The sequence below is a fragment of the Pleurodeles waltl genome, chromosome 7 (genome assembly GCF_031143425.1).
Source record: "Pleurodeles waltl isolate 20211129_DDA chromosome 7, aPleWal1.hap1.20221129, whole genome shotgun sequence".
Lineage (NCBI taxonomy): Eukaryota > Metazoa > Chordata > Amphibia > Caudata > Salamandridae > Pleurodeles > Pleurodeles waltl.
In genome coordinates this window covers 411065857-411210035 of record NC_090446.1, presented here as the reverse complement: position 1 = coordinate 411210035, position 144179 = coordinate 411065857, and positions in this window count along the sequence as shown.

Below are 144179 nucleotides of genomic sequence, written 5' to 3'. Positions count from 1 at the left end.
AGTTCAGCCTAAACTGCTTTGCCATAGCTACCTTCTATCAGCCTTAGCTGCTAAAAACACCTCTTCTACACTAATAAGGGTTAACTGGACCTGGCACAAGGTGTAAGTACCTCTGGCACAAACTACAAGCCAGGCCAGCCTCCTACACCATTTCGTTCAATTGATTTGTTCCAATGATATTATAAACTAAAAAACTATGACCGCTCAAATGGGCCATACAAGGGTGTGCTTGACGTACTTTACTGAGCATTGACTATACGTTCACATTATGGTGAGTGTAGGAAAGTACCATCTTGCCTGGCATGTTACCCCCATATTTCACTGTATATATGTTGTTTTAGTCTATGTGTCACTGGGACCCTGCCAGACAGGGCCCCAGTGCTCATAAGTATGTGCCCTGTATGTGTTCCCTGTGTGATGCCTAACTGTCTCACTGAGGCTCTCCTAACCAGAACCTCAGTGGTTATGTTCTCTCTGCTTTCCAAATTTGTCACTAACAGGCTAGTGACTAAGGCCCGTATTTATACATTTTTTAGCGCCGCATTTGCGCTGCTTTTTGGCGCAAAACGGCGCAAACCTACAAAATACAATGGCATTTTGCAAGTTTGCGCCGTTTTTGCGTCAAAAAACGACGCAAATGCGGCGCAAAAAAAGTATAAATACGGGCCTAAATTTACCAATTCACATTGGCATACTGGTACACCCATATAATTCCCTAGTATATGGTACTGAGGTACCCTGGGTATTGGGGTCCCAGGAGATCCCTATGGGCTGCAGCATTTCTTTTGCCACCCATAGGTAGCTCTGACAATTCTTACACAGGCCTGCCAGTGCAGCCTGAGTGAAATAACGTCCACGTTATTTCACAGCCATTTACCACTGCACTTAAGTACTTATAAGTCACTTATATGTCTAACCTTCACCTGTTGAAGGTTGGGTGCAAAGTTACTTAGTGTGTGGGCACCCTGGCACTAGCCAAGGTGCCCGCACATCGTTCAGGGCAAATTCCCAAGACTTTGTGAGTGCGGGGACAGCATTACACGCGTGCACTGTACATAGGTCACTACCTATGTACAGCATCACAATGGTAACTCCGAACATGGCTATGAACACATGTCTAAGTTCATGGAATTGTCACACCAATGCCATTCTGGTATTGGGGGGACACTTCCATGATCCCCCAGGTCTCTAGCACAGAACCCGGGTACTGCCAAACTGCCTTTCCGGGGTCTCCACTGCAGCTGCTGCTGCTGCCAACCCCTCTGACAGGTTTCTGCCCTCCTGGGGTCGAGGCAGCCCTGGCCCAGGAAGGCAGAACAAAGGACTTCCTCTGAGACAGGGTTTAACACCCTCTCCCTTTGGAAATAGGTGTGAAGGCTGGGGAGGAGTAGCCTCCCCAGCCTCTGGAAATGCTTTGATGGGCACAGATGGTGCCCATCTCTGCATAAGCCAGTCTGCACCGGTTCAGGGATCCCCCAGCCCTGCTTTGGCGCGAAACTGGACAAAGGAAAGGGGAGTGACCACTCCCCTGACCTGCACCTCCCAGGGGAGGTGCCCAGAGCTCCTCCAGTGTGCCCCAGACCTCTGCCATCTTGGAAACAGAGGTGTTTTTGGCCCACTGGATTGCTCTGAGTGGCCAGTGCCAGCAGGTGACGTCAGAGGCTCCTTCTGATAGGCTCTTACCTCTCTTGGTAGCCAATCCTCCTTCCTAGGTAGCCAAACCTCCTTTTCTGGCTATTTAGGGTCTCTGCTTTGGGGATCTCACCAGATAACGAATGCAAGAGCTCACCAGAGTTCCTCTGCATCTCCCTCTTCACCTTCTGCCAAAGGATCGACCGCTGACGGCTCAGGACGCCTGCAAAACCGCAACAAAGTAGCAAGATGACTACTAGCAACCTTGTATCGCTTCATCCTGCTGGCTTTCTCGACTGTTTCCAGGTGGTGCATGCTCTAGGGGTAGCCTGCCTCCTCCCTGCACCAGGAGCTCTGCAGAAATCTCCTGTGGGTCGACGGAATCTTCCCCCTGCAACTGCAGGCAACAAAAGACTGCATCACTGGACCTCTGGGTCCCCTCTCAGCACGATGAGCGTGGTCCCTGGAACTCAGCAACTCTGTCCAAGTGACTCCCACAGTCCAGTGACTCTTCAGTCCAAGTTTGGTGGAGGTAAGTCCTTGCCTCCCCACGCTATACTGCATTGCTGGGTACCGCGTGATTTGCAGCTGCTCCGGCTCCTGTGCACTCTTCCAAGAATCCTTCGTGCACAGCCAAGCCTGGGTCCCCCACACTCTAACCTGCAGTGCACAACCTCCTGAATTGTGCTCCGGCGTCGTGGGACTCCCCTTTGTGACTTTGGGTGGACTCTGGTTCACTTTTCTTCTAAGTGCCTGTTCAGGTACTTCTGCGGGTGCTGCCTACTTCTGTGAGGGCTCCCTACGTTGCTGGGCACCCCCTCTGTCTCCTCATCCAAGTGGCGACATCCTGCACCCTCCTGGGCCACAGAAGCATCCAAAAACCCTAACCGCGACCGTTGCAGCTAGCAAGGCTTGTTTGCGGTCTTTCTGCGTGGGAACACCTCTGCAAGCTTCTTCACGACGTGGGACATCCATCCTCCACAGGGGAAGTTCCTAGTCCTCTTCGTTCTTGTAGAACACTAAGCTTCTTCCAACAGGTGGCAGCTTCCTTGCACCCTCAGCTGGCATTTCCTGGTCTCCTGCCCACTCTCGACACTGTCGCGACTCTTGGACTTGGTCCCCTTGTCTTACAGGTACTCAGGTCCGGAAATCCACTGTTGTTGCATTGCTGGTGTTTGTTCTCCTTGCAGAATCCCCCTATCACGACTTCTGTGCTCTCTGGGGGTAGTAGGTGCACTTTACACCTACTTTTCAGGGTCTTGGGGTGGGCTATTTTTCTAACCCTCACTGTTTTCTTACAGTCCCAGCAACCCTCTACAAGCTCACATAGGTTTGGGGTCCATTCGTGGTTCGCATTCCACTTTTGGAGTATATGGTTTGTGTTGCCCCTATAGCTATGTGCTCCTATTGCAATCTACTGTAATTTTACATTGCGTGCATTACTTCCTTTTGCTATTGTCCGCAAAATTTTGGTTTGTGTACATATATCTTGTGTATATTTCTCATCCTAATAGTGATGGTACTCACTGAGATACTTTTGGCATATTGTCATAAAAATAAAGTACCTTTATTTTTAGTATATCTGTGTATTGTGTTTTCTTATGATATTGTGCATATGACACCAGTGGTATTGTAGGAGCTTTACATGTCTCCTAGTTCAGCCTAAGTTGCTTTGCCATAGCTACCTTCTATCAGCCTAAGCTGCTAGAAACACCTTTTCTAGACTAATAAGGGATAACTGGACCTGGCACAAGGTGTAAGTACCTCTGGTACCCACTACAAGCCAGGCCAGCCTCCTACAGTGAGGAGCTAGAAGCCTAGAAACATCTGTTGGTTAGCAAAGGTGCTATATGAATGCACGAAAAATATGCTTTCCTGCCATTTGGATAGTAAAAAAATTGTGTATTGGATTCCTCAGAACACTGGACCCTGAGTATACTGCACCTTCAGCTGTAATTAAAGCAACACCTGTGACAACAGCTGTGTGCAGTGTCCACATGCAACTATTGTATTGTGTGGACAGCACTTCCACATCTGTTCTGGAAAGGCAATTCTTATTACAGCTACCTGGATGATAAAACTACAATGCTGTCAACCCTAAAGATTCCCAGAACACAGAAGTATTTTTATTAACTGTAGTTTGAAGGACACAACACATCTTTTGGTAGTCCTAGTTTTATTACATCAGCTGTCTAGGTCTTTTGTGTTGCGCAGTCTTATGTGATGTACTTATTCCTGCAGAGAGTCACTGCAGGTACTCTTTCAGTCTCATTGTTTATCGAGGAGGAATACTCTCAGATAAATTACATGAAGGGCTTCTGAATCTCACTCCTCCTACGGCCTCCTATCCCAATCACTAAAAGCACGAGGTCTGGGTTCCCATCCTAAAATAGTAACGCCAATTGCCACATTTTGTTGGGCAAGCATTACATGATTGAGTTCTTTGAGATCAGAATAGAAGCTCCTGAGAATACAATAATCACCTGGACATCACTTAGAGCCATGCTATCAGCACTTCCTAGTGAAAATTAGCTGACAAAACTAGTTTCAGAGAAACCTAGAGTTCTTCAATCAATCAGTAGACAGTGGCAGCAGTTAATTCTAAGAGGGAGGGGGGCAGGGGAGGTTGCAGGTTACACCTGCACACATACACCTCACTCAAACCCATTTATTCACACAGGCACTCACACGCAGCAAGATATCAGTGGGTGAAAATAATTTTGCGAGGGCTTTAATTGCATGTCCCCATAGTACACCTTTGATTCCTCTTTTTTATGATTTGGGGATAAATCAAGCAGCCAATATAGTTGGTTTAAGACCTCTTTTATACTGGATAAGGAAATGGACTACTCCCAAGTTGGAAATATATAAGGTCTCATTACTCGACCTACTAAAAAGCCAAAATGTTGCTACAATTCCATGGATCAGACATGTGTCCCATTGGTTCCGTGTGTTGGGACTGGGTGATTACTGGGAAAATCCTTATAATCTAGAGAGACGCCACAAAAATGTTCTAAAATCAGTTTACTGGTCCTATGTAAGGGACAACTATATAATCAGCAAATCACATGGTCGTTTGACAAATCTTTATATTGATTTCAAATGGCTTCCGCAATATGAACCTTATTTAGATATTATACCCGATCTGCAGGGTAAGCACTTGTACGCAAGATTTCGGGTTGGAACTCTACCATTGCAGTCCTTAACCAGTAGCTGGGGGCCATCCACTTTTTCTGATATATGCCTTGTATGTGGAGGTGCCTCAGAAACTGTTGCTCATTTTATGTTTTTTTGTCCTGCATATTTTACCCCACGGTCAAGATGGATTTGTAAAATTTGTTGATATATGGGATTAAATAATTGTACTTTTGCACTAAGGATTTTAAAAAGTCACAGTTCATATGACCTTTTTATTGCAGTTAGCAAGTTTTTAGTAGCTGCTTGGCATATACGTCGCTGTTTTTAAAAAAAACAAGGATTTATAAAGCTGACTTAGATGGGATTCTTAGGTGTATCTTGTTTTATTTACATGTATTCATGTTTTATATAGATTATAGATGATTGTATTTAATTGTGATTATTTATTGTACTGTATTAGTAGGTGGTGAGTACGCGGCCGATTCTGGCTTTGCCTAGGTTGAAGATGTGGTGAGGGCATGGGTCATTTGGGGACCCTGAGTGGACTGAGTTCATGATGGAGTCGGTGTTCTGTGAGGCGAGGTGGCTCCATTTGGTTAGTTGGATGTCTGTTTTGGTAGTGGGGTCATTGTGTTGCTTGAAAAAGCCAGTGACCTTGGGGTTTGAAGTTTCTGTTGATGCTGGCGATCGTGTTGTGGAAAAAGTTTGCAAGGTTGTCACAGTGTTCCATTGAGGGGTAATGTTGTCTGTTGCAGCTCAGGGGTTGGAGAATTCTTTGACAATGTTGAAGAGTTGTTTGCTGTTATTGGAGTTTTGTTCGATGCATGAGACTAAGGACTTTTTCTTTGATTTTCTCAACTGACTGTGGTAGAGGTTGAGGGCTGCCTTGAAGGCGGTATTGTCGGTCATGTACTTGCTGGTGTGCCATCTCCTTTCCAGTTGTTTACAGTGTCATTTAATGGTTCTGAGGTCTTCAGTGTACCAGCTAGCCTGCTTGGTGAACCTTCTGCAGGTGTTGTTTCCGATAGGAGTGACACTGTCAGTGCAGGTGGTGTTCCAATTGTTGAAGGTTGTTGGAGGAGACCGGGTGGGTGGTTTTGAGGGCGTTGATTCATGTGTCCTTTGAGACTTTGCTCCAGCTGCATTGGGGAGACTGGGGGCAGAGGTCACTGCTCCAGCTGCATTGGGCAGTCTGGGGGCAGAGGTCCGTGAGCTGGTGATGTTTAAGTGGATGATAGAATGGGCAGTCTACTTGAGCTCCGTGTTGTGGCTGTACCTGATGCGGTCGCTGGTGGTGAAAATGTGGTCTAGCGAGTGACCTGTGGTGTGCATGAGGTAGTGGATGAATTTGGCGAGTCAGATGTTGTTCATGCTGTTGAGGAGATTGGTAGTCTTGATGTTATTGTCCTTGTCAAGATGGAAGTTGAGGTCGCTGAGGAAAATGTCGTTGTTGGAGTCTATACAAGGGGGTGTGATGAAGTCGGTGATGAAGTTGCAAAAAGGCTGGACATAGCCCTGGAGGACGGTAGGTGAGGGTGCCCCTGATGGTGGTTTTCAGGCCTGTAGGAGGCTGGCCTGGCTTATAGTGGGTACTCTGTGGTACTTACACCCTGTGCCAGGTCCAGTTATCCCTTATTAGTAGAATAGAGGTGTTTCTAGCAGCTTAGGCTGATAGAAGGTAGCTATGGCAAAGCAGCTTAGGCTGAACTAGGAGACATGCAAAGCTCCTACTATACCACTTATATCATATAGCACAATATCATAAGAAAACACAATACTCAGAGTTACTAAAAATAAAGGTACTTTATTTTATGACAATATGCCAAAAGTATCTCAGAGAATACCCTCACTTAGGAGGTAAGTAATCTACACAAGTTATATGTACACAAACCCAAAACAGGTAAGTAACAGTAAGAAAAGTAGTGCAAACAATGTAGAATCACAATAGGACGCAATAGGTAAACATAGGTCTTGGGGCAACACAAACCATATACTCCAAAAGTGGAATGCGAATCACGAATGGACTTCAGACCTATGGGAGATTGTAGAGGGTTGCTGGGACTGTGAGAAAACAGTAAGGGTGTCCAAAATACCCCACCTCAAGACCCTGAAAAGTAGGAGTAAAGTTACCCTACTGCCCCAGAGAGACACAATAGTCAGGATAGGGGATTCTGCAAGAACCACAAGCACCAGAAAAACACTGAAGACCGATTCCTGGACCTGAGGACCTGTAAAGGAAGGGGACCAAGTCCAAGAGTCACAGTAGTGGCTGGGTGTGCAGGAGCCCAGGAAACCCCGGATGAAGGTGCAAAAGGGCTGCCTCCGGGTGGAAGAAGCCGAAGATTCAGCAACAACGAAAAGGGCTAGGAACTTCTCCTTTGGATGGAAGATGTCCCACTGTGTGCTGGATGTTGCAGAAGTGTTTCCAAGCAGAAATACCGCAAACAAGCCTTGCTAGCGTTAAGGGTCGTGGTGGAGGTTTTTTGGGTGCTGCTGGGGACCAGGAAGGACCAGGATGTCGCCCCTTGGAGGAGGAGACTGGGGTGGGGCACTCAGCAACTCAGAGAGCCCCCGCAAGAAGCAGGCAGCACCCGCAGAAGTACCGGAGCAGGCACTTAAAAGATCTGTGAACTCAGAGTCACCAAAGGAGGGTCCCACAATGTCGGAGTCCAACTCAGCGGGTTGAGTACTGCAGGACAGAGTGCTGGGGACCCAGGCTAGGCTGTACACAAAGGAATCCTTGGAGAAGTGCACAGAAGCCGGAGCAGCTGCAAATCATGCAGTACACAGGTTTGCTGTCTGGCGTGGGGAGGCAAGGACTTACCTCCACCAAATTTGGACAGAAGGGCCACTGGACTGTGGAAGACACTTGGACCCAGCTCCTGTGTTCCAGGGACCACGCTGTTCAGGATGAGAGGGGACCCAGAGGACCGGTGATGCAGAAGTTTGGTGCCTGTGTTGGCAGGGGGAAGATTCCGTCGACCCACGGGAGATTTTCTTCTTGGCTTCCAGTGCAGGGTGGAGGCAGACAGTCCTCAGAGCATGAACCACCAGGAAACAGTCGAGAAAGCCGGCAGGATGAGGCGCTACAATGTTACTGGTAGTCGTCTTGCTACTTTGTTGCGGTTTTGCAGGCGTCCTGGAGCAGTCAGCGGTCGATCCTTGGCAGAAGTCGAAGAGGGAAGCGCAGAGGAACTCTGGTGAGCTCTTGCATTCGTTATCTGAGGAATAGATAGCCCAGAGGAGAGACCCTAAATGGCTAGAAAAGGAGGTTTGGCTACCAAGAAAGGAGGTTTGGCTACCAGGAGAGGTAAGCACCTATCAGGAGGGGTCTCTGGCGTCACCTGCTGGCACTGGCCACTCAGAGCAGTCCAGTGTGCCCCAACACCTCTGAATCCAAGATGGCAGAGGTCTGGGACACACTGGAGGAGCTCTGGGCACCTCCCCTTGGAGGTACTGGTCAGGGGAGTGGTCAATCCCCTTTCCTTTGTCCAGTTTCACACCAGAGCAGGGCTGGGGGATCCCTGAACTGGTGTAGACTGGATTATGAAGAGATGGGCACCATCTGTGCCCATCAAAGCATTTCCAGAGGCTGGGGGAGGCTACTCCTCCCCAGCCCTTCACAACTATTTCCAAAGGGAGAGGGTGTAACACCCTCCCTCAGAGGAAATCCTTTGTTCTGCCTTCCTGGGACTGGGATGCCCAGACCCCAGGAGTGCAGAATCCTGTCTGAGGGGTTAGCAGCAGCTGCAGTGGAGACCCCGGAAAGGCAGTTTGGCAGTACCCAGGTTCTGTGCTAGAGACCTGGTGGATCATGGAATTGTCCCCCCAACACCAGAATATTCAGAGTTACCATTGTGACGCTACACATAGGTGCAGTGCACACGTGTAATGGTGTCCCCGCACTCACAAAGTTCGGGGAATTTGCCATGAGCAATGTGGGGGCACCTTGGCTAGTGCCAGGGTGCCCACACACTAAGTAACTTGGCACCTAACCTTCACCAAGTGAGGGTTAGACATATAGGTGACTTATAAGTTACTTATGTACTGTGAAAAATGGTTTTGAAATAACGTGGACGTTACTTCACTCAGGCTGCAGTGGCAGTCTTGTGTAAGAATTGTCTGAGCTCCCTATGGGTGGCAAAAGAAATGCTGCAGCCCATTGGGATCTTCTGGAACCCCAATACCCTGGGTACCTAGGTACCATATACAAGGGAATTATATGGGTGTACCAGTGTGCAAATGAGAATTGGTAAAATTAGTCACTAGCCTGCAGTGACAATTTTAGAAAGCAGAGAGAGCATAAACACTGAGGTTCTGGTTAGCAGAGCCTCAGTGATACAGTTAGACACCACACAGGGAACACATACAGGGCATACACTATGAGCACTGGGGTCCGGCCAGGGCAAAAACAAACATACATACAGTGAAAATGGGGGTAACATGTCAGGCAAGATGGTACTTTCCTACAAGGCCTGTTTGTAGTAGGAAGTTGAGGTGTTTCATGGCTGGGATGATGACATCATTTGTGGTGGTGCATTGGATGGATTCCTTGTATATGATGGCGATCCCTCTGCCAGGCTTATTGATATGGTCATGGTGGGTGATCTGGTATCCTTCGGGCATCGTAGAGGCATCGTAGAGGCAATGTTGGGTGCAGAAGTGGGGTTGAGCCAGGTCTTAGTGAGGAAGAGGATGTTGGGTGTGAGGGTGGAGATGAGGCTCCAAATCTCAGTGGTGTGTTTGCTTAGTGGGCGTGTGTTGAGAAGGGCACATGTCAGTTGGTGTCTTTTGTTCAGGTGCTGACTGTGGTGTGTTTGGGGTGGGGCTGATCGGTAGTCTGGTGTGTGTGCTGTGGCAGGTGAAGTGGCAGTGGGTGCAAGTGAAAGGTCCTACCTTGGAGCCCGGCTTGGTGCGGTGGCAGTGTTTGTTCCAGCATCTAGGATTGAGGGTGTAGTACTCCACAATGGTATATTTTTGGGGGAGGGGGGTGGGAGGGCAATGGGTTGTGGTGTTGGGTGCTGTCCAAACGCATACAGGCTTGCTTTTGGGGTTCTGTTATCGAGACTAACAATGAGTGGGAAGACCCGGGCAGGAAAACTGGGGCAGTGGCATTGTCACTTGGTCAGGCTGGAACAAGCAGGAACTGGAGGCTACAGGAAAGTGGCAGGCCTGGGGTCCAGGTGCCTTCAAAATGTCTTGAAGGGCTACATTGACAGACAATGCTGCCACAAGATTTGATGCAATTCTTGTGGGTATCAAAGACAAAGAGGGAGATGGAGTTTCCCCTCAACTCTCAGGTAGAGGAAATGTCTCCTCAAGGAGCAGGCTGACTGTCTCAAAGTAGCGGAATGAGAGAGTTTATTTTCAAGATGAGATTGATGCTAGGCTGTAGGTTGACATAAGGACCCTGAAACACCTCAGGGCTTGCATACTAGTTAATATGGCCTACAATTAGCTGGGACTGAAAGTGAAGACATGTTTTTTCATGAGCAGAGTGGTGTGGGGCGCAGCATGATGGGAAACAAATTTCTGAAGTAGAGAAGCCCTTAGGAAAGAGTCATCACAATAATGGATGTTGTAAACAGATTGATGCTCTGTTTGTCATTCTATCTAGCTCCGTTGCCCTCTTCTGTCCACCGTCTATTACCTTTATTCGTCTCATTTCTTTATTCCCCTTCTTCAGTCCATTTTACTCAATTCCCCTATACCTTCCAATCTCTCACACTGCCATGTATCATTTCCTCCACTCAAGTAGCCCCTATCTGCTCCAGCTCCTTTCCAACCCATCTCCATCTCTTTCTACTCTTCTGTCTCCTCCTTCACTCGGATATTTTACATTTACCCATGCCAGTAGCATGTAATTCATCTATAGGTATTTGCAACCTGGTACTTGTAATCCTGAAGGCTTCACATAAAATTGAAAGTACAGACGACTGATGGTGAAGAAAAATGGGGAACAAATTAAATACTCAAACCTGACTTGGGACAGCATCATACTTCTACTGGCCCAGTCTTGCGTCCTTCCTTCTGTCTCCTACCTCTTCAGTCCTCTCTTTGCCTCTTTTCCTCCTACTGCCTCTGGGTTCTTGGGTTCTTCCTCCAGCTTCCTTCACCTTTCCCCACTCTTAGAGGTGGGTGAGGCAACAAATTAATACAGAGAGGCGAGCTAGAGCAGACATGTAAATTGTGCTTCAAACGTGTTAGAATATGGTAAGGCTTTTTTAAAGAAAGCATATTTCTTTAACACATGAAAGCATTTCACCTTAGTACATTAGACCATATCTCTGCATCAAGACATATTTATTAAAAGTGATAGTTTTCAAACAGAAACCGAGAAACAGTCCAGTCCCTTCCATATGAAAATGCTTTCAGTGAACCAAGAGGCTAAGCAGCTTTGATATTTACCCCATATGTGGCCTGTATTGTTATTACACACAGAGCAACATTGTAGTTTATTAAATCAGACACTAGAGTTTTTGTACAGAGTACATCCTGAGATTGCGCATTTGAAGGTTCTGTGATTTGAGATAAAGGAGGCTTGGTGACAAAGTACTTGCCTGGGATCACATAGGCCCTCATTCTGACCTTGCCAAAGTCCCGCCGTCAGGTTACCGTTCCGCGGTCGAAAGACCGCGGCGGTAATTCTGACTTTCCCGCTGGGCTGGCGGGCGGTCGCCTTCCGACCGCCAGCCAGCCCAGCGGGAAAGAGGCTTCCACGATGAAGCCGGCTCGGAATCGAGCCGGCGGAGTGGAAGCTGTGCGACGGGTGCAGTTGCACCCGTCGCGTATTTCACTGTCTGCGCAGCAGACAGTGAAATACATGTAGGGGCCCTCTTACGGGGGCCCCTGAAAATGCCCATGCCAGTGGCATGGGCACTGCAGGGGCCCCCAGGGGCCCCGCGACCCCCCCTACCGCCATCCGGATCTCGGCGGTCCGACCGCCGGGATCTGGATGGAGGTAGGGGGGGGTCGGAATCCCCGCGGCGGTGCAGCAAGCTGCGCCGCCGCGGAGGATTCAATGGGGCGGCGGTACACTGGCGGGACCCCGCCAGTGGTGCCGGTCCGACCGCGGCTTTACCGCCGCGGTCGGAATCCCCATTGGAGCACCGCCGGCCTGTCGGCGGTGCTCCCGCGGTCCTCCGCCCTGGCGGTCTAAGACCGCCAGGGTCAGAATGACCACCATAGTGTGGCCACGAAGGGAAGGCAGGATTGATCACAGATTCTCCATTTTCTCTCTGTGCAATTCAGCCACTAGAATGGTAATCTTCTTCTGACATCAAAGATTAATACTTTGTCCTTAAATCTTAGAAAAGGTGATTAGCACGTAGGTGAGAGGCAGAGTCTACATTTTATTTTTGGTAGTTTCACATAGTGCCGGCCTTGCCCAATGACACACAAGAACTTCACATAAGACACAGGCTACCTTACACATGTTTTATGAGACAGTGAGATTTACCAGGATTTACAGCATGTGAAGCAGAGGCTGGAATTTGAACCTGGTTCCCTGTGATAAATTGTCCACATTTGCAGCCATGCAGCCTCTTGTGAAATCTTGCTCATTTTGGGTTCGAGGTGCTAGGAGAAACTCAAGAAGAGTCAGAGCCAAGCACTTGGCTCGAACCTAGCTCGAGCTATCAGTGTCTTGCAGACCTCTACCCACCCTTATGCTATCCATTTCTCCCTCTCCGGTATCCTCTATGCAGCCCCACTCTCTTTCTAACTTTCTCTCTATGCACACTGTCTTCACTCGCTTCTCTCCTTCTGCACCCCAAAGTATCCATGCAAATCATTCTCATCATCTGCTATCCCCCCTGTCTCCGTCTAGCGGACTGCTGCTGACAGTGCAATTGATACCTCACATACCAGTATAATCAAACTCAATATTGTTGACTTGATGCATTTGCTGTATAATACATATTTGCAGTGTAGGTTGCAGATTTTACAAAAAAATGTTTCTAGATCAAAAGTTTACAAAACTCCAGTGACACGTGTTGCTGCATAGTGAAAGGCTCCTCTTAAAAGTTGACTTGTCACCTTTCATTTGCCTGTTACTCTGAGTGTTAGACTGTTACTAACGATGTTAATGTGTAAAAATTCCAAAGTAATGAGGTAATATTTATATGAAATGACTGCATTACCTCACATAATTTGACTTTTTTTGCTGCATAATTTGATCCTCCCCTGTTTCATAATTCTATGCCTCCTTTAAGCCCTTATTAGGGCTTATCAGTCAGGTATAGCTTGGTTTCTGTGGCGTTGTGTGCATGGGACCCCTGTCTTGGCAAACCCATCTCATATAGGGCATCACACTGAAGTATACAAAAAAGTGATGGATGGATTGCTCGAATTAATCTGTTCCACTGGTAATTACTGGCCTGGTTTGTAGTGGGTACCTTGGGTACTTACACCTTACACCAGGTCCAGTTATCCCTTGTTAGTGAATGTAGTAGTGTTCTAGGAGCTTATGCTAATAGAGGTAGCTATAGCAGAGCAGCTTAGGCTGATCTAGGAGACATGCAAAGCTCATGTAATACCACTTATAATTACACACTACTTATACACAAGTAAAGACAATATTCAGTGTTACCAAAAACAAAGGTTTTTATTTGGGTGACACAGTACCAAAAATGTCTTACAGACAATACTCCTTCTGGAGGTAAGTATTATACACAACATATACACTAGACACCAGAATTAGACAAGTAAATAGTTATAGAACAATGCAAACAGTAGGAAATCCTATAAAATGCAATGGAAGAAAATAGATCTAGGGGCAACACAAACCATATACTAAAAAAGTGGAATGTGAATCACAAATTCCCCCTTAGACAAGTGTAGTGTGTGCAGAATCACTGGTAGAGTAAAAATACAGTAATTAGTTAAATTACCCCACCCCAGAGCCCAGAAAAGCAGGAGTAAAGTACTGCAAGTTTCCTTAGGACACACTACACCTCGTTTTTGGGATTTTGCAGCAGCTTACCAAGTCTGCAAAGAACAACTGCTGGATTATTGGACCTTAAGACCTGCAAAGGAAGGGGACCCAGTCCAGAAGTCAAAAAAAGTTCAAGGAAGGACAGGAGCCCCTACCAACCCAGAAGAGGGTGCAAAGGTAGAGTCCCTGGTTAGTCGAAGACTGCAGAAATGCACCCTGGGAAGATGCCAGCGGGTTCCTGTGTGATGCAAAAGATGTCCCACGGCGTGAAGATCGTTGCAGATGAGATTTCGTGTTGGAAGGCGCCAACAAGCTTTGGCTACGGCAAAAGTGCATTTTTCATCAAAATGGCACTGGATGGACCCAGGAGGGACCTGGGGGCCTCAACTCTGTGCGAGGAGGAAGAGGGGACTCTCAGCACTTTAGAGAGCCCTCAGGATGCCAGGCAGCATCCTCAGTCGCCGCAGGATCTGGGTTCAAAGGAGGTGCAAAACGCAGTTGATGCAGCACAACAAAAGAAGGTCCCACACCGCCGGAGAACAACTCAGGGAGTTGAGCGTCGCAGGGTGGAGTGCTGGGGACCTGGGTTAGGCTGTGCATGAAGGAATGTTGCAAAGAGTGCACAGAGGCCTCAGGTGGTGAAGAAGACACAAAACACAGGGGTACCGTCGTTCTCGGGGAAGGCAAGGTCTTACCTCCTCCAAATTGCGTCAGCAGGACCTCAGGACAGTCTATGTCGATGATGTCCACCTCTGTGTCCCCACACCTTGCAAAGCAAGATGGCTGAAGTCTGGGACACAGTGGAGGAGCTCTGGGCACCACCCGTGGGATGGTGATGGACAGGGGAGTGGTAATTCCCCTTTCTTTTGTCCAGTTTCCCGCCAGAGCAGGGGAGAAGGGGTCCATGAACCGGTGTAGACTGGTTTATGCAAGGAGGGCACCATCTGTGCCCTTCAAAGCATTTCCAGAGGCTGGGGGAGGCTACCCCTACCCAGCCTGTAACACCTATTTCCAAAGGGAATAACACCCTGCTCTCAGAGGAAATGCTTTGTTCTGCCTTCCCGGGACTGGGCTGCCCAGACCCCAGGAAGGGAGAATCCTATCTGTGGTGTGGCAGCAGCTGTAACTGCAGTGCAAGCCTCAGAGAGCTGGTTTGGCAGTACTGGGGGTCCATGGTGGGGCCCCCAGGATGCATGGAATTGGCTCCCCAATACCAGATTTGGAATGGGGGGGACAATTACATGATCTTAGACATGTTACATGGCCATATTCTGATTTATCATTGTGAAGCTACATATAGGTATTGACCTGTATGTAGTGCACGTGTGTAATGGTGTCCCGCACTTACAAAGTCAGGGGAAATGGCCCTGAACTATGTGGGGGCACCTTTGCTAGTGCAAGGGTGCCCTCACACTTAGTAACTTGCACCTAACCTTCAGCAAGTGAAGGTTAGACATATAGGTGACTTATAAGTTACTTAAGTGTAGTGAAAATGGCTGTGAAATAGTGTGTGCACTATTTCACACAGACTGCAATGACAGTCCTGTGTAAGGGTTTGTTTGAGCTCCCTATGGGTGGCAAAAGAAATGCTGCAACTCATATGGATCTCCTGGAACCCCAATGCCCTGGGAACCTAGGTACCATATACTAGGGACTTATAAGGGGGGTCCAGTATGCCAATGGAAATTGGTAAATGAAGTCACTGGCCTACAGTGACAAACTTAAAAGCAGAGAGAGCATAAACACTGAGGTTCTGGTTAGCAAAGGCTCAGTGACACAGTTAGGCACTACACAGGCATACATATTAGGCCACAAACTATGAGCACTGGGGTCCTGGCTAGCAGGATCCCAGTGACACAGTAAAGACACACTGACACACATTCACAAACAGGCCAAATGTGGCGGTAACCATGCTAGAAAGAGGCTACTTTCCTACATTTTCTCAGGCTGCAAAACCCAGTCCATCATTATTTTGCACATCATACCACCTCAGTTTGGACCCAGCTATATGCAAATCATTCTTGACCCTACTCAAGTGGGAACAGTTCAGCCCAAACTGTGAGTCCAGGTCCTCCCTAAACAAAAACACAAAGAACCAAAATCATTAAGCCCTTATTAGGGCTCATCATTCGGGCATAGCTTAGTTCCAGTGGCACAGTTGCGCATGACCAAGTCTTGGCATATCTGTCCACATAGAGCTTCACACTGAAGTACACAACAAAGTGATGGATGGAATGCTTGAATTATTCTCAGCCACTAGTAATTAAGTAATGACCTCGTTATAGGGCCTATTTAGGAACACGTTTTGGTGTCTGTTTTTAGATACTGCCGGGTCTACAAAACCCGCCCACTTAAAGCCTTAGGACGGTGATCTGCCGCCTCTGCAAATTCCCCACTCTCCAGACATCCAATGAGGGAAAAGAATTGGATGTGATGCTATTGCATCTCCGAACGCCGTTTCAAGGTTGTCTCCCCTGTCAACCGCGTGACTGCCTAGATGTCAAAAGCTGTTCATTTATTTTTTTAAGTTTTATATAGATGTGAACAAGGCCAAAGGATGCCTGAGCACCTCACAACAATTATATGAATTTCAAAATAAATTAAAGAAAAAGATCCAGGGTTTAACACAGCTTAAAAACAATAACATATTCAAGAAACAGATACAGTAATTAGAATTTGGGGGAAGATGAGTTAATTAAAGTCTCTTTTAGCATTATAAGGTTTAGAGAGTACTTAATGTGGTTGAAACAGCTAGCTAGTCTTATGATACAGGTACTGACAATGAGATGCCACCCCTTGCTCTCTTATTGAGAAAGTTGTTTTTCGAGTGTTGTAACGTCAGTGCAGGGAGAGGGTCGCATGCTTCTCCGGTGTGTCCCGCCTTGACGGAGTCTCCAGAGATCACAGCAAAACGAAGAAATAGTGGTCATCAGTTAAATAATTTTTTTTTTTTGTTATTGTTTTTTTTCTTTTATTTTAAAATGCCCTAAGAAACCATACTTCATGACGCAACACAAACAAAATTGAGTAAGAATAAGGATCATAGGAGTTACTCTTCCTGAAGAATTCTCCATGACTGATTTTTTATTATTGCAGCAGCCTTGACACGCTGTGCTATAGAAGAATTTTCAGCTAAGTCCACACTTGCAGTCTCACTGGAAGTGAGTGATTCTCTAGAAATCTCAGGTGTGGGTGAAAAATGGACCACAGCATCCCTGCCCACATGTGGATCGTGTTTAGAACACTTCATGTCTCCAAGGTTCATCAATCCAAGCCCATCTTTACTGCATTCGCTCTCATGTCTACTACCATTACTCATGTCACTTTCACTTCCATTACACACATGGTGTGACATTTTGACAAACATCTCATGCTCCACCATTTTCCATCTTGGGTGATAACACTATTTGTGCATAATTTAAACATTTTACATTTTTCTTTGGTTTAGAAAACTTGGAGCATCCTTTTTCCAGATTACCTGGAGATTTTACCTCACAGTTTCACCTACTTGAAAATTCTGAGGAACAGCTGAGTGTTTGTACTTATAATTTTTTTTGGATTTCAACTAATACTTTCACACTCTGGTAGCCACCATACATTCAGCAACAAGATGATTCACAGGCTTCCTCATATATACCTTATTTCACAGACACCTAGGGCAGAACTCAGATACAGGTTGACTACTTTTGAATAACACAAAGGGTCTTATTCCAGTCACAGAATTGGGAGAAATGCTATCTGCTCATAAGCTCATAATCACAAATGTTTGTGTGCTGAGGATTAAAGTGGCACTGTCCTTCAGGTATCTGTTGATTGTTCAACTTCACAATCACACTGAGGGTCATACAAAGTAATGGTAATGTGAGATATCTCGTGAGCACATAAGAACTCATTCAGAACTTAACTCCATTGTCGGTGACTAAAGTCTTGGAGCACCCAAAGACTTCAATCAAAAAATGAGTCACTGTAGGCATACTGACATTCTCAAACATCTTTACTTCAGGCCATTTGGAGTAATAATCAATTAATATGACTGCAAATGTCAAAGAAGTGAAAAGTTTATGAAATGGTCACACTTGGTCCAACCCTTCTTTCTGCCATGGATTCTGTAGGAAAGTACCATCTTGCCTGGCATGTTACCCCCATTTTTCACTGTATATATGTTGTTTTAGTTGTATGTGTCACTGGGACCCTGGTAACCCAGGGCCCCAGTGCTCATAAGTGTGCCTGAATGTGTTACCTGTGTAGTGACTAACTGTCTCACTGAGGCTCTGCTAATCAGAACCTCAGTGGTTATGCTCTCTTATTTCTTTCCAAATTGTCACTGACAGGCTAGTGACCATTTTTACCAATTTACATTGGCTTACTGGAACACCCTTATAATTCCCTAGTATATGGTACTGAGGTACCCAGGGTATTGGGGTTCCAGGAGATCCCTATGGGCTGCAGCATTTCTTTTGCCACCCATAGGGAGCTCTGACAATTCTTACACAGGCATGCCACTGCAGCCTGAGTGAAATAACGTCCACGTTATTTCACAGCCATTTTACACTGCACTTAAGTAACTTATAAGTCACCTATATGTCTAACCTTTACCTGGTAAAGGTTAGGTGCAAAGTTACTTAGTGTGAGGGCACCCTGGCACTAGCCAAGGTGCCCCCACATTGTTCAGAGCCAATTCACTGAACTTTGTGAGTGCGGGGACACCATTACACGCGTGCACTACATATAGGTCACTACCTATATGTAGCTTCACCATGGTAACTCCGAATATGGCCATGTAACATGTCTATGATCATGGAATTGCCCCCTCTATGCCATCCTGGCATTGTTGGTACAATTCCATGATCCCAGTGGTCTGTAGCACAGACCCTGGTACTGCCAGACTGCCCTTCCTGGGGTTTCACTGCAGCTGCTGCCGCTGCCAACCCCTCAGACAGGCAGCTGCCCTCCTGGGGTCCAGCCAGGCCTGGCCCAGGATGGCAGAACAAAGAACTTCCTCTGAGAGAGGGTGTGACACCCTCTCCCTTTGGAAAATGGTGTGAAGGCAGGGGAGGAGTAGCCTCCCCCAGCCTCTGGAAATGCTTTGTTGGGCACAGATGTGCCCAATTCTGCATAAGCCAGTCTACACCGGTTCAGGGACCCCTTAGCCCCTGCTCTGGCGCGAAACTGGACAAAGGAAAGGGGAGTGACCACTCCCCTGACCTGCACCTCCCCTGGGAGGTGTCCAGAGCTCCTCCAGTGTGCTCCAGACCTCTGCCATCTTGGAAACAGAGGTGCTGCTGGCACACTGGACTGCTCTGAGTGGCCAGTGCCACCAGGTGACGTCAGAGACTCCTGCTGATAGGCTCCTTCAGGTGTTAGTAGCCTTTCCTCTCTCCTAGGTAGCCAAACCCTCTTTTCTGGCTATTTAGGGTCTCTGTCTCTGGGGAAACTTTAGATAACGAATGCAAGAGCTCATCCGAGTTCCTCTGCATCTCCCTCTTCACCTTCTGATAAGGAATCGACCGCTGACCGCGCTGGAAGCCTGCAAACCTGCAACATAGTAGCATAACCACTGAGGTTCTGATTAGCAGAGCCTCAGTGAGACAGTTAGTCACTACACAGGTAACACATTCAGGCACACTTATGAGCACTGGGGCCCTGGGTTACCAGGGTCCCAGTGACACATACAACTAAAACAACATATATACAGTGAAAAATGGGGGTAACATGCCAGGCAAGATGGTACTTTCCTACACAACCCCCCCCCAAACGAAGGACAATAAGACTAGCCATTACCTGATGAGTCTTCATTGTCTAAGTGGAAATATCTGGAGAGTCCATCTGCATTGGAGTGGCTACTCCCAGGTCTATGTTCCACTGTATAGTCCATTCCCTGTAGGGATATGGACTACCTCAACAATTTAGGATTTTCACCTTTCATTTGTTTTAGCCAAAGTAGAGGTTTGTGGTCTGTCTGAACAATGAAGTGAGTGCCAAACAGGTATGGCCTCAACTTCTTCAGAGCCCAGACCACAGCAAAGGCCTCCCTCTCAATGGCAGACCAACGCTTTTCTCTAGGGGTCAACCTTCTACTAATAAAAGCAACAGGTTGATCCTGGCCCTCAGAATTAAGTTGTGATAGGACTGCCCCTACTCCTAATTCAGATGCATCAGTTTGGACATAGAATTTTTTAGAGTAACAAGGGCTTTTCAGGACAGGTGCAGAGCACATGGCCTGCTTCAGCTCCTCAAAAGCTTTCTGACAGTTTGCTGTCCATAATACCTTTTTAGGCATTTTTTTGGAAGTGAGGTCATTAATAGGGGCTGCAATGGAGCCATAGTTCTTAATGAACCTCCTGTAATACCCAGTGAGGCCTAGGAAGGCTCTCACCTGAGTCTGAGTGGTAGGGGGAACCCAATCAATAATTGTTTGGATTTTCCCCTGAAGTGGTGCAATCTGTTCCCCACCAACAAGGTGTCCCAGATAAACCACCTTACCCTGCCCTATCTGGCACTTTGAAGCCTTGATAGTGAGGCCTGCCTTTTGCAGGGCCTCCAAAACTTTCCAAAGGTGGACCAGGTGATCATCCCAGCTGGAGCTAAAGACAGCTATATCGTCCAAATATGCTGCACTGAAAGCTTCCAGCCCTTGCAGGACTGTGTTCACCAACCTCTGAAAAGTGGCAGGTGCATTTTTCAAACCAAAAGGCATTACAGTAAACTGGTAATGTCCTCCAATGGTAGAAAATGCAGTCTTAGGTTTAGCATCTTCTGACAATTTGATCTGCCAATACCCTGCAGTCAAATCAAAAGTGCTTAGATACTTGGCAGATGCCAGTGTATCTATAAGCTCATCTGCCCTGGGTATAGGGTGAGCCTCAGTTTTGGTTACCAAGTTGAGACCTCTATAGTCTACACAAAACCTCATTTCCTTCTTTCCATCTTTAGAATTGGGTTTTGGTACCAGTACCACAGGAGAAGCCCATGGACTGTCAGAGTGCTCAACTACTCCTAGTTCTAACATTTTCTGAACTTCTTGCTTTATGCAGTCCCTGACATGGTCAGGCTGCCTATAGATCTTACTTTTGACAGGTAAGCTGTCTCCAGTATCTATAGTGTGCTCACACCAAGAAGTGGTGCCTGGCACAATAGAGAAGAGTTCTGAAAATTGTCCTAGGAGATTTATGCAATTATCTTTCTGCTCAGCAGTAAGACAATCTGCCAAAACTACACCTTCCACAAGAGCATCTTGTTCTGTGGAAGAGAAGAGATCAGGTAGAGGATCACTGTCTTCTTCCTGTCCCTCATCTGTTGCCATGAGCAGGGTGAGATCAGCCCTGTCATAGTAGGGTTTCAGGCGGTTGACATGGAGCACCCTAAGGGGACTCCTTGCAGTGCCTAAGTCAACCAAGTAGGTGACTTCACCCTTCTTTTCAACAATTGTGTGGGGTCCACTCCATTTATCTTGGAGTGCTCTTGGGGCCACAGGCTCCAAGACCCACACTTTCTGCCCTGGTTGGTACTGAACCAAAACAGCCTTCTGATCATGCCATTGCTTCTGGAGCTCTTGGCTGGCCTGAAGGTTTTTACTGGCCTTTTTCATGTACTCAGCCATCCTTGATCTGAGGCCAAGTACATAATCCACAATATCCTGCTTAGGAGCTTTTAAAGGTTGTTCCCAACCCTCCTTTACAAGTGTGAGTGGACCCCTAACAGGGTGACCAAAAAGAAGTTCAAAGGGGCTGAAGCCCACTCCTTTCTGGGGTACCTCCCTGTAGGCAAAAAGGAGGCATGGTAGAAGGATATCCCATCTCCTGCGGAGTTTTTCAGGGAGACCCATAATCATGCCTTTGAGAGTTTTATTAAATCTCTCCACCAGTCCATTTGTTTGTGGATGATAGGGTGTTGTGAACTTGTACGTTACACCACACTCCTTCCACATGGCCTTTAAGTATGCAGACATGAAATTGCTTCCCCTGTCTGATACCACTTCCTTTGGGAAGCCCACTCTGGAAAATATTCCCAGGAGGGCCTTTGCCACTGCAGGAGCTGTAGTGGTTCTTAAAGGAATAGCTTCAGGATATCTTGTGGCATGGTCCACTACCACCAAGATAAACCTATTGCCTGAAGCAGTAGGAGGGTCAAGGGGGCCAACTATGTCAACCCCTACCCTTTCAAAGGGAACCCCAACCACAGGCAGTGGGATAAGGGGTGCCTTTGGAGTGCCACCTGTCTTGCCACTGGCTTGACAGGTTTCACAGGACTTACAAAATTCCTTTGTGTCCTCAGACATCTTAGGCCAATGAAACAATGGTACCAATCTATCCCAAGTTTTCATTTGACCCAGGTGCCCATCTAAGGGAATGTCATGTGCCAGTGTTAGGAGGAACTTTCTGTACTCCTGAGGAATCACTAATCTCCTGGCAGCTCCAGGTTTAGGATCCCTATGCTCAGTGTACAAGAGGTTGTCCTCCCAGTAAACTCTGTGAGAGTCACTGACATCCCCATTAGCCTGTTTGACAGCTTGCTGTCTGAGACCCTCTAATGTGGGACAGGTTTGCTGTGCCACACTCAGCTCCTCTCTGGCAGGCCCCCCTTCACCCAAAAGCTCAGCAGTGTCTGCTTCCAGCTCCTCTGGTGTAGGTTCTGCACAGGGAGGGAATTCTTCTTCCTCAGAAGTAGAATCCACTGTAGAGGGAGGGATAGTAGGAAGTGGTGTGCTTCTACTAGCCCTAGCTTTAGGGAGCACTTGGTCCATTGTTCCAGGATCCAAGCTTCCCTGTCCTTTTTGCTTTTTGGCCTGAGCCCTTGTCAAAGCAAAAATATGCCCTGGGATGCCCAGCATTGCTGCATGGGCCTCCAACTCCACATCTGACCAAGCTGATGTCTCCAAATCATTCCCTAATAGACAGTCTACAGGTAAATCTGAAGCTACCACAACTTTCTTTGGACCAGTTACCCCCCCCCAGTTGAGATTTACAACAGCCATGGGGTGGCTTTGTGTTATGTTGTGAGCATCGGTTACTTGGTACTGGTGTCCAAGTATGTGTTGTTCAGGGTGCACCAGTTTCTCAATCACCATTGTGACACTGGCACCTGTGTCCCTGTAGGCATGGACCTCAACACCATTTATTAGGGTTAGTTGCTTGTACTTCTCCAAGTTATGGGGGCAAGCAACCAAAGTGGCTAAATCAATAGCCCCTTCAGAGACTAAAGTAGCCTCTGTGGTCTCCCTAATCAGACCAACCCCAACTAAATTACCAAAAGTGAGCCCAGCTACTCCCTTGGATTGGCTATTAGTAGGTTTGCTCCCACCACCACTGCTATTAGTAGGGACACTAGGTGTAGCAGTAGGGGTTGTAGTGGTAGGAGCTGTGGTGCCTTTCTTTGGACAACTGGGATCTGTTGTCCAATGGCCTTTTATTTTACATAAATAGCACCATGGTTTCTTTTCCTTGTTCTGATTAAAGGAGGATTTGGGCCCACCACCCCCACCAGAGTGTTTTTGTGGGCCTGATGAAGACTCATTTTTAGATTTGTCCCCACCCTTGTCAGAAGACTTACCATCCTTCTTTTTGTTGCCATCTTTGTCACCCCCTGTATGAACTTTTCTGTTCACTCTTGTTCTGACCCATTTGTCTGCCTTCTTTCCCAATTCTTGGGGAGAGGTCAGATCAGAGTCCACCAAGTACTGGTGCAACAAATCAGACACACAATTATTAAGAATATGCTCTCTCAGGATTAAGTTATACAGGCTGTCATAATCAGTAACTTTACTGCCATGTAACCACCCCTCCAAGGCCTTCACTGCCTGGTCAATGAAATCAACCCAGTCTTGTGAAGACTCCTTTTTGGTCTCTCTGAACTTTATCCTGTACTGTTCAGTGGTTAAGCCATAACCATCCAGGAGTGCATTCTTAAGAACTTGGAAATTATTGGCATCATTTTCTTTCACTGTAAGGAGCCTATCCCTACCTTTTCCACTAAATGATAGCCATAGGATAGCAGCCCACTGCTTTTGAGGGACATCCTGTACAGCACAGGCCCTCTCAAGTGCAGCAAACCACTTGTTAATGTCATCCCCCTCCTTATAAGGGGGAACTATCTTGTGCAGATTCCTGGAATCATGCTCTTTTGCAGGATGACTATGGGGAATACTGCTGCTGCCACCATGGGTTTCTAAACCCAACTTCTGTCTTTCCCTCTCTATTTCTAAAGACTGTCTATCCAAATCCAGCTGTTGCTTCTTGAGCTTCAGTCTGGTTTGTTCCACTCTCAATCTATTGAGCTCCCTTTCTAACAATCTGTCATCAGGGTGGGTGGGAGGGACATTTCTAGATACAGAGGTATGATGGGAATGAACAGAAGGAGACCTGTCCCTTACAGAGGGCACCCTAACAGCTTGGCTACCAGCATAATGTGAGAGCACACCATTAGTATGGTGTGATTCAACCTCTGTACCAACTATGCTAGACTGTCTAGTAATGGGCAGGCTGAGAAGTTTCTTTCCTGAACCTTTTCCTGGGGGAGTCCCTGGATCAGATTGAGAACCAATAACTACTTTTTCTACAGATTGGGCACTTATGGCCTTATCCTGTACTCTAAGCATATTAATTAACAGTTCTAAGGAAGGATTCTTCCCTACACTCAAACCTCTCTCTATGCAGAGACTCCTTGCTCCTTTCCAGCTAAGGTGATCATATGCAAGTTTGGACAGTTCAACATTTTTTCCTGTGCCAGACATTTTTTTAGAGATAGTTAAAGTGATAGAAAAAGAGAAAAAAGTTTTCTGAACTTTTTGGAAAGACAGAAAAACTTTTTAAACTTTTAAGAATTTTTTGAAAGTTTTAGAAGTACTTTTCAGCACTTAGAAAAGAGTGAAAAGAGGAAATGCAAAACTTTTTGGCTATGTGTATATACACTGACCTTGTTTTGTATATTTTTCTCTTATGAAAAGTACAATGACAAGAGTGGTAAGTAGTCTCAAGCACTTATCCCACCCCTGCACAACCAATGTAGGAGGCTGGACTGGCTTGTAGTAAGTACCCCTTGGTACTCACTACAAGCCAGTCCAGCCTCCTACAGATTCCCCTGCCATTTTACTGGAAACAGAGGGTTAAACATTGCATTTGGCACATTTGTCTGATTTTAAGAAACTTCACACTCACCACAAATTGTTCAATATTTTTGTTCATTGTAGGAGGCTGGCCTGGCTTATAGTGGGTACCAATGGTACTTGCACTTTGTGCCAGGTCCAGTTATCCCTTATTAGTAGAGTGTAGTAGTGTTCTAGCAGCTTAGGCTGATAGAGGTAGCTATAGCAGAGCAGCCAAGGCTGAATTAGGAGACATGCAAAGCTCATGCAATACCACTTATATCATATAGGTACTATATCAAAAGAAAGACACTACTTAGGCCCATATTTATACTTTCTTAGCACCAAATTTGCATCGTTTTTAGATGCAAAATTGGCGCAAACTGACAAAATACAATTGTATTTTCTAAGTTTGCGCCGTTTTTGCGTCAAAAAACGACACAAATGCAGCGCTTAAAAAGTATAAATATGGGCCTTAGTGTTACTAAAAATAAAGGTACTTTATTTTAGTGACAATGTGCCAAAAATATCTCAGAGGATATACTCCCTTAGGAGGTAAGTAACATACAGAAAATATACACAACAAACCACATCAGGTAAGTAAAACAGTCTGAAAGTAGTGCAAACACTGTAGAATACAATAGGATGCAATAGGCCTAGGGGCAACACAAACCATATACTAAGAAAGTGGAATGCGAACCACAAATGGACCCCTAGGCTAGTGTAGTGTGTGGAGGGTCGCTGGGAGTGTAAGAAAACACTAAGGGTGTAAAAGATACCCCACCCCAAGACCCTGGAAAGTAGGAGTAAAGTACTACTATTTTCCCAGAAACACAGTCGTGATAAAGGATTTTGCAAGGACCACAACTGACTGCAAAGCACTGAAGACAGATTCCTGGACCTGAAGACATGCAAAGGAAGGGGACCAAGTCCAAGAGTCGCTAAAGTGTCTAGGGGGGGCAGGAGGCCACTGAACCCCGGATGAAGGTGCAAAATTGCTGCCTCCGGTTGGAAGAAGCTGCAGGTTTTGTAACATCGTGCAGAAGATGTCCCACGGCATGCTGGAGGATGCAGAGTTGTTTCCTTGGCAAAATACCTCAAACAAGCTTTGCTAGCTGCAAGAGTAGCGGTTGGAGAAAAAGGGTGCTGCCCGGGCCCAGGAAAGACCAGGATGTCACCACTTGGGAGAGAAGACAGAGGGGTCCCTCAGCAATGTACAGAGCCCACTCACAGGCAGGAAGCACCTGCAGAAGTCCTTGAACATGGGTTCAAGAAGACTGAACACAGCAGTTGTCTCAACACTGCAAAAGGAGGTCCCACGACACCAGAGATCAACTCAGGGAGCTGAGCATCGCAGGACGGAGTGCTGGGGGCCTAGGCTCGGCTGTGCATGCATGATTTCTTGGAAATGTGCACAGAAGCCCTTGTAGCTGCAGGACACGCGGTGCACAGGATTACTGTCTTGGGAGGTGAGGCAAGGACTTACCTCCTCCAAATTCAGACAGTTGGACCACTGGACAGTCTGCGTCACTTGGGTCCATCACCTGTGTTCTAGGGGCCACGCTCGTCAGGATGAGAGGGGATCCAGAGTACCGGTGAAGCTGAAGTTTGGTGCCTTCTGAAGCAGGGGGAAGATTCCGTCGACCCACGGGAGATTTCTTTGTGGCTTCCAGTGCAGGGTGAAGGCAGGCAGCCCCCAGAGCCTGCACCACCACGAAACAGTCGAGAAAGCCGGCAGGATTAGGCGCTACAATGTTGCTGGTAGTCTTCTGGCTACTTTGTTGCAGTTTTGCAGGTGTCCTGGAGCAGTCAGCGGTCGATCCTTGGCAGAAGTCGAAGAGAGGTGCAGAGGAAGTCTGATGAATTCTTGCAAGTCGTAATCTGAGGAAAAGCCCACTGGAGAGACCCTAAATAGCTCACAGAGAAGGATTGGCCACCTAGTCAGGTAACCACCTATCAGGAGGGGTCTCTGACGTTACCTTCTGGCACTGGCCACTCAGAGGCCCCCAAAGTGCTCTCACACCTCTGGAAACAAGATGGCAGAGGTCTGGGACACACTGGAGGAGCTCTGGGCACCACCCCTGGGGTGGTTATGGACATGGGAGTGGACACTCCCCTTTCCTTTGTCCAGTTTCGGGCCAGAACAGGGACTGGGGGTTCCCTGAACCGGTGTAGACTGGCTTATGCAAGGAAGGCACCATCTGTGCCCTTCAAACCATTTCCAGAGGCTGGGAGAGGCTACCCCTCCCCAGCCTTTAACACCTATTTCCAAAGGGAGCGGGTGTAACACCCTCTCTCAGAGGAAATTCTTTGTTCTGCCTTCCTGGGACTGGGCTGCCCAGACCCCAGGAGGGCAGAACCCTGTCTGTGGGTTGGCAGCAGCTGTAGCTGCAGAGAAAACCCCAGAGAGCTGGTTTGGCTGTACTAGGGGTCCATAGGGGAGCCCTCAGGATGCATGGAATTGACTCCCCAATACCAGATTTGAAATGGGGGAACAGTTCCATGATCTTGGACATGTTACATGGCCATATTCGGAGTTACCATTGTGAAGCTGCATATACTGTAGGTATTGACGTATATGTAGTGCACGCGTGTAATGGTGTCCCCGTACTCACAAGGTCCGGGGAAATGGCCCTGAACGATGTGGGGGCACCTTTGCTAGTACAAGGGTGCCCTCACACTAAGTAACTTTGTACCTAACCTTCAGCAAGTGAATGTTAGACATATAGGTGACTTATGAGTTACTTAAGTGCAGTCAAAATGTCTGTGAAATAACGTGCTCGTTATTTCACTCAGGCTGCAGTGGCAGTCCTGTGTAAAGGTTTGTCTGAGCTCCCTATGGGTGGCAAAAGAAATTCTGCAGCCCATAGTGATCTCCTGGAACCCCAATAGCCTGGGTACCTAGGTACCATATACTAGGTGTAGGAAAGTACCATCTTGCCTGGCATGTTACCCCCATTTTTCACTGTATATATGTTGTTTTAGTTGTATGTGTCACTGGGACCCTGGTAACCCAGGGCCCCAGTGCTCATAAGTGTGCCTGAATGTGTTACCTGTGTAGTGACTAACTGTCTCACTGAGGCTCTGCTAATCAGAACCTCAGTGGTTATGCTCTCTCATTTCTTTCCAAATTGTCACTAACAGGCTAGTGACCAATTTTACCAATTTACATTGGCTTACTGGAACACCCTTATAATTCCCTAGTATATGGTACTGAGGTACCCAGGGTATTGGGGTTCCAGGAGATCCCTATGGGCTGCAGCATTTATTTTGCCACCCATAGGGAGCTCTGACAATTCTTACACAGGCCTGCCACTGCAGCCTGAGTGAAATAACGTCCACGTTATTTCACAGCCATTTTACACTGCACTTAAGTAACTTATAAGTCACCTATATGTCTATCCTTTACCTGGTAAAGGTTAGGTGCAAAGTTACTTAGTGTGAGGGCACCCTGGCACTAGCCAAGGTGCCCCCACATTGTTCAGGGCCAATTCCCCGGACTTTGTGAGTGCGGGGACACCATTTCACGCGTGCACTACATATAGGTCACTACCTCTATGTAGCTTCACAATGGTAACTCCGAATATGGCCATGTAACATGTCTATGATCATGGAATTGCCCCCTCTATACCATCCTGGCATAGTTGGCACAATCCCATGATCCCAGTGGTCTGTAGCACAGACCCTGGTACTGCCAAACTGCCCTTCCTGGGGTTTCACTGCAGCTGCTGCTGCTGCCAACCCCTCAGACAGGCAGCTGCCCTCCTGGGGTCCAGCCAGGCCTGGCCCAGGATGGCAGAACAAAGGACTTCCTCTGAGAGAGGGTGTTACACCCTCTCCCTTTGGAAAATGGTGTGAAGGCAGGGGAGGAGTAGCCTCCCCCAGCCTCTGGAAATGCTTTCTTGGGCACAGATGTGCCCAATTCTGCATAAGCCAGTCTACACCGGTTCAGGGGACCCCTTAGCCCTGCTCTGGCGCGAAACTGGACAAAGGAAAGGGGAGTGACCACTCCCCTGACCTGCACCTCCCCTTGGAGGTGTCCAGAGCTCCTCCAGTGTGCTCCAGACCTCTGCCATCTTGGAAACAGAGGTGCTGCTGGCACACTGGACTGCTCTGAGTGGCCAGTGCCACCAGGTGACGTCGGAGACTCCTTCTGATAGGCTCCTTCAGGTGTTGCTAGCCTATCCTCTCTCCTAGGTAGCCAAACCCTCTTTTCTGGCTATTTAGGGTCTCTGTCTCTGGGGAAACTTTAGATAACGAATGCAAGAGCTCATCCGAGTTCCTCTGCATCTCTCTCTTCACCTTCTGCCAAGGAATCGACTGCTGACCGCGCTGGAAGCCTGCAAACCTGCAACATAGTAGCAAAGACGACTACTGCAACTCTGTAACGCTGATCCTGCCGCCTTCTCGACCGTTTTCCTGGTGGTGCATGCTGTGGGGGTAGTCTGCCTTCTCTCTGCACTAGAAGCTCCGAAGAAATCTCCCGTGGGTCGACGGAATCTTCCCCCTGCAACCGCAGGCACCAAAAAGCTGCATTACCGGTCCCTTGGGTCTCCTCTCAGCACGACGAGCGAGGTCCCTCGAATCCAGCAACTCTGTCCAAGTGGCCCCCACAGTCCAGTGACTCTTCAGTCCAAGTTTGGTGGAGGTAAGTCCTTGCCTCACCTCGCTAGACTGCATTGCTGGGAACCGCGACTTTTGCAGCTACTCCGGCCCCTGTGCACTTCCGGCGGAAATCCTTTGTGCACAGCCAAGCCTGGGCCCACGGCACTCTAACCTGCATTGCACGACTTTCTAAGTTAGTCTCCGGCGACGTGGGACTCCTTTGTGTAACTTCGGGTGAGCACCGTTTCACGCATCCTCGTAGTGCCTGTTTCTGGCACTTCTCCGGGTGCTACCTTCTGCTAAGAGGGCTCCTTGTCTTGCTCGACGTCCACTCTACCTCCTGGTCCAATTTGCGACCTCCTGGTCCCTCCTGGGCCACAGCAGCGTCCAAAAACGCTAACTGCACGATTTGCAGCTAGCAAGGCTTGTTGGCGTTCTTTCGGCGGGAAAACACTTCTGCACGACTCTCCACGGCGAGAGGGATCCGTCCACCAAAGGGGAAGTCTCTAGCCCTTTTCGTTCCTGCAGAAACCTCAGCTTCTTCTGTCCAGTAGAAGCTTCTTTGCATCCACAGCTGGCATTTCCTGGGCATATGCCCATCTCCGACTTGCTTGTGACTTTTGGACTTGGTCCCCTTGTTCCACAGGTACCCTAGATTGGAAATCCATCGTTGTTGCATTGTTGGTTTGTGTCTTTCCTGCATTATTCCTCTAACACGACTTCTTTATCCTTAGGGGAACTTTAGTGCACTTTGCACTCACTTTTCAGGGTCTTGGGGAGGGTTATTTTTCTAACTCTCACTATTTTCTAATAGTCCTAGCGACCCTCTACAAGGTCACATAGGTTTGGGGTCCATTCGTGGTTCGCATTCCACTTTTGGAGTATATGGTTTGTGTTGCCCCTATGTGTCCCCATTGCATCCTATTGTAACCATACATTGTTTGCACTGTTTTCTAAGACTATACTGCATATTTTTGCTATTGTGTATATATATCTTGTGTATATTTCATATCCTCTCACTGAGGGTACACTCTGAGATACTTTGGCATATTGTCATAAAAATAAAGTACCTTTATTTTTAGTATAACTGTGTATTGTGTTTTCTTATGATATTGTGCATATGACACTAAGTGGTACTGTAGTAGCTTCACACGTCTCCTAGTTCAGCCTAAGCTGCTCTGCTAAGCTACCATTATCTATCAGCCTAAGCTGCTAGACACCCTATACACTAATAAGGGATAACTGGGCCTGGTGCAAGGTGCAAGTACCCCTTGGTACTCACTACAAGCCAGTCCAGCCTCCTACATTGGTTGTGCAGCGGTGGTATAAGTGCTTTGAGACTACTTACCACTCTTGTCATTGTACTTTTCATAAGAGAAAAATATGCAAAACAAGTTCAGTGTAAATACACATAGCCAAAAAGTTTTGCATTTCCTCTTTTCACTCTTTTCTAAGTGCTGAAAAATACTTCTAACTTTCTAAAAAGTTCTAAAAAGTTAAAAAAGTTTTTTTCTCTGTCTTTCTAAAAGCTCTGACAAACTTTTTTCTCTTTTTCTATCACTTTAACTCTCTCTAAAAATGTCTGGCACAGGCCAAAATGTTGATCTGTCTAAACTTGCATATGATCACCTTAGCTGGAAAGGAGCAAGGAGTCTCTGCATAGAGAGAGGTTTGAGTGTAGGGAAGAATCCTTCCTTGGAATTGTTACTTAACATGCTTAGAGAACAAGATAAGGCAAGAAGTGCCCCATCTGTTGAAAAAGTAGCTAATGGTTCCCAATCTGATCCAGGGACTCCCCCAGGAAAAGATTCAGGAAAGAAACTTCCTAGCCTGCCCATTACTAGACAGTCTAGCATAGTTGGTAATGATGAAGAGCCACACCATACAAATAGTGTTGTCTCACATCATAGCAAAAGCATTTATTCACACCACAGTGGTACTGATGTTTCTGTTAGCCAAGCTGTTAGGGTGCCCTCTGTAAGGGACAGGTCTCCTTCTGTCCATTCTCACCATACTTCTGTTTCAAGGCATGTCCCTCCCACCCACCCTGATGACAGATTGTTAGAAAGGGAGCTCAATAGATTGAGAGTGGAACAAACCAGACTGAAGCTCAAGAAGCAACAGCTGGATTTGGATAGACAGACTTTAGAAGTAGAGAAGGAGAGACAGAAACTGGGTTTAGAAACCCATGGTGGCAGCAGCAGTATTCCCCATAGTCATCCTGCAAAAGAGCATGATTCCAGGAATCTGCACAAGATAGTTCCCCCTTATAAGGAGGGGGATGACATTAACAAGTGGTTTGCTGCACTTGAGAGGGCCTGTGATGTACAGGATGTCCCTCAAAGGCAGTGGGCTGCTATCCTATGGCTATCATTTAGTGGAAAAGGTAGGGATAGGCTCCTTACTGTGAAAGAAAGTGATGCCAATAATTTTACAGTTCTTAAGAATGCACTCCTGGATGGTTATGGCTTAACCACTGAACAATACAGGATAAAGTTCAGAGAGACCAAAAAGGAGTCTTCACAAGACTGGGTTGATTTCATTGACCATTCAGTGAAGGCCTTGGAGGGGTGGTTACATGGCAGTAAAGTTACTGATTATGACAGCCTGTATAACTTGATCCTGAGAGAGCATATTCTTAATAATTGTGTGTCTGATTTGTTGCACCAGTACTTGGTGGACTCTGATCTGACCTCTCCCCAAGAATTGGGAAAGAAGGCAGACAAATGGGTCAGAACAAGGGTGAACAGAAAAGTTCATACAGGGGGTGACAAAGATGGCAACAAGAAGAAGGATGGTAAGTCTTCTGACAAGGGTGGGGACAAATCTAAAAATGAGTCTTCATCAGGCCCACAAAAACACTCTGGTGGGGGTGGTGGGTCCAAATCCTCCTTTAATCAAAACAAAGAAAATAAACCATGGTGCTATTTATGTAAAGTAAAAGGCCATTGGACAACAGATCCCAGTTGTCCAAAGAAAAGCACCAAGCCTCCTACCACTACAACCCCTACTGCTACCCCTAGTGTCCCTACTAATAGCAGTGGTGGTGGGAGCAAACCTACTAATAGCCAATCCAAGGGGGTAGCTGGGCTCACTATTGGTAACTTAGTTGGGGTTGGCCTTGTTAGGGAGGCCACAGAGGCTGTGTTAGTCTCTGGGGGGGCTATTGATTTAGCCACCTTAGTTGCTTGTCCCCTTAATATGGATAAGTACAAGCAGCTACCCCCAATAAATGGTGTTGAGGTTCAGGCCTACAGGGACACTGGTGCCAGTGTGACTATGGTCATAGAGAAACTGGTCCACCCTGAACAACACCTACTTGGTCACCAGTACCAAGTAACCGATGATCACAACAACACACTTAGCCACCCCATGGCTGTTGTAAATCTCAACTGGGGGGGGTTACTGGTCCAAAGAAAGTTGTGGTAGCCACAGATTTACCTGTAGACTGTCTACTAGGAAATGATTTGGAGACATCAGCTTGGTCAGATGTGGAGTTGGAGGCCCATGCAGCAATGCTGGGCATCCCAGGGCATATTTTTGCTTTAACCAGGGCTCAGGCCAAAAAGCAAAAAGGACAGGGAAGCTTGGATCCTGGAACAATGGACCAAGTGCTCCCTAAAGCTAGGGCTAGTAGAAGCAAACCACTTCCTACTATCCCTCCCTCTACAGTGGATTCTACTTCTGAGGAAGAAGAATTTCCACCCTGTGCAGAACCTACACCAGAGGAGCTGGAAGCAGACACTGCTGAGCTTTTGGGTGAAGGGGGGCCTGCCAGGGAGGAGCTGAGTGTGGCACAGCAAACCTGTCCCACATTAGAGGGTCTAAGACAGCAAGCTGTCAAACAGGCTAATGGGGATGTCAGTGACTCTCACAGAGTTTGCTGGGAGGACAACCTCTTGTACACTGAAGCAAGGGATCCTAAACCTGGAACTGCCAGGAGATTAGTGATTCCTCAGGAGTACAGAAAGTTCCTCCTAACTCTTGCACACAACATTCCCCTAGCTGGGTATCTGGGACAAATGAAAACTTGGGACAGACTTGTTCCCCTGTTTCATTGGCCGAGAATGTCTGAGGACACAAAATATTTTTGTAAGTCCTGTGAAACCTGTCAAGCCAGTGGCAAGACAGGTGGCACTCCAAAGGCACCCCTTATCCCACTGCCTGTGGTTGGGGTTCCCTTTGAAAGGGTAGGGGTTGACATAGTTGGCCCCCTTGACCCTCCTACTGCTTCAGGCAATAGGTTTATCTTGGTGGTAGTGGACCATGCCACAAGATATCCTGAAGCAATTCCTTTAAGGACCACTACAGCTCCTGCAGTGGCAAAGGCCCTCCTGGGAATATTTTCCAGGGTGGGCTTCCCAAAGGAAGTGGTATCAGACAGGGGAAGCAATTTCATGTCTACATACTTAAAGGCCATGTGGAAGGAGTGTGGTGTAACTTACAAGTTCACTACACCCTATCATCCACAAACAAATGGACTGGTGGAGAGATTTAACAAAACTCTCAAAGGCATGATTATGGGTCTCCCTGAAAAACTCAGCAGGAGATGGGATATCCTGTTACCATGCCTCCTTTTTGCCTACAGGGAGGTACCCCAGAAAGGAGTGGGCTTCAGCCCCTTTGAACTTCTTTTTGGACACCCTGTTAGGGGTCCACTCACACTTGTAAAGGAGGGTTGGGAACAACCTTTAAAAGCTCCTAAGCAGGATATTGTAGATTATGTACTTGGCCTCAGATCAAGGATGGCTGAGTATATGAAAAAGGCCAGTAAAAACCTTCAGGCCAGCCAAGAGCTCCAGAAGCAATGGCATGATCAGAAGGCTGTTTTGGTTCAGTACAAACCAGGGCAGAAAGTGTGGGTCTTGGAGCCTGTGGCCCCAAGAGCACTCCAAGATAAATGAAGTGGATCCCACACAATTGTTGAGAAAAAGGGTGAAGTCACCTATTTAGTTGACTTAGGCACTGCAAGGAGTCCCCTTAGGGTACTCCATGTAAACCGCCTGAAACCCTACTATGACAGGGCGGATCTCACCCTGCTCATGGCAACTGATGAGGGACAGGAAGAAGACAGTGATCCTCTACCTGATCTCTTCTCTTCCACAGAACAAGATGCTCTGGTGGAAGGTGTAGTTTTGTCTGATTGTCTTACTGCTGAGAAGAAAGACCATTACATAAATCTCCTAGATCAATTCTCTGAACTCTTCTCTACTGTGCCAGGTACCACTTCTTGGTGTGAGCACACTATAGATACTGGAGACAGTTTACCTGTCAAAAGTAAGATCTATAGGCAGCCTGACCATGTCAGGGACTGCATAAAGCAAGAGGTGCAGAAAATGTTAGAACTAGGAGTGGTTGAGCACTCTGAAAGTCCATGGGCTTCTCCTGTGGTACTTGTACCAAAACCCCATTCCAAAGATGGAAAGAAGGAAATGCGGTTTTGTGTAGACTATTGAGGTCTCAACCTGGTAACCAAAACTGATGCTCACCCTATACCCAGGGCAGATGAGCTCATAGATACACTGGCATCTGCCAAGTATCTAAGCACTTTTGATTTGACTGCAGGGTATTGGCAGATCAAATTGTCAGAAGATGCTAAACCTAAAACTGCATTTTCAACCATTGGAGGACATTACCAGTTTACTGTAATGCCTTTTGGATTGAAAAATGCACCTGCCACTTTTCAGAGGTTGGTGAACACAGTCCTGCAAGGGCTGGAAGCTCTCAGTGCAGCATATTTGGACGATATAGCTGTCTTTAGCTCCAGCTGGGATGATCACCTGGTCCACCTATGGAAAGTTTTGGAGGCCCTGCAAAAGGCAGGCCTCACTATCAAGGCTTCAAAGTGCCAGATAGGGCAGGGTAAGGTGGTTTATCTGGGACACCTTGTTGGTGGGGAACAGATTGCACCACTTCAGGGGAAAATCCAAACAATTATTGATTGGGTTCCCCCTACCACTCAGACTCAGGTGAGAGCCTTCCTAGGCCTCACTGGGTATTACAGGAGGTTCATTAAGAACTATGGCTCCATTGCAGCCCCTCTTAATGACCTCACATCCAAGAAAATGCCTAAAAAGGTATTATGGACAGCAAACTGTCAGAAAGCTTTTGAGGAGCTGAAGCAGGCCATGTGCTCTGCACCTGTCCTGAAAAGCTCTTGTTACTCTAAAAAATTCTATGTCCAAACTGATGCATCTGAATTAGGAGTAGGGGCAGTCCTATCACAACTTAATTCTGAGGGCCAGGATCAACCTGTTGCTTTTATTAGTAGGAGGTTGACCCCTAGAGAAAAGCGTTGGTCTGCCATAGAGAGGGAGGCCTTTGCTGTGGTCTGGGCTCTGAAGAAGTTGAGGCCATACCTGTTTGGCACTCACTTCATTGTTCAGACAGACCACAAACCTCTACTTTGGCTAAAACAAATGAAAGGTGAAAATCCTAAATTGTTGAGGTGGTCCATATCCCTACAGGGAATGGACTATACAGTGGAACATAGACCTGGGAGTAGCCACTCCAATGCAGATGGACTCTCCAGATATTTCCACTTAGACAATGAAGACTCATCAGGTCATGGCTAGTCTTATTGTCCTTCGTTTGGGGGGGGGTTGTGTAGGAAAGTACCATCTTGCCTGGCATGTTACCCCCATTTTTCACTGTATATATGTTGTTTTAGTTGTATGTGTCACTGGGACCCTGGTAACCCAGGGCCCCAGTGCTCATAAGTGTGCCTGAATGTGTTACCTGTGTAGTGACTAACTGTCTCACTGAGGCTCTGCTAATCAGAACCTCAGTTGTTATGCTCTCTCATTTCTTTCCAAATTGTCACTAACAGGCTAGTGACCAATTTTACCAATTTACATTGGCTTACTGGAACACCCTTATAATTCCCTAGTATATGGTACTGAGGTACCCAGGGTATTGGGGTTCCAGGAGATCCCTATGGGCTGCAGCATTTATTTTGCCACCCATAGGGAGCTCTGACAATTCTTACACAGGCCTGCCACTGCAGCCTGAGTGAAATAACGTCCACGTTATTTCACAGCCATTTTACACTGCACTTAAGTAACTTATAAGTCACCTATATGTCTAACCTTTACCTGGTAAAGGTTAGGTGCAAAGTTACTTAGTGTGAGGGCACCCTGGCACTAGCCAAGGTGCCCCCACATTGTTCAGGGCCAATTCCCCGGACTTTGTGAGTGCGGGGACACCATTACACGTGTGCACTACATATAGGTCACTACCTATATGTAGCTTCACAATGGTAACTCCGAATATGGCCATGTAACATGTCTATGATCATGGAATTGCCCCCTCTATACCATCCTGGCATAGTTGGCACAATCCCATGATCCCAGTGGTCTGTAGCACAGACCCTGGTACTGCCAAACTGCCCTTCCTGGGGTTTCACTGCGCTGCCAACCCCTCAGACAGGCAGCTGCCCTCCTGGGGTCCAGCCAGGCCTGGCCCAGGATGGCAGAACAAAGGACTTCCTCTGAGAGAGGGTGTTACACCCTCTCCCTTTGGAAAATGGTGTGAAGGCAGGGGAGGAGTAGCCTCCCCCAGCCTCTGGAAATGCTTTCTTGGGCACAGATGTGCCCAATTCTGCATAAGCCAGTCTACACCGGTTCAGGGGACCCCTTAGCCCTGCTCTGGCGCGAAACTCGACAAAGGAAAGGGGAGTGACCACTCCCCTGACCTGCACCTCCCCTGGGAGGTGTCCAGAGCTCCTCCAGTGTGCTCCAGACCTCTGCCATCTTGGAAACAGAGGTGCTGCTGGCACACTGGACTGCTCTGAGTGGCCAGTGCCACCAGGTGACGTCAGAGACTCCTTCTGATAGGCTCCTTCAGGTGTTGCTAGCCTATCCTCTCTCCTAGGTAGCCAAACCCTCTTTTCTGGCTATTTAGGGTCTCTGTGTCTGGGGAAACTTTAGATAACGAATGCAAGAGCTCATCCGAGTTCCTCTGCATCTCTCTCTTCACCTTCTGCCAAGGAATCGACTGCTGACCGCGCTGGAAGCCTGCAAACCTGCAACATAGTAGCAAAGACAACTACTGCAACTCTGTAACGCTGATCCTGCCGCCTTCTCAACTGTTTTCCTGGTGGTGCATGCTGTGGGGGTAGTCTGCCTCCTCTCTGCACTAGAAGCTCCGAAGAAATCTCCCGTGGGTCGACGGAATCTTCCCCCTGCAACCGCAGGCACCAAAAAGCTGCATTACCGGTCCCTTGGGTCTCCTCTCAGCACGACGAGCGAGGTCCCTCGAATCCAGCAACTCTGTCCAAGTGGCCCCCACAGTCCAGTGACTCTTCAGTCCAAGTTTGGTGGAGGTAAGTCCTTGCCTCACCTCGCTAGACTGCATTGCTCGGAACCGTGACTTTTGCAGCTACTCCGGCCCCTGTGCACTTCCGGCGGAAATCCTTTGTGCACAGCCAAGCCTGGGTCCACGGCACTCTAACCTGCATTGCACGACTTTCTAAGTTAGTCTCCGGCGACGTGGGACTCCTTTGTGTAACTTCGGGTGAGCACCGTTTCACGCATCCTCGTAGTGCCTGTTTCTGGCACTTCTCCGGGTGCTACCTGCTGCTAAAAGGGCTCCTTGTCTTGCTCGACGTCCCCTCTACCTCCTGGTCCAATTTGCGACCTCCTGGTCCCTCCTGGGCCACAGCAGCGTCCAAAAACGCTAACCGCACGATTTGCAGCTAGCAAGGCTTGTTGGCGTTCTTTCGGCGGGAAAACACTTCTGCACGACTCTCCACGGCGAGAGGGATCCGTCCACCAAAGGGGAAGTCTCTAGCCCTTTTCGTTCCTGCAGAAACCTCAGCTTCTTCTGTCCAGTAGAAGCTTCTTTGCATCCACAGCTGGCATTTCCTGGGCATATGCCCATCTCCGACTTGCTTGTGACTTTTGGACTTGGTCCCCTTGTTCCACAGGTACCCTAGATTGGAAATCCATCGTTGTTGCATTGTTGGTTTGTGTCTTTCCTGCATTATTCCTCTAACACGACTTCTTTATCCTTAGGGGAACTTTATTGCACTTTGCACTCACTTTTCAGGGTCTTGGGAGGGTTATTTTTCTAACTCTCACTATTTTCTAATAGTCCCAGCGACCCTCTACAAGGTCACATAGGTTTGGGGTCCATTCGTGGTTCGCATTCCACTTTTGGAGTATATGGTTTGTGTTGCCCCTATCCCTATGTGTCCCCATTGCATCCTATTGTAACTATACATTGTTTGCACTGTTTTCTAAGACTATACTGCATATTTTTGCTATTGTGTATATATATCTTGTGTATATTTCCTATCCTCTCACTGAGGGTACACTCTGAGATACTTTGGCATATTGTCATAAAAATAAAGTACCTTTATTTTTAGTATAACTGTGTATTGTGTTTTCTTATGATATTGTGCATATGACACTAAGTGGTACTGTAGTAGCTTCACACGTCTCCTAGTTCAGCCTAAGCTGCTCTGCTAAGCTACCATTATCTATCAGCCTAAGCTGCTAGACACCCTATCCACTAATAAGGGATAACTGGGCCTGGTGCAAGGTGCAAGTACCCCTTGGTACTCACTACAAGCCAGTCCAGCCTCCTACACTAGGGAATTATAAGGGTGTTCCAGTATGCCAATTGAAATTGGTAAAAGTGGTCACTAGCCTATAGTTACAAATTTAAAGGCAGAGAGAGCATGAGCACTGAGGTTCTGATTAGCAGAGCCTCAGTGACACAGTTAGGCACTACACAGGTATACACATTCAGGCCACAAGCTATGAGCACTACGGTCCTGGCTAGCAGGATCCCAGTGAGACAGGCAACAAACTGACATACATGTAAAAATGGGGCAACATACCAGGGTAGATGGTACTTTCCTACATCCATGAATGGCCACCAGTAGTGCATCCTAATGATGGTTTTTAAGGATGACATTCCTCTGTGACCATAATGACTGACTTTAAGGATAATCTCGTGAATACCTTCAGACAGAATACATTTCTCATTTTGGAACACCAAACCATTACTCCTACTGAATTCATCAGAAATGTGGTGAAAAGACTGAACATCCTTATGTAAGGCATTGATACTTGGCTACCCTTAGTTGATATACATTATCACCATGTTAAGGACACATTCTTTGGAATCTTTTACTCCCATTTTTCTCCAAATCCTTTTGGATCTATCACAGCACATACTTCGCTCACACTCGCTACTACTTCACCCTCATTTGTTTCAAGCTCAAACTCAAGACCTTTTACCATATGATAAGGGAGGCCTGACAAACCACCAGCCTTGCAATTACATTTTCCAGGAAAACATTTTATATCAGAACACTACTAATGGAGTGTGTAACACAATTTTTGATGCATGCCGTAGCAGACAAACCACCCACAGGAGCCACAGTGGAAACCGAAAGATTGTGATCCATTTGCAAGGTAAACTTACTTCCCTACACAAAACGATGGAAATAACTCACAGCCCACAGGCAAGCTAGTAACTCTCTTTTGATAAAGTCACATTGCCTCTCTGCATCGGTAAGTTTTCTTGAGGCATACAAAATCATTCAGCTTTCATTGTGGATATTCTTTTGGGAAAGAATGGCTTGGAAAGAATAGCACCCAAACCATATCCGCTTGCATCCATGGTGATTACCGATTCTTTACTTAAAGAGAATGGCCTAAGAGTAGGATTAGAGACATTGGCCCTCATTATGACATTGGCGGTAAATCCCACTTACCACCACGCTGACTGCTGCCAACTTACCGTCACCGCGACGGATATCCGTTCACCATAATTTGACACACACACACACCAATCTGTCAGTATTCAGCCACAGACACAAATCCTCCACACCAAAGGTCAGTGATAAACTGGCGGTATCCAAACCCACACTGTTACGCCGACAGAACAACGCCTACCACATTATTATCCACGAATCTCCACAGCGGTCATTCAATGGTGGTAAACCATTGGCGGTACATAACAAAATGAACACCGACAGACAAAACACCACCACATTGGACAATTGAAACAACACACACCTGACACCCACACACCCACAACGGTATAAAACACACACCCCATTACCCACAACCCTTAACCTTTTCAAACCATTGCCAGCAGAGAGACATCAAGACCACAGACACAATCAGAGCCACACACTATACACACCTGTACACCACTCACGCACCCCACATCACACACCCAAACACATTACCCAACACACCCTCACCTTCACACCTCACACAACACCCATGGCACCACAAAGACTCCCCCGTTTCACAGAGCAGGAGCTAAGGGTCATGGTGGAGTAAATCATCAGGGTAGAGCCACAGCTATTTGGAGTACAGGTGCAGCATATATCGATAGCTAGGAAGATGGAGCTATGACAGAGAATAGTGGACAGGGTCACCGCCGTGGGACAGCACCCAAAAACTAGGTATGACATCAGGAAGAGGTGGAATGACCTACGGGGGAAGGTACGTTCCATTGCAGCTAGACACCAGCTCGCTGTACAGAGTACTGGCAGGGAACCCCTACCTCCTCCCCCACACCTAACAGCATGGGAGGAGCAAGTCTTGGTAATCCTGCATCCTCAGTGCTTAGTCGGAGTAGGAGGAGGACTGGACTCTGGTAAGTCAACTCTCTACTACTATCACCCCCTACCTGCATGCCGTCACATACCCCCACCCTCACTCCCATCACTCCACCACTTCAACACACATCCCATCATCACATATCACTCATGCCAAGCCCTGCATGCTTTATCAATGCATGGACACCCCTCACAGCCCTGCATGGACACTTATCACTAAAGCATACACACTGTAGAGGACTAATCATCCCACCATACACCAACATACACAAGTGAAAGCTGCCAGGGCAAATATAGCCAAAGAAGGCAAGCCACGGATGCAAAATATGTCATACACAGAAATCAAAACACATCATTTACATCCCCATAGGTACCCCAGCCAATGTCACCAGAGAGGAGGTGCCAGCAATATTTAGTCCCCCAACAGAAGAGGCCCACAGTGATGACAGCAATTCTGGTCTTCACTTCCTGGATGACCTACCTGACCCATCAGGGATCTCTGGACAGCCGGTTACCCTGGCCCAATCACACACCACCACAGAGCCTCCCCCATCAGGAAACACCAACCAAGCGTACCAACACCTTTGTCCCCAGGACACGTTAATAAGCAGTGTGTCCACCTCTACAGGGACCCCTGGCCACACCTCATACCCAAAACAATCAGGGACCTGGGGTCAGTGGCAGTGGTCAAACGGTTCAGGGGACAGAGGCACATGCCAATAGGGAAACTGGGAGGAGTGCTGTGCGCCAGGGGGAGGACAACCCACTCTCCAGGAGGCACTTGCAGAGATCCTGGGAGCCTATAAACATTCCCAGGACACAATGGGCCAGATCGTGGACAATATGCCAGAGAACGGGCGGCTGCAAGAGGGACGTTACCAGGGGATCAGGGAGGACTTGCAGGCCATCAACAACACCCTGATTTCCATAGCAGGGGTGCTGGCAGACATGGCCATTATTATGAGGGAGGCAGTCACACAACAGCGGGGCCCCTGCCACTAGCCAGACATCCGAACAGCCTTCCACCTCTGCTACCGCTAGTGGACAGGAGGCCCCGCCACATGACTCACAGGCCACCAGCACCCCTCCCCCTGCAGAAGGAGAACAACCCCACAGACGTTCGCTGCGGTCGAGACAGAAGCCAGAGACACTTGCCAAGACCCCAGCAAGGAAATAAGACTCCTGATTATCACCCTTGTGTCCCACTCAGTCACCCCGTCCATCTTGAACTGCCATTGCTCCCCCTCCTATGTCCCCTTGGACAAGTCACCTGTGCTACAAACAGACTGGAACAATACCCTGGACTTTCCTCCATCATCACCCCATTCCATTGCACTTGCCCCTCTTGGATAAAAAGTAGTTTTGAGTATGTCATGTATATCAATTATGTATTCATTGAAACAGGTACAGACATTGCAATTCAACTGTACAGAAAATGAGCATAGATTAATGACCTGTAGCTGGCTGCAGTGATCACACCAGGAGTGTATTTGAGGTCACCAACATCTGCAAAATGAATTGCCAGAGGGAACATTAAGTGGGCATAGAGGTGGGAAATATCAGCATGCCAGTGCCACAGAAATTCAAACAAATGTCATTGAAACGTGAAGTAACACTGCCCTACCTGTGTGTCATTGGAAGTATTGTCTGATCACTGATGTTCTGTTCTCCTCATCCTCATCATCTGCCTCCTCATCCTCACTGTCCACAGGGTCCACTGCTGGCACACAGGCATCTCCATCCTCCTCCTCCTGCAGGAATGGGACATGGCGTCTGAGGGCCAGGCCATGCAACATGCAGCATGCCACCAATATCTGGCAGACCTTCTTGGGTGAGTAGCACAGAAATCCACCTGTCAGATGGAGGCACCGGAACCTGGGCTTCAGGAGGCTGAAGGTCCTTTCAATTGTTGTTCTAGTTTGCCCATGGACCTCATTATAACGTTCTTCCCTTGTCCTGGCATTTCTCACAGGGGTCAGCAGCCATAAGAGGTTGGGGTAACCAGAGTCACCTGAAATATTGAGGAACAACATTTAGCCGCACACTATCCCATATGGCCCACACCATACCCATACACCAACATCTACTGGGTGGGAACGAGGGCTCACCTATTAGCCACACCCTGTGCTTCTGTAGTTGGGCCATCACATTTGGGATGGTGCTATTCCTCAGGACAAAGGAATCATGCACCAACCCAGGATACTTGGCATTGACATTGGAGATGTACTGGTCAGCCAAGAACACCATCTGTACATTCATAGAGTGGAAACTCTTCAGATTTCTGAACACCTGTTTATTTTGGCGGGGGACAAATGCAATATGTGTTCCATCAAGCGCCCCAGTTATGTTGGGGATATGTCCTATTGCATAGAACCCGGCCTTCACTGTGGCCAAATCTTCAACCTGGGGGAAAACAATGTAGTTGCATATGTGTTTAATTAGGACAGACAACACACTTGTCAGCACTATTGAGAACATTGGCTGTGACATTCCTGCTGCCAAGCCCATTGTCACTTGGAAAGAACCAGTTGCCAGGAAATGGAGCACTGATAGAACTTGCACAAGAGGGGGGATCCCAGGGGGGTGACGGATAGCAGATATCAGGTCAGGCTCTAATTGGGCAAACAGCTCTGTGATTGTGGCCCTGTCAAGTCTATCGGTTAGGATAATGTGCCTGTCCTCCTTTGTTGCCTAGTCCACTAGGGGTCTGTACACGGGTATGTCTCCATCTCCCATTCATCCGCAGCAGTAGGAATCTATGGGGCAAAAGACTGAGCAGCCAGTCACATACTGAACAATGGAGCTACAACGGACCTTTGCATGCTGTTAACTTGTAATTGGTCAGTGTGATTTGTCCAGTATGTCCTAATTTCACTTGTGATGCAGCAATGTTCCAGGGCCTGCCCCCCCTGAAATTACATCTGCCTGTCCTGTGTGGAGAAATAGTGGAAGTGAGGTAATTCCACTGATGTTGGGCGCCGTTGCAGGAGGTGGTCGGGAATCGCCGTGCAACTCCTCATTCATTATAATTATGCCCTATGGGTTGCAGTGGCCACTGGTGATCTACGCCGGCGGTGACGGTATGCACCGCCGTGGACGTGACTGCCATTTTCTATCTGATTCCTCACTTGCTACTTGATCTTCCACAGGAGAGGACCTACACTGCATGTGCTGCTGAGACCTGTGTCTGTAACCTACCATGGCCCGTGTGACCGGGGAAAGGGCCCCAGCCTTTACTTCGGAAGAGTTGGAGAGACTGGGAGATGGGGTCCTACCCCAGTACGGACTGCTGTATGGGCCTCCAGACCGACAAATGAGTACACTGTGGGCACGATGAATGTGGCATGAATACATGGACTGGTGTGTGTAAAAGCCTTATGTAAGGGGGTCGGGTGGATGTCCTCTGGGTGGCGTATAAGTTGTGTGCTGGGCCACGCGTGATGCAATGGTGATGGAAACGGGTATGGTGGGCGATATGTGTAACAGGCAAGAGTGTTTGTGTAATTCAATTTTCCTGTGTATATTGCCTCTGCAGGTCAGTGCCTATCAAAGAAGGGTATATGGCGTGCCATCGCCAAGTAGGTGCAGACCCTGGGGGTCTGTGCAGGCGGAGCACCCACTGTCGCAAACGGTGGGAGGATGTAGGAAGTTGGCTTTATATATACTATCTCAAAGTGAGAGATAGTGTGCATAGAGTCCAAGGGTTCCCCTTAGAGGTTGATAGGGGCAAAATTAGATAATACTAATGCTCTATTTTGTGGTATTGTGTTGAGCAGTAGGCTTATCAGAGGGTCGTGTTAAACATTTGTTGTACACAGACAGGCAATAAATGAGGAACACACACTCAAAGACTTAACTCCAGGCCAATGGTTTTTATATATAAAAATATATTTTCTTAATTTGTTTTAGAACCACAAGATTCAAGATTTGAGGTAAGTACATAAAATGCAAGGTACTTCACACAGGTAAGTATAGAACTTTGATTTAAAACAGTAGTACACACAGTTTTGGTTAAAATGGCAATAAGCTATTTTAAAAGTGGACACTGCAAAAATCAACAGTTCCTGGTGGAGGTAAGTTTGGTTAGGTTTCTCAGGTAAGTAAAGTACTTTCACAGTCAGTCTCCTGGGCATAGGCAGCACACCGTTGGAGGCTCAAGGCAACCCCAAAGCCACATCACCAGCAACAGAGGGCCGGTCAGGTGCAGAGGTCAAAGGAGAGCCCAAAACACATAGGCACCTATGAAGAACAGGGGTGCTCCAGTCCTAGTCTCCTTACAGGAAAGTACCTGCGTCCTTGGGGGGCAGACCAGGAGGGTTTTGTAGAGCACTGGGGAGGGGGGACACACAAGGTCACAAAACACACCCTCAGTGGCACAGGGGCGGCCGGGTGCAGTAGGCAAAGTAGGTGTCGGGTTTGTTATAAAAAGCAATGGAGGGACCCGGGGGTCACTTAGGTGATGCAGGCAGGGCACACGGGGGCTTCTTGGGCCACCCACTGACTGGGCTAGGATGATGCCGCCTGTTGGTCACTCCTGCACTGGTAGGTGGTTTCTCTCGGTCCTGGGGGCTGCGAGTGCAGTGCTTGGTCCAGGCGTTGGGTTCCTTTGTTACCAGGCAGTTGCGGTCAGGGGAAGCCTCTGGATCCACTCTGCAGGTGTCGCTGTGGGAGTGCAGGGGGGTCATGTCAGGGTGTCCACGTCATTGGAGTCACCTGGCAGTCCTCTCTGCAGTGTTGGTTTCTCCAAACTTGAGCCGGGGGCGTTGGGTGCAGTGTGTGAAGGCTCCCGCTTCTGGTGGGAAGTGGAGTCTCTTTAAAAGTTGCTTTAAAGCTTAAAAGTTGTTGCAGTTTCTGAACAGTGCCGCTGTTCTCGGGAGTTTCTTGGTCCTTTAGGTGCACGGCAGTCCTCTGAGTCCTCAGAGGTCGCTGGTCCAGCTGGATGCGTCGATGTGCAGGTTCTTTGAGTCTGGAGACAGGCCGGTAGGGCTGAGGCCAAGTCAGTTGGTGTCTCCGTCATCTCTGCGGGGCTTTCAGGTCAGCAGTCCTTCTTCTTTCTTCAGGTTGTAGGAATCTGATATCCTGGCTTCAGGTTCGCCCCTAAATACTCAATTTAGGGGTGTGTTTCGGTCTGGGGGGCAGTAGCCAATTGCTACTGTGCTTGAAGGTGGCTACACACTCCTTGTGCCTCCTCCCTGTGGGGAGGGGGGCACATCCCTAATCCTATTGGGGAATCCTCCAAAACAAGATGGAGGATTTCTTAAGGCAGGGGTCACCTCAGCTCAGGGCACCTTAGCGGCTGTCCTGACTGGTGGGTGACTCCTCCTTGTTTTTCTCATTATCTCCTCTGAACTTGCTGCCAAAAGTGGGGGCTGTGTCCAGGGGTCCGGCATCTCTACTAGATGGAGTCCCGTGGGGCATTGTAACACGAAGCCTGAGCCTTTGAGGCTCACTGCTAGGTGTTACAGTTCCTGCAGGGGGTAGGTGTTAAGCACCTCCACCCAGTGCAGGCTTTCTTTCTGGCCTCAGAGAAAGGCTCTCACCCCATGGGGTCAGAAACTCGTCTCAGTGGCAGGCTGGCACAGACCAGTCAGTCCTGCACTAAAGGATTGGGTAAAATACAGGGGGCATCTCTAAGATGGCCTCTGTGTGCATTTTGTAATAAATCCAGCGCCACTGGCATCAGTGTGGGGTTATTATTCTGAGAAGTTTGATTTTTTTTTTTTAAAACATCTGTTTATTAGTACTTTCAATGTATAAGAAACATTACATCTTGCATCAGCAATAGGATAACAAAATATTGTAGGAACACCAGCCTGCACGCATACCATGACAAGCATTATGTGCTAGGCAGCCAGCAACCAGTTTTTCAATCAACACACCCAGCCTCTTTGTACACAGATTTCAAATGACTTAAGATAGTATACAGTGCAATTCCAACAAGAGGATTCATAGCATAGGGGTCAAGATCCCGAAGCCACCCTAAGGGAAGGCCAACATCTAGCTGTCTCTTCAAACTATACCGGAGGATCAGTGCGCCAATGCAACGGATCGCTGGCAGATACATAGTTTGAGCTCTCCACAGACAACAATAAACCAAAACATGAACAAGAACAGCCGCTGGAGTATTACATGTTGTAGGAAAGTACCATCTTGCCTGGCCTGTTACCCCCATATTTCAATGTGTATATATTTTGTTTTGGTCTATGTGTCACTGGGACCTTGCCAGGCAGGGCCCCAGTGCTCATAAGTATGTGTTCCCTGTGTGATGCCTAACTGTTTCACTGAGGCTCTGCTAACCAGAACCTCAGTGGTTCTGCTCTCTCTGCTTTCCAAATTTGTCACTAACAGGCTAGTGACTAAATTTACCAATTCACACTGGCATGCTGGAACACCCATATAATTCCCTTGTATATGGTACTGAGGTACCCAGGGTATTGGGGTTCCAGGAGATCCCTATGGGCTGCAGCATTTCTTTTGCCACCCATAGGGAGCTCTGACAATTCTTACACAGGCCTGCAACTGCAGCCTGCATGAAATAATGTCCACGTTATTTCACAGCCATTTACAGCTGCAGATAAGTAACTTATAAGTCACCTATATGTCTAACCGTCACCTGGTGAAGGTTGGGTGCCAAGTTACTTAGCGTGTGGGCACCCTGCCACTAACCAAGGTGCCCCCACATCGTCCAGGGCAAATTCCCCGGACTTTGTGAGTGCGAGGACACCATTACACATGTGCACTATACATAGGTCACTACCTATGTATAGCGTCACAATGGTAACTCCGAACATGGCCATGTAACATGATCCCCTCTAGCACCGAACCCGGCTACTGCCAAACTGCCTTTTTGGGTTTCCACTGCAGCTGCTGCTGCTGCTAACCCCTCAGACAGGTTTCTGCCCTCCTGGGGTCCTGGTGTCCAGGCAGCCCTGGCCCAGGAAAGCAGAACAAAGGATTTCCTCTGAGAGAGGGTGTTACACCCTCTCCCTTTGGAAATAGGTATGGAGGGCTGGGGAGGAGTAGCCTCCCCCACCCTCTGGAAATGCTTTGATGGGCACAGATGGTGCCCATCTCTGCATAAGCCAGTCTACACCAGTTCAGGGATCCCTCAGCCCTGCTCTGGAGTGAAACTGGACAAAGGAAAGGGGAGTGACCACTCCCCTGACCAGTACCTCCCAGGGGAGGTGCCCAGAGCTCCTCCAGTGTGTCCCAGACCTCTGCCATCTTAGAAACAGAGGTGTTGGGGGCACACTGGACTGCTCTGAGTGGCCGGTGCCAGCAGGTGACGTCAGAGGCTCCTTCTGATAGGCTCTTACCTCTCTTGGTAGCCAATCCTCCTAACCTGGTAGCCAAACCTCCTTTTCTGGCTATTTAGGGTCTCTGCTTTGGGGAATTCTTCAGATAACGAATGCAAGAGCTCACCAGAGTTCCTCTGCATCTCCCTCTTCACCTTCTACCAAAGGATCGACCGCTGACAGCTCCAGGACGCCTGCAAAACCGCAATGAAGTAGCAAGACGACTACCAGCAACATTGTAGCGCCTAATCCTGCTGGCTTTCTCGACTGTTTCCAGGTGGTGCATGCTCTGGGGATAGCCTGCCTTCACCTGGCACCAGAAGCTCCGAAGAAATCTCCAGTGGGTCGACGGAATCTTCCCCCTGCTAATGCAGGCACCAAAAGACTGCAACACTGGTCCTCTGGGTCCCCTCTCATCCCGACGAGCGTGGTCCCTGGAACACAGCAACTCTGTCCAAGTGACTCCCACAGTCCAGTGACTCTTCAGTCCAAGTTTGGTGGGGGTAAGTCCTTGCCTCCCCCACGCTAGACTGCAAAGCTGTGTACTGCGTGATTTGCAGCTGCTCCGGCTCTTGTGCACTCTTCCAGGATTTCCTTCATGCACAGCCAAGCCTGGGTCCCCAGCACTCCGTCCTGCAGTGCACAATCTTCTGAGTTGTCCTCCGGCGTCATGGGACTTCCTTTTGTGACTTCACATGGACTCCGGTTCACTTTTCTTCGAAGTGCCTGTTGTGGTACGTCTGCTGCTTGCTTCTGTGAGGGGTCTCTGAGTTGCGCCCCCTCTGTCTCCTCCTCCAAAAGGCGACATCCTGGTCCTTCCTGGTCCTCAGCAGCATCCAAAAACCTCTACCGCGACCCTTGCAGCTAGCAAGGCTTGTTTGCGGTCTTTCTGCGTGGGAACACCTCTGCAAGCTTCATCCCGACGTGGAACATCAGTCTTCCAAAGGAGAAGTCCCTAGTCCTCTTCTTTCTTGCAGATTTCCAAGCTTCTTCCAACTGGTGGCAGCTTCCTTGCACCTTCAGCTGGGGTTTCCTGGGCTCCTGCCCCCCCCGGACACTGTTGCGACTATTGGACTTGGTCCCCTTGTCTTACAGGTACTCAGGTCCGGAAATCCGTTGTCAGTGCACTCCTGGTGTTTGTTCTTCCTGCAGAATCCCCCTATCACGACTTCTGTGCTCTCGGGGGTAGGAGGTGCACTTTACTCCTACTTTTCAGGGTCTTGGGGTGGGGTATTTTTCTAACCCTCACTGTTTTCTTACAGTCCCAGCGACCCTCTACAAGCTCACATAGGTCTGGGGTCCATTTGTGGTTCGCATTCCACTTTTGTAGTATATGGTTTGTGTTGCCCCTATACCTATGTGTTCCTATTGCAACCTATTGTAATTTTACACTGTTTGCATTACTTTTCTTGCTCTTACTTACCTAACTTTAGTTGGTGTACATATAACTTGTGTATATAACTTATCTTCTTACTGAGGATACTCACTGAGATACTTTTGGCATATTGTCATAAAAATAAAGTACCTTTATTTTTAGTAACTCTGTGTATTGTGTTTTCTTATGATATTGTGCATATGATATAAGTGGTATAGTAGGAGCATTGCATGTCTCCTAGTTCAGCCTAAGCTACCTTCTATCAGTCTAAGCTGCTAGAAACACCTCTTCTACACTAATAAAGGATAACTGGACCTGGCACAAGGTGTAAGTACCTCTGGTACCCACTACAAGCCAGGCCAGCCTCCTACATTGGTTGTGTAGCCGTGGGATAAGTACTTGTAACTACTTACCATTTTGTCATTGTGTACTTTTCATAAGAGATTCATATGCAGTTCAGTGTATGTACACTTAACTAAAAAAAAGATTGGTTTTCTTCTCTAAAACTTTTTACAAACTTCGGAAAAGTTTCTTAAAACTTTTAAAAGTTTTCTAAAAGTTAGAAAACGTTCTTTTTCTCTGTTCTTTAAAAAGTTCTGAAACCTTTTCTTCCTTCTCACTATCTCTAAACCTTTTGCTATCATGTCTGTGGTAGATTCAGCTCTTAAAACTGTCAATGCAACTTATGACAATTTGAATTACAAGAGCTTAAGGAGTCTCTGCTTAGATAGAGGTTTAGTTATAGGAAAGAACCCTACAAAAGAGTTTCTGTTCAACATGCTTATTGTAAATGATGAGTCCCAAGCTGGCCCATCAAATGAGAGGTTAATAGAAGCTTCCCAATCTGACTCAGAGGAACCCCTTGAGGAAGGTGGGGAGCGTTCTGAACAGGGTCTGCCCCCTCGCAGAACACCCAGTAATGTTGGTAGTAATGGAGGATCCCATCACAGTAGGGCATCCTTTGTTCCTAGAGGCCAAGTTACCAGGGTCCAGACAGTTAGGGACAGGTCCCCCTCTGTAGTTTCCAATTTGTCTTCTGTGTCAAAGCATTCCCAACCCACCCACCCTGAGGATAACTTGTTAGAAAGGGAACTCAAAACGTTGAGGGTTGAAGAGACCAGACTGAAGCTTAAACAGCAACAGCTGGCCTTAGATGGGGAATCCCTAGACATTGAGAAGGAGAGACAGAGGTTGGGGTTAGGACCCCATGGTGGCAGCAGCAGTATTCCTGATAGTAATCCTGTTAGTAGGCATGATTCCAGGAATCTGCACAAGATAGTCCCCGCTTACAAGGAGGGGAATGACATCAGCAAGTGGTTTGCTGCACTTGAGAGGGCCTGTATGGTACAGGGGGTCCCTCAAAGGCAGTGGGCTGCTATATTGTGGCTATCTTTCACTGGAAAGGGTAGGGCTAGACTCCTTACTGTTAGAGAAAGTGAAGCTAACAATTTCACAGTATTGAAGGATGCACTCTTGTATGGATTTGGCTTAACCACTGAACAATACAGGATTAAGTTCAGAGACACCAGAAAAGAGTCCTCTCAAGACTGGACAGATTTTGTGGACTGTTCAGTGAAGGCTTGGAAGGGTGGTTACATGGCAGTAAGGTATCTGACTGTGAAAGGTTGTATAATCTTTTTCTGAGAGAGCATATTCTGAATAACTGTGTGTCTGACGTGTTGCACCAATACCTAGTGGACTTGGATCTGACCTCTCCCCAAGAATTGGGAAAGAAGGCAGACAAGTGGGTCAGAACAAGGGAGAACAGAAAAGTTCATACAGGGGGTGACAAGGAAGGCAAGAAGAAGGATGGTAAGTCTTCTGACAAGGGTGGGGACAAAGGTAAAAATACTGAGGCCCATATTTATACTTTGTTGTTGAGGTTCAGCCATACAGGGACACGGGTGCCAGTGTTACTATGGTCATAGAGAAACTGGTCCACCCTGAACAACACCTACTTGGTCAGCAGTACCAAGTGACAGACGCTCATAACAACACTCTTAGCCACCCCATGGCTGTTGTGAATCTCAACTGAGGGGGGGGGGTTACTGGTCCAAAGAAAGTTGTGGTTGCCTCAGATTTACCTGTAGACTGTCTACTAGGGAACGATTTAGAGACATCAGCTTGGGCAGAAGTGGAGTTGGAGGCTCATGCAGCAATGCTGGGCATTCCTGGGCATATTTTTGCTTTAACCAGGGCTCAGGCCAAAAAGCAAAAAGGACAGGGTAACTTGGATCCTGGAACAATGGACCAAGTGCTCCCTAAAGCTAGGGGTAGCAGGGGTAAATGCCTACCCACTATCCCTCCCTCTACAGATGATTCTCCTTCTGAGGAAGAAGAATTTCCTCCCTGTGCAGAACCTTCACCAGATGAGCTGGCAGCAGACACTGCTGAGCTTTTGGGTGGAGGGGGGCCTGCCGGGGAAGAGCTGAGTGTGGCACAGAAAACCTGTCCCACATTAGAGGGTCTCAGACAGCAAGCTGTCAAACAGCAAAATGGGGATGTCAGTGACTCACATAGAGTTTACTGGGAGGACATCCTCTTGTATACCGAGGCAAGGGACCCAAAACCTGGATCAGCCAGGAGATTGGTCATTCCCCTGCAGTACAGAGAGTTCCTCCTAACTCTTGCACATGACATTCCTTTGGCTGGGCATTTGGGCCAGATCAAAACATGGGAAAGACTTGTCCCCCTGTTTAACTGGCCTAGGATGTCAGAGGACACTAAAGATTTTTGCAAGTCTTGTGTGACCTGCCAAGCCAGTGGCAAGACTGGAGGCACTCCAAAGGCTCCCCTTATTCCACTACCAGTTGTTGGGGTACCTTTTGAAAGGGTAAGGGTTGACATAGTTGGCCCCCTTGACCCTCCTACTGCTTCAGGCAATAGGTTTATCTTGGTGGTTGTGGACCATGCCACAAGATATCATGAAGCAATTCCTCTAAGGACCACTACAGCTCCTACAGTGGCAAAGGCCCTCCTGGGAATCTTTTCTAGGGTAGGTTTTCCTAAAGAGGTTGTATCAGACAGGGGTAGCAACTTCATGTCTGCATACTTGAAATCAACGTGGAAGGAATGTGGTGTTACCTACAAGTTCACCACTCCTTATCACCCACAGACTATTAGACTGGTAGAGCGGTTTAATAAATCTCTCAAAGGTATGATAATGGGACTCCCTGAAAAACTGAGGAGGAGATGGGATGTCCTGTTACCTTGCCTCCTTTTTGCTTACAGGGAGGTACCCCAGAAAGGAGTGGGCTTCAGCCCCTTTAAACTACTCTTTCGACACCCTGTAAGGGGTCCACTCACTCTTGTGAAGGAGGGTTGGGAACAACCTTTAAAAGCTCCCAAACAGGACATAGTGGACTATGTACTTGGCCTAAGATCCAGAATGGCCGAGTACATGAAAAAGGCCTGTAAAAACCTTCAGGCCAGCCAGGAGCTGCAAAAGCAATGGCATGACCAGAAGGCTGTTTTGATCCAGTACCAACCAGGACAGAAGGTGTGGGTATTGGAGCCTGTGGCCCCAAGAGCACTGCAGGACAAATGGAGTGGACCCCATCTAATTGTTGAGAAAAAGGGTGAGGTTACCTATTTGGTAGACCTGGGCACTGCCAGGAGTCCCCTTAGGGTGATTCATGTCAACTGCCTAAAACCCTACTGTGACAGGGCTGATCTCACCCTGCTCATGGCAACATATGAGGGACAGGAAGAAGAGAGTGACCCTCTCCCTGATCTCTTTTCCACCACTGAAACTGATGTTTTAGTGGAGGGATTCGTTTTGGCAGATTGTCTGACTGCAGAACAGAAAGACAACTGCATCAATCTCCTTGGACAATTTTCTGACCTCTTTTCAATTGTGCCAGGTACAACATCCTGGTGTGAACACACAATTGATACTGGTGACAGCCTTCCTGTCAAGAGTAAGATTTATAGGTAGCCTGACCATGTCAGGGACTGCATAAAACAAGAGGTACAGAAGATGTTGGATCTGGGAGTGATTGAGCCTTCTGAATGCCCATGGGCTAGCCCAGTGGTGCTTGTACCAAAACCTCACACCAAAGATGGAAAGAGGGAGATGAGGTTTTGTGTAGACTACAGAGGTCTCAATCAGGTAACATAAACTGATGCTCACCCTATACCCAGGGCAGATGAGCTCATTGATACACTGGTATCTGCCAAGTATCTTAGCATCTTTGATTTGACTGCAGGGTATTGGCAGAACAAATTTGCAGAAGATGCTAAACCCAAGACTGCATTTTCAACTATAGGAGGGCACTACCAATTTAAAGTGATGCCCTTTGGTTTGAAAAATGCACCTGCCACTTTTCAGAGGTTGGTGAACACAGTCCTGCAAGGGTTGGAGGCTTTTAGTGCAGCATATCTAGATGATATTGCTGTCTTTAGCTCCACCTGGGATGAGCACCTGGTCCACCTTTGGAACGTTTTGGAGGCCCTGCAAAAGCTAGGCCTCACTATCAAGGACTCAAAGTGCCAGATAGGGCAGGGTAAGGTGGTTTATCTGGGACACCTGGTAGGTGGAGAACAGATTGCACCACTTCAGGGGAAATCCAGACAATCATGGATTGGGTTCCCCCTACAACTCAGACCCAGGTGAGAGACTTCTTCAGCCTCACAGGGTATTACAGGAGATTAATTAAAGACTATGGCTCCATAGCAGCCCCTCTTAATGATCTCACAAGTAAGAAAATGTCTAAAAAGGTATTATGGACAGCTAGCTGTCCGAAAGCTTTTGAGGATCTCAATCAGGCCATGTGCTCTGCACCTGTCCTAAAAAGCCCATGTTACTCCAAGAAATTCATTGCTCAAACTGATGCATCTGAATTAGGGGTAGGGGCAGTCTTATCACAACTGAATTCTGAGGGCCAGGATCAACCAGTTGCTTTTATCAGCAGAAGGTTGACCCCTAGAGAAAAGCGTTGGTCTGCCATTGAGAGGGAGGCCTTTGCTGTGGTTTGGGCACTGAAAAAGTTGAGGCCATAGCTGTTTGGCACTCACTTTACTGTTCAGACAGACAACAAACCTCTACTTTGGCTAAAACAAACGAAAGGTGAAAACCCTAAATTGTTGAGGTGGTCCATATCTCTACAGGGAATGGACTATACAGTGGAACATAGACCTGGGAGTACCCACTCGAATGCAGATGGACTCTCTAGATATTTCCACTTAGACAATGAAGACTCATCAGGTCATGGCTAGTCTTATTGTCCTTCGTTTGGGGGGGTTGTGTTGGAAAGTACCATCTTGCCTGGCATGTTGCCCCCATATTTCACTGTATAAATGTTGTTTTAGTCTATGTGTCACTGGGACCCTGCCAGGCAGGGCCCCAGTGCTCATAAGTATGTGCCCTATATGTGTTCCCTGTTTGATGCCTAACTGTCTCACTGAGTTTCTGCTAACCAGAACCTCAGTGGTTATGCTCTCTCTGCTTTCCAAGTTTGTCACTAACAGGCTAGTGACTAAATTTACCAATTCACATTGGCATACTGGTACACCCATATAATTCCCTAGTATATGGTACTGAGGAACCCAGGGTTTTGGGGTTCCAGGAGATCCCTATGGGCTGCAGCATTTCTTTTGCCACCCATAGGGAGCTCTGACAATTCTTACACAGGCGTGCCACTGCAGCCTGCGTGAAATAACATCCACGTTATTTCACAGCCATTTACCACTGCACATAAGTAACTTATAAGTCACCTATATGTCTAACCTTCACCTGGTGAAGGTTGGGTGCCAAATTACTTAGTGTGTGGGCACCCTGGCACAAGCCAAGGTGCCCCCACATCGTCCAGGGCAAATTCCCCGGACTTTGTGAGTGCGGGGACACCATTACACGCGTGCACTATACATAGGTCACTACCTATGTATAGCGTCACAATGGTAACTCCGAACATGGCCATGTAACATGTCTAAGATCATGGAATTGTCACCCCAATACCATTCTGGTATTGGGGGGACAATTCCATGATCCCCCGGGTCTCTAGCACCGAACCCTGGTACTGCCAAACTGCCTTTCCGGGGTTTCCACTACAGCTGCTGCTGCTGCCAACCCCTCAGACAGGATTCTGCCCTCCTGGGGTCTGGGCAGCCCCGGCCCAGGAAGGCAGAACAAAGGATTTCCTCTGAGAGAGGGTGTTACACCCTCTCCCTTTGGAAATAGGTGTGAAGGGCTGGGGAAGAGTAACCTCCCGCATCCTCTGGAAATGCTTTGATGGGCACAGATGGTGCCCATCTCTGCATAAGCCAGTCTACACCGGTTCAGGGATCCCCCAGCCCTACTCTGACGTGAAACTGGACAAAGGAAAAGGGAGTGACCAGAGCTCCTCCAGTGTGTCCCAGACCTCTGCCATCTTGGAAACAGAGGTGTTGGGGCACACTGGGCTGCTCTGAGTGGCCAGTGCCAGCAGGTGACGTCAGAGACCCCCTCTGATAGGCTCTTACCTTTCTTCGAAGCCAATCCTCCTTTCTTGGTAGACAAAACCCCTTTTCTGGCTATTTAGGGTCTCCTCTGGTGTATTCTTCAGATAACGAATGCAAGAGCTCACCAGAGTTCCTCTGCACTTCCCTCTTTGACTTCTATCAAGGATCAACCGCTGACTGCTCCAGGACGCCTGCAAACTGCATCAAAGTAGCAAGACGACTACCAGCAACATTGTAGCGCCTAATCCTGCCGGCTTTCTTGACTGTTTCCAGGTGGTGCATGCTCTGAGGGCCGTCTGCCTTCACCCTGCACTGGAAATCCCGAAGAAATCTCCTGTGGGTTGACGGAGTCTTCCCCCTGCTAACGCAGGCACCAAAGTTCTGCATCACCAGTCCTCTAGGTCCCCTCTCATCTCGACGAGCGTGGTCCCTGGGACACAGGAGCTATGTCCAAGTGACCCCCACAGTCCAGTGATCCTTCAGTCCAAGTTTGGTGGAGGTAAGTCCTTGCCTCCCACTCTAGACTGCAAACCTGTGTACTGCATGATTTGAAGCTGCTCCGGCTTCTGTGCACTTCTCCAAGGATTCCTTTGTGCACAGCCTAGCCTGGGTCCCCAGCACTCCGCCCCCTGCAGTGCTCAACCCTCTGAGTTGGACTCCGAATCGTGGGACCCTCCTTTGTGACTCTGAGCCAGCTCCGGTTCACACATCTTCTAAGTGCCTGCTCTGGTACTTCTGCGGGTGCTGCCTGCTTCTGTGGGGGCTCTCTGAGCTGCTGAGCGCCCCCTCTGTCTCCTCCTCCATGTGGTGACATCCTGGTCCTTCCTGGTCCCCAGCAGCACCCAAAAGGCTCTACCGCGACCCTTGCAGCTAGCAAGGCTTGTTTGTGGTATTTCTGCATGGAAGCACTTCTGCAACATCCAGCACGCCGTGGGACATCTTCCATCTAAAGGAGAAGTTCCTAGCACTTTTCGTTGTTGCAGAATCCTTGGCTTCCTCCACCCAGAGGCAGCCTTCTTGCACCTTCATCCAGGGTTTCCTGGGCTCCTGCCCCCCCTGCACACTATCGCGACTCTTGGACTTGGTCCCCTTGCCTTGCAGGTCCTCAGGTCCAGGAATCTGTTTTCAGTGCTTTGCTGGTGTTTGTGGTTCTTGCAGAATCCCCCTATCACGACTATTGAGTCCTATTGGGGTAGTAGGTGTACTTTGCTCCTACTTTTCAGGGTCTTGGGGTGGGGTATCTTGGACACCCTGACTGTTTTCTTACAGTCCCAGCGACCTTCTACAAGCTCCCTCGGTCTGGAGTCCATTCATGATTCGCATTCCACTTTTGGACTATATGGTTTGTGTTGCCCCTAGACCTATGTTCACCCATTGCATCCTATTGTAATTCTACACTGTTTGCATTACTTTTCTTACTATTACTTACCTGTTTTGGGTTTGTGTACATATAACTTTTCTATATTACTTACCTTCTAACTGAGGGTACTCACTGAGATACTTGTGGCATTTTGTCATAAAAATAAAGTACCTTTATTTTTAGTAACTCTGAGTATTATGTTTTCTTATGATATTGTGCTATATGATATAAGTGGTATAGTAGGAGCGTTGCATGTCTCCTAGTTCAGCCTAAGCTGCTTTGCCATAGCTACCTTCTATCAGTCTAAGCTGCTAGAAACACCTCCATTCTACTAATAAGGGATAACTGGACCTGGCACAAGTTGTAAGTACCTTTGGTACCCACTACAAGCCAGCCATTGGTGGTGCAGCGGTGGTATAAGTACTTGCAACTGCTTTACCACTTTATCATTTTGTACTTTTCATAAGAGAATCATATACCAAACAGTTCAGTGTATGTACACTTAACCCAAAAAGTTTGCTTTTCCATCCTAAAACTTTTTACAAAGTTCTGAAAAGTTTCTTAAAACTTCTAAAGTTTTTCTAAAAGTTAGAAAAAGTTTTTCTCTGCACTTTCAAAAGTTCTAAAACTTTTTCTCTCTTCTCCCTATCTCTAAACCTTTTCCTATCATGTCAGTGGTAGATTCCACTCTCAAAACTGTCAATGCTACTTATGACATTTTGAACTACAAGAGCCTAAGGAGTATCTGCTTAGATAGAGGTTTAGTTATAGGAAAGAACCCTACGAAAGAGTTTCTGTTTAACATGCTTGTTGTTGATGACCAGAACCAAGCTGGCCCATCAAATGAGAGGTTAGAACATGTAGAAACCTCCCAGTCTGACTCAGAAGAGTTCCCTGAAAAGGGTGGGGAGAGTTCTGAACAGGGTCTGCCCCCTAGCTGGACACCTATTAATGCTGGTAGTGATAGAGGTTCCCATCACAGTAGGGCATCCTTTATTCCTAGAGGCCAGGTTACCAGGGTCCAGGCAGTTAGGGACAGGTCCCCCTCTGAAGTTTCCAATTTGTCATGTGTCAAAGCATTCCCAACCCACCCACCCTGAGGATAACTTGTTAGAAAGGGAACTCAAAAGGGTGAGGGTTGAATAGACCAGACTGAAGCTTAAACAGCAACATCTGGCCTTAGATAGGGAATCCCTAGATATTGAGAAGGAAAGACAGAGGTTGGGGTTAGTTCCCTGTCGGAAAGTACCATCTTGCCTGGCATGTTACCCCTATATTTCACTGTATATATGTTGTTTTAGTCTATGTGTCACTGGGTCCCTGCCAGGCAGGGCCCCAGTGCTCATAAGTATGTGCTCTGTATGTGTTCCCTGTGTGATGCCTAACTGTCTCACTGAGGCTCGGCTAACGAGAACCTCAGTGGTTATGCTCTGTCTGCTTTCCAAATTTGTCACTAACAGGCTAGTGACTAAATTTACCAATTCACATTGGCATACTGGTGCACCCATATAATTCCCTTGTATATGGTACTGAGATACCCAGGGTATTGGGGTGCCAGGAGATCCATATGGGCTGCAGCATTTCTTTTGCCACCCATAGGGAGCTCTGACAATTCTTACACAGGCCTGCCACTGCAGCCTGCGTGAAATAATGTCCACGTTATTTCACAGCCATTTACCACTGCACATAAGTAACTTATAAGTCACCTATATGTCTAACCTTCACCTGGTGAAGGTTGGGTGCCAAGTTAATTAGTGTGTGGGCACCCTGGCACTAGCCAAGGTGCCCCCACATCGTCCAGGGCAAATTCCCCGGACTTTGTGAGTGCGGGGACACCATTACACGCGTGCACTATACATAGGTCACTACCTATGTATAGCGTCACAATGGTAACTCCGAACATGGCCATGTAACATGATCCCCCGGGTCTCTAGCACAGAACTCGGATACTGCCAAACTGCCTTTTCGGGGTTTCCACTGCAGCTGCTGCTGCTGCCAACCCCTCAGACAGGTTTCTGCCCTCCTGGGGTCCAGGCAGCCCTGGCCCAGGAAGGTAGAACAAAGGATTTCCTCTGAGACAGGGTGTTACACCCTCTCCCTTTGTAAATAGGTGTGAAGGGCTGGGGAAGAGAAGCCTCCCCCAGCCTCTGGAAATGCGTTGATGGGCACAGATGGTGCCCATCTCTGCATAAGCCAGTCTACACCGGTTCAGGGATACCCCAGCCCTGCTCTGGCGCGAAACTGGACAAAGGAAAGGGGAATAACCACTCCCCTGACCAGTACCTCCCAGGGGAGGTGCCCAGAGCTCCTCCAGTGTGTCCCAGACCTCTGCCATCTTGGAAACAGAGGTGTTTGTGGCCCACTGGACTGCTCTGAGTGGCCAGTGCCAGCAGGTGACGTCAGAGGCTCCTTCTGATAGGCTCTTACCTCTCTTGGTAGCCAATCATCCTTCCTAGGTAGCCAAAACTCCTTTTCTGGCTATTTAGGGTCTCTGCTTTGGGGATCTCACCAGATAACGAATGCAAGAGCTCACCAGAGCTCCTCTGCATCTCCCTCTTCACCTTCTGCGAAAGGATCGACCGCTGACTGCTCAGGACGCCTGCAAAACCGCAACAAAGTAGCAAGATGACTACCAGCAACATTGTAGTCCCTAATCCTGCCAGCTTTCTCAACTGTTTCCAGCTGGTGCATGCTCTGGGGGTTGCCTGCCTTCACCCTGCACCAGAAGCTCAGAAGAAATCTCCAGTGGGTCTACGGAATCTTCCCCCTGCTAACGCAGGCACCAAAAGACTGCAACACTGATCCTCTGGGTCCCATCTCATCCCGACGAGCGTGGTCCCTGGAACACAGCAACTCTGTCCAAGTGACTCCCACAGTCCAGTGACTCTTCAGTCCAAGTTTGGTTTAGGTAAGTCCTTGCCTCCCCACGCTAGACTGCAAAGCTGTGTACCACGTGATTTGCAGCTGCTCCGGCTCCTGTGCACTCTTCCAGGATTTCCTTTGTGCACAGCCTAGCCTGGGTCCCCAGCACTCCGTCCTGCAGTGCACAACCTTCTGAGTTGTCCTCCGGCATCGTGGGACTCCCTTTTGTGACTTTTCATGGACTCCAGTTCACTTTTCTTCTAAGTGCCTGTTGGGGTACTTCTGCGGGTGCTGCCTGCTTCTGTGAGGGCTCTCTGAGTTGCTGAGCGCCCCTCTGTCTCCTCCTTCAAAAGGCGACATCCTGGTCCTTCCTGGTCCTCAGCAGCACCCAAACACCTATACCACGACCTTTGCAGCTAGCAAGGCTTGTTTGCGGTCTTTCTGCGGGGAACTCCTCTGCAAGCTTCATCACGACGTGGGACATCAGTCTTCCAAAGGAGAAGTCCCTAGTCCTCTTCTTTCTTGCAGAACTCCAAGCTTCTTCCAACCAGTGGCAGCTTCCTTGCACCTTCAGCTGGGGTTTCCTGGGCTCCTGCCCCCCCGGACACTGTTGCGACTATTGGACTTGGTCCCCTTGTCTTACAGGTACTCAGGTCCGGAAATCCGTTGTCAGTGCACTGCTGGTGTTTGTTCTTCCTGCAGAATCCCCCTATCACGACTTCGGTGCTCTCTGGGGGTAGTAGGTGCACTTTACTCCTACTTTTCAGGGTCTTGGGGTGGGTTATTTTTCTAACCCTCACTGTTTTCTTACAGTCCCAGCGACCCTCTACAAGCTCACATAGGTCTGGGGTCCATTCGTGGTTCGCATTCCACTTTTGTAGTATATGGTTTGTGTTGCCCCTATACCTATGTGTTCCTATTGCAACCTATTGTAATTTTACACTGTTTGCATTACTTTTCTTGCTCTTACTTACCTAACTTTGGTTGGTGTACATATAACTTGTGTATATAACTTATCTTCTTACTGAGGATACTCACTGAGATACTTTTGGCATATTGTCATAAAAATAAAGAACCTTTATTTTTAGTAACTCTGTATTGTGTTTTCTTATGATATTGTGCATGTGATATAAGTGGTGTAGTAGGAGCTTTGCATGTCTCCTAGTTCAGCCTAAACTGCTTTTCCATAGCTACCTTCTATCAGTCTAAGCTGCTAGAAACACCTCTTCTACACTAATAAGGGATAACTGAATCTGGCACAAGGTGTAAGTACCTCTGGTACCCACTACAAGCCAGGCCAGCCTCCTACACATGTGCAGTCTATAAAGTGTAATTCAAGCATGCCACCCGGAGTACGGGATTCACTGCGTGTTGTTCTTCCATACCAGTGTAGGATGGGCTCGCACGCAGGCCGCAACTGTCTGTCACCTTGCGATTATTCAACACTCTGCACTACACCAAGACCAACCCAGCCCCGCAAACACCCACCCTCCCCCACCCCCATTCCTGGTCCAGAAACCATCGCACATCTGCCTCTGCAGCTAGTCAGATTCATACACACCCGAGCCCCGACCCCCAGCCGGCAGGCAGGCTTCTAGTTCTCCCCACCTGTCTGATAACGGATACTGTCGCAGCCCCAGCGCGTCTTCCCGCCTCAACGCCACACCCTCCGCTGCCCACACCCAGAAAGATTGTCTCCAAGCCTGTGCGGCAGTCGGGTCAACTGATTTCCATCTACGTGTTATCAACCACTTAACCGTTATCAAGCCTAGGTCCAGGAATCGCACCTCGCTCTATGGCGTTTACCCTTGGGAAACAGGCACAGCACACAGACCTGACAACTGAACGGAACCGGACATGCCGTGCACTCCGAGAGGCAGTCGACCACCGCCTTCCAAAAACGGTGGAGGGACCCAAAGGACCATATCATGTGCAGCAAGTCAGCATCTACAGAAGAGCAGCGGGGGCATGCTGCATCCTGACGAGCAAAATACCTGTTAACACGAGCGCAGCTCAGAACTTGACGTAATCGTAGGGCCACGAGGGGTTCCCAGAACCGCTAGAGCTGGAGCAAATGGAACCCCCCCCCCCCCCAGTAAGACGCAAGGATCTACGATAGCAGCTACAAGCCACCTTGAGGAATATTTGTCCCGGTGACACCCCGCGCGTAAGTGGGTGAAATAGATGTGACACCTGCACAAGGGACCAAGGGCCCTCCATAGTCGCTGTGTCTGCGAGATGAAGGCCCGCCAGCCACTTAGACACCAACTGAAGCTGGGAGGCCAGTAGTGCTCCAGATTAGGGACCACCTCTCTCTAATGGCAAATACAACTTTTTCAGCGCAACCCGGCATCGACCCCCATTCCAAATGAAGTCCCTCAAGGTAGATTCCAGTTTTTGAAAAAAGCTAGGAGGGATATAGTGCGGGACATTAGAAACGTAATAGAGCAGGCGCTGTAAAACTATCATTTTGAGCAGCGCTATCCTGCCTGCCACTGACATCGGCAGTGTCTGCCAAAATGTCATCTGGGACTTGATCGAGGATACCGCCCTCTTAAGATTTCCATCCACTAGGTCTTCCTCTCCATGGTAAATACAGATGCCTAGCTACCTGAATGTATGAGGCTGCCAGGGAACCACGTTCCCTGCAAGACAAAGCTCCAGATCCGGTAGCACAGGATCAAAGGGGAAGAGTCATGATTTGGACCAATAAACTTTTAGGCCAGATAGCGAGGCAACTTGCTGCAACAGGGTCCCAACCTCTGGTGGGATACTTGTCACATTCCGAAAATACAGCAGAAGGTCATCAGCATACAGTGACGTCACGTGCGGACCATCCCCGAGGGTAATATCCCAGTCAGTGCCCCTCTTCCGCAAAACCGCCTCCAGTGGCTCCATGGCAAGGGAAAAAAGCAACATGGAGAGGGGGCAACCCTGCCTCGTACCTTTACACACTTTAATGGGCTCTAATATAATGCCCCCCACCGGGACCCGAACCTGAGGATTAGTATATAGTAACTTAACCATTTGGATAAAGTGCAGCCCGATACCAAACCGCCACAGTACTCTGAAAAGGTCCGGCCACTCCAGAGAATTGAATGCTTTCTCCACGTCAAGAACAAGGCAGCCCGCTTGTAGGAAGGTGGCCTCTTTCTAGCCTTGTTATCCCCACTATTGGCCTATTTGTGAGTATATGTCAGGGTGTTTTCACTGTCTCACTGGGATCCTGCTAGCCAGGACCCAGTGCTCATAGTGAAAACCCTATGTTGTCAGTGTGTTTGTTTTGTGTCACTGGGATCCTGCTAGCCAGGACCCCAGTGCTCATAAGTTTGTGGCCTATATGTGTTCCCTGTGTGGTGCCTAACTGTATCATTGAGGCTCTGCTAACCAGAACCTCAGTGTTTATGCTCTGTCTGCTTTCTAAATTTGTCACTGCAGGCTAGTGACAAAATATACCAATTCTCATTGGCACACTGGTACACCCATATAATTCCCTTGAATATGGTACTTAGGTACCCAGGGTATTGGGGTTCCAGGAGATCCCTATGGGCTGCAGCATTTCTTTTGCCACCCATAGGGAGCTCAGGCAATTCTTACACAGGCCTGCCACTGCAGCCTGAGTGAAATAACATCCATGTTATTTCACAGCCATTTTTCACTGCACATAAGTAACTTATAAGTCACCTATATGTCTAACCCTCACTTGGTGAAGGTTGGGTGCCAAGTTACTAAGTGTGTGGGCACCCTGGCACTAGCCAAGGTGCCCCCACATCGTTCTGGGCAAATTCCCCAGACTTTGTGAGTGCGGGGACACCATTACACATGTGCACTATACATAGGTCACTCCCTATGTATAGCGTCACAATGGTAACTCCGAACATGGCCATGTAACATGTCTAAGGTCATGGAATTGTCACCCCAATACCATTCTGGTATTGGGGGGACAATTCCATGATCCCCCGGGTCTCTAGCACAGAACCCTGGTACTTCTAAACTGCCTTTCCGGGGTTTCCACTACAGCTGCTGCTGCTGCCAACCCCTCAGACAGGTTTCCGCCCTCCTGGGGTCCAGGCAGCCCTGGCCCAGGAAGGCTGAACAAAGGATTTCCTCTGAGAGAGGGTGTTACACCCTTTCCCTTTGGAAATAGGTGTGAAGGGCTGGGGAGGAGTAGCCTCCCCTATCCTCTGGAAATGCTTTGATGGGCACAGATGGTGCCCATCTCTGCATAAACCAGTCTACACCGGTTCAGGGATCCCCCAGCCCTGCTCTGGCACAAAACTGGACAATGGAAAGGGGAGTTACCACTCCCCTGACCAGTACCTCCCAGGGGAGGTGCCCAGAGCTCCTCCAGTGTGTCCCAGTGTTGAAGTAAGCCTCAGCAAGGCCTACTAGTGCAAGGGGTTCACCTTTCTCTGCACAAAGTCCTCAGACCATGTAGGAAGAAGTTGGCACAGGAACTGAAATAAAAGACAAAGTTTATTAACCTCATGAGGTGGTACTACAGTTCAAACAGCACCCTTAGGTAATGTCTGAAGTAGCACACTGAACTGAGAGAGCATGGTCCTTTTATACCCACGCAGGGGCTAAAAGGAGGTGGTACAATTATAGAAGCAAGACTTGTATACATGTAAGGTCATGTGGAAAATGCACAGTCGACAGGTAGGAGGAGCTAACAGTTTTCAAGGACTAACAGCTGCAGACCTTACTGAGCATGTGCGAAAGTGGGAGATGCTAAATATAACTTGTCACTAGGCAGATTTCAAGAGTAGTTAACAGAAAGGTAGGACAGAGCACATGGTGAGCACATGGCAGAGAAAATGGCTGCCATAAATACAAAACGGATTCCGCGAAATGTTCACAATAGTTACAAAATACAGATGTCTTCTGCTAATGCTTAATCTAATCGCTTCTAAACTACAACAGACGACCCTTTTAGCATTAGCTGAAGACATTCGCCTTTCTGGGATAATCTAAATATTCATCTTGTATATTTATGCTCATCATTTCAGCTATTTCCTTATCTAACATATGTTGTGCTTTCATTTCTGTAATATTTCCTTTGGTAGGCATATAAGCAGTAATACACATGCAGCAGAACATTGGACCACACTGAATACAGATACAGCATGTGAAAAATATTGCAATCATTACACACAGGATAGTCAGTAGTTTCCAGCCCCAGGCGGAAACAAGAGCCCAAAACCATCCAGAAAAATTCCAAGTACCAGTCTCTGTGTGGATTTCTGCTGCAATTTTATGCAATTTAGATATTGCATCATATACTGAAGGTGAGTGATCGGGAATGAAAACACAACAACTACTACCGATGATGTGACATGCACCACCTCGGTCTGCTAATATCACATCTAGTACCATACGATTTTGGAGCACTACAATCCTCGCAATTTGGAGCTCCTCAGTAATATTCCCAAGTGCCAGAGCTGCCTGATTGGTAACAGCTTCCACAACCCTAGTCAATCGTCTCACTTTCCTACTGTTTAACGCAGCACCCACAAAGGGGAACAATCCTAAATTAAAATCAACATATTGTTGCAGGCTAGTATCCGTTTGGTCTACCTCATTTGTACTTATTTCCCTTTTATATCTATTGTTAATGATGTCATCGAACAGTTTTAAATCTCGGTGATATGATGAAGGGGCCAAAAACACAGGGGGTAATAGAAAAGATAGATAACACACACCTGACCACCCAACAGGTAGTTGGTAATATCCATAGTTACCACAAACAAAGTATGTATTATGTGAAGCTGTAAAACTACTATTATTTACACCCTCAATAGTTAAAATCAAGGTACAATCGCTTATCCCTACTGGAATTCGCCCAATGCTACCTATACATAAATCTGCTTTAGTTTTTGTAACAGAAATCACAAATTGTTCTTTCTTGGCAGAGTCTCTTATATTTGTGAAGACATATGGTATTGAAACATTGTCCGGTTGATACTCTTCCCATTCCCATTTAGTTCCTTTGGCTTGGGGATACCGATCTTTGTCTTGGTAGCATACTTTATTAAGGCGAAAAAGAAGTCCGCCCTCTGTACGTTTTCCAGATGCAAACAAAAGCGTGTACCAAGCTTGACAAGAACCATTGTGTGAAAAAGGAAGAGGAATGAAAGGTGTTCCTCCTTTCTTTTGATGCGCAGGTATCATTCCACATACCCAACAGTTAGTAGTATTTGTAGCATTATGAGTATGATGCAACATCTGAATGAAAGTATTATTGAAGTACGATTGACGGTGCTTCTGCTCCTGATAGGGAAGCGCAAAGTAATAGTGATCCTCTGGTACTGGAGTAGTGGCAACAAAAAACTCACAAGCAGGAGCCTTCTTTTCAACAAACCAGGTGATTGTTGCTGTAACCACCAAAACAACAACAAACCCTATAGTACTAATGATCAGTTTGTTATTCATTTTAGCAACAGTGATAATCGACCCTTTCAGAAATGGATTAAAAACAATCGTTGGAGCTCTTATCCCTGGGCAGCCGCAGATTTCTTCACCACGGGCCAAGACGGGTGTCACTACTCTAATGCATGGCTGATCTCCCTCCCTTGCCACATTGGCTCTCCGTTTCACTAACCCAGGGCGGTAGCTCAACCAGTTTGTTTAAAAAAAAAATCAGATTCCTTCCTCGGTCTCAAATTATATCGCGACACTCCAGAAGTCGTATGGTCCGGGAAGACCTCTGCAGATTCGTCAGGTGATATAGCACGCCCTTTCTCCGTAGTCAAAATCTCTCGATGATCAGTCAGCATAGCAGGTTCCACCAAGGTAGGTAGCACTCTCTTGTAGTGAGTACTATGGACCCAATTCTTTCGGTTAGTCACTCGAACTGCTGTCCTTGTCGCAAGGAGCACCTGTTCTGGGCCTCGCCACCTTGGTTCCAAGCTGTTTGATCTTTTAAAAGACTTAATCATCACCTGGTCACCAGGTCGGAGTTCATGGCCTTCACCTGTAGATCTGTCAGGAAGTGCTTCTCGAACCTGTTGATGAATAGAAACCAAATTGTCGGTTAACTGTACCAAATAATCATTCATCAGGACACAAGGTACATCATATACAGATTTTGGCTTAGGAACTCCCCAAATATTCATTGGCCTCCCAAATACCACCTCATAAGGACTAAGGCCGAGTCGGGAGTGTGGCACTGACCTAATAGACAATAATGCCAACGGTAATGCATCCGGCCAAGTTAAGGATGTAGAAGCCTGTATCTTTGCTAACTTCAGTTTCAAAGTAGCATTATACCTTTCCACCAACCCTGCTGATTGTGGGTGGAAAAACGCATGGAACTTCTGTTTGATCCCTAGTCCTTTCAGGACATACTTAATAACTTCCCCAACAAAATGAGGTCTGTTATCACTCCATAAAAGTCTGCAAACACCAAACCTAGGGAAAAATTATTTCAAAAGCACCTTCGCTGTGGTAATGGCAGTATTATCCTTTGTGGGGTACGCCTCTATCCAATTATTGGCACAAACCACCACCAAGACATACTTTAAATTGTTGCAGCGTTCAAGCTGAATATAATCCATTTGTAAAACTTCAAAAGGTGCAGTTGGTGTAGCAAACCCTCCCACAGGAGTACGTGTCCCTTTTCCAGGATTGTATTGTAAACAGATCAAACAAGACTGTACTACTCTCTTAGCTGTACTGGAAATTTCTGGATGCTCCCAAACATGCGTAAGCAACTTCGTTATTGTTGAAGCTCCAACATGTGCCAGCCCATGTGCCATCTGAACCATAGGTTGTACAAAAGCTATAGGCAATTTCCATTTATCCATCTGCTTATTCCGCCAACAGCCCTCATCATCCAATTCTCCTTCTTCAGACCATTGCTCACGTTCTTTCACAGAAGCAGATTTCTGTATATCTAATACGTCTTGTCTAGCATCATGCCAACGTTCAGCTTGTGACTTCACTACATACATAGAAGTAGTACTTCGCTGCATCGCAGTCTCACGTGCTACGCGGTCTGCAAGAGCATTACCTTGCCCTATCTTATCGGTCACTTTCTTATGTGCACTACATTTCACAATAGCTAGTTTCTTTGGATATGTCAATGCAGTCAAGAGGTTATGCACTAATTCTCCGTGCATTATCTGCATCCCGTGGGATGTGAGAAAACCTCTCTCCTTCCAAAGCAAACCAAAATCATGAGCCACTCCAAAAGCATAGCGGCTGTCTGTATAAATGTTCACACTTGAGTCAGTACTAAGCTCACATGCTCGTGTCAAAGCTATGAGTTCAGCTGCTTGAGCTGACTTCTGTGGTATACGAGCTGTCTCCACTACCGTGTGTATTGTGGTGATTGCATATGCAGCTGAGGTCATACCATCTGGCAACTTCAAACAAGACCCATCAACCCACAATTCCCCGTCTACATCTAAAAGGGGCGTATCTTGTAAATCAGTACGACCCTTTGTCTGTTCTTCGGTAAGGAATATACAATCATGTGTTTCTTGTGACTGAGGCTGAGTCACCGGATATGGCAACAAAGTGGCTGGATTTAGTGTTGTACATCTCTTCAGTGTAATGTGAGGAGCCAACAATGTCAACTCATATCCCGTTATACGGGCGCTAGTTAAATGCTGTGTCTTTGTTTGATTTAAAAGAGCATCAACCGCATGGGGTACTAACACCAACAGCTTATGTGACAAAACTATCCCTTCACTCTGACGTATTGACACAGCTGTTGCGGCAACTGAACGAAAACACCCAGGCAACGCTCGAGCGACAGGATCAAGTACTGCTGAAAAATATGCATAGGGACGCTGCTTATCGCCATGTGTCTGTACTAAAACTGACAATGCACATCCATCTTTATCATGTACGTAAAGTGCAAAAGGCTTCATGTAATCTGGAGTACCTAACACTGGTGCGGAACAAAGGGCTTGTCGCAGCTGCCTGAAAGCAGTCTCACATTCATCTGTCCATGGGAGGGGCATTGGAGTATCTTTAGTCAAAAGTGCTAGCAAAGGTTTGACAATGTGTGACAACCCTAATATCCATTGCCTACAAAAAGAAGTAAGACAAAGGAATGCACGAATATCTTTCTGAGTGGAGGGTACTGGTGTGTCTAAAATTGCTTGAATACGATCTGATGTAAGTGCACGGCCCTCCTTAGACAAAAGGTGACCTAAATAGGTTACCTTTGGTCTACAATATTGCAATTTCTTTCGTGACACTTTATGATGGTGTGAAGCAAGAAAAGAAAGTAAGGACAAAGTGCACTTTTCACATTGCTCAGGGGTATCAGCCGCCAACAAAATATAATCGACATATTGTATGAGAGCCACACCTTCAGGCAAAACAAAAGAATCAAGTTGTCGTTTTAACGCTCGACTATAAATACTTTGACTCTCCGTATAGCCTTGAGGAACTCTGCAAAATCTACATGATCGTTTATTCAAAGTAAAACCAAACAAATATCGGCTGTCAGGATGAATAGGGATCGAAAAGAAAGCATTCTTCAAGTCTATCACAGAGAACGTAGTTGCTGTCGGGGGAACCAAAGTAAGGAGTGTCGTGATGTCAGATACCACAGGATATTGTGGTATCACAATCTTATTGACTTCTCGTAAATCAATAATGAATCGGTAAATCCTAGTATCAGTATCCTTTTTCAGAATAGGAAGAATCGGACTGTTACAAACATTATACAGAACTTCCTCAACAACTCCAACTGCAATAAGATCATGCACAATTCGTGTGAGTGCTTCTTCGCCCTCCTGTGAAATTTTGTATTGAGGCAAACGTGGCAATACAGCTCCCTCCTTGACACTAATATGTACCGGTGGAATAATCATTTGTCCCACATCAGTATCTGAAGTAGCCCACAAAGTACTAGGGAGTGAAGCTAATGCAATATCCTCTTTAACAAGACAAACTTTTTCCATCACAGGATGATTATCATTTAAAATAACACGCACCCCTTCAGGAGAGCATCGTATTGTAGCCCTGAAATACTTGAGCATATCAAGACCCACAATATTGTCTGGTGTATTTGGAGAAAGCAAAAATGGACATGGAGCAGTAAATTTATCAACATGGAATGCAAGTGGTTGTGACAATGGGCTAGGGGAAGGTGTTCCATCGAAACGTGTCGATGTAATGGTTAAGCCAGACAGGGGAGCCCTTGGAATCAATTGTTTAGACAAGGCGCTACGAGTAGCTCCTGTATCAACCAGAAACTGATCAGTAGAACCCAAAACATGTGCTGTAACATAGGGACCCCTCTGATCTACTGGAACTTCAACTGATTCCTTACCCCATCCTAGGCAATCCTATGCATAAGCAGAATCTTGGAAATCAGGCTGCACATGGTCAGACATCTGGTATTGGTTCCGTCTATCAAAAGTGTTAAACCCATCCTGCCCTCGTACATTAGCATCAACCCTAGCATGATTATTTGTGCTTCTTCTAGGTCCTGAATAGCCTGAGCGATTTCTCATTTGTCCCCGACCACGTGAACACTGCTGAACACGTAGTGCTGGACATTCGGCATCCCAATGCCCAAATTTCTTACAATACGCACACTGATCAACAGACAAATTCGAACGAGTGTAAGAAGAACCATAAGATCCACGTCCACCTCTATCACTACCTCTAAAAGGCGGACCATAAGCTTGAGCCAACATAACCTTTGTCTTTAATTCTTTAATCTTTTTGTCCTCGCTACCTTTTGCTTCTAATTCCTGACGTTCATAATACTGAGCCATAGTCAAAAGAGAAACCGGAGTAGAGGTAGTCCATGAACTTTCACTAGCTTTTAGACGACTAGCTATTCCTGGTAACAGATTTGCAACATAGTTATCGACAAACAAATGTCTGCCCGTATCATCTGACAATAACTGACTGCTAAAATCATGAAATGCTTCTTCAAAGCGTGTAAAGAAATCAGAGACCGATTCATCTGCCTTTTGCTTACAAGACGCTAAAACAGTCCAATCTATCTTTTTAGGGGGAATAATCGTTTTTAACTTAACTAATATGGCTGCAGGAAGATCTAGAATCAACTGATATGGCTTTTTTGCAGGTTCCCTATCCCCGTCCATCTGTTCTAATTCTTTCCATGACGCCCCAAAAACTGCACGATCATCAATTTTACGAACAGTTCTCCACATATCTGGCGGTAATATCAATCCGAAAAATAAATCAATGTCAGCCAAAGTCATAGTACAAGAACTAATTGCTCCCTCAACTTCCTCATAAAAGGCGGCTGGATTTTTCCGCGGGTCAGGTAATGCTGTTTTAAGTGCCATTACATCTGCCCTATTCCAAGGAGTGTACACCCAATTATAAATAAAATAACCCTTAGCATCAACAGAAGTTTTATCATCACTTGTACCCAATCCTTTAGGAGGAACATACAAAGGCGCGGCCTCCCGCATTGGTTTCGCGTGAACTATCATAGTCTTATCTGTTCCGAAGATGGAAGCTTGCACCCCACCGGTCTGAGATGTCCGTGCAACTACATCCACTGCCCTTTTCTCCTCTTGCAAACGAACAGCCGTAACACATAATTTCATCAACCGCCTGATTGCATCAGCCACCTGGGAGAAAACAAAAAGACCATCACGCATTTGCTTATGATCAGCTGCTACATCATCGGGCTCTAACTCATCAGAATATTTCCGATATAGTTCAATAACTTCCGAGCCAAATGCCTCAGTACAATATAGCTGCTCATTTTCCGTCCACCCTTTCATGTTGTCTAAAAGTTCAGAAGCAGAGACAACGCTACGAATTGTTTTACAAGCAATAGATCTAAGCTCAGACGCACGGTCAGCAGGCAACATAGAGCGACGGTCTCGCATCTTCTGTTGCTCCGAACTGGAGACCTTAGCTAACTCATGAGGGGCAGAAGGGACGACATACGGAGGTGGAGGGCGATCTAGTAACAATAAATCATCATGTGGTTTATTAAGGATAGGATAGAGAGGTTGCCTAACGGTGTATTGGCCAGTTACCTGTAATTTACATTCTTTCTCTTCTAGCTCCTTTAAGTCATTTATTTATTTCTTTCTCATTTCCAATGCTTTCACATATACATTCTTCCGCTGCTCTTTCTCAAGCAAGGCTTGCTCACGCTTCACTCGTCCACGCACTTCTTTCTCCCACATTTGTACACAGTCAAACATACCTTGCCTAGACTTTCGCTTAAACATACATTGTTCCACATACTCAATCTTTCGCAAATCAAATGACCCATGCATAGGCCAACGTAACTCAGGATCCGCACGAGTGTATTTATTCCATAATGTGCTGTACATTATCGAAGAAAGACCATGTTTAGCATACATATCTCTATTTGGCGTCCCCTCTGGGGGTGCTGGTTGCGATTCTTCCAGTCTCAAATTGGTACCATTACAAAAGCAACACATCCTACGAAGTGCGCTAAAAACAGGCATGCCAAAAATAGTGCAAAATATGCAATATTATAATCAAAGTAGCACTTAAGGTGCCGTTCAAATCAAAATTAAATTGGAGCAAATTCTCCTCATTACCTGCCTATATAAATTGCAATTTATATATCAATTCAAAAGACACAAATTGACCAGTCACCCAAAACACGAGAGCCACAGTAAGTAGTGCTATACTACATTACCAAACAAAGGCATCAAAACCCACAGCAAGTGCCGTAAAACGGCTCTTACCAATCACAGGGTGTCCAGGTTACAACTGCCAAGTTCTAAAATCGACCAATTGGTCACTGCATGACGAATGAACTAAAAGGATCTCAGTCGAGGACCGGCGCCACCTGGATGGTCAAATCAGAAAGAAGGGAAAAACGCCGTGGTTGCCAAGACTCGGGTCTCCTCAGGCATTGATCGTCCGCAGCGAGATCCCAATCCTTTGTCGCGACCAATCCGTTGGGCATCCGAGTCACCGATGAGTCCCTGTTCGGGCGCCAGTTTGTTGAAGTAAGCTTCAGTAAGGCCTACTAGTGCAAGGGGTTCACCTTTCTCTGCACAAAGTCCTCAGACCATGTAGGAAGAAGTTGGCACAGGAACTGAAATAAAAGACAAAGTTTATTATCCTCATGAGGTGGTACTACAGTTCAAACAGCACCCTTAGGTAATGTCTGAAGTAGCACACTAAACTGAGAGAGCATGGTCCCTTTATACCCATGCAGGGGCTAAAAGGAGGTGGTACAATTATAGAAGCAAGACTTGTATACATGTAAGGTCATGTGGAAAATGCACAGTCGACAGGTAGGAGGAGCTCAAGGACTAACAGCTGCAGACCTTACTGAGCATGTGCGAAAGTGGGAGATGCTAAATATAACTTGTCACTAGGCAGATTTCAAGAGTAGTTAACAGAAAGGTAGGACAGAGCACATGGTGAGCACATGGCAGAGAAAATGGCTGCCATGAATACAAAATGGATTCTGCGAAATGTTCACAATAGTTACAAAATACAGATGTCTTCTGCTAATGCTTAATCTAATCGCTGCTAAACTACAACACCAGACCTCTGCCATCTTGGAAACAGAGGTGTTGGGGGCACACTGGACTGCTCTGAGTCGCCAGTGCCAGCAGATGACGTCAGAGACTCCTTCTGATAGGCTCTACCTTTCTTGGTAGCCAATCCTCCTTTCTTGGTAGCCAAACCTCCTTTTCTGGCTATTTAGGGTCTCTGCTTTGGGGAATTCTGGAGATAATGAATGCAAGAGCTCACCAGAGTTCCTCTGCATCTCCCTCTTCGCCTTCTACCAAGGATCGACCGCGGATTGCTCCAGGACGCCTGCAAAACCGCAACAAAGTAGCAAGACGACTACCAGCAACATTGTAGCGCATAATCCTGTCGGCTTTCTCGACTGCTTCCTGGTGGTGCATGCTCTGAGGGCTGTCTGCCTTCACCCTGCACTGGAAATCGCGAGGAAATCTCCCGTGGGTTGATGGAGTCTTCCCCCTGCTAATGCAGGCACCAAACGTCTGCATCACCAGTCCTCTGGGTCCCCTCTCATCTCGACGAGCGTGGTCCCTGGCACACAGGAGCTATATGAAATTGACCCCCACAGTCCAGTGATCCTTCAGTCCAAGTTTGGTGGAGGTAAGTCCTTGCCTCCCACGCTGGACTGCAAACCTGTGTACTGCGTGATTTGCAGCTGCTCTGGCTTCTGTGCACTTCTCCAAGGATTCCTTTGTTCACAGCCTAGCCTGGGTCCCCAGCACTATGTCCTGCAGTGCTCAACCCTCTGAGTTGGACTCCGAATCGTGGGACCCTCCTTTGTGACTCTGAGCCAGCTCCGGTTCACAAATCTTCTAAGTGCCTGCTCCGGTACTTCTGCAGGTGCTGCCTGCTTCTGTAGGGGCTCTCAGAGCTGCTGAGCGCCCCCTCTGTCTCCTCCTCCATGGGGCGACATCCTGGTCCTTCCTGGTCCCCAGCAGCACCCAAAAAGCTCTAACGCGACCCTTGCAGCTAGCAAGGCTTGTTTGCGGTATTTCTGGGTGGAAGCACTTCTGCAACATCCAGCACGCCGTGGGACATCTTCCTTCTAAAGGAGAAGTTCCTATCCCTTTTCGTTGTTGCAGAATCCTTGGCTTCCTCCACCCAGAGGCAGCCTTCTTGCACCTTCATCCGGGGTTTCCTGGGCTCCTGCACCCCCTGGACACTATCGCAACTCTTGGACTTGGTCCCTTTGCCTTGCAGGTCTTCAGATCCAGGAAGCTGTTTTCAGTGCTTTGCTGGTGTTTGTGGTTCTTGCAGAATCCCCCTATCACGACTATTGTGTCCTATTGGGGTAGTAGGTGTACTTTACTCCTACTTTTCAGGGTCTTGGGGTGGGGTATCTTGGACACCCTGACTGTTTTCTTACAGTCCCAGTGACCCTCTACAAGCTCCCATAGGTCTGGGGTCCATTCGTGATTCGCATTCCACTTTTGGACTATATGGTTTGTGTTGCCCCTAGACCTATGTTCACCCATTGCATCCTATTGTAATTCTATACTGTTTGCATTACTTTTCTTACTATTACTTACCTGTTTTGGGTTTGTGTACATATAACTTTTGTATGTTACTTACCTTCTAACTGAGGGTACTCACTGAGATACTTGTGGCATTTTGTCATAAAAATAAAGTACCTTTATTTTTAGTAACTCTGAGTATTATGTTTTCTTATGATATTGTGCTATATGATATAAGTGGTATAGTAGGATCTTTGCATGTCTCCTAGTTCAGCCTAAGCTGCTTTGCCATAGCTACCTTCTATCAGCCTAAGCTGCTAGAAACACCTCTATTCAACTAATAAGGGATAACTGGACCTGGCACAGGGTGTAAGTACCGCAAGGTACCCACTATAAGCCAGGCCAGCCTCCTACAATAAGCCAGTCTACACTGGTTCAGGGATCCCCCCACCCCTGCTCTGGCACGAAACTGGACAAAGGAAAGTTGAGTGACCACTCCCCTGACCAGCACGTCCCAGGGGAGGTGCCCAGAGCTCCTCCAGTGTGTCCCAGACCTCTGCCATCTTGGATGCAGAGGTGTGAGGGCACAATGGACAGCTCTGAGTGGCCAGTGCCAGCAGGTGACGTCAGAGACCCCTCCTGATAGGTGCTTACCTTTCTCTGTAGCCAATCCTCCTCTGAGGGCTAATTAGGGCCTCTCCTGTGGGTATCTCACCAGATAATGAATGCAAGAGCTCACCAGAGTTCCTCTGCACTTCCCTCTTTGACTTGTGCCAAGGAACGACTGACCACTGACTGCTCCAGGACGCCTGCATAACCGCAACAAAGTAGCAAGAAGACTACCAGCAACATTGTAGTGCCTCATCCTGACGGCTTTCTCAACTGTTTCCTGGTGGTGCATGCTCTGAGGGCTGTCTGCCTTCACCCTGCACTGGAAACCAAGAAGAAATCTCCTGTGGGTCGACGGAATCTTCCCGCTGCTAACGCAGGCACCAAACTTCTGCATCACCGGTCCTCAGGGTCCCCTCTCATCCTGACGAGCGTGGTTCCTGGAACACAGGAGCTGGGTCCAAGTGTCTTCGACAGTCCAGTGGACCTTCTGTCCAAATTTGGTGGAGGTAAGTCCTTGCCTCCCCACGCCAGACAGTAATCCTGTGTACTCGGTGAACTGCAGCTGCTCGGTCTTCTATGCACTTTTGCAAGACTTCCTTTGTGCACAGCCTAGCCCAGGGTCCCAGCACTCCGTCCTGCATTGCCCAACTCGCTGAGTTGGACTCCGACGTCGTGGGACCCTCCTTTGTTGCTCTGAGTCGACCGTCGTCCTCAGATCTTCTAAGTGTCTGTTCAGGTGCATCTGCGGGTGCTGCTTGCTTCTGCGTGGGCTCTCTGTGTTGCTGAGCGCCCCCTCTGTCTCTTCCTCCAAGGGTTGACCTTTTGGTCCTTCCTGGGCCCTGGCAGCACCCAAAATCCTCAACCTTGACTCTTGCAGCTAGCAAGGCTTGTTTGCGGTCTTTTGCGTGGAAACAACTCTGCATCCTCCAGCACGCCGTGGGCCATCTTCTGACCAAAGGAGAAGTTACTGGCACCTTCTGTTGTTGCAGAATCTTCGGCTTCTTCCACCAGGAGGCATCCCTTTTGCACCTTCATCCAGGGTTTAGTGTGCTCCTTTCCCCCCCCCCCCCCCCCCCCCAGACACTTCCATGACTTTTGGACTTGGTCCCCTTCCTTTACAGGTCCTCAGGTCCAGGAATCCGTCTTCAGTGTTTTGCAGTCAGTTGTAGTCCTTGCAGAATCCCCTATCTCGACTTAACTGTCTTTCTGGGGTAGTAGGGTAACTTTACTCCTACTTTTCAGAGTCTCGGGGTGGGGTATCTTGGACACCCTTAGTGTTTTCTTACACTCCCAGTGACCCTTTACACACTACACTAGGCCTGGGGTCCATTCGTGGTTCACATTCCACTTTTTGAGTATATGGTTTGTGTTGCCCCTAGGCCTATTTCTCCCTATTGCATTCTATTGTGTTCTACAGTGTTTGCACTACTTTTCTAACTGTTACTTACCTGATTTTGGTTTGTGTGTGTATATTTTGATTATATTACTTACCTTCTAAGGGAGTATATCGTCTGAGATACTTTTGGCATATTGTCACTAAAATAAAGTACCTTCAATTTTAGTAACTCTGAGTATTGTGTTTTCTTATGATATAGTACTAAGTGACATAAGTGGTATAGTAGGAGCTTTGCATGTCTCCTAGTTCAGCCTAAGCTGGTCTGCTATAGCTACCTCTATCAGCCTAAGCTGCTAGAACACCTCTAGTCTACTAATAAGGGATAACTGGTCCTGGCACAAGGTGTAAGTACCACAAGGTACCCACTATAAGCCAGGCCAGCCTCCTACACCTGCCCCCTGCAAAGCCAGTGGGTATGACACCCACCTGAGAGACTGTGATCTTGCACTCCCCAGGACCAAGGGCAGAGGGCAGGTTGCCCCCTCCAGAACCAGTGGGTAAGACATCCACATTCCCAACACTCCCCAGGATCAAGCACAGGGCACGATGCCCCCTGCAGAACCAGTCGGCAAGACAGCCACTCGAGAGACTGTGGCCCATCACTCCCCAGGACCGAGAGCACCAGGCAGGTTGCCCCCTCCAGAACCAGTGACTAAGACACCCACATGCCCAACACTCCCCACGATCAAGCACAGGGCACAATGCTCCCTCGAGAACCAGTGAGCAAGACACCCACTCGAGAGACTGTGGCCCATCACTTCCCAGGACCAAGAGCACAGGGCAGGGTGCCCCCTCCAGAACCAGTGGGTGAGACACCCACATGCCTAACATTTCCCAGGATCAAGCACAGGGCACGGTGCCCCCTCCAGAACCAGTGGGCAAGACACACACTTGAGAGACTGTGGCCCATCATTCCCCAGGACCAAGAGCACAGGGCAGGTTGCCCCCTCCAGAACCAGTGGGTAAGACACCCACATGCCCAACTCTCCCCAGGATCAAGCACAGGGCACAATGCCCCCTCCAGAACCAGTGGGCAAGACACCCACTCGAGAGACTGTGACCTTGCACTCCATATGACCAAGCATAGGGTACGTTACCCCCTCCAGAACCAGTGGGTGAAACACCCACCTGAGAGACTGTGACCTTGCACTCCACAGGACCAAGCACAGGGCATGTTGCCCCCTCCAGAACCAGGGTCTTGTAACATCTCCTAGCAGAGTTGCCCCCCGTCCCCCTGAGTTGCCTGCCTATTTACCAACTGATGCCCCTGCAGTGTTCTCTCCATGTTGAAGCCGGTGACATGTGTGGCCTTGGACTTTGGCCTGTGGCCATGTGGACTACGCAAATAGTGGACTGGGCTGTGTCCCTTTTTCTGTATATTTTTATACATCTATTATCTTGCCTAACTTATTTTTCATGCTGTGTTGATCTTTGATTGTACATTCACTTTTGTGAAATCGTTTTGTCCTTGCATTATTCATCCGAGATATGGGGTAAAATTGTTTTTGTAATGCAGCTGATGGTGTGTATGGTGTTTGGGGGGGGTGTTGTGTGTGTATGTGTCACTCTTTTCCCCACACTCCCTTGTGTGCTAGGCGGCTGCACTCACTGTCGTCGTCTTTGCCAGCATTGGTGTTCATGGTGGAGCAGAACGTAGAAGATCATGGGGAAGACATGCAGTTCAAGTTCCATGGCAGCTTGGTTGTTCCCTGTGTCTCCAATGGTGAGTCCTTTCCCTTCTGAGCTCAGTTTCCGCCAGACTTTTGATGCCTTTGGTACCGCCCCAGAAAAGGTGGCAGTTTCGTGGGTCATCATATGGTGGGCGGAACATTGACTTCCGCCTGGCTGTAGGCGGCTACCGCCGTAGTGGCTGTTGTTTACACCCTGGTGGTCGGTGTGGTATATTGGCTGTCTTTCTGAGATCTTTCTGCCGTGGTCACAATTTGGCGGTAGTTACCAAAATAAGTCACAATTTTAGTGGGCTAACACTAAACAATTCTTTTGCAACACGTCACACTCTTTGTTTAGAATCAAATCATGCTCCTTCAAGTTTTTTGTAAACACTAAGATATTGTCTTAGAAGCATTTCACTGATTCATCCATATCCTTGAACATGTAGTGCATTACCCTTTGAAATACAGATGAAGCCGAAGCCAACCCAAACGGCATGCTCTTCAATCTACAGGGAGTGCAGAATTATTAGGCAAATTAGTATTTTGACCCCATCATCCTCTTTATGCATGTTGTCTTACTCCAAGCTGTATAGGCTCGAAAGCCTACTACCAATTAAGCATATTAGGTGATGTGCATCTCTGTAATGAGAAGGGGTGTGGTCTAATGACATCAACACCCTGTATCAGGTGTGCATAATTATTAGGCAACTTCCTTTCCTTTGGCAAAATGGGTCAAAAGAAGGACTTGACAGGCTCAGAAAAGTCAAAAATAGTGAGATATCTTGCAGAGGGATGCAGCACTCTTAAAATTGCAAAGCTTCTGAAGCGTGATCATCGAACAATCAAGCGTTTCATTCAAAATAGTCAACAGGGTCGCAAGAAGCGTGTGGAAAAACCAAGGCGCAAAATAACTGCCCATGAACTGAGAAAAGTCAAGCGTGCAGCTGCCACGATGCCACTTGCCACCAGTTTGGCCATATTTCAGAGCTGCAACATCACTGGAGTGCCCAAAAGCACAAGGTGTGCAATACTCAGAGACATGGCCAAGGTAAGAAAGGCTGAAAGACGACCACCACTGAACAAGACACACAAGCTGAAACGTCAAGACTGGGCCAAGAAATATCTCAAGACTGATTTTTCTAAGGTTTTATGGACTGATGAAATGAGAGTGAGTCTTGATGGGCCAGATGGATGGGCCCGTGGCTGGATTGGTAAAGGGCAGAGAGCTCCAGTCCGACTCAGACGCCAGCAAGGTGGAGGTGGAGTACTGGTTTGGGCTGGTATCATCAAAGATGAGCTTGTGGGGCCTTTTCGGGTTGAGGATGGAGTCAAGCTCAACTCCCAGTCCTACTGCCAGTTCCTGGAAGACACCTTCTTCAAGCAGTGGTACAGGAAGAAGTCTGCATCCTTCAAGAAAAACATGATTTTCATGCAGGACAATGCTCCATCACACGCGTCCAAGTACTCCACAGCGTGGCTGGCAAGAAAGAGTATAAAAGAAGGAAATCTAATGACATGGCCTCCTTGTTCACCTGATCTGAACCCCATTGAGAACCTGTGGTCCATCATCAAATGTGAGATTTACAAGGAGGGAAAACAGTACACCTCTCTGAACAGTGTCTGGGAGGCTGTGGTTGCTGCTGCACGCAATGTTGATGGTGAACAGATCAAAACACTGACAGAATCCATGGATGGCAGGCTTTTGAGTGTCCTTGCAAAGAAAGGTGGCTATATTGGTCACTGATTTGTTTTTGTTTTGTTTTTGAATGTCAGAAATGTATATTTGTGAATGTTGAGATGTTATATTGGTTTCACTGGTAATGATAAATAATTGAAATGGGTATATATTTTTTTTTGTTAAGTTGCCTAATAATTATGCACAGTGATAGTCACCTGCACACACAGATATCCCCCTAACATAGCTAAAACTAAAAACAAACTAAAAACTACTTCCAAAAATATTCAGTTTTGATATTAATGAGTTTTTTGGGTTCATTGAGAACATGGTTGTTGTTCAATAATAAAATTAATCCTCAAAAATACAACTTGCCTAATAATTCTGCACTCCCTGTATATAGCCCAAAAGGTGTTATATGTGGTGTCAACACTCTGGATTACACAGACATTTCAATTTGATGGTATTGTCACAGGTGATGCACTGAAAATAAAATCACCTCATCTAACGATGAAATTGATTCATTTATTCTCTGCGAAGGGTGCACATCAATTACAAGGATGTCATTGAAGACCCTCAAATCAACACATAGACCCTTGGTTCTGTTGTGTGTCTCAGCCAGAACTACTGGCGATATCCACTCAGATGCTTCAGCTTCCTCACTGAGGCCATCCTTTGTCAAAGCATGCAAATCTTTACGGGCACAAAAAGGCCATCCTCGTAATTTTTGTTTCACAGGAAAAAAAAATTTGGGGGGAGATTTTAATGCGTGAAATTGACAAGACCATGTCCACTCACCTGAATTCCAGGTTCCGCGGGAGCGAAGAGAATAAACCCCTCACCCCTAAACATTATTCTCTTATATACGAACTGAACAGGGAACATGCAAATAGTCTCTGGGGGAAAGGGATAGGGAACAGGGATTTGTGAAGGGAAGAGAAACAAAAACACTTGTTCACAAAGGAGCGTCACTGTTGTTCTGAGAAAGTTGCCTCAGGGTTTGATGCTGGAATTTCTAAGACAAAGAACAAATCAAAAACAAAAGAACTAGAAATATCACTGAGTCTTTCAGCAAAATAACAATAATGATTATCATTCGATTGAGCAATCACCCAGCCTTTCAGCAAAATCATGATAATTATTAGTTCTTGAATGCTCAACTATTAAACACGCTTTTGTAACTCACAACAAAATCGGCATAAAATCAAACTTATGAATTTGTCTTTTTTTATTTGTTTTCACACAATAGACTTGCTCCCAAACTAATCAGAATGAACGTCTAATTTTGCATAGATATCGAGCGATGCTTTCAGGAGATCACAACACTTAACTTTAATGCTGCCTTTAAAAATACTTATCAAGCTGTCTTTGGAAAATAGTCTTGCATCACGGGTTTCTCAGCATTGACAAATGTTTTTCCATAATGCACCAAAAGATCACTTACCTCAAGAAGGTTGAAAACAGGGGAACGAGAGGGGTATGACTCACGAACCGACTTCTCCTGGAATGTTTTCGATTATTTGAGGGAGATGGAATACCGTTCTGTGAGAAAGTAGCCTCTTTCTAGTATGGTTACCCACACTTTTGACGTTTGTGTGAGTGTGTGTCAGTGTGTTTTTACTGTGTCACTGGAGTTCTGCTATCCAGGACCCAAGAGCTCATAGATAAAATCCTATATGTCAGTGTGTTTTGCCTGTCTCACTGCTAGCCAGGACCCCAGTGCTGATACTTTGTGGCCTAATGTGTGTATGTGTATAATGCTCAACTGTGTCAGTGAGGCTCTGCTAATCAGAACCTCAGTGCTTATGCTCTATCTGCTTTTAAATTTGTCACTATAGGCTAGTGACTTAACATACCAATTTCAATTGGCACACTGGACCCCCCTCTTATAAGTCCCTAGTATATGGTACCTAGGTACCCAGGGCATTGAGGTTCCAGGAGATCCTTATGGGCTGCAGAATTTCTTTTGCCACCCATAAGGAGCTCAAACAAACCTCTTCACAGGACTGACAGATTATTTCATAGCTATTTACACTGCACTTAAGTAACTTATAAGTCACCTATATGTCTAACCTTCACTTAATGAAGGCTAGGTGCAAAGTTACTAAGTGTGAGGACACCCTTGCACTAGCAAAGGTGCCCCCACATAGTTCAGGGCCAATTGCTGGAACTTTGTGAGTGCAGGGGATCCATTATATGCATGAACTACATATAGGTCAATACCTATATGTAACTTCACAATAGTAACCCCGAATATGGCCATGTTAGGTGTCTAAGATCATGGAATTGTCCCCATATTCCGAATCTGATATTGGGGAGCAAATTCCATGCATCCTGGGGGCTCCACCATGGACCGCCAGTACTGCCAAACCAGCTCTCTGAGGCTTGCAATGCAGCTACAGCTGCTGCCACCTCACAGACAGGGTTCTGCCCTCCTGGGGTCTGAGCTGCTCAGTCCCAGGAAGGCAGAATGTAGGAAAATGGCTCCCTGTTGCAGTTACCCCCCACTTTCTGCCTAATAATGGTGCTGACTTGACTGAGAAGTGTGCTGGGACCCTGCTAACCAGGCCCCAGCACCAGTGTTCTTTCACCAAAAATGTACCATTGTTTCCACAATTGGCACACTCCTGGCACACAGATAAGTCCCTTGTAAAAGGTACCAGTGGTACCAAAGGCCCTGTGTAGGAGGCTGGCCTGGCGTGTAGTGGGTACCAAAGGTACTTACACATTGTGCCAGGTCCAGTTATCCCTTCCTTATTAGTGTAGAAGAGATGTTTCTAGCAGCTTAGGCTGATAGAAGGTAGCTATGGCAAAGGAGCTTAGGCTGAACTAGGAGACATGTAAAGCTCCTACTGTACCACTGGTGTCAAATGCACAATATCATAAGAAAACACAATACACAGAGTTACCAAAAATAAAGGTACTTTATATTCATGGCCATATGCCAAAAGTATCTCAGTGAGTACCCTCAGTATGAGGATAAGTTATATACACAAGCTTTATGTACACAAACCAAAATTAGGTAAGTAATAGCAAGAAAAGTAATGCAAACAGTGTAGAATTACAATAGATTGCAATAGGAGCACATAGGTATAGGGGCAACACAAACCATATACTCCAAAAGTGGAATGCGAAGCACGAATGGACCCCAAACCTATGTGTAGGAGGCTGGCCTGGCTTGTAGTGGGTACCAGAGGTACTTACACCTTGTGCTAGGTCCAGTTATCCCTTATTAGTGTAGAAGAGATGTTTCTAGCAGCTTAGGCTGATAGAAGGTAGCTATGGCAAAGGAGCTTAGGCTGAACTAGGACACATGTAAAGCTCCTACTGTACCACTGGTGTCAAATGCACAATATCATAAGAAAACACAATACACAGAGTTACTAAAAATAAAGGTACTTTATATTCATGGCCATATGCCAAAAGTATCTCAGTGAGTACCCTCAGTATGAGGATAAGTTAAATACACAAGCTTTATGTACACAAACCAAAATTAGGTAAGTAATAGCAAGAAAAGTAATGCAAACAGTGTAGAATTACAATAGATTGCAATAGGAGCACATAGGTATAGGGGCAACACAAACCATATACTCCAAAAGTGGAATGCGAAGCACGAATGGACCCCAAACCTATGTGTAGGAGGCTGGCCTGGCTTGTAGTGGGTACCAGAGGTACTTACACCTTGTGCTAGGTCCAGTTATCCCTTATTAGTGTAGAAGAGGTGTTTCTAGCAGCTTAGGCTGATAGAAGGTAGCTATAGCAGAGCAGCTTAGGCTGAACTAGGAGACATGCAAAGCTCCTACTATACCACTGGTGTCATATGCACAATATCATAAGAAAACACAATACACAGATATACTAAAAATAAAGGTACTTTATTTTTATGACAATATGCCAAAAGTATCTCAGTGAGTACCCTCAGTATGAGGATGCCAAATATACACAAGATATATGTACACAATACCAAAATTATGCAGTAATAGCAAAAGGAAGTAATGCAAGCAGTGTAAAGTTACAATAGATTGCAATAGGAGCACATAGGTATAGGGGCAACACAAACCATATACTCCAAAAGTGGAATGCGAACCACAAATGGACCCCAAACCTATGTGAGCTTGTAGAGGGTCGCTGGGACTGTAAGAAAACAGTGAGGGTTAGAAAAATAGCCCACACCAAGACCCTGTAAGGTAGGTGTAAAGTGCACCTACAACCCCCAGAGAGCACAGAAGTCGTGATAGGGGGATTCTGCAAGGAAAACCAACACCAGCAATGCAACAACAGTGGATTTCCGGACCTGAGTACCTGTAAGACAAGGGGACCAAGTCCAAGAGTTGCAACAGTGTCGAGAGTGGGCAGGAGCCCAGGAAATGCCAGCTGAGGGTGCAAGGGAGCCGCCACCGGATGGAAGAAGCTTGGTGTTTTGCAAGAACAAAGAGGACTAGGAACTTCCCCTTTGGAGGATGGATGTCCCATGTTGTGAAGAAGCTTGCAGAGGTGTTCCCACGCAGAAAGACCGCAAACAAGCCTTGCTAGCTGCAAAGGTCGCGGTTAGGGTTTTTGGATGCTGCTGTGGCCCAGGAGGGACCAGGATGTCGCCACTTGGATGAGGAGACAGACGAGGCGCCCAGCAAGTCAGGGAGCCCTCACAGAAGCAGGCAGCACCCGCAGAAGTACCGGATCAGGCACTTAGAAGAGGAGTGAACCGGAGTCCACCCGAAGTCACAAAAGGGAGACCCACGACGCCGGAGGACAACTCAGAAGGTTGTGCACTGCGGGTTAGAGTGTCGGGGACCCAGGCTTGGCTGTGCACGAAGGAAATCCTGGAAGCGTGCACAGGAGCTGGAGCAGCTGCAATGCAGTCTAGAGTGGGGAGGCAAGGACTTACCTCCACCAAACTTGGACTGAAGAGTCACTGGACTGTGGGAGTCACTTGGACAGAGTTGCTGAGTTCCAGGGACTACGCTTGCCGTGCTGAGAGTGGACCCAGAGGACCGGTGATGCAGTCTTTTGTTGCCTGCGGTTGCAGCGGGAAGATTCCGTCGACCCACGGGAGATTTCTTCAGAGCTCCTGGTGCAAGCAGGAGGCAGGCTTCCCCCAGAGCATGCACCACCAGGAAACAGGCGAGAAAGCCGGCAGGATGAAGCGATACAAGGTTGTAGTAGTCGTCTTTGCTACTTTGTTGCGGTTTTGCAGGCGTCCTGAGCAGTCAGCGGTCGATCCTTTGGCAGAAGGTGAAGAGGGAAATGCAGAGGAACTGTGGTGAGCTCTTGCATCCGGTACCTGAAGAATACCCCAAAGAAGAGACCCTAAATAGCCAGAAAAGGAGGTTTGGCTACCTAGGAAGGAGGATAGCCTAGTAAGAAAGGTAAGAGCCTATCAGAAGGAGTCTCTGACGTCACCTGATGGCACTGGCCACTCAGAGCAGTCCAGTGTGCCAGCAACACCTCTGTTTTCAAGATGGCAGAGGTCTGGGGCACACTGGAGGAGCTCTGGGCACCTCCCCTGGGAGGTGCAGGTCAGGGGAGTAGTCACTCCCCTTTCCTTTGTCCAGTTTCGTGCCAGAGCAGGGCTGGGGGATCCCTAAACTGGTGTAGACTGGCTTATGCAGAGATGGGCAGCACCTGTGCCCATCAAAGCATTTCCAGAGGCTGGGGAAGGCTACTCCTCCCCAGCCTTCACACCTATTTCCAAAGGGAGAGGGTGTTACACCCTCTCTCAGAGGAAATCCTTTGTTCCGCCTTCCTGGGCCAGGGCTGCCTGGACCCCAGGAGGGCAGAAACCTGTCTGAGGGGTTGGCAGCAGCAGCAGCTGCAGTGGAGACCCCGGAAAGGCAGTTTGGCAGTACCCGGGTTCTGTGCTAGAGACCCAGGGGATCATGGAATTGTCTCCCCTCTGGCATTGGGGTTACAATTCCATGATCTTAGACATGTTACATGGCCATGTTCGGAGTTACCATTGTGACGCTATACATAGGTAGTGACCTATGTGTAGTGCACACGTGTAATGGTGTCCCCGCACTCACAAAGTCTGGGGAATTTGCCCTGAACGATGTGGGGGCACCTTGGCTAGTGCCAGGGTGCCCACACTCTAAGTAACTTTGCACCCAACCTTCACCAGGTGAAGGGTAGACATATAGGTGACTTATAAGTTACTTAAGTGCAGTGGTAAATGGCTGTGAAATAACGTGGACGTTATTTCACGCAGGCTGCAATGGCAGGCCTGTGTAAGAATTGTACGAGCTCTCAATGGGTGGCTAAAGAAATGCTGCAGCCCATAGGGATCTCCTGGAACCCTAATACCCTGGGTACCTCAGTACCTTATACTAGGGAATTATAAGGGTGTTCCAGTATGCCAATGTGAATTGGTGAAATTGGTCACTAGCCTGTTAGAGACAATTTGGAAAGCAGAGAGAGCATAACCACTGAGGTTCTGGTTAGCAGAGCCTCAGTGAGACAGTTAGTCATCACACAGGGAACACATATAGGGCACACTTATGAGTACTGGGGCCCTGCCTGGCAGGGTCCCAGTGACACATAGACTAAAACAACATATATACAGTGAAATATGCGGGTAACATGCCAGGCAAGATGGTATTTTCCTACACAACCCCCCCCCCCCAAACGAAGGACAATAAGACTAGCCATGACCTGATGAGTCTTCATTGTCTAATTGGAAATATCTGGAGAGTCCAACTGCATTGGAGTGGGCACTCCCAGGTCTATGTTCCACTGTATAGTCCATTCCCTGTAGAGATATGGACCACCTCAACAATTTAGGATTTTCACCTTTCATTTGTTTTAGCCAAAGTAGAGGTTTGTGGTCTGTCTGAACAATGAAGTGAGTGCCAAACAGGTATGGCCTCAACTTCTTCAGTTCCCAGACCACAGCAAAGGCCTCCCTCTCTATGGCAGACCAGTGCTTTTCTTTAGGGGTCAACCTCCTGCTGATAAAAGCAACAGGTTGATCCTGGCCCTCAGAATTGAGTTGTGATAAGACTGCTCCTACCCCTAATTCAGATGCATCAGTTTGAACAAGGAAATTCTTGGAGTAACATGGGCTTTTTAGGACAGGTGCAGTGCACGTGGCCGTTTGAGCTCCTCAAAAGCTTTCTGACAGCTAGCTGTCCACAATACCTTTTTAGGCATCTTCTTGCTAGTGAGATCATTAAGTGGGGCTGCAATGGAGCCATAGTTTTTAATGAATCTCCTGTAATACCCAGTGAGGCCTAGGAAGGCTCTCACCTGGGTCTGAGTTGTAGGGGGAACCCAATCCATGATTGTTTGGATTTTCCCCTGAAGTGGTGCAATCTGTTCTCCACCTACCAGGTGTCCCAGATAAACCACTTTCCCCTGCCCTATCTGGCACTTTGAAGCCTTGATAGTAAGGCCTGCCTTTTGCAGGGCCTCCAAAAATTTCCACAGGTGGACCAGGTGATCATCCCAGGTGGAGCTAAAGACAGCTATATCGTCCAGATATGCTGCACTAAAAACCTCCAACCCTTGCAGGACTGTATTCACCAACCTCTGAAAAGTGGCAGGTGCATTTTTCAAACCAAAGGGCATTACTGTGAATTGGTAGTGCCCTCCAATAGTCGAAAATGCAGTTTTTGCTTTAGCATCCTCTGATAATTTGATCTGCCAATACCCTGCAGTCAAATCAAAGGTGCTTAGATACTTGGCAGATGCCAGTGTATCAATGAGCTCATCTGCCCTGGGTATAGGGTGAGCATCAGTTTTTGTTACCTGGTTGAGACCTCTGTAATCTACACAAAACCTCATCTCCCTTTTTCCATCATTTGAGTGAGGCTTTGATACAAGCACCACAGGAGAGGCCTATGGGCTTTCAGAATGTTCAACCACTCCTAAGTCAAGCATTTTCTGAACTTCTTGCTTTATGCAGTCCCTGACATGGTCAGGCTGCCTATAGATTTTACTCTTGAGAGGCATGCTGTCTCCAGTATCAATTGTGTGTTCACACCAAGATGTGGTGCCTGGCACAGTTGAAAAGAGTTCAGAAAACTGACCTAGGAGATTTATGCAGTTGTCTTTCTGCTTAGCAGTAAGACAGTCTGCCAAAACTACACCTTCCCCTAGAGCATCCTCTTCTGTGGAAGAGAAGAGATCAGGGAGAGGGTCACTCTCTTCTTCCTGTCCCTCATCTGTTGCCATGAGCAGGGTGAGATCAGCCCTGTCATAGTAGGGTTTTAGGCGGTTGACATGAATCACCCTAAGGGGACTTCTGGCAGTGCCTAGGTCAACCAAGTAGGTGACCCTGCCCGTCTTTTCAACAATGAGATGGGGTCCACTCCATTTGTCTTCAAGTGCTCTTGGGACCACAGGCTCCAATACCCACACCTTCTGTCCTGGTTGGTACTGAATCAGAACAGCCTTCTGGTCATGCCAATGCTTTTGGAGCTCTTGGCTGGCCTGAAGGTTTTTACTGACCTTTTTCATGTACTCGGCCATTCTGGATCTTAGGCCAAGTACATAGTCCACTATATCTTGCTTAGGAGCTTTTAAAGGTTGTTCCCAACCCTCCTTCACAAGTGTTAGAGGACCTCTTACAGGGTGCCCAAATAGGAGTTCAAAGGGACTGAAGCCCACTCCTTTTTGGGGTACCTCCCTGTAAGCAAAAAGGAGGCAAAGTAACAGAACATCCCATCTCCTCCTGAGTTTTTCAGGGAGTCCCATTATCATTCCTTTGAGAGTTTTATTAAACCTCTCTACCAGTCCATTTGTCTGTGGATGATAAGGTGTGGGGAATTTGTATGTTACACCACATTCCTTCCACATGGCCTTCAAGTATGCAGACATAAAATTGCTACCCCTGTCTGATACAACCTCTTTTGGGAAACCCACCCTGGAAAATATTCCCAGGAGGGCTTTTGCCACTGCAGGTGCTGTAGTGGTCCTTAGAGGAATAGCTTCAGGATATCTTGTGGCATGGTCCACTACCACCAAGATAAACCTATTGCCTGAAGCAGTAGGAGGTTCAAGGGGGGCAACTATGTCAACCCGTACCCTTTCAAAGGGAACCCCAACCACAGGTAGTGGAATAAGGGGAGCCTTTGGAGTGCCACCAGTCTTGCCACTGGCTTGGCAGGTCACGCAAGACTTACGCAAATCTTTTGTGTCCTCTGACATCCTAGGCCAGTGAAACAGGGGGACAAGCCTTTCCCATGTTTTAATCTGGCCCAAATGCCCAGCCAAGGGAATGTCATGTGCCAGAGTTAGGAGGAACTCTCTGTACTGCAGGGGAATGACCAATCTCCTGGCTGGTCCATGTTTGGGGTCCCTTGCCTCTGTGTACAAGAGGTTGTTCTCCCAGTAAACTCTATGTGAGTCACTGACATCCCCATTTTGCTGCTTGACAGCTTGCTGTCTGAGACCCTCTAATGTGGGACAGGATTGCTGTGCCACACTCAGCTCTTCCCTGGCAGGCCCCCCTCCCCCCAAAAGCTCAGCAGTGTCTGCTGCCAGTTCCTCTGGTGAAGGTTCTGCACAGGGAGGAAATTCTTCTTCCTCAGAAGTTGAATCATCTATAGAGGGAGGGATAGTGGGTAGGGTTTTACCCTTGCTACCCCTAGCTTTGGGGAGCACTTGGTCCATTGTTCCAGGATCCAAGTCACCCTGTCCTTTTTGCTTTTTGTCCTGAGCCCTGGTTAAAGCAGACATATGCCTAGGAATGCCCAGCATTGCTGCATGAGCCTCTAACTCCACTTCTCCCCAAGCTGATGTCTCTAAATCATTTCCTAGTAGACAGTCTACAGGTAAATCTGAAGCAACCACAACTTTCTTTGGACCAGTAACCCCCCCCCCCCCAGTTGAGATTCACAACAGCCATGGGGTGGCTAAGAGTGTTGTTATGAGCGTCTGTCATTTGGTACTGGTGACCAAGTAGGTGTTGTTCAGGGTGTACCAGTTTCTCTATCACCATGGTAACACTGGCACCTGTGTCCTGGTAGGCCTGAACCTCAACACCATTGATTAGGGGAAGTTGCTTGTACTTCTTCATATTAAGGGGACAAGCAACCAAGGTGGCCAAATCAATGGCACCTTTAGAGACTAACACAGCCTCTGTGGTCTCCCTAACAAGACCAACCCCAACTAAATTACCAAAAGTGAGCCCAGCTACTCCCTTGGATTGGCTATTAGTAGGTTTGCTCCCAACACCACTGCTATTACTAGGGGCACTAGAGGTTGCAGTAGGGGTTGTGGTGGTGTGAGGTTTGGTGTTTTTCTTTGGACAACTGGCATGAGTTGTCCAATGGCCTTTTACTTTACATAAATAACACCAAGGCTTTTTTACTTGATTAGAAGAGGATTTGGACCCACCACCCCCACCAGAGTGTTTTTGTGGGCCTGATGAAGACTCATTTTTAGATTTGTCCCCACCCTTGACAGAAGACTTACCATCCTTCTTCTTGCCGTCCTTGTCACCCCCTGTATGAACTTTTCTGTTCACTCTTGTTCTGACCCATTTGTCTGCCTTCTTTCCCAATTCTTGGGGAGAGGTCAGATCTGAGTCCACTAGATGTTAGTGTAACAAGTCAGACACATAGGGCCTGATTATGACCCTGGCGGACGGCGGAGGCCGTCCGCCAAGGTACCGCCGTTGAATGACCGCACCGCGGTCAAAAGACCGCGGCGGCCATTTAAACATTTCATCTGGGCCGGCGGGCGCTCTCCAAAAGAGCGCCCGCCGGCCCAGAGGAAATGCCCCTGCAACGAAGACGCCGGCTCAGAATTGAGCCGGCGGAGTTGCAGGGGTGCGACGGGTGCAGTTGCACCCGTCGCGTATTTCTGTGTCTGCTTAGCAGACACTGAAATACTTTGCGGGGCCCTCTTACGGGGCCCCTGCGGCACCCCCTACCGTCATCCTGTTCCTGGCGGTTCGCACAGGATGGCGGTAGGGGGTGTCAGAATCCCCCATGGCGGCGCAGAAAGCTGCGCCGCCATGGGGGATTCTAAGGGCAGCGGTAAACCGGCGGGAGACCGCCGGTTTGCCTCTTCTGACCGCGGCCGAACCGCCGCGGTCAGAATGCCCTGCGGGGCACCGCCGGCCTGTCGGCGGTGCTCCCGCCGACCCTGGCCCCGGCGGTCTTAGACCGCCGGGGTCAGAATGACCCCCATAGTTATTCACAATATGCTCTCTCAGAATAAGATTATACAGGCTTTCATAGTCAGAAACTTTACTGCCGCCATGTAACCACCCCTCCAAGGCATTCACTGAACAGTCAAAAAAAGTCTATCCAGTCTTGTGAGGACTCTTTTCTGGTTTCTCTGCACTTAATCCTGTATTGTTCAGTGGTTAAGCCAAATCCATCCAAGAGTGCATCCTTCAAAACTGCTAAATTATTGGCATTACTTTCTCTAACAGTAAGGAGCCTATCCCTACCCTTTCCATTGAAAGATAGCCATAGGATAGCAGCCCACTGCCTTTGAGGGACCCCCTGTACCATACAGGCCCTCTCAAGTGCAGCAAACCACTTGTTAATGTCACCCCCTCCTTGTAAGGGGGAACTATCTTGTGCAGATTCCTGGAATCATGCTCTCTCACAGGATTGCTATCAGGAATACTGCTGCTGCCACCATGGGGTCCTAACCCCAACCTCTTGTCTCTCCTTCTCCAGATCTAGGGATTCCCTGTCTAGAGCCAGCTGTTGCTGTTTAAGCTTCAGTCTGGTCTCTTCCACTCTCACCTTTTTGAGTTCCCTTTCTAACATGTTGTTTTCAGGGTGGGTGGGTTGGGAATGCTTGGATACTGAGGATATGTTGGAATTAACAGAGGGAGACCTGTCCCTAACAGCTTGCACTCTAACAACCTGGCCTTAAGGAACAAAAACATCCCTACTATGATGGGATCTTCTATTACTACCAGCATTGCTATGTGGTCTGATAAGGGGCAGATTTGGAATAGAACCCTGTACACCTCCCTCAAGGGGCTCCCCTGAGTCAGAGTGTGAACTATCTACTAACTTCTCAGTTGAAGTGTGTAGGAAAGTACCATCTTGCCTGGCATGTTACCCCCATATTTCACTGTATATATGTTGTTTTAGTGTATGTGTAACTGGGACCCTGCCAGCCAGGGCCCCAGTGCTCATAAGTGTGCCTTGTATGTGTTCCCTGTGTGATGACTAACTGTCTCACTGAGGCTCTGCTAACCAGAACCTCAGTGGTTATGCTCTCTCTGCTTTCTAAATTGTCACTAACAGACTAGTGACCAATTTCACCAATTCACATTGGCATACTGGAACACCCTTATAATTCCCTAGTATATGGTACTGAGGTACCCAGGGTATTGGGGTTCCAGGAGATCCCTATGGGCTGCAGCACTTCTTTTGCACCCATAGGGAGCTCTGACAATTCTTACACAGGCCTGCCACTGCAGCCTGAGTGACATAACGTCCACGTTATTTCACAGCCATTTACCACTGCACTTAAGTAACTTATAAGTCACCTATATGTCTAACCTTCACCTGGTGAAGGTTGGGTGATAAGTTACTTTGTGTGTGGGCACCCTGGCACTAGCCAAGGTGCCCCCACATCGTTCAGGGCAAATTCCCCGGACTTTGTGAGTGCGGGGACACCATTACACACGTGCACTATACATAGGTCACTACCTATGTATAGCATCACAATGGTAACTCCGAACATGGCCATGTAACATGTCTAAGATCATGGATTGTCACCCCAATGCCATTCTGGCATTTGGGAGACAATTCCATGATCCCCCGAGTCTCTAGCACAGACCCGGGTACTGCCAAACTGCCTTTCCCGGGGTTTCACTGCAGCTGCTGCTGCTGCCAACCCCTCAGACAGGTTTCTGCCCTCCTGGGGTCCAGCCAGGCCTGGCCCAGGAAGGCAGAACAAAGGACTTCCTCAGAGAGAGGGTGTTACACCCTCTCCCTTTGGAAAAAGGTGTCAGGGCTGGGGAGGAGTAGTCTCCCCCAGCCTCTGGAAATGCTTTGATGGGCACAGATGGTGCCCATCTCTGCATAACCCAGTCTACACCGGTTCAGGGATCCCCCAGCCCTGCTCTGGCACGAAACTGGACAAAGGAAAGGGGAGTGAGCACTCCCCTGACCTGCACCTCCCAGGGGAGGTGCCCAGAGCTCCTCCAGTGTGCGCCAGACCTCTGCCATCTTGGAAACAGAGGTGTTGCTGGCACACTGGACTGCTCTGAGTGGCCAGTGCCATCAGGTGACGTCAGAGACTCCTTCTGATTGGCTCTTACCTGTGTTACTAGCCTAGCCTCCTTCCTAGGTAGCCAAACCTCCTTTTCTGGCTATTTAGGGTCTCTGCTTTGGGGAACTCTTCAGATACCGAATGCAAGAGCTCACCAGAGTTCCTCTGCATCTCTCTCTTCACCTTCTGCCAATGGTTCGACCGCTGACTGCTCAGGACGCCTGCAAAACCGCAACAAAGTTGCAAAGACGACTACTGCAACCTTGTATCGCTTATCCTGCCGCTTTCTCGCCTGTTTCCTGGTGGTGCATGCTCTGGGGGTAGCCTGCCTCCTCTCTGCACCAGGAGCTCTGAAGAAATCTCCCGTGGGACGACGGAATCCTCCCCGTGCAACCGCAGGCAACAAAAAGACTGCATCACCGGTCCTCTGTGTCCCCTCTCAGCACGACGAGCGTGGTCATTGGAACTCAGCAACTCTGTCCAGGTGACTCCCACAGTCCAGTGACTCTTCAGTCCAAGTTTGGTGGAAGTAAGTCCTTGCCTCCCCATGCTCAATCAATCAATCAATCAATCAAAGATTTATAAAGCGCGCTATGTACCCGTTAGGGTTTCGAGGCGCTGGGGGGGGGGGGGGGGTGCTGCTAACGTTCGAAGAGGCATGTCTTGAGGAGTCTCCTGAAGGTGAGGAGGTCCTGGGTCTGGCGAAGAGAGGTGGGGAGAGAGTTCCAGGTCTTGGCGGCGAGGTAGGAGAAGGATCTGCCGCCCGAGGTCTTGCGCTGGATTCGGGGGACGATGGCGAGGGCGAGGTTGGCAGAGCGTAGTTGACGTGAGGGAACGTAGAAGTTGAGTCTGGAGTTCAGGTAGGTGGGTCCGGTGTTGTGGAGTGCCTTGTGTGCGTGGGTGAGGAGTTTAAAGGTGATCCTCTTTTCCACAGGGAGCCAGTGGAGGTTCTTCAGGTGGGGGGAGATGTGACATCGGCGGGGTACGTCGAGGATCAGGCGGGCGGCTGCGTTCTGGATGCGTTGGAGTCATTTGATGTCTTTCGTTGGGATGCCTGTGTAGAGTGCGTTGCTGTAGTCGAGTCTGCTACTGACGAGGGCTTGGGTCACTGTCTTTCTGGTTCCTGTTGGAATCCACTTGAAAATCCTGCGGAGCATGCGGAGGGTGTTGAAACTAGATGAGGAGACAGCGTTGACCTGTTTGGACATGGTGAGAGCGGAGTCGAGGATGAAGCCCAGGTTTCGTGCGTGGCTGGCAGGGGTAGGTGGCGGGCCGAGGGCGGTGGGCCACCAGGAGTCGTTCCAGGCCGAAGGGGTGCGTCCGAGGATGAGGACTTCCGTCTTGTCGGAGTTGAGTTTCAGGCGGCTGTTGCTCATCCACTCGGCGATGGATTTCAGTCCCTCGTGGAGGTTGGTTTTGGCGGTGAAAGGATCTTTGGTCAGGGAGAGGACGAGTTGGGTGTCGTCGGCGTAGGAGATGATGCTGAGGTTGTGTTGGCGGGCCAGTTGTGCGAGGGGGGCCATGTAGACGTTGAACAATGTTGGGCTGAGTGAGGAGCCTTGGGGGACGCCGCAGATGAGGTTGGTGGCTTTGGAGCGGAAGGGTGAGAGTCGGACTCTCTGAGTTCTGTCGGAGAGAAAGGATGAGATCCAGTTGAGGGCTTTGTCTTGGCTGCCGGCCTCGTGGAGACGGTTTAGTAGGGTGCGGTGGCAGACTGTATCAAAAGCGGCTGATAGGTCTAAGAGGATCAGGGCTGAGGTTTCGCCGTTGTCCATTTGTTGTCTGATGTCATCTGTGGCGGCGAGGAGTGCGGTCTCAGTGCATTGGTTTCGTCTGAAACCAGATTGAGAGGGGTCTAGGATGGCGTTGTCTTCTAGGAAGTGGGCGAGTTGTGCGTTGACGATCTTCTCGATGACTTTCGCTGGGAAAGGGAGGAGGGAGATCAGACGGAAGTTTTTGAGATCGTTGAGGTCAGCCTTGGGTTTCTTGAGGAGGGGTTGGATTTCTGCGTGCTTCCAGCTGTCCGGGAAAGTAGCGGTGTCGAAGGAGAGGTTGATGATCTTGCGGAGTTTGGGGGCGATGGTGGTGTCGGCTTTGTTGAACACGTGATGTGGGCAGGGGTCAGCGGGGGATCCTGAGTGAATGGAGTTCATGGTTTTTCGTGTTTCGGCGTCATCTACTTGAGTCCAGGTGGTGATGCGGTAGGCGTGGGAGGAGTTGCTGGGGGTGGGGTCCGCCGGAGGTGAGGTGTTGAAGCTGTCGTGGATGGTTGCGATTTTCTGGTAGAAGAAGGTGGAGAGCTCGTCGCAGAGTTCATGGGAAGGAGGGACGTCGTTGACATTGGCGTTGGGGTTGGAAAGTTCTTTCACGATGCAGAAGAGTTCTTTGCAGTCGTGAGCGTTGTTATTGAGGCGTTCTGTGAAGTGGGAGCGCTTGGCGAGTCGGATCAGTTGGTGGTGTCTGCGGTTGGCTTCCTTGAGGGTGGCAAGGTTGTTGGGTGTACGTTCGAGGATCCATTTTTTCTTGAGTTTCTGGCAGGTGCTTTTGGAGGTGGTCAGTTCGTCTGTGAACCAGGCTGTTTTTTTCTTATCTTGGTTGGCGGTGGGTCTCTTGAGTGGAGCTAGGATGTTGGAGCAGTTGAGGATCCATTGATGGAGGTTGATGGCGGCGGAGTCCGGGTCGGTGGGGTCGGGTGGTGGGTTTTTGGCGAGGGGTGCTGGCTAGTTGTTCTTCGGTGACTTTTTCCCAGCGGCGGTGAGGCGGTAGAGGGGTGCGTTGGTGTTCGGTGTTTTTCTTGATGGTGAAGTGTACGCAGTGATGGTCAGTCCAATGGAGTTCGGAGGTGTGGCTGAAAGAGATGTGGTTGCTTGAAGTGAAGAGTGGGTCAAGGGTGTGTCCTGCGATGTGGGTGGGGGTGTTGACCAGTTGACGGAGTCCGAGGTTGGAGAGGTTGGTGGTCAGTGATGCGGTGTTGGCGTCATTGTTGTTCTCCAGGTGGAAATTGAGATCTCCCAGGAGGATGTAGTCTGGAGAGGCGAGGGCGTGGGTGCTTGCGAGGTCGGAGACGGTGTCGCTGAAGGGGGCTCTTGGTCCTGGCGGACGGTATATGAGGGTTCCTCTGAGGGTGGTGTTGGGGTCCGTGTGAATCTGGAAGTGGAGGTGTTCGGCTGACTTGAGGGTGTCGTCCGTGTGGGTGAGGATCTTGAGGGAAGATTTGTGGGCGATGGCTATTCCTCCGCCGATTCCGTTGGTGCGATCTCTTCTGGTGATCTTGTATCCGTCAGGGATGGCGATGGCGATGTCAGGGGCCGAGGAGTCGTTCCACCAGGTTTCGGTCAGGAAGGCCACGTCTGGGGCGGTGGTGTCGAGCAGGTCCCAGAGCTCGATGGTGTGTTTTCGTGCGGAGCGTGTGTTGAGGAGGATGCAGTGCAGGTGGTTGGTGTTGGTTGTTGCTGGCTTCGTTGTTCTGTTGCAGGAGAAGTTGCAGGTACGGCAGGAGAAAGGTCCTTTGGTGTGCTTCGGGGTGGCCTGGAAGCACTCTGTGGAGGGGCCAGGGTTGAGGGTGCTGAGTTCACTGGCCGAGTAACGGAGGCAGGGGGTGCGGGGGTGTGAGGACCAGGGGGGGTGGCGCTGGGCGAGGTCCAGGCGCGGACGGGCGCAGACGGGCTTGCCTCTGGCGCGCCTCCGCGCAGCGCCAGCCATTAAGAAGGGAGGGGGGAGGGAGGAGCAGCTGGGAGGCGGGAGGCGGGAGGGAGTGGCGAATGGGGGCGCAAGGGGGGCGGGGCCGCAGGGAGGCAGTGGCAAGGGGAGATCAGCAAGGAGGAGCGCCCAAGGGGCGAAAAAAACAGGGAAAAAGGCACAAAACAGTAAGGAACAAGATTAAAAACAGGCACAAAATACAATTATGGCACAAGTTACACTCGGGGTACAGCAATCAGAGGGGCACAACGGGGGCAGAAGCGCAAGGAGGCAAGGCGCTGAAAGTTGGAAAAAACACTTATAGGACGGCGAAAAGCAGCACAATCAGAAGGGGCACAACGGGGGCAGACGCGCAAGGGGGCAAGGCGCTGAAATTAGAAAAACAACTTACAGGACGGCGAAAAGCGGCACACAGGTCAAGTGAAGCTTACTGCATTGCTGGGTACCGCGGGATTTGCAGCTGCTCCGGCTCCTGTGCACTCTTCCAGGATTTCCTTTGTGCACAGTCAAGCCTGGGTCCCCGACACTCTAACCTGCAGTGCACAACCTTCTGAGTTGTCCTCCAGCGTCGTGGGACTCCCTTTTGTGTCTTCGGGTGGACTCCAGTTCACTCCTCTTCCAAGTGCCTGTTCTGGTACTTCTGCGGGTGCTGCCTGCTTCTGTGAGGGCTCCCTGACTTGCTGGGCGCCCCCTCTGTCTCCTCATCCAAGTGGCGACATCCTGGTCCCTTCTGGGCCACAGCAGCATCCAAAAACCCTAACCGCGACCCTTGCAGCTAGCAAGGCTTGTTTGCGGTCTTTCCGCAAGCTTCTTCACGACGTGGGACATCCATCCTCCAAAGGGGAAGTTTCTAGCCCTCTTAGTTCTTGCAGAATCCACATCTTCTACCATCCGTTGGCAGCTTCTTTGCACCCTCAGCTGGCATTTCCTAGGCATCTGCCCACTCTCGACATTGTCGCGACTCTTGGACCTGGTCCCCTTGTTTCACAGGTACTCAGGTACTCAGGTCCGGAAATCCACTTTGGTTGCTTTTCTGGTGTTGGTCTTCCTTGCAGAAACTCCCTATCACGACTTCTGTGCTCTCTGGGGGTTATAGGTGCACTTTACACCTACTTTTCAGGGTCTTGGGATGGGCTATTTTTCTAACCCTCACTGTTTTCTTACAGTCCCAGCGACCCTCTACAAGCTCACTTAGGTTTGGGGTCCATTCGTGGTTCGCATTCCACTTTTGGAGTATATGGTTTGTGTTGCCCCTATACCTATGTGCTCCTATTGCAATCTAATGTAACTTTACACTGCTTGCATTACTTCCTTTTGCTATTACTGCATATTTTTGGTATTGTGTACATATATCTTGTGTATATTTGGCCTCCTCATACTGAGAGCACAGAAGACGTGATAGGGGGATTCTGCAAGGAAAACCAACACCAGCAATGCAACAACAGTGGATTTCCGGACCTGAGTACCTGTAAGACAAGGGGACCAAGTCCAAGAGTCGCGACAGTGTCAAGATTGGGCAGGAGCCCAGGTAATGCCAGCTGAGGGTGCAAGGAAGCTGCCACCAGATGGAAGAAGCTTGGTGTTTTTGCAAGAACAAAGAGGACTAGGAACTTCTCCTTTGGAGGATGGATGTCCCACGTCGTGAAGAAGCTTGCAGAGGTGTTCCCACGCAGAAAGACCGCAAACAAGCCTTGCTAGCTGCAAGGGTCACGGTTAGGGTTTTTGGATGCTGCTGTGGCCCAGGAGGGACCAGGATGTCGCCACTTGGATGAGGAGACAGAGGAGGCGCCCAGCAAGTCAGGGAGCCCTCATAGAAGCAGGCAGCACCCGCAGAAGTACCGGAACAGGCACTTAGAAGAGGAGTGAACCGGAGTCCACCCGAAGTCACAAAAGGGAGTCCCACGACGCCGGAGGACAACTCAGAAGGTTGTGCACTGCAGGTTAGAGTGTCGGGGACCCAGGCTTTGCTGTGCACAAAGGAAATCCTGGAAGAGTGCACAGGAGCCGGAGCAGCTGCAAATCACGCGGTACCCAGCAATGCAATCTAGCGTGGGGAGGCAAGGACTTACCTCCACCAAACTTGGACTGAAGAGTCACTGGACTGTGGGAGTCACTTGGACAGAGTTGCTGAGTTCCCGGGACCACGCTTGTCGTGCTGAGAGGGGACCCAGAGGACCGGTGATGCAGTCTTTTGTTGCCTGCGGTTGCAGGGGGAAGATTCCTTCGACCCACGGGAGATTTCTTCAGAGCCCCTGGTGCAAGAAGGAGGCAGGCTACCCCCAGAGCATGCACCACCAGGAAACAGGCGAGAAAGCCGGCAGGATGAAGCGATACAAGGTTGCAGTAGTCGTCTTTGCTACTTTGTTGCGGTTTTGCAGGCGTCCTGAGCAGTCAGCGGTCGATCCTTTGGCAGAAGGTGAAGAGGGAAATGCAGAGGAACTCTGGTGAGCTCTTGCATTCGGTATCTGAAGAATTCCCCAAAGCAGAGACCCTAGATAGCCAGAAAAGGAAGTTTGGCTTCCTAGGAAGGAGGATAGGCTAGTAAGAAAGGTAAGAGCCTATCAGAAGGAGTCTCTGACGTCACCTGATGGCACTGGCCACTCAGGGCAGTCCAGTGTGCCAGCAACACCTCTGTTTCCACGATGGCAGAGGTCTTGGGCACACTGGAGGAGCTCTGGGCACCTCCCCTGGGAGGTGCAGGTCAGGGGAGTGGTCACTCCCCTTTCCTTTGTCCAGTTTCGTGCCAGAGCGGGGCTGGGGGATCCCTAAACCGGTGTAGACTGGCTTATGCAGAGATAGGCAGCATCTGTGCCCATCAAAGCATTTCCAGAGGCTGGGGGAGGCTACTCCTCCCCAGCCTTCACACCTATTTCCAAAGGGAGAGGGTGTAACACCCTCTCTCAGAGGAAATCCTTTGTTCTGCCTTCCTGGGCCAGGGCTGCCTGGACCCCAGGAGGACAGAAACCTGTCTGAGGGGTTGGCAGCAGCAGCAGCTGCAGTGGAGACCCCGGAAAGGCAGTTTGGCAGTACCTGGGTTCTGTGCTAGAGATCCGGGGGATCATGGAATTGTCTCTCATTGGGGTGACTATTCCATGATCTTAGACATGTTACATGGCCATGTTCGGAGTTACCCTTGTGACGCTATACATAGGTAGTGACCTATGTATAGTGCACGCGTGAAATGGTGTCCCCGCACTCACAAAGTCTGGGGAATTTGCCCTGAACAATGTGGGGGCACCTTGGCTAGTGCCAGGGTGCCCACACATAAGTAACTTTGCACCCAAGCTTCACCAGGTGAAGGTTAGACATATAGGTGACTTATAAGTTACTTAAGTGCAGTGGTAAATGGCTGTGAAATAACGTGGACGTTATTTCACTCAGGCTGCACTGGCAGGCCCGTGTAAGAATAGTCAGATCTCCCTATGGGTGGCAAAAGAGATGCTGCAGCCCATAGGGATCTCCTGGAATCCCAATACCCTGGGTACCTCAGTACCATATACTAGGGAATTATAAGGGTGTTCCAGTATGCCAATGTGAATTGGTGAAATGGGTCACTAGCCTGTTAGTGACAATTTGGAAAGCAGAGAGAGCATAACCACTGAGGTTCTGGTTAGCAGAGCCTCAGTGAGACAGTTAGTCATCACACAGGGAACACATATAGGGCACACTTATGAGCACTGGGGCCCTGCCTGGCAGGGTCCCAGTGACACATAGACTAAAACAACATATATACAGTGAAATATGGGGGTAACATAATTCTACACTGTTTGCATTACTTTTCTGACTGTTACTTACCTATTTTTGGTTTGTGTACATATAACTTGTGTATATTACTTACCTTCTTACTGAGGGTACTCACTGAGATACTCGTGGCATATTGTCATAAAAATAAAGTACCTTTATTTTTAGTAACTCTGTGTATTGTGTTTCCTTATGATATTGTGCATATGATATAAGTGGTATAGTAGGAGCTTTACATGTCTCCTAGTTCAGCCTAAGCAGCTTTGCCATAGCTACCTTCTATCAGCCTAAGCTGCTAGATACACCTCTATTCTACTAATAAGGGATAACTGGACCTGGCACAAGGTGTAAGTACCTTTGGTACCCACTACAAGTCAGGCCAGCCTCCTACAGCAATAAAAAACTCATCTATATGTCCGGCCATCTAAATTAAGTAGAGGCGCATACAGGTCACCCTCCGACTGCGCTTACTCCGTTGGACCAGCAGAGGGGTGTAACCAGAAGAGAGACAGTAGTCTCTGCTGTTGGTACGCCAAAGGTCAGCAAGCATTTGAATCAGGCGAGAGGACCAGTATGTTGGTGGAAAGGGTATTCTGTCATCATTGCAACAGAGTAACCTTTCAGCCAACACATAAATCAGGCCCTTAGCATCTGCTGCTGCCTTAACCATCGCCTCCTTCTCCCATCTACTCAGGAATGTAGCATGTCAGGTCTGTTAATAGCTGAGGTGCAAAAGTTCTCACCTCCCCTGCCAGCTGTATATATTGCTTAAGACACCATAATGCACAAAGTGTGGCGTGAGCAGAAAAGCCTAGGAGTTTCACAAAAGAGGAAGTGTTCTTAATCCTCATTGTAATGTGGAGAGTGACCCCGATTTATGTGTGAATTGTATAGCAGTGATATCTAAGGCTCTGACAGCAGAGACTCTCTTAAAAGAAACCGAACACAACAAAATCACCAACTTAGTAGACAATCATTTAGCTTACAGAAAATATACTATCCTTTCAGGATTGAAATAAGTGTAATTCCAGATTGACATTCCACGTGACTGTATATGTAGGTTTAGGGGGGGTTTGTGTACCTGGTACCTTTTAGTACCCTACATATCAGTGGATGCTCCTATCCTGGCTTACCATCTACTTTCTGATGTCCTACCAAAGTAGCAGACCTAAAGCTGTTAATGCTCATTCCAAGGATGACAAGAAATGTAACACCACCATGATATTTGCTGAAACGTTACATACCTCTTTCTAAATACCAGCTATTCCACAGCTCCCAGCTTGATCTGTAACCCCTGACAGTGCCAGTGGCCCATGATGCTTCAATGTAGCCCGAAGCCTCTTTTGTAAGCATCCTCAAAAGCTCCACTGTACCAAGAATACCTTGTTCTGCAACACCAATGCATGTGTCTCTCCATTGAGACTTCTGCACCCTTAAGGAAAAATGGATAACTCTATAGGGCAATCTACTGCGATTTCTAACAGAGTACGATACCAAGAGTCACTTCTTCACAGCGGAGTCACCACTACCACCCATGCCTCCTACCTGTGGACTTGTGCCAAACTTCTCGCCATCATGACAAAGGAAGGGAAGGCTTTGTGTGCCCCTGGCCATTTTTGAAGGAATGCATCCATTGCCAAGGCCTCCGGATCCTCTCTCCAACTAAGTTGTCAGTCTGGATGCAAATAGATCTATACAGAACACCCCCACCAATTCTCCAAACCTCTGAAGACAAGGGATTCTAAACTCTAGTTGCAACTGTCTGACATAATTCTTGGACACCAATGTGCCACCAAATTCATTGATCCTGGCATATATTCCAGCCACATTAATAATTTTCGTTTGAGACAGAACTCCCAAAGTGCCTTTGCTAACTCTGTTCATAGTGTTGACCTAATTCCCCCCATCTTGTTGGCATGTCTGACAGCCATCAGGCTGTCCATGCTCAGAAAGAAAGCACACTTTCCACATTTTTCACTAATCTTTGAATAGCAAAAGAGCCTGCTGAAGCTGGAAACAATGTACTTACTTGACCATCTTCCTCCAGTCAAATGGAGTGACACCTATCGCCCCATCCCCATAGACTTGCATCTGATTCTAACACAAGATTTAGGCATGAGGAAAGAAATGCTTGCCCGTTCCAGGCATCCATGTGTGCTATCCACCAGAAAACGTCTGCCCTTATCTCCACATTTAGTGGAACCATTTGAGAATATTGAAGGCCTCTCAGAGGAAGTCTTATATTCAGTCTTTGAAAGGCCCTGCGGTAGAGACGACGTGGAAATCTTGATTGCATTTACGAGGCTAATAGCCCACCACACTACCACCAGTATTAAGGAAATATGGGTATGCTCTGGCACTGCCTTCTCCTTCTTATTCCTTTCAGCATTGACTCTCGTAACATTAACATAACATTTTCTGAGTCTACCAGGAACCCCAATAAGTCCATCCTTTGGGAAGGAGAACAAACTGATTTCTCTGTACTAAACATGAACCATAGACTTTGAATCAGATCTACCACCATCTGTACTTGATATACCAATATATGTTTCTCCCAATTGAAGAAATCATGTTGTCCAAATATTCAGTCATTCTCAGAACTTCAAATTTGAGAAATGTCATGACCAGCTTCAGAAGCTTGGTGAAACACAAAGGAGCGGGAGAGAGCCTGAAAGGAAGAGATTTGAAACTGCATAGATTTCCCTTCAAAAAACTGAATATACTTCTTGTGACCCTGAAATATAAGACCATCCCGTATCTCATAAATAACATGTCCCTCAGGCAAATCACCATCTCCATTTTGAAATGACAGTAAAGTACAAACCAATTTAGTTCCTTTAGGATTATCACAGACCTGAACGCTTTGTTTTTCTTTTGATCTAGAAAAATATTTCTGATAAATCCCCTGGAATGCCAAGAACAGTAGTCTATTCAGAACATGGTCCCTGACCTCTGCAGAGATCAGATTTTCCTCTTTGTGGGGAAAAACATCAGATTGGGTCACTTGGCTTGAAACAGTACTGCTAAGACGTATATTTGGAAACCTCTCACAGTCCACAAAAGCTACAGGTCTCTGGAAATATTTTCCCATTCCCTCACAAAGAGAACTAACCATCTCTCAATATTTTCCAAAAGGACAGCGCACACTCTGACCCTGCATTCCCTCTTCCTGTAGGAGGCTGGCCTGGCTTGTAGTGGGTACCAGAGGTACTTACAACTTGTGCCAGGTCCAGTTATCCCTTATTAGTGTAGAAGAGGTGTTTCTAGCAGCTTAGCCTGATAGAAGGTAGCTATGGCAAAGCAGCTTAGGCTGAACTAGGAGACATGTAAAACTCCTACTATACTACTGGTGTCATATGCACAATATCATAAGAAAACACAATACATAGAAGTACTAAAAATAAAGGTACTTTATTTTTATGATAATATGCCAAAAGTATCCCAGTGAGTACCCTCAGTATGAGGATAAGTTATATACACAAGATATATCTACACAAACCAAAATTATGCAGGTAATAGCAAGAAAAGTAATGCAAGCAGTGTAAAGTTACAATAGATTGCAATAGGAGCACATAGGTATAGGGGCAACACAAACCATATACTCCAAAAGTGGAATACGAACCACAAATGGACCCCAAACCTATGTGAGCTTGTAGAGGGTCGCTGGGACTGTAAGAAAACAGTGAGGGTTAGAAAAATAGCCCACCCCAAGACCCTGAAAGGTAGGTGTAAAGTGCACCTACTACCCCCAGAGAGCACAGAAGTCGTGATAGGGGGATTCTGCAGGAAGAACAAACACCAGCAATTCAACAACAGTGGATTTCCGGACCTGAGTACCTGTTAGACAAGTGGACCAAGTCCAATAGTCGCGACAGTGTCAAGAGTGGGCAGGAGCCCAGGAAATGCCAGCTGAGGGTGCAAGGAAGCTGCCACTGGATGCAAGAAGCTTGGAGTTCTGCAAGAAAGAAGAGAGCTAGGGACCTCTCCTTTGGAAGATGGATGTCCCACGTCGCGATGAAGCTTGCAGAGGTGTTCCCACGCAGAAAGATCGCAAACAAGCCTTGCTAGCTGCAAGGGTGGCGGTAGAGGTTTGTGGGTGCTGCTGTGTCCCAGGAGGGACCAGGATGTCGCCACTTGGAGGAGGAGACTGAGGGGGCGCCCAGCAAGTCAGGGAGCCCTCACAAAAGCAGGCAGCACCAGCAGAAGTACCTGAACAGGCACTTAGAAGAAAAGTGACCCGGAGTCCACCGGAAGTCACAAAAGGGAGTCCCACGACGCCGGAGGACAACTCAGAAGGTTTTGCACTGCAGGAAGGAGTGTCGGGACCCAGGCTTGGCTGTGCACGAAGGAAATCCTGGAAGAGTGCACAGGAGCTGGAGCAGCTTCAAATCACGTGGTACCCAGCAATGAAGTCTACTGTGGGGAGGCAAGGACTTACCTCCACCAAACTTGGACTGAAGAGTCACTGGACTGTGGGAGTCACTTGGACAGAGTTGCTGAGTTCCAGGGACCACGCTCGTTGTGCTGAGAGGGGACCCAGAGGACCAGTGATGCAGTCTTTTGGAGCCTGTGGTTGCATGGGGAAGATTCGGTCAACCCACAGGAGATTTCTTCAGAGCCCCTGGTGCAGAGAGGAGGCAGGCTACCCCCAGAGCTACCACCTGAACAAAGTCGAGGAAGCCGGCAGGATGAAGCGATACAAGGTAGCTAGTAGTTGTCTTGCTACTTTGTTGTGGTTTTGCAGACGTCCTGAGCAGTCAGCGGTCGATCCTTTGTTAGAAGGTGAAGAGGAAGATGCAGAGGAACTCTGGTGAGCTCTTGCATTCGTTATCTGGTGAGATTCCCAAAGCAGAGACCCTAAATAGCCAAAAAAGGAGGTTTGGCTACCTAGGAAGGAGGATTTGGCTACCAAGAGAGGTAAGAGCCTATCAGAAAGAGCCTCTGACGTCACCTGCTGGCACTGGCCACTCCGAGCAGTCCAGTGTGCCACAGACACCTCTGTTTCCAAGATGGAAGAGGTCTGGGAGCACTGGAGGAGCTCTGGGTACCTCCCTTGGGAGGTGCAGATCAGGGGAGTGGTCACTCCCCTTTCCTTTGTCCAGTTTCTCGCCAGAGCAGGGCTGGGGGATCCCTGAACCGGTGTAGACTGGCTTATGCAGAGATGGGCACCATCTGTACCCATCAAAGCATTTCCAGAGGCTGGGGGAGGGTACTCCCCCCAGCCCTTCACACCTATTTCCAAAGGGAGAGGGTGTAACACCCTCTCTCATAGGAAGTCCTTTGTTCTGCCTTCCTGGGCCAGGGCTGCCTGGACCCCAGGAGGGCAGAAACCTGTCTGAGGGGTTGGCAGCAGCAGCAGCTGCAGTGGAGACCCCGGAAAGGCAGTTTGGCAGTACCCAGGTTCTGTGCTAGAGACCCGGGGGATCATCGAATTGTCCCCCCAATGCCAGAATGGCATTGGGGAGACAATTCCATGATCTTAGACATGTTACATGGCCATGTTCGGAGTGACCATTGTGATGCTGTACATAGGTAGTGACCTATGTACAGTGCACGCGTGTAATGGTGTCCCCGCACTCACAAAGTCCGGGGAATTTGCCCTGAACGATGTAGGGGAACCTTGGCTAGTGCCAGGGTCCCCACACACTAAGTAACTTTGCACCCAACTTTCACCAGGTGAAGGTTAGACATATAGGTGACTTATAAGTTACTTAAGTGCAGTGGTAAATGGCTGTGAAATAACGTGGACGTTATTTCACGCAGGCTGCAGTGGCAGGCCTGTGTAAGAATTGTCAGAGCTCCCTATGGGTGGCAAAAGAAATGCTGCAGCCCATAAGGATCTCCTGGAACCCCAATACCCTGGGTACCACAGTACCATATACTAGGGAATTATATGGGTGTACCAGTATGCCAATGTGAATAGGTAAATTTAGTCACTAGCCTGTTAGTGACAAATTTGGAAAGTAGAGAGAGCATAACCACTGAGGTTCTGGTTAGCAGAGCCTCAGTGAGATAGTTAGGCATCACACAGGGAACACATACATATAGGCCACAAACTTATGAGCACTGGGGTCCTGGCTAGCAGGGTCCCAGTGACACATAACAAACATACTGTAAACATAGGGTTTTAACTATGAGCACTGGGCCCTGGCTAGCAGGATCCCAGTGACATAGTGAAAACACCCTGACATATACTCACAAACAGGCCAAAAGTGGGGGTAAGAAGGCTAGAAAGAGGCTAGTTTCTCACACAACCCCCCCAAACGAAGGACAATAAGGCTAACCTTGGCCAGTTGAGTCTTTATTGTCTAAGTGGTGATAAGTGGAGAGTAGCTCTGCAATAGACTGGTTACTCCCTTTATCATCCACTATATGGTTACTTCCCTGTGGGGATGTAAACCACCCTGTTTGAAGTGTTTTAGCTAACTGTAGGAAAGTACCATCTTGCCTGGCATGTTACCCCCATATTTCACTGTATATTTGTTGTTTTAGTCTATGTGTCACTGGGACCCTGCCAGGCAGGGCCCCAGTGCTCATAAGTATGTGCCCTGTATGTGTTCCCTGTGTGATGACTAACTGTCTCACTGAGGCTCTGCTAACCAGAACCTCAGTGGTTATGCTCTCTCTGCTTTCCAAATTGTCACTAACAGGCTAGTGACTAATTTCACCAATTCACATTGGCATACTGGAACACCCATATATTTCCCTAGTATACGGTACTGAGGTACCCAGGGTATTGGGGTTCCGGGAGATCCCTATGGGCTGCAGCATTTCTTTTGCTACCCATAGGGAGATCTGACAATTCTTACACAGGCCTGCCAGTGCAGCCTGAGTAAAATAACGTCCACGTTATTTCACAGCCATTTACCACTGCACTAAAGTAACTTATAAGTCACCTATATGTCTAACATTCACCTGGTGGAGGTTGGGTGCAAAGTTACTTAGTGTGTGGGCACCCTGGCACTAGCCAAGGTGCCCCCACATTGTTCAGGGCAAATTCCCCATACTTTGTGAGTGCGGGGACACCATTACACGCGTGCACTATACATAGGTCACTACTTATGTATAGTGTCACAATGGTAACTCCGAACATGGCCATGTAACATGTCTAAGATCATGGAATTGTCACCCCAATGCCATTCTGGCATTGGGGAGACAATGCCATGATCCCCCGGGTATCTAGCACAGAACACGGGTACTGTCAAACTGCCTTTCTGGGGTCTCCACTGCAGCTGCTGCTAACCCCTCAGACAGGTTTCTGCCCTCCTGGGGTCCAGGCAGCCCTGGCCCAGTAAGGCAGAACAAAGGATTTCCTCTGAGAGAGGGTGTGACACCCTCTCCCTTTGGAAATAGGTGTGATGGCTCAGGAGGAGTAGCCTCCCCCAGCCTCTGGAAATGCTTTGATGGGCACAGATGCTGCCCATCTCTGCATAAGCCAGTCTACACCGGTTTAGGGATCCCCCAGCCCTGCTCTGGCGCGAAACTGGACAAAGGAAAGGGGAGTGACCACTCCCCTGACCTGCACCTCCCAGGGGAGGTGCCCAGAGCTCCTCCAGTGTGCCCCAGACCTCTGCCATCTTGGAAACAGAGGTGTTGCTGGCACACTGGACTGCTCTGAGTGGCCAGTGCCAGCAGGTGACGTCAGAGACTCCTTCTGATAGGCTCTTACCTCTCTTAGTAGCCAATCCTCCTTCCTAGGCAGCCAAACCTCCTTTTCTGGCTATTTAGGGTCTTTGCTTTGGGGAATTCTTCAGATACCGAATGCAAGAGCTCACCAGAGTTCCTCTGCATCTCCCTCTTCACCTTCTGCCAAAGGATCGACCGCTGACTGCTCAGGACGCCTGAAAAACCACAACAAAGTAGCAAAGACGACTACTGCAACATTGTATCGCTTCATCCTGCCGGCTTTCTCGACTGTTTCCTGGTGGTGCATGCTCTGGGGGTAGCCTGCCTCCTTCTTGCACCAGGAGCTCGGAAGAAATCTCCCATGGGTCGACGGAATCTTCCCCCTGCAGCCGGTCCTCTGGGTCCCCTATCAGCACGACAAGCGTGGTCCCTGGAACTCAGCAACTCTGTCCAAGTGACTCCCACAGTCCAGTGACTCTTCAGTCCAAGTTTGGTGGAGATAAGTCCTTGCCTCCCCACGCTAGACTGCATTGCTGGGTACCGCGTGATTTGCAGCTTCTCCGGCTCCTGTGCACTCTTCCAGGATTTCCTTAGTGCACAGCCAAGCCTGGGTCCCCGACACTCTAACCTGCAGTGCACAACCTTCTGAGTTGTCCTCCGGCGTCGTGGGACTCCCTTTTCTGACTTCGGGTGGACTCCGGTTCACTCCTCTTCTAAGTGCCTGATCCGGTACTGGAGCACACTGGAGGAGCTCTGGGCACCTCCCAGGGGAGGTGCAGGTCAGGGGAGTGGTCACTCCCCTTTCCTTTGTCCAGTTTTCGCGCCAGAGCAGGGCTGAGGGATCCCTGAACCGTTGTAGACTGGCTTATGCAGAGATGGGCACCATCTGTGCCCATCAAAGCATTTCCAGAGGCTGGGGGAGGCTACTCCTCCCCAGCCCTGACACCTTATTCCAAAGGGAGAGGGTGTAACACCCTCTCTCTGAGGAAGTCCTTTGTTCTGCCTTCCTGGGCCAAGCCTGGCTGTACCCCAGGAGGGCAGAAACCTGTCTGAGGGGTTGGCAGCAGCAGCAGCTGCAGTGAAACCCCGGAAAGGTAGTTTGGCAGTACCCGGGTCTGTGCTAGAGACCCGGGGAATCATGGGATTGTCTCCCCAATACCAGGATGGCATTGGGGGGGCAATTCCATGATCTTAGACATGTTACATGGCCATATTCGGAGTTACCATTGTGAAGCTATACATAGGTAGTGCCCTATGTATAGTGCACGTGTGTAATGGTGTCCCCGCACTCACAAAGTCCGGGGAATTTGCCCTGAACAATGTGGGAGCACCTTGGCTAGTGCCAGGGTGCCCACACATTAAGTAACTTAGCACCCAACCTTTACTAGGTAAAGGTTAGACATATAGGTGACTTATAAGTTACTTAAGTGCAGTGGTAAAATGGCTGTGAAATAACGTGTACGTTATTTCACTCAGGCTGCACTGGCAGGCCTGTGTAAGAATTGTCAGATCTCCCTATGGGTGGCACAAGAAATGCTGCAGCACATATGGGTCTCCTGGAACCCCAATACCCTGGGTTCCTCAGTACTATATACTAGGGAATTATAAGGGTGTTCCAGTATGCCAATGTAAATTGGTGAAATTGGTCACTAGCCTGTTAGTGACAATTTGTAAAGACAGCATAACCACTGAGGTTCTGGTTAGCAGAGCCTCAGTGAGACAGTTAGGCATCACATAGGCAACACATACATACAGGTCACAAACTTATGAGCACTGGGGTCCTGGCTAGCAGGGTCCCAGTGACACATAACAAACATACTGAAAACATAGGGTTTTCACTATGAGCACTGGGTCCTGGATAGCAGGATACCAGTGAGACAGTGAAAACACCCTGACATACAGACACAAACAGGCCAAAAGTGGGGGTAACAAGGCTAGAAAGAGGCTACTTTCTCACACAACCCCCCCCCCAAACGAAGGACAATAAGGCTAACCTTGGACAGTTGAGACTTTATTGGCTAAGTGGTGATAAGTAGAGAGTAGCTCTGCAATAGACTGGTTGCTCCATTTATCATCTACTATATGGTTACTTCCTTGGGGGGATGTAAACCACCCTGTTTGAAGTTTTTTAGCTAAGCAACAATGTGAAGATATATTTCTCAGAGTTTCCATCAGTAAGTTTTAGTTTAGAGCAGTGGGAATCGTCCACTGAACCTATTTGTAATGATGAAAATGCCAGACAGGGATGCTGTCTCAGTAAAGCCATAGCTGGGCAAAAACTTTGTCCATATGGCTGGAAGAGGGAACAGGGATGCTGTGTTTCTTTAGTTGGAGCAGGGCAGGGATGCTGTCCTATGAGCTCCACACTAGGGCAGGGATGCTGTCCTAAGTGTTGTGAGGCAGTGCAGGGTTTCTGCACTAAAGTTTCTCTGGGAAGGTTGGAGTGATGCTCCATGTTAACTAAAATGGTGCTCTTTTTCTCACCAATGTTAGTTATCCCTCAGAGAGGTACTTCTACTTCAGGGAGTACAGCTTTGCCAGCTGATGATTCCCTTGGAACAGGTGCCACCCCAGGAGAGGTTTCTCCCACCACAGGAATGATATCCTGACTGGCAGGGTGGTTAGGGGATACCGTGATACCCTTTTTACCTGTTGTTGGAGAGGGATCCTGAGTTTTCAGGCCTTCTCTCCTTTGCTTTTTCATTTCAGTAGAAATGAAAGGGAACAATTCCTCTGGGATGCCCAGCATGGCTGCATGGGCATAAAACTCTACCTCAGCCCAACCTGAGGCCTCTAGGTCATTACCTAAGAGACAGTCTACAGGTAAGCTAGGTGATACTACCACCTGCTTAGGGCCAGTAACTCCACCCCAACTAAACTGAATTATAGCTAAGGGAAGAAACTTAGTGGAGTTATGGACATCAATAATCTTATACTGTTGTCCAATGATGTGTTGTTCAGGATACACTAGGTTTTCAGTCACCAAAGTGATACTGGCACCTGTGTCCCTGTAGGCCAAGGCCTCAACACCATTTTTTGAAACTGTCTGCCTGTACCTATCCATTGTAAGGGGACAAGCAGCCAGTGTGGCAAGGCCAATGCCACTAGGTGTGACAGAAACTGTCTTGGGACTGACTAGCCCAGTTTCTATGATGGACCCATAAGTGAACCCAACTACACCCTTAACTTGACTGTTGCCAGCAGTCCCACCACTAGTACCACTACTGCTAGGGGCACTAGAGCTTGATGTATTAGTGGTGGTAGGCTCAGGGGGTTTACCTGGACAGGACTTATCCCCTGGCCTATGGCCTCTGTTTTTACACACAAAGCACCAAGGCTTTTTAATGTGTGTGGGTTGAGAAGAAGAGGAAGAATTTGTTTTATCCCCACCCTCTGAAGAGTGTTTAAGATTTGAAGTGGGATCTTTGGTTTTACCCTTATCCCCATGCTTATCTTGAGATTTCTCACCATCGTTCTTCTTGCCATCCTTGTCACCACCTGTATGAACTTTTCTGTTCACTCTTGTTCTGACCCATTTGTCTGCCTTCTTTCCCAATTCTTGGGGAGAGGTCAGATCTGAGTCCACTAGATACTGGTGCAACAAATCAGACACACAATTATTAAGAATATGCTCTCTCAGGATTAAGTTATACAGGCTTTCATAGTCAGGAACTTTACTGCCATGTAACCACGCCTCCAAGGCATTCACTGAATGGTCAACAAAGTCTACCCAGTCTTGTGAAGACTCCTTTTTGGTTTCTTTGAAGTTCATCCTGTACTGTTCATTGGTTAAGCCATAACCATCTAGGAGTGCATTCTTAAGAACTGTAAAATTATTGGCATCACTTTCCTTTACAGTAAGGAGCCTATCCCTACCCTTTCCGCTGAAAGATAGCCATAGGATAGCAGCCCACTGCCTTTGAGGGACCTCCTGAACAACACAGGCCCTCTCAAGTGCAGCAAACCACTTGTTAATGTCATCCCCCTCCTTGTAAGGGGGAACTATCTTCTGCAGATTCCTAGAATCATGCTCTTTTGCAGGATGACTATTTGGAATACTGCTGCTGCCACCATGGGGTTCTAACCCCAATTTCTGTCTTTCTCTTTCTAGCTCCAAGGACTGCCTATCTAAATCCAGCTGTTGCTTCTTGAGCTTCAGCCTGGATTGTTCCACTCTCAATCTATTGAGCTCCCTTTCTAACACTCTGTCATCAGGGTGGGTGGGTTGGGCATGCCTTGAAACAGAAGAATGGTGAGAATGAACAGAGGGAGACCTGGCCCTAACAGATGGCACACTAACATTCTGGCCTACAGAAGTAACACTTCTACTGTGATGAGAAACAACACTATTACTGTGATGTGAATTCAAATTACTACCAGCTATGCTAGGTGGCCTGCTAAGGGGCAGGTAGGACAGATTCCCTCACAAATCTTTTGCTAGGGGTGCCCCAGAATCAGAGTGGGAACCATCAGCTAATTTCTCACCAGAAGTGCCAACTAAGGTCTTATCTTGTTCAATGAGCATATTAACCAACAGTTGTCTTGAGGGATTCTTCCCTACCCTTAAACCTCTATCAACACGGAGACTCCTTGCTTCCTTCCAGCTAAGGTTGTCATAAGCTATGCTGGACAGATCAAGAGTTTGGCCCGTACCAGACATGATAGAAAAGGTTTAAGGGACAGAAAATGAAAGAAAAAGTTTCAGAACTTTTTAAAGAACAGAAAAAAACTTTAAAAACTTTTTAAGAACTTTTTGAAAGTTTAGAGGTACTTTTCAGCACTTAGAAAAGAAGTGAGAGAAGAAAAGCAAAACGTTTTGGTTAGGTGTACATACACTGAACTTGTTTTGTATATTTTTCTCTTATGAAAAGTACAATGACAAAAGTGGTAAGTAGTTGCAAAGTACTTATCCCACCGCTGCACAACCAATGTAGGAGGCTGGACTAGCTTGTAGTGAGTACCAAGGGGATACTTGCACCTTGTACCAGGCCCAGGTATCCCTTATTAGTGTAGAGGGGTGTCTAGCAGCTTAGGCTGATAGAAAAGGTAGCTTAGCAGAGCAGCTTAGGCTGAACTAGGAGACGAGTGAAGCTCCTACAGTACCACTAGTGTCATATGCACAATATCATAAGAAAACACAATACACAGATATAATAAAAATAAAGGTACTTTATATTTATGACAATATGCCAAAAGTATCTCAGTGAGTACCCTCAGTATGAGGATAGCAAATATACACAAGATGTATGTACACAATACCAAAATATGCAGTAATAGCAATAGAAAACTGTGCAAACAATGTATAGTCACAATAGAATGCAATGGGGGCACATAGGGATAGGGGCAACACAAACCATATACTCTAGAAGTGGAATACGAACCACGAATGGACCCCCAATCTATGTGACCTTGTAGAGGGTCGCTGGGACTGTAAGAAAACAGTGAGGGTTAGAAAAATAGCCCACCCAAGACCCTGAAAAGTGGGTGCAAAGTGCACCTAAGTTCCCCAAAGAGCACAGAAGTCGTGATAGGGGAATTCAGCAGGAAAGACCAACACCAGCAATGCAACAACGATGGATTTCCAGACGAGAGTACCTGTGGAACAAGGGGACCAAGTTCAAAAGTCATGATCAAGTCGGGGGTGGGCAGATACCCAGGAAATGCCAGCTGTGGGTGCAAAGAAGCTGCCACCGGATGGTAGAAGCTGAGGATTTTGCACGAACGACAAGGGCTAGAAACTTCCCCTTTGGAGGATGGATGTCCCACGTCGTGAAGAGTCGTACAGAAGTATTTTCCTGCAGAAAGACCGCAAACAAGCCTTGCTAGCTGCAAGGGTCGCGGTTAGGGTTTTTGGATGCTGCTGTGGTCCAGGAGGGACCAGGATGTCACTAATTGCGTGAGGGGACAGAGGGGGCGTCCAGCAAGACAAAGAGCCCACTCAGAAGCAAGCAGCACCCGCAGAAGTGCCGGAACAGGCACTACGAAATGGAGTGAATTGGTGCTCACCCGAAGTTGCACAGAGAGTCCCACGCCGCCGGAGGACAACTCAGGAGGTCGTGCAATGCAGGTTAGAGTGCCGGGGACCCAGGCTTGGCTGTGCACGAAGGAAATCCTCGGTGAGTGCACAGGAGCCGGAGTAGCTGCAAAACATGCGGTTCCCAGCAATGCAGTCTAGCGTGGGGAGGCAAGGACTTACCTCCACCAAACTTGGAGTGAAGAGTCACTGGACTGTGGGAGTCACTTGGACAGAGTTGCTGAGTTCAAGGGACCTCGCTCGTCGTGCTGAGAGGGGACCCAGTGGACCAGTGATGCAGTCTTTTGGTGCCTGCGGTTGCAGGGGGAAGATTCCGTCGACCCACAGGAGATTTCTTCAGAGATTCTGGTGCAGAGAGGAGGCAGGCTACCCCCAGAGCATGCACCACCTGGAAACAGCCGAGAAAGCCGGCAGGATGAAGTGATACAAGGTTGCTAGTAGTCGTCTTGCTACTTTGTTGTGGTTTTGCAGACGCCCTGAGCAGTCAGCGGTCGATCCTTTGTTAGAAGGTGAAGAGGAAGATGCAGAGGAACTCTGGTGAGCTCTTGCATTCGTTATCTGGTGAGATTCCCAAAACAGAGACCCTAAATAGCCAGAAAAGGAGGTTTGGCTACCTAGGAAAGAGGTTTTGGCTACCAAGAGAGGTAAGAGCCTATCAGAAGGAGCCTCTGACGTCACCTGCTGGCACTGGCCACTCAGAGCAGTCGAGTGTGCCACAGACACCTCTGTTTCCAAGATAGCAGAGGTCTGGAGCACACTGGAGGAGCTCTGGGCACCTCCCAGGGGAGGTGCAGGTCAGGGGAGTGGTCACTCCCCTTTCCTTTGTCCAGTTTCACGCCAGAGCAGGGCTGAGGGATCCCTGAACCGGTGTAGACTGGCTTATGCAGAGATGGGCACCATCTGTGCCCATCAAACCATTTCCAGAGGCTGGGGGAGGCTATTTCCAAAGGGAGAGGGTGTAACACCCTCTCTCAGAGGAAATCCTTTGTTCTGCCTTCCTGGGCCAGGGCTGCCTGGACCCCAGGAGGGCAGAAACCTGTCTGAGGGGTTGGCAGCAGCAGCAGCTGCAGTGGAGACCCCGGAAAGGCAGTTTGGCAGTACCCGAGTTCTGTGGTAGAGACCCGGGGGATCATGGAATTGTCCCCCCAATGCCAGAATGGCATTGGGGTGACAATTCCATGATCTTAGACATGTTACATGGCCATGTTCGGAGTTACCATTGTGACGCTGTACATAGGTAGTGACATATGTACAGTGCACGCGTGTAATGGTGTCCCCGCACTCACAAAGTCCGGAGAATTTGCCCTGAACGATGTGGGGGCACCTTGGCTAGTGCCAGGGTGCCCCCACACTAAGTAACTTTGCACCCAACCTTCACCAGGTGAAGGATAGACATATAGGTGACTAATAAGTTACTTAAGTGCAGTGGTAAATGGCTGTGAAATAACGTGGACGTTATTTCACGAATGCTGCAGTGGCAGGCCTGTGTAAGAATTGTCAGAGCTCCCTATGGGTGGCAAAAGAAATGCTGCAGCCCATAGGGATCTCCTGGAACCCCAATACCCTGGGTACCACAGTACCATATACTAGGGAATTATATGGTTGTACCAGTATGCCAATTTGAATTGGTAAATTTAGTCACTAGCCTGTTAGTGACAAATTTGGAAAGCAGAGAGAGCATAACCACTGAGGTTCTGGTTAGCATAGCCTCAGTGAGACAGTTAGGCATCACACAGGGAACACATACATATAGGCCACAAACTTATGAGCACTGGGGTCCTGGCTAGCAGGGTCCCAGTGACACATAACAAACATACTGAAAACATAGGGTTTTCACTATGAGCACTGGGTCCTGGCTAGCAGGATACCAGTGAGACAGTGAAAACACCCTGACATACACTCACAAACAGGCCAAAAGTGGGGGTAACAAGGCTAGAAAGAGGCTACTTTCTCACACTTCCCACAAGTGACTGCCAGTGTATCCGAATCTAAGGGGACCGTTCTTTCTCCTCTGGGAAAACAATACAGGTCTGGTGTACTTGAATTTCTAGTTGTAGTAGTGGGAAGGCACATTGATGACCTGAGAAGCAGCCCCCGAAGCCAGTGTCCCTTTAAGATACCCAACCAAAACGTTCATTAATGCATCCTCTGGTGGCTGCAGCAAGGAGCAGACACTCTTAACTTAGAAGCAATGTCTAAAGTATTTATTCAGGGCTAAAACAGTAATAAAGTCCATTGCAAAACAATAAAAATCCCAAAGCAATTTAGAAAAATAGAGTAAAAAGAAATAAACAAAATGACACCAACATGATAAAAATCCAATCAATGGATCAAAACATATACATTGTAACATTTTAAGTAGAAAAAGTGATAAGAAGTACAAAGTGTCATTGATTGTCAATAGTCGCATTAGAAGAGGGCCTTCACAAAATTTGTCGCAGACCGCGATAGAACACAGCTTGGATACACTGAAGATTTTACATTCTAACTTTAGTCCTTTATGTCTCAATCCATCACAGGATTACACTTCTAACACCACTCTGGACCTCAGTGGAGGCACTAAGAGACTCACGGAATGACAGGCAGAGGCTAGCAGGAGGGACCTGTCTAGGTCCAGTTGCCACTAGTCAGCTCAGCAGTTGGAAGAAAAGCCCTCTTGTAGCTTGCTGTTTCTCAGTAACTTTAACAGGAGGTCAGCCTTATGACCTTAGTAGTCCACTTGTTGGTCCTGAGTACAAGTGGAAGAGTAGCTCCAACCTTCTAGGCACTTCTCATGTCTCAGACAGCAGGTTCAGTGTTCTTCTGACCTTTCACAGGTCCAGGAGGGTTCTGAAGTGGGTTGCTTGATATGCCACATTCATGCCTTACATGAGCTATTGGGAGGGACTGACCTTTGGTGATACCCTAACCAATGGGCTAAAGGTTCCCAGGGCTACTTCTCCCCAATTTAAGCATTTGTAGGATTTGGCATAGTTGTGATGGTGAAAGAAATCCTATTGCAGAATGGAGAAAGGTACAAAACTGCTCTTCCCGACTCCAAGAATTCTTTTGTTTAATGGAATGTATGCTCGCTTTCTGTTCGACTGCATTTTTGCTGGTAGCTTCGGCTACACTAAACGTTAGCTCTGAGGGTTAGGGAGGTGAGTGGGGGGTGTATATGCTAATCCTAGTGTACTAGCAATATGTAAAATTTAAATCCAGTTTTAGGCAGCCCCTGTACCCCCAACAAACCCAGAGACACTAGTCTGGTAAGACAAAAGGGAATTTTCATTAAACCAGCCAGGGGATATACACACTCAGGCCCAGATGTACTCAACGTTCATACAGTGCATTGATTCAAGGGATCTTGCTGTGCTGCCTACTTGAAAGGGAGAGAGCAAAAAGGGCCTTATTTGCCAAGATATGACACGCTTCTGCTCTCTCCATGTGCTGGAACACTTGTGGCAGCCAAGGGTCAATGCAGTCACGCTTACATCAGGGTGCCTTTGTTGTGATCAGGATAGTTTGTGTGCAAGAAGGGATATATTTTAGCAGAAAGTATCCTTAGAGGCCTTTTCCTCTATATATGTGCTGCAGGATGCAGCAGACATGCACAGAGAAAGTAACAAGGAAAAATATAGATATTCCTCCTTGTTGTGCCAGAGTCAGATAGGCATAAAATTTTGGCGCAACCCAGGGTTTACTGATTTTACTAAATCTGGGCTTGTTTCAAAATACATGGGTGGATGCATGGGAACGCCCATGCTCTACTCATGTAAAGCCTTCCTGGCCATGATGGAGGCCAGTCTGCCTGGGGGAACAAAATAAAAGGTGCTGGCCTCGGTGTGAGCTTCATCTGCTTGTGACAGAGTAGGCACCTTTGAAGTTAATCAAGTCCCTGGGCCCAGCCTATAGGCCATCCTGGCAAGGGCACAATTCCTCCCCAAACCCATGGCTTTTTGTCCCTGTTCTGGGAGCAAGTTTCCACCTCACGTATGCCTATTGAAATGCTAATTGCAGACTGGTACAAGAGAAACAAAATGCAGATTTAGCTACCAGGGACTTCAAGCAGGACAAAGGTAACTTTTTAAAAGGCTTGTTTTAAAAATATTAATTACAAATCAGTCTTCACCAGTGGACTGGGCTTGTAGTAAATATTTGATATAGTCCAAAAATGAAATGTGTAGGTTTTTCCTAGGTGGAGATACCATATTAGAACATTGGAATGCTGGGGGCTCCATTGAAAACAATGGAGTGCTGCGGGCTTTTACTGGCCGGTAAAAGCCCGTAGCGCCAACATTCCAATGTTCGCTTTGTTCACAGCAACAGCTGTGAACAAAGCCTCACGGAGCCCGAGGGGATTTTAATCCCCTCGGGCTCCGTGAACATTTTTTTTTTTAATAGAACATTCTGCCTTGTGTGGCAGAATGTTCTAATAGCCTTAGAACCCGCCGTAGGGGGCTCTACCGGCTATTAAAGTCCCTCTACCTTGTTAAATGCCCTCGCCTTCGGCTCGGGCATTTAACGTGGGGAGCGGGCCTTTAATAGCCGGTAGAGCCCGCTACGGCGGGTTCTAAGGCTATATTAAAATTAATACTGCACTCCAGTGCTTCCCTATGGAACTGCCACCTGTGCAGTGGTTAAAAGAGCTTTTATTGCTTTTTCACTGTACAAAGATGTTTAACATTAAAGTTGTACATGTCCTACTTTTATGTACTGTGCAACCTGCCTTACAGTCAATATCACCCATTGAGGGGGGACTTACACATATTTAGAAATGAAATTTAGGCCTGTCAAAATGGGTTATTTTGACTGGTCAAATTTGCAGTGAAAATCTGAAGTGGCAGGCTACTGGTGGTAGGCCTAGTGTCATGTTTACATTGTCACGGTAGTGGATAGCAAAATGTGTGCTGCAGTCCACATGTGACATTTAACTTACAGGCTCTGGATACACCTTGGCATCATATACTAGGGATTTATAGGTAAGTTAAATTTGACAATCAGGTGTATACCAATTTCATCATGTTGAAAGGAGGAGCACAATAACTTTACCTCTGGTTAGCAAGGGTAAGATACACAGAGTTCTACAGCTAGCAAAAGTAGGGTTCAGAAAAAGCAAAAAAATCAGTGGTGACCTGGAAGAAAGGGCAGCATTTCCAACACTAACATCCTTGGCACTATCACTGAGTTGAATGCTACCCTTCCAAAAACACAATTAGTTCCTTGTCAGGGGTATGAAGCACTAAATAAATGCAACTACTATTGAATACAATGCTGGCTTATTGTCTACGTCTAAGATCAGGCACGCTGTATCCGGGTGTCAAAGAAGCTAATTTATTCAAGTTTGCACATAACACTCGTGGTAGGGCATCAGTATACAATTCGGTGCTTCTTTATAGCAGAGAGGTAGACTGGCTGCCAAACTACGGCGATAAAGCTAGCAGAGGAGGCAAGGTAAAAGAGTTGGAATATGAGCAACAGTGCATCTGACTGAACCTAGATCAAGGTTAACTGGGTCCAAGCACAGAACAGAGATGCTGTTAAGTAGTTACAAGGGAGGCCCAAACAGAGGTGATAGGCGTCTACTAGGACGTTATTTCAGATCGCTCAGAAACATGTGTAATTCAGCGGTTGGATGCCTTTCTGGATTAAATCTCTCAAAAAATAAAATAATAGAGTGATAAAACCTTGAATCTGAAACATGGAGGTCATTTAGGGGTCGCAAGGGGTCGCAGCTGACACCATGGCTGGCCCCTTGCTGCTCCTGGCACTGCCTTTGCGACCCTTGACCTCAGAGGTGGCAAAATCAGTGCCAGGAACACAGTGACAGCTTTTGGAGCCCCACTCTTTATTTTCTATCATTGTTTTATTGCACTAACAGTGAATAATGCCTCATTATTCACTATCAGTGTAATAAAAAAATGGAACACAGTTAGGTTGAATATGACCTTTCCTGGCAGCCGAGGTAAGGAAAAGAAATGTTTTTAAATGTATGGTATGTGTGTGCTTGTTTCTGAGTGTGTGTGTCTTACAGGAGAGAGAGGTGTGTGTAAGTGTGAATGTGTCTGTCTGTGTAATCATGTGTGTGAGTGAAATATAACGTCAAAGGGTGTGTGATGCCACTTCCTTTATTCCTGGCATTTTGGTGAATTGACGTTCATGGACTGGAAGTGACACCAAGATCCCCCTTTCATCTTTCAAGTTATTACCCGTGATTAGTGTCTCTATGTTGCCTAGACTTTGACATACGAGTGATGACGAAAAAAATCAGATTGCAGAGTGGAGAAAGGTACAAAAATGCTCTTCCCTTCCTCAAGAATTCTTTTGTTTAATGGAATGTACGTTCGCTTTTCTGTTCGACTGTATTTTTACTGGCCCTTAGCGACGACTGAATCCTGCTGCTTTCTGTGATTGGTCATTCTTATTAAATGCATGGTTTTGTTTGTATTTGTCCCCAGTCTTCGTTATGGAATGTTTGCCGTTTCATCCCTTTCCTTGTATGGAAAGTTTAATATGGGCATCGGAGGTTGGCTTTCTGCCTCACATTCTCCTTCGGGCGGGAAAGCCGGCGCACTAACCCCTCCACAAGCCAAATATGTTTTCTACAAGTTCATTGCCAGTTTGCAACAAAAAAAAAATAGAGTTGCAAAGTGACATAATGTCACATCCAAAGAAAGATCACACTGTCATGCCCTTCCCTTAGATGTTGCGTAATTGCATAGCCCGACTAACAGAGCCAGCTTCATCTCTGTACCATTTCCAGTGCATTAAATGGGATCTAAAAACGGCTGGTCACAACCTTTAAATAGTGCTTCTAGCAATGTAATGTCTAAGCATTTGGTGCTGCGTATTGGGTTTTAAGAATCATACAGTTTAGGTGAGGCAATTCAAATTGTACTTTCCGGTCCTCGACTTATTAAGGAAGTGAAATACAACCCTTTGCGACATGAATCTTAGCGACATAGAGGCTTAGAATTTCATGCTACATCAACACCACTTTTGTGCGCTATTCTTCCTGTCAAGTAAACAGGGTTTGAAAAAGGTAAGGTGCCTTGGCTCTCCTTGCCTGCCTATTTACCTTTTTACTCACAGCACCTCTACTTACCATCTAGCTTTATCTTTGCTTACTCTGCACTATGGCCTTCATTACGACCCTGGCAGTGGGTGATAAAGTGGCGGTAATACCGCCAACAGGATGGCAGTGATATCTCCCATAGACAGCCAATGTACCACACCAACCGCCAGGGCAGAAACAACAGCCAGGTGGAAGACAAAGTACCACCCACCATATTTTGACACAGGAAACCGCGACCTTTTCCGGAGCAGTACCAACGGCAACAAAAGCCTGGAGGAAACAGAGCTCAGAAGTGAAAGGACTCACCATTGGTGACACAGGGAAGAACCACTCCACCATGGAACACGAACTGCAAGTTTTCCCGATGATCTTCTGCGTTATGCTCCACCTGGAACACCAATGCCGATGAAGACGGTGAGTACAGCCACCTAGCACACAAAGGAGGGAGGAAAACGACAGTGAAACACACACACACAACACACACCCGACACACAACCACCTGCACAAGAAAAACAATTTGTCCCCGAAAAACAGCAGAATAATTCAAGGACAACAGGAATTGACTAAAGTGATTGTAATCAGATTAACATCAAAATTAATAATTTGATTTGGCAATGAAATAGATATGTACACATGTTTAAAAAAAAAAGGGACACTGGCCAGTCCAAAGTTCAAAGTGCCCACTTGGCCACAGGGCACAGTCTAAGGCCGAACTCGAATCCTGAACACCTCCGGATAGTACACTGCAGGAGCATCAGTGTGCAAATAGGCAGGCACCTCAGGGGGACAGGGGCGACCTCCGCTGTATGCGGGAACAAGCCCACTGGTTTCTGGAGGGGGCAATGACCATTGCTTTGTCCTGGGGAGTACAAGGCCACAGTCTCTGGAGTGGGTGACTTGCCCACTGGTTCTGGAAGGGGCATCCCACACAGTAGCCCCTGTAGGGTGGACTACATGGCATCCACCTGCAGTGATGGCTGCATGGTGGTGGTTGGGGGGAGGCTCATGGGGAGCCCCTGCACTCCATGGTGGCTGCATTGTGGTGGTGGTTGGGGGAGGCTCCTGGGCAACCCCTGCACTGAGTGATGGGTGCATTGTGGTGGTGGTTGGGGAGGCTCCTGGGCAGCCCCTTCACTCACTGATGGCTGCACATCCACTGGTGGGGGTCCTGTGACAGCTGGTGGTGGTGGCGGTGTTAGCCTGACAGCTTCCGCTGGCGTAGGTGTAGGAAAGTACCATCTTCCTTGGCATGTTACTCCCATTTTCACCTGTATGTCAGTATGTTTTTGCCTGTCTGTAGGAGGCTGGACTGGCTTGTAGTGAGTACCAAGGGGTACTTGCACCTTGCACCAGGCCCAGTTATCCCTTATTAGTGTATAGGGTGTCTAGCAGCTTAGGCTGATAGATAATGGTAGCTTAGCAGAGCAGCTTAGGCTGAACTAGGAGACGTGTGAAGCTACTACAGTACCACTTAGTGTCATATGCACAATATCATAAGAAAACACAATACACAGTTATGCTAAAAATAAAGGTACTTTATTTTTATGACAATATGCCAAAGTATCTTAGAGTGTACCCTCAGTGAGAGGATAGGAAATATACACAAGATATATATACACAATAGCAAAAATATGCAGTATAGTCTTAGAAAACAGTGCAAACAATGTATAGTTACAATAGGATGCAATGGGGAAACATAGGGATAGGGGCAACACAAACCATATACTCCAAAAGTGGAATGCGAACCACGAATGGACCCCAAACCTACGTGACCTTGTAGAGGGTCGCTGGGACTATTAGAAAATAGTGAGAGTTAGAAAAATAACCCTCCCCAAGACCCTGAAAAGTGAGTGCAAAGTGCACTAAAGTTCCCCTAAGGACAAAATAGTCGTGTTAGAGGGAAAAGGCAAGGAAAACACAAATCAGCAATGCAACAACGATGGATTCCTGACTGAGGGTACCTGTGGAACAAGGGGACCAAGTCCAAAAGTCACAAGCAGCTCGGAGATGGGCAGATGCCCAAGAAATGCCAGCGGTTGGTGCAAAGAAGCTCTTACTAGGCTGAAGAACTGTGAGTACTGCAGGAACGACAAGGGCTAGAGACTTCCCCTTTGGAGGATGGATCCCCCACGCCTTGGAGAGTCGTGCAGAAGTGTTTTCCCGCCGGATGGACGCCAACAAGCCTTGCTACACGCAAATCGTGCGTTTGGCGTTTTTGGACGCTGCTGGGGCCCAGGAGGGACCAGAAGGTCGCAAATTGGACCTGCAGAGAGAGGGGACGTCGAGCAAGACAAAGAGCCCTCACTGAAGCAGGTAGCACCCGGAGAAGTGCCAGAAACAGGCACTACGAGGATGCGTGAAACGGTGCTCGCCGAAGTTGCACAAAGGAGTCCCACGTCGCCGGAGACCAACTTAGAAAGTCGTGCAATGCAGGTTAGAGTGCCGTGGACCCAGGCTTGGCTGTGCACGAAGGATTTCCGCCGGAAGTGCACAGGGGCCGGAGAAGCTTGCAAAGTCGCGGTTCCCAGCAATGCAGCCCAGCGAGGTGAGGCAAGGACTTACCTCCACCAAACTTGGGCTGAAGAGTCACTGGACTGTGGGGGTCACTTGGACGGTGTCGCTGGATTCGAGGGACCTCGCTCGTCGTGCTGAGAGGAGACCCAAGGGACCGGAGATGCAGCTTTTTGGTGCCTGCGGTTGCAGGGGGAAGATTCCGTCGACCCACGGGAGATTTCTTCGGAGCTTCTGGTGCAGAGAGGAGGCAGGCTACCCCCACAGCATGCACAAGCAGGAAAACAGTCGAGAAGGCGGCAGGATCAGCGTTACAGAGTTGCAGTAGTCGTCTTTGCTACTATGTTGCAGGTTTGCAGGCTTCCAGCGCGGTCAGCGGTCGATTCCTTATCAGAAGGTGAAGAGGGAGATGCAGAGGAACTCGGCTGAGCTCATGCATTCGTTATCTAAAGTTTCCCCAGAGACAGAGACCCTAAATAGCCAGAAAAGAGGGTTTGGCTACCTAGGAGAGAGGAAAGGCTACTAACACCTGAAGGAGCCTATCAGCAGGAGTCTCTGACGTCACCTGGTGGCACTGGCCACTCAGAGCAGTCCAGTGTGCCAGCAGCACCTCTGTTTCCAAGATGGCAGAGGTCTGGAGCACACTGGAGGAGCTCTGGACACCTCCCAGGGGAGGTGCAGGTCAGGGGAGTGGTCACTCCCCTTTCCTTTGTCCAGTTTCGCGCCAGAGCAGGGGCTAAGGGGTCCCTGAACCGGTGTAGACTGGCTTATGCAGAATTGGGCACCTCTGTGCCCAACAAAGCATTTCCAGAGGCTGGGGGAGGCTACTCCTCCCCTGCCTTCACACCATTTTCCAAAGGGAGAGGGTGTCACACCCTCTCTCAGAGGAAGTTCTTTGTTCTGCCATCCTGGGCCAGGCCTGGCTGGACCCCAGGAGGGCAGATGCCTGTCTGAGGGGTTGGCAGCAGCAGCAGCTGCAGAGAAACCCCAGGAAGGGCAGTCTGGCAGTACCAGGGTCTGTGCTACAGACCACTGGGATCATGGAATTGTACCAACAATGCCAGGATGGCATAGAGGGGGCAATTCCATGATCATAGACATGTTACATGGCCATATTCGGAGTTACCATGGTGAAGCTACATATAGGTAGTGACCTATATGTAGTGCACGCGTGTAATGGTGTCCCCGCACTCACAAAGTTCAGTGAATTGGCTCTGAACAATGTGGGGGCACCTTGGCTAGTGCCAGGGTGCCCTCACACTAAGTAACTTTGCACCTAACCTTTACCAGGTAAAGGTTAGACATATAGGTGACTTATAAGTTACTTAAGTGCAGTGTAAAATGGCTGTGAAATAACGTGGACGTTATTTCACTCAGGCTGCAGTGGCAGGCCTGTGTAAGAATTGTCAGAGCTCCCTATGGGTGGCAAAAGAAATGCTGCAGCCCATAGGGATCTCCTGGAACCCCAATACCCTGGGTACCTCAGTACCATATACTAGGGAATTATAAGGGTGTTCCAGTAAGCCAATGTAAATTGGTAAAAATGGTCACTAGCCTGTTAGTGACAATTTGAAAGTAATGAGAGAGCATAACCACTGAGGTTCTGGTTAGCAGAGCCTCAGTGAGACAGTTAGGCACCACACAGGGAACATATACATGCACACCTATGAGCACTGGGGCCCTGTGTGACAGGGTCCCAGTGACACATACATATAGGCCACAAACCTATGAGCACTGGGGTCCTGACTAGCAGGATCCCAGTGACACATAACAACCATACTGAAAACATGGTGTTTTCACTATGAGCACTGAGGCCTGGCCATCAGGATCCCAGTGAGACAGTGAAAACAGTGACAAACACCCTGACATACACTCACAAACAGGCCAAAAGTGGGGGTAACAAGGCTAGAAAGAGGCTACCTTCTCACACAACCCCCCCCCAAACGAAGGACAATAAGGCTAACCTTGGCCAGTTGAGACTTTATTGTCTAAGTGGTGATAAGTAGAGAGTAGCTCTGCAATAGACTGGTTACTCCGTTTATCATCCACTATATGGTTACTTCCCTGTGGGGATGTAAACCACCCTGTTTGAAGTTTTTTAGCTAAGCAACAATGTGAAGATGTATTTTCAGAGTTTCTATCAGTAAGTTTTAGTTTAGAGCAGTGGGAATTGTCCACTGAACCTATTTGTAGTGATGGAAATGCCAGACAGGGATGCTGTCTCAGAAAAGCCATAGCTGGGCAAAAACTTTGTCCATCTGGCTGGAAGAGAGAACAGGTATGCTGTTTCTCTTGAGTTGGAGCAGGGCAGGGATGCTGTCCTATGAGCTCCACACTAGGGCAGGGATGCTGTCCTAAGTGTTGTGAGGTAGTGCAGGGTTTCTGCACTAAAGTTTCTCTGGGAGGGTTGGAGGAATGCTCCATGTTAACTAAAATGGTGCTGTTTTTCTCACCAATGTTAGTTATCCCACAGAGAGGTACTTCCACCTCAGGGAGTCTAGCTTTGCCAGCTGATGATTCCCTTGGAACAGGTGCCACCCCAGGAGAGGTTTCTCCCACCACAGGAATAGTATCCTGAATGGTAGGGTGGTTAGGGGATACTGTGATACCCTTTCTACCTGTTGATGGAGAGGGATCCTGAGTTTTCAGGCCTTTTCTCCTTTGCTTTTTCATTTCAGTAGAAATGAGAGGGAACAATTCCTCAGGGATGCCCAGCATGGCTGCATGGGCATAAAACTCTACATCAGCCCAACCTGAGGCCTCTAGGTCATTACCTAAGAGACAGTCTACAGGTAAGCTAGGTGATACCACCACCTGCTTAGGGCCAGTAACTCCACCCCAACTAAACTGAATTATAGCTAAGGGAAGAAACTTAGTGGAGTTATGGACATCAATAATCTTATATTGTTGTCCAATGATGTGTTGTTCAGGAGGCACTAGGTTTTCAGTCACCAAAGTGAAACTGGCACCTGTGTCCCTGTAGGCCAAGGCCTCAACACCATTTATTGAAACTGTCTGCCTGTACTTATCCATTGTAAGGGGACAAGCAGCCAGTGTGGCAAGGCCAATGCCACTAGGTGTGACAGAAACTGTCTTGGGACTGATTACATCAGTTTCCACTATGGACCCATAAGTGAACCCAACTACACCCTTTGCTTGACTGTTGCCAGCAGTCCCACCACTAGTACCACTACTGCTAGGGGCACTAGAGCTTGATGTATTAGTGGTGGTAGGCTCAGGGGGTTTACCTGGACAGGACTTATCCCCTGGCCTATGGCCTCTGTTTTTACACACAAAGCACCAAGGCTTTTTAATGTGTGCAGGTTGGGAAGAAGAGGAAGAATTTGTTTTATCCCCACCCTCTGAAGAGTGTTTAAGATTTGAAGTGGGATCTTTGGTTTTACCCTTATCCCCATGCTTATCTTGAGATTTTTCACCATCTTTCTTCTTATTGCCATCTTTGTCACCCCCTGTATGAACTTTTCTGTTCACCCTTGTTCTGACCCATTTGTCTGCCTTCTTTCCCAATTCTTGGGGAGAGGTCAGATCAGAGTCTACCAGGTACTGGTGCAACAAATCAGACACACAATTATTAAGTATATGCTCTCTCAGGATTGTGTTATACAGGCTTTCATAATCAGTAACTTTACTGCCATGTAACCACCCCTCCAAGGCCTTCACTGAATGGTCAATGAAATCAACCCAGTCTTGTGAAGACTCCTTTTTGGTATCTCTGAACTTTATCCTGTACTGTTCAGTGGTTAAGCCATAACCATCCAGGAGTGCATTCTTAAGAACTTGGAAATTGTTAGCATCATTTTCTTTTACAGTAAGGAGCCTATCCCTACCTTTTCCAGTAAATGATAGCCATAGGATAGCAGCCCACTGCTTTTGAGGGACATCCTGTACAGCACAGGCCCTCTCAAGTGCAGCAAACCACTTGTTAATGTCATCCCCCTCCTTGTAAGGGGGAACTATCTTATGCAGATTCCTGGAATCATGCTCTTTTGCAGGATGACTATGGGGAATACTGCTGCTGCCACCATGGGTATCTAAACCCATTTTCTGTCTTTCCCTCTCTATTTCTAAAGACTGTCTATCCAAATCCAGCTGTTGCTTCTTGAGCTTCAGTCTGGTTTGCTCCACTCTCAATCTATTGAGCTCCCTTTCCAACAATCTGTCATCAGGGTGGGTGGGAGGGACATTTCTAGATACAGAGGTATGATGGGAATGAACAGAAGGAGACCTGTCCCTTTCAGAGGGCACCCTAACAGCTTGGCTACCAGTATAATGTGAGAGCACATCATCAGTATGATGTGATTCAACCTCTGTACCAACTATGCTAGACTGTCTAGTAATGGGCAGGCTGAGAAGTTTCTTTCCTGAACCTTTTCCTGGGGGAGTCCCTGGATCAGATTGAGAACCATTAGCTACTTTTTCTACAGATTGGGCACTTATGGCCTTATCCTGTACTCTAAGCATATTAATTAACAGTTCTAAGGAAGGATTCTTCCCTACACTCAAACCTCTCTCTATGCAGAGACTCCTTGCTCCTTTCCAGCTAAGGTGATCATATGCAAGTTTGGACAGTTCAACTTTTTGGCCTGTGCCAGACATTTTTAGAGAGAGTTAAAGTGATAGACAAAAGAGAAAAAAGTTTTCAGAACTTTTTGAAAAGACAGAAAAAAAACTTTTTAAACTTTTAAGAACTTTTTGAAAGTTTAGTAGTACTTTTCAGCACTTAGAAAAGAGTGAAAAGAGGAAATGCAAAACTTTTTGGCTATGTGTATATACACTGACCTTGTTTTGTATATTTTTCTCTTATGAAAAGTACAATGACAAGAGTGGTAAGTAGTCTCAAGCACTTATCCCACCGCTGCACAACCAATGTAGGAGGCTGGACTGGCTTGTAGTGAGTACCAAGGGGTACTTGCACCTTGCACCAGGCCCAGTTATCCCTTATTAGTGTATAGGGTGTCTAGCAGCTTAGGCTGATAGATAATGGTAGCTTAGCAGAGCAGCTTAGGCTGAACTAGGAGACGTGTGAAGCTACTACAGTACCACTTAGTGTCATATGCACAATATCATAAGAAAACACAATACACAGTTATGCTAAAAATAAAGGTACTTTATTTTTATGACAATATGCCAAAGTATCTTAGAGTGTACCCTCAGTGAGAGGATAGGAAATATACACAAGATATATATACACAATAGCAAAAATATGCAGTATAGTCTTAGAAAACAGTGCAAACAATGTATAGTTACAATAGGATGCAATGGGGAAACATAGGGATAGGGGCAACACAAACCATATACTCCAAAAGTGGAATGCGAACCACGAATGGACCCCAAACCTACGTGACCTTGTAGAGGGTCGCTGGGACTATTAGAAAATAGTGAGAGTTAGAAAAATAACCCTCCCCAAGACCCTGAAAAGTGAGTGCAAAGTGCACTAAAGTTCCCCTAAGGACAAAATAGTCGTGTTAGAGGGAAAAGGCAAGGAAAACACAAATCAGCAATGCAACAACGATGGATTCCTGACTGAGGGTACCTGTGGAACAAGGGGACCAAGTCCAAAAGTCACAAGCAGCTCGGAGATGGGCAGATGCCCAAGAAATGCCAGCGGTTGGTGCAAAGAAGCTCTTACTAGGCTGAAGAACTGTGAGTACTGCAGGAACGACAAGGGCTAGAGACTTCCCCTTTGGAGGATGGATCCCCCACGCCTTGGAGAGTCGTGCAGAAGTGTTTTCCCGCCGGATGGACGCCAACAAGCCTTGCTACACGCAAATCGTGCGTTTGGCGTTTTTGGACGCTGCTGGGGCCCAGGAGGGACCAGAAGGTCGCAAATTGGACCTGCAGAGAGAGGGGACGTCGAGCAAGACAAAGAGCCCTCACTGAAGCAGGTAGCACCCGGAGAAGTGCCAGAAACAGGCACTACGAGGATGCGTGAAACGGTGCTCGCCGAAGTTGCACAAAGGAGTCCCACGTCGCCGGAGACCAACTTAGAAAGTCGTGCAATGCAGGTTAGAGTGCCGTGGACCCAGGCTTGGCTGTGCACGAAGGATTTCCGCCGGAAGTGCACAGGGGCCGGAGAAGCTTGCAAAGTCGCGGTTCCCAGCAATGCAGCCCAGCGAGGTGAGGCAAGGACTTACCTCCACCAAACTTGGGCTGAAGAGTCACTGGACTGTGGGGGTCACTTGGACGGTGTCGCTGGATTCGAGGGACCTCGCTCGTCGTGCTGAGAGGAGACCCAAGGGACCGGAGATGCAGCTTTTTGGTGCCTGCGGTTGCAGGGGGAAGATTCCGTCGACCCACGGGAGATTTCTTCGGAGCTTCTGGTGCAGAGAGGAGGCAGGCTACCCCCACAGCATGCACAAGCAGGAAAACAGTCGAGAAGGCGGCAGGATCAGCGTTACAGAGTTGCAGTAGTCGTCTTTGCTACTATGTTGCAGGTTTGCAGGCTTCCAGCGCGGTCAGCGGTCGATTCCTTATCAGAAGGTGAAGAGGGAGATGCAGAGGAACTCGGCTGAGCTCATGCATTCGTTATCTAAAGTTTCCCCAGAGACAGAGACCCTAAATAGCCAGAAAAGAGGGTTTGGCTACCTAGGAGAGAGGAAAGGCTACTAACACCTGAAGGAGCCTATCAGCAGGAGTCTCTGACGTCACCTGGTGGCACTGGCCACTCAGAGCAGTCCAGTGTGCCAGCAGCACCTCTGTTTCCAAGATGGCAGAGGTCTGGAGCACACTGGAGGAGCTCTGGACACCTCCCAGGGGAGGTGCAGGTCAGGGGAGTGGTCACTCCCCTTTCCTTTGTCCAGTTTCGCGCCAGAGCAGGGGCTAAGGGGTCCCTGAACCGGTGTAGACTGGCTTATGCAGAATTGGGCACCTCTGTGCCCAACAAAGCATTTCCAGAGGCTGGGGGAGGCTACTCCTCCCCTGCCTTCACACCATTTTCCAAAGGGAGAGGGTGTCACACCCTCTCTCAGAGGAAGTTCTTTGTTCTGCCATCCTGGGCCAGGCCTGGCTGGACCCCAGGAGGGCAGATGCCTGTCTGAGGGGTTGGCAGCAGCAGCAGCTGCAGAGAAACCCCAGGAAGGGCAGTCTGGCAGTACCAGGGTCTGTGCTACAGACCACTGGGATCATGGAATTGTACCAACAATGCCAGGATGGCATAGAGGGGGCAATTCCATGATCATAGACATGTTACATGGCCATATTCGGAGTTACCATGGTGAAGCTACATATAGGTAGTGACCTATATGTAGTGCACGCGTGTAATGGTGTCCCCGCACTCACAAAGTTCAGTGAATTGGCTCTGAACAATGTGGGGGCACCTTGGCTAGTGCCAGGGTGCCCTCACACTAAGTAACTTTGCACCTAACCTTTACCAGGTAAAGGTTAGACATATAGGTGACTTATAAGTTACTTAAGTGCAGTGTAAAATGGCTGTGAAATAACGTGGACGTTATTTCACTCAGGCTGCAGTGGCAGGCCTGTGTAAGAATTGTCAGAGCTCCCTATGGGTGGCAAAAGAAATGCTGCAGCCCATAGGGATCTCCTGGAACCCCAATACCCTGGGTACCTCAGTACCATATACTAGGGAATTATAAGGGTGTTCCAGTAAGCCAATGTAAATTGGTAAAAATGGTCACTAGCCTGTTAGTGACAATTTGAAAGTAATGAGAGAGCATAACCACTGAGGTTCTGGTTAGCAGAGCCTCAGTGAGACAGTTAGGCACCACACAGGGAACATATACATGCACACCTATGAGCACTGGGGCCCTGTGTGACAGGGTCCCAGTGACACATACATATAGGCCACAAACCTATGAGCACTGGGGTCCTGACTAGCAGGATCCCAGTGACACATAACAACCATACTGAAAACATGGTGTTTTCACTATGAGCACTGAGGCCTGGCCATCAGGATCCCAGTGAGACAGTGAAAACAGTGACAAACACCCTGACATACACTCACAAACAGGCCAAAAGTGGGGGTAACAAGGCTAGAAAGAGGCTACCTTCTCACACTGTCTCACTGGGATCCTCCCCAGCGCTCATAGTTTATGGCCTAATGTGTGTGTCTGTGGGGTGCTTAACTGTGTCACTGAGGGTCTGCTAATCAGAACCTCAGTGCTTATGCTCTCTCTGCTTTTAAATTCGTCACTGTAGGCTAGTGACTTAATTTACCAATTTCAATTAGCACACTGGACCCCTCTTATAAGTCCCTAGTATATGGTAACCAGGTACCCAGGGCATTGGGGTTCCAGGAGACCCATATAGGCTGCAGCATTTCTTTTTTCTTTTTTTGCCATTGCAGCCTGCGTGAAATAACGCACACATTATTTCACAGCCATTTTCACTGCACTTAAGTAACTTATAAGTCACCTATATGTCTAACCTTCCCTTGCTGAAGGTTAGGTGCAAAGTTACTAAGTGTGAGGGCACCCTTGCACTAGCAAAGGTACCCCCACATAGTTCAGTGCCGTTTCCGGGGACTTTGTGAGTGCGGGAACGCCATTACACACGTGCACTACATATAGGTAAATGCCTATATGTAGCTTCACAATGGTAACTCCGAATATGGCCATGTAACCTGTCTAAGATCATGGAACTGCCCCCCCATTCCAAATCTGGTATTGGGGAGCCAATTCCATGCATCCTGGGGGCTCCACCATGGACCCCCAGTACTGCTAACCCAGCTCTCTGAGGCGTGCTCTGCAGATCCTGGCCCAATGAGTTCAGTTGTGATAGTACAGCCACTACCCCTAATTCAGAAGCATCTGAACAATTCATCTTTTGGAGTAGTTTGGGCTCTATAAGACAGGTGCAGAGCACATTGCCTGCTTAAGCCCTTCAAAAGCTTTCTGACAGCTAGCTGTCCACAATACCTTTTTAGGCATTTTTGTACTGGTGAGGTCATTAAGAGGTGCTGCAATGGAGCCATAGGCGGTCATTCTGACCCTGGCGGTCAAAGACCGCCAGGGCGGAGGACCGCGGGAGCACCGCCGACAGGCCGGCGGTGCTCCAATGGGGATTCCGACCGCGGCGGTAAAGCCGCGGTCGGACCGGCAACACTGGCGGTCTCCCGCCAGTGTACCGCCGCCCCATTGAATCCTCCAAGGCGGCGCAGCTTGCTGCGCCGCCGAGGGGATTCCGACCCCCCCTACCGCCATCCAGATCCCGGCGGTCGGATGGCGGTAGGGGGGGTCGCGGGGCCCCTGGGGGCCCCTGCAGTGCCCATGCCACTGGCATGGGCATTGCAGGGGCCCCCGTAAGAGGGCCCCTAAATGTATTTCACTGTCTGCTGCGCAGACAGTGAAATACGCGACGGGTGCAACTGCACCCGTCGCACAGCTTCCACTCCGCCGGCTCGATTCCGAGCCGGCTTCATCGTGGAAGCCTCTTTCCCGCTGGGCTGGCGGGCGGCCTGAAGGCGACCGCCCGCCAGCCCAGCGGGAAAGTCAGAATTACCGCCGCGGTCTTTCGACCGCGGAACGGTAACCTGACGGCGGGACCTTGGCGGGCGGCCTCCGCCGCCCGCCAAGGTCAGAATGAGGGCCATAGTTCTTAAGGAACCTCCTGGAATACTCAGTGACACCTAAGAAGGCTCTGACCTTGGTCTGAGTTGTAGGGGGAGCAAAGTCCATAATGGTCTGAATCTTCCCCTGAAGTGGTGCAATCTGTTCCCTACCTACCAGGTGGCCCGGATAAACCACGTTCCCCTGCCCTCTCTGGCACTTTGAAGCCTTGATAGTTAGTCCTGCCTTTTGCAGGGCCTCCAAAACTTTCCATAGGTGGAGCAGGTATTCATTCCAGGTGGAGCTAAAGACAGCAATATCGTCTAAATATGCTGCACTAAAAGCCTTCAAACCTTGTTGGACTGCATTCACCAGCCTCTGAGAAGTGGCAGGTGCATTTTTAAAACCAAAGAGCATCACTGTGAAGTGATAATGCCCTCCTATGTAGAAAATGCAGTTTTTGCTTTGGCATCTTCTGACATTTTGATCTGCCAATACCCTGCAGTCAAGTCAAAAGTGCTTAGATATTTGGCAGATGCCAATGTATCTATTAGCTCATCTGCCCTGGGTATATGGTGAGCATCTGTTTTTGTTACTGTATTGAGACCTCTATAATCCACAGAAAACCACATTTCTCTCTTTCCTTCTTTGCTATGTGGTTTGGGGACGAGCACCACTGGGCTGGCCCAGGGGCTATCAAAAGGCTCAATAACTCTAAGGTCTAACATTTTCTGAACCTCTGCTTTAATGCAATCTCTGACATGGTAAGGGTGCCTGTGAATTGTACTTTTGACAGGTAAACCAGTGTCAATTGTATGTTGTAGGAAAGTACCATCTTGCCTGGCATGTTACCCCCGTTTTCACTGTATGTATGTTTGTTTTTGCCCTTGTGTCACTGGGATCCTGTTAGGCAGGACCCCAGTGCTCATAGTGTATGCCCTGTATGTGTTCCCTGTGTGGTGCCTAACTGTATCACTGAGGCTCTGCTAACCAGAACCTCAGTGTTTATGCTCTCTCTGCTTTCCAAATTTGTCACTGCAGTCTAGTGACTAAATTTACCAATTCTCATTGGCACACTAGTACACCCATATATTCCCCTTGTATATGGTACTTAGGTACCCAGGGTATTGCGGTTCCAGGAGATCCCTATGGGCTGCAGCATATCTTTTGCCACCCCTAGGGAGCTCAGGCAATTCTTACACAGGCCTGCCACTGCAGCCTGAGTGAAATAACGTCCACGTTATTTCACAGCCATTTTTCACTGCACATAAGTAACTTATAAGTCACCTATATGTCTAACCCTCACTTGGTGAAGGTTGGGTGCCAAGTTACTTAGTGTGTGGGCACCCCAGCACTAGCCAAGGTGCCCCCACATCGTTCAGGGCAAATTCCCTGAACTTTGTGAGTGCGGGACACCATTACATGCGTACACTACACATAGGTTCCTACCTATGTGTAGCGTCACAATTGATAACTCCGAACATAGCCATGTAACATGTCTAGGATCATGGAATTGTCCCACCAATACCATTCTGGCATTGGGGGGAAAATTCCATGATCCCCCGGGTCTCTAGCACAAAACCTGGGTACTGCTAAACTACCTTTCCGGGGTCTCCACTGCAGCTGCTGCTGCTGCCAATCCCTCAGACAGGTTTCTGCCCTCCTGGGGTCCAGGCAGCCCTGGCCCAGGAAGGCATATCAAAGGACTTCCTCTGAGAGAGGGTGTAACACCCTCTCCCTTTGGAAATAGGTGGGAAGGCTGGGGAGGAGTAGCCTCCCCCAGCCTCTGGAAATGCTTTGATGGGCACAGATGGTGCCCATCTCTGCATAAGTCAGTCTACACCGGTTCAGGGATCCCCCAGCCCTGCTCTGGCGTGAAATTGGACAAAGGAAAAGGGAGTGACCACTCCCCTGACCTGCACCTCCCAGGGGAGGTGCCCAGAGCTCCTGCAATGTGTCCCAGACCTCTGCCATCTTGGAAACAGAGGTGTTTGTGGCACACTGGACTGCTCGGAGTGGCCAGTGCCAGCAGGTGACATCAGAGGCTCTTTCTGATAGGCTCTTACCTCTCTTGGTAGCCAATCCTCCTTCCTAGGTAGCCAAACCTCCTTTTCTGGCTATTTAGGGTCTCTGCTTTGGGGATCTCACCAGATAACGAATGCTGCAAGAGCTCACCAGAGTTCCTCTGCATCTCCCTCTTCACCTTCTGCCAAAGGATCGACCGCTGACTGCTCAGGAGGCCTGCAAAAACGCAACAAAGTAGCAAGACGACTACTAGCAACCTTGTATCGCTTCATCCTCCCTGCTTTCTCGACTGTTTCCAGGTGGTGCATGCTCTGGGGGTAGCCTGCGTCCTCTCTGCACCAGGAGCTCTGAAGAAATCTCCTGTGGTTCGACGGAATCTTCCCCCTGCAACCGCAGGCAATAAAAGACTGCATCACCGGTCCTTTGGGTCCCCTCTCAGCACGACGAGCGTGGTCCCTGGAACTAAGCAACTCTGTCCAAGTGACTCCCACAGTCCAGTGACTCTTCAGTCCAAGTTTGGTGGAGGTAAGTCCTTGCCTCCCCACGCTAGACTGCATTGCTGGGTACCGCGTGATTTGCAGCTGCTCCGGCTCCTGTGCAGTCTTCCAGGATTTCCTTCGTGCACAGCCAAGCCTGGGTCCCCGACACTCTAACCTGCAGTGCACAACCTTCTGAGTTGTCCTCCGGCATCGTGTGACTCCCTTTTGTGACTTCGGGTGGACTCCGGTTCACTTTTCTTCTAAGTGCCTGTTCAGGTACTTCTGCGGGTGCTGCCTGCTTCTTTGAGGGCTCCCTACGTTGCTGGGCACCCCCTATGTCTCCTTATCCAAGTGGCGACATCCTGGTCCCTCCTCGGCCACAGCAGCACCCAAAAACCCTAACCTGCTATTATCTGCATAATTATGGTTTGTGTACATATATCTTGTGTATATTTCTCATCCTCATACTGAGGGTACTCACTGAGATACTTTTGGCATATTGTCATAAAAATAAAGTACGTTTATTTTTAGTATATCTGTGTATTGTGTTTTCTTATGATATTGTGCATATGACACCAGTGGTATAGTAGGAGCTTTACATGTCTCCTAGTTCAGCCTAAGCTGCTTTGCCATAGCTACCTTCTATCAGCCTAAGCTGCTAGAAACACCTCTTCTACACTAATAAGGGATAACTGGACCTGGCACAAGGTGTAAGTACCTCTGGTAACCACTACAAGCCAGGCCAGCCTCCTACATTGATTGTGCAGCGGTGGGATAAGTACTTGTAACTACTTACCACTTTGTCATTTTGTACTTTTCATAAGAGAATAATATACAAAACAAGTTCAGTGTATGTACACCTAACCAAAAAGTTTTGCTTTTCTCCTCTTACACTTTCTACTAAGTGCTGGAAAGTACTCTAAAACTTCTAAAAAGTTTCTAAAAGTTTGAAAAAGTTTTTTTTCTCTGATCTTTAAAAAGTTCTGAAACTTTTTCTCTCTTCTCACTGTCTCTAAACCTTCTCTTATCATGTCTGTTGTAGAGTCTGCTCTTAAAATGGTCAATACTACTCATGACAATTTGAATTACAAGAGCCTAACGAGTCTCTGCTTAGATAGAGGTTTAGTGATAGGAAAGAACCCCACAAAAGAGTTTCTATATAACATGCTGATTGTGAATGATGAGTCCCAAGCAGGCACTTCAAATGAGAAGTTAATAGATGGCTCCCATTCTGACTCAGGGGATAACCTTGAGGGAGGTGGGGAGGGTTCTGCTCCAAATCTGCCCCTTAGCAGACCACCTAGCAATGCTGGTAGTAATAGGAGCTCCCATCATAGTAGGGATGTTTTTATTCCTGGAGGCCAGGTTGTTAGAGTCCAGTCAGTTAGGGACAGATCTCCCTCTGTGGTTTCCAATTTATCGTCTGTGTCCAAGCATTCCCAACCCACCCACCCTGAAGACAACATGTTAGAAAGGGAACTCAAAAAGTTGAGAGTGGAAGAGACCAGACTGAAGCTTAAACAGCAACAGCTGGCTCTAGACCAGGAATCCCTAGAGAAAGAGAGACAGAGATTGGGGTTTGGACCCCATGGTTGCAGCAATAGCAGTATTCCTGATAGTAATCCTGTTAGAGAGCATGATTCCAGGAATCTGCACAAGATAGTTCCCCCTTACAAGGAGGGGGATGACATCAACAAGTGGTTTGCTGCACTTGAGAGGGCCTGTATGGTACAGGGGGTCCCTCAAAGGCAATGGGCTGCTATATTGTGGCTATCTTTCAATGGAAAGGGTAGGGATGGGCTCCTTACTGTTAGAGAAAGTGATGCTAACAATTTTGCAGTTTTGAAGGATGCACTCTTGGATGGATTTGGCTTAACCACTGAACAATACAGGATTAAGTTCAGAGGCACCAGAAAAGAGTCCTCACAAGACTGGATAGACTTTGTTGACTGTTCAGTGAAGGCCTTGGAGGGGTGGTTACATGGCAGTAAAGTTTCTGACTATGAAAGCCTGTATAATCTTATTCTGAGAGAGCATATTCTGAATAACTGTGTGTCTGACTTGTTACACCAATATCTAGTGGACTCAGATCTGACCTCTCCCCAAGAATTGGGAAAGAAGGCAGACAAATGGGTCAGAACAAGAGTGAACAGAAAAGTTCATACAGGGGGTGACAAGGATGGCAAGAAGACGGATGGTAAGTCTTCTGACAAGGGTGGGGACAAAAGTAAAAATGAGTCTTCATCAGGCCCACAAAAATCCTCTGGTGGGGGTGGTGTGTTCAGTGAAGGCCTTGGAGGGGTGGTTACATGGCAGTAAAGTTTCTGACTATGAAAACCTGTATAATCGTATTCTGAGAGAGCATATTCTTAATAACTGTGTGTCTGACTTGTTACACCAATATCTAGTGGACTCAGATCTGACCTCTCCCCAAGAATTGGGAAAGAAGGCAGACAAATGGGTCAGAACAAGAGTGAACAGAAAAGTTCATACAGGGGGTGACAAGGATGGCAAGAAGACGGATGGTAAGTCTTCTGACAAGGGTGGGGACAAAAGTAAAAATGAGTCTTCATCAGGCCCACAAAAATCCTCTGGTGGTGTTGGTGGGTCCAAATCCTCTTCAAATCAAATTAAAAAGCCTTGGTGTTATTTGTGTAAAGTCAAAGGCCACTGGGCAACTGATGCCAGTTGTCCAAAGAAAAACACCAAACCTCCCTCTACCACAACCCCTACTGCAAATCCTAGTGCCTCTAGTAATAGCAGTGGTGGTGGGAGCAAACCTACTAATAGCCAATCCAAGGGAGTAGCTGGGCTCACTTTTGGTAATTTAGTTGGGGTTGGTCTTGTTAGGGAGACCACAGAGGCTGTGTTAGTCTCTGAAGGTGCCATTGATTTGGCCACCTTGGTTGCTTGTCCCCTTAATATTGATAAGTACAAGCAACTTCCCCTAATAAATGGTGTTCAGGTTCAGGCCTACAGGGACACAGGTGCCAGTGTTACCATGGTAATAGAGAAACTGGTACACCCTGAACAACACCTACTTGGTCAGCAGTACCAAGTGACAGACGCTCATAACAACACTCTTAGCCAGCCCATGGCTGTTGTGAATCTCAACTGGGGTGGGGGGGGGGGGTTACTGGTCCAAAGAAAGTTGTGGTTGCCTCAGATTTACCTGTAGACTGTCTACTAGGGAACGATTTAGAGACATCAGCTTGGGCAGAAGTGGAGTTGGAGGCTCATGCTGCAATGCTGGGCATTCTTCGGCATATTTTTGCTTTGACAAGGGCTCAGGCCAAAAAGCAAAAAGGACAGGGTAACTTGGATCCTGGAACAATGGACCAAGTGCTCCCTAAAGCTAGGGGTAGGTATGAGGGGGGCTGTAGTAGGGTGGGAAGCCTTTTTGACGAACATGGGGTTTTGTCCTTTGACCAGATGAGAAAGGCCTATGGCCTAGTGGAGGCGGATAGGCTGATGTATTATCAGGTTCGGCACTGGGCTCTCTTGCCGGCGAACAGAGCTTTGATAGATAGGCCTCTCACGCCATTTGAGAAATGGCTGTTCCTAAAGAAGGATGATAGGAGAATTATCTCGGAGCTCTATCGCCTTCTGCAAGGAGAAAGCCGCCCGCTTAAATCAAAGGGAGAGGGAGCTGGAGAGAGAACTCTCGGATGAGGAATGGGACAGCATATTCTATAGAATACACCATACAGCATATAATGCTGCAGGGACAGAGACATCATACAAAGTCGCCTCTTACTGGTACTACACTCCAGCGCGGTTGCATGCATGGGATCACGATAAGACAGACCTTTGCTGGAGAGATTATGGAGCTGCAGGCACAATGGTACATCTGCTTTGGTACTGCCCCAAGTTACATCGTTACTGGGAAAACATTATAGATGATATAGATGCAGCGTTCCATGTTAAGATCCCGAGATTCCCATCGTACATCTTATTGGGACTGCCCAATCCTCTTACTTTTCCTTTAAGATCTCTAAAAGGGAGGCAGATGGCCCTACACTCAATGCAGCGCTGCAACTGATTCTAGCTCTCTGGGGTACAGATAGGGTCCTGACTCGTGTCTCATGGCTCCAGAAGCTCTGGTTTATCCTTGCAATGGAGAAACTTACATTAGCCTCCCAGCAGCGGGTAGAAGATCTGGGCGCTTTGTGGAAGCCGTTTATTCGGCTTCTTTCTGCAGAATTTACTGAGCTGACATGCCCGACCTACCTGAGAGTTTTGAGGCTGATTTGAATCATTGGTTGGAGTGTTGCGGGGGAGGTTGCTGGAGGGGGAGTGCGCTTTGATGATGTAGGGGTTAAGGAGGGGAAAGGTAGAAGGATGACACGGACTCTTGGGGGGAAGCATTGTTCAGATGTTATTATTTATATGTTTATGTGGTTCTCGTCTGCGGGACTGACATCTTGGATGACTATTGGACATCGCCAGTGGGCACTTGGCTCAGCAAGGAGAGGATTGACTGAGGGGATCCTTTGAGCATGGTTTTGGGATTCATGAAAGAGACCTTAGTATGAAGATAAGACATAGCTTCTGTGCTGATATATTTCATTTCTGTCCCGCGATGAGTGGTGTTTTGTATGTTTATATCTTTATAAAACAATAAACAGATTTAATCCTAAAGCTAGGGGTAGCAAGGGTAAATCCCTACCTACTAGCCCTCCCTCTACAGATGATTCTCCTTCTGAGGAAGAAGAATTTCCTCCCTGTGCAGAACCTTCACAAGATGAGCTGAAAGCAGACACTGCTGAGCTTTTGGGTGGAGGGGGGCCTGCCAGGGAAGAGCTGAGTGTGGCACAGCAATCCTGTCCCACATTAGAGGGTCTCAGACAGCAAGCTGTCAAGCAGCAAAATGGGGATGTCAGTGACTCACATAGAGTTTACTGGGAGGACAATCTCTTGTACACAGAGGCAAGGGACACAAAAACTGGAGCAGCCAGGAGATTGGTCATTCCCCTGCAGTACAGAGAGTTCCTCCTAACTCTGGCACATGACATTCCTTTGGCTGGGCATTTGGGCCAGATCAAAACATGGGAAAGGCTTGTCCCCCTGTTTCACGGGCCTAGGATGTCAGAGGACACAAAAGACTTTTGTAAGTCTTGTGTGACCTGCCAAGCCAGTGGCAAGACTGGTGGCACACCAAAGGCTCCCCTTATTCCACTACCTGTGGTTGGGGTCCCCTTTGATAGGGTAGGGGTTGACATAGTTGGCCCCTTGACCCTCCTACTGCTTCAGGCAATAGATTTATCTTGGTGGTTGTGGACCATGCCACAAGATATCCTGAAGCAATTCCTCTAAGGACCACTACAGCACCTGCAGTGGCAAAAGCCCTCCTGGGAATCTTTTCCAGGGTGGGTTTCCCAAAATAGGTTGTATCAGACAGGGGTAGCAACTTTATGTCTGCATACTTGAAGGCTATGTGGAAGGAATTTGGTGTAACCTACAAATTCACCACACCTTATCATCCACAGACTAATGGACTGGTAGAGAGGTTTAGTAAAACTCTCAAAGGAATGATAATGGGACTCCCTGAAAAACTCAGGAGGAGATTGGATGTCCTGTTACCTTGCCTCCTTTTTGCTTACAGGGAAGTACCCCAAAAAGAAGTGGGCTTCAGCCCCTTTGAACTCTTCTTTGGACACCCTGTAAGAGGTCCACTAACACTTGTGAGGGAGGGTTGGGAACAACCTTTAAAAGCTCCCAAACAGGACATAGTGGACTATGTACTTGGCCTAAGATCCAGAATGGCTGAGTACATGAAAAAGGCCAGTAAAAACCTTCAGGCCAGCCAAGAGCTCCAGAAGCAATGGCATGACCAGAAGGCTGTTCTGATCCAGTACCAACCAGGACAGAAGGTGTGGGTATTGGAGCTTGTGGTCCCAAGAGCACTCCAGGACAAATGGAGTGGACCCCATCTAATTGTTGAAAAAAAGGGTGAGGTTACCTATCTGGTAGACCTGGGCACTGCCAGGAGTCCCCTTAGGGTGATTAATTTCAACCGCCTAAAACTCTACTATGACAGGGCTGATCTCACCCTGCTCATGGCAACAGATGAAGGACAGGGAGAAGAGAGTGACCCTCTCCCTGATCTCTTCTCCTCCACTGAAGAGGATGCTCTAGTGGAGGGAGTAGTTTTGGCAGACTGTCTGACTGCAGAACAGAAAGACAACTGCATAAATCTCCTAGGACAGTTTTCTGAACTCTTTTCAACTGTTCCTGGCACCACATCTTGGTGTGAACACACAGTTGATACTGGAGACAGCTTGCCTGTCAAAAGTAAAATCTATAGGCAGCCTGACCATGTCAGGGACTGCATAAAACAAGAGGTTCAGAAAATGCTTGATCCAGGAGTGGTTGAACCTTCTGAAAGCCCATGGTCGAGTCCTGTGGTGCTTATACCAAAGCCACACTCAAAAGATGGAAAAAGGGAGATGAGGTTTTGTGTTGATTACAGAGGTCTCAACCAGGTAACAAAAACTGATGCTCACCCTATACCCAGGGCAGATGAGCTCATAGATACACTGGCATCTGCCAAGTATCTAAGGACCTTTGATTTGACTGCAGGGTATTGGAAGATCAAATTGGCTGATGATGCTAAACCTAAAACTGCATTTTCAACTATAGGAGGGCACTACCAATTTACAGTGATGCCCTTTGGTTTGAAAAATGCACCTACCACTTTTCAGAGGTTGGTGACCACAGTCCTGCAAGGGTTGGAGGCTTTTAGTGCAGCATAGCTTGATGATATAGCTGTCTTTAGCTCCACCTGGGATGAGCACCTGGTCCACCTTTGGAAAGTTTTGGAGGCCCTGTAAAAGGCAGGCCTCACTATCAAGGCCTCAAAGTGCCAGATAGTGCAGGGAAAGGTGGTTTATCTGGGGCACCTGGTAGGTGGAGAACAGATTGCACCACGTCAGGGGAAAATCCAGACAATCATGGATTGGGTTCCCCCTACAACACAGACCCAGGTGAGAGCCTTCTTTGGCATCACTGGGTATTACAGGAGATTCATTAAAAACTATGGCTCCATAGCAGCCCCACTTAATGATCTCACGAGTAAAAAGATGCCTTAAAAGGTATTGTGGACAGCTAGCTGTCAGAAAGCTTTTGAGGAGCTCAAACAGGCCATGTGCACTGCACCTGTCCTAAAAAGCCCATGTTACTCCAAGAAATTAATTGTTCAAACTGATGCATCTGAATTAGGGGTAGGGGCAGTCTTATCACAACTGAATTCTGAGGGCCAGGATCAACCAGTTGCTTTTATCAGCAGAAGGTTGACCCCTAGAGAAAAGCGTTGGTCTGTTATTGAGAGGGAGGCCTTTGCTGTGGTCTGGCCACTGAAGAAGTTGAGGCCATACCTGTTTGGCACTCACTTTATTGTTCAGACAGACCACAAACCTCTACTTTGGCTAAAACAAATGAAAGGTGAAAATCCTAAATTGTTGAGGTGGTCCATATCTCTACAGGGAATGGACTATACAGTGGAACATAGACCTGGGACTACCCACTCCAATGCAGATGGACTCTCCAGATATTTCCACTTAGACAATGAAGACTCATCAGGTCATGGCTGGTCATATTATCCTTCGTATGGGGGGGTTGTGTAGTAAAGTACCATCTTGCCTGGCATGTTACCCCCATATTTCACTGTATATATGTTGTTTTAGTCTATGTGTCACTGGGACCC